A 136,274-nucleotide genomic window follows, 5' to 3' on the forward strand; every position below is an offset into this window, starting at 1 on the left:
GAGAAGCAGACTCTCCACTGAGCAGGGAGACTGACATGGGACTCGATCCCAGGACCCTGAGATCGTGATCTGAGCTGAAGACAGACACTTAATAGCCTGAGACACTTGGGCACCCTAAGCCTCCACCTTTTGACTTCAGGGTTGTGAGATTGAGCCACATACAGGGTTTGAGCCTTTCTAAAAACAAATAATAATTAAAAAAAAGAATTTGGCAAAGGTACCTTATATCAAATCCATAAAAAAGTATTAGCCATCTGAATCTAGCAATATTGAAAGGATAGTAAATACATCAGGGGCAAGAGGGATTTATTTCGAATATGCAAGGGCCATGAAAGATTAGAAAATTAATCAATGTAATTAATCAAATTTACATAAGAAAAAATCAAATATCTTGATCAATATAGAAAATACACTTAATAAAATTCACAATTAATTCATGATAAAAACAAATTTGAAATAGAAAAGAAAATCTTTAATTTAATAATACTACAAAGTACTTCAGTGGACAATGTAACTAGTGGTGAAACATTAAAAACTTTTCACTGAGATAAGGAATGAGAAAGAATGCCCTTGGTCACCACTTCTACTAAATGTTATACTGGAGATCTCAGTGCTATATGGCAAGAAAATGAAATAACAGACATTAGAATTGGAAAAGAAGAAATTCATCTGTCACTATTTACAGATGACATGACAGAGCACTTGAAAAAGCCAAAAGAATATACAGACACAATATTATAATAAATGAATTTAGCAAGGTTATAGCATATGTCAATACATTAAAAATGTATTTCTATATGTCAGCTACAAAGAGAAAACTAGAAAATAAAACCGTTAATGGTAACATTTTTATTTTTATTTTTTTAAAGATTTTACTTATTTATTTGACAGAGAAAGACAGTGAGAGAGGGAACACAAGCAGAGGGAGTGGGAGACGGAGAAGTAAGCTTCCCATGGAGCACAATGTGGGGCTCGATCCCAGGACCAAGACACGAGCCGAAGACAGACACTTAACGACTGAGCCACCCAGGCGTCCCAGTGTAACATTTTAAAAAATCAAATACATAGGGATAAATTGAGCAGAGGATGTGCAACTCATTTTTACTTAACTCTACAAAACACTATTGAGAAAAATTAAAGTAGCAAAAATAAATGAAGGAATATACCATGCTTCTATAGAGGGAAATTCAGTATTACTTCTCCAAAAAGTCCTCGATGGAGTCAATGCAGTCCCAATAAAAATTCCAGGTCTTTGTCCTAAAGAAATTGATGGATCACTTCTAAAATTTATTTAAAAATACAAAGGACCAAAAAGAGACCTTCAACCTTGAAGAATTAATAGCTGGAGTACATATAGTACCAACTATCAAGAATCAAACCTATTATAAAGCATGATGATTAAGACAATGTAGTATTAGATCAAAGACAGATAAGCCAACTGTGGAAAACAAACAGACCCACACATAGATGGTGATCCAATTTATGACAAAATATCTTTTCCTTCAGGGAAGGAAAGTCTGTCTTTTCAATAAATGGTGCTGAATAATTTGATATCCATATGGAAAATTTATCTTGACCCTTACCTCATACCAAATGCAAAAGTCAATTCTAGATAATTCTGTAGATCTAAATGTAACAGGTAACCTATATCATCTGTAGATCTAAATGTACTAGGTAAAACAACAAAACATTCAGAGGGGTAAAAAACGTGATTTTGGAGCAGACCAATATTTCTTTTAAAGGATACATGAAATACTTGCCATAAAAATGATACAATGGACTATATTAAAATTTAAAAAACATTTTTAAAGGAATCACACTTAAGAGATTGAAAAGGCAATGGATAGAGTGCAGACATTTTCAATATATATGCCTGACAAAGAATTGATATTCATAACATCACAAAAGTATTTGCTCTTCGGGGTAGGCTAGTGATGACTGGACGAGAGAACAAGTCAAGCTTCTGTGTGCCAATGACATTCTGTTTCTTGACTGGGTAATGAATGATTACCTGGGAGCTTTCAGTGGGTGAAAATTTATGAAGTTGCAGATTTATGGTATGTGGACTTTTGTCCATGTATGTACTTAAATAAAGTTAAAAAAAAACCCACAAAAAGTAAAGCTTACTCTGGCTGTTCATGGAGAGTTATTTGTGAAAAACAAGAGTCCCATTGGGAAGACAGGTTAGGAGGTCATAGTCTTGGCAAGGGATGATGGTAGCCCAGTTGGAAAAGAAAATTACAGGAAGTTTTCTAAGTGTCATAGCAGGGAGCATGAAATTGAGTTAGCTAAAGAAATATAGTAAGCAATTTTGAGAGCCAACAATTCTACATTTAGGACGGTATCCACACATCTTGTATAATTTTCTCTAGCTGTGTTTAGCTACCCAGGTATGGGGATGAAAAGATCAGTATGAATAAAGGACCAAGTATCAGGGGACTTCAGAGTAATGACAAGAAATGACTCATATTTGTCAATAAAGATTTAATTCTGTGGAAATGATAGGTGTTATCATTCTACCAGCAACTCTATTAGCTGTTCATTTTCTCCAGGCTGGAGGTTTGCCACCAGATGCATGGGTGATCAGTAGTTAATATACATATTGTTATATATATATTTTATATATTAATATATACATTATATTTTCATATTCTAAATGGCCCCAACCTTGGAATTATCTTAGATTCTGCTTTTTCTTTCACATCCCATTTTTAATCCATTATCTTGGGTTGATATCTTGAAATTCCCCTTACTGGCTATTCTCAAAGGAAAAATATGATTGCAAAGTAACTGTGTCTTAAAACCTAGGATTTTTAACACTAGACAATATCACCTCCTCTCTAAAAGCTGAGTTTATGACTTGCATTTTCTGGGCTCAATGTGTGGTGAGGTTATGTTTTAGAACATAAAGAAAACAGTATAGCTCTCAAGCATTGCAGTGAAGGAGGTTCACACTGCATTTCTTCTTTGGGCTTTTAAAACTAATGAAATAGAGATAATTCAAGGTATAATATCTATGGAAACATTTCATTCAAACATCACAGGATAGAGAGAATATCTTTCTCATATGCAAAATAATCTAGATGGCATGAATTTCCATAGTCCTGTCCTTATACAAAAGCTATCCTTCTGAATTTCAGTTATGTTGAAAAGGTCCATTAAATTAAACAACTTAATTAGTACACTTACTAGGCTCGAAGCACTTCGGCAGATATTTGGAAAAACATAATAATCAATTCTCAAGAATCCTGTGTGTATAAATTATTTATAATAGAGAGATGCAATGAAGGCTGGAGGTTTTCAAAAATATGTTCTACCATGATTCCAGGATAAACACTATGAAGTTCGTCGTCAACTGTGCAGTGTCGTGGGAAGAGATGAAGGTCCACTATAGGATAAAATGGTGAATGGATTCCCACCCCCAAACATGATTCTGCAGATATCACAGAACCAAGAGAATATTGGATTGATCCCAGACCCTAACATTTAAACTGCAAGATAACGCTAAGCATCTAGATAGTGATTGGGTCCTGATGTAAATTCAGGAAGTAATGGTCTGGGTAGAAGGAATGGGTGCCAAGTAGAACCCATTGGTAGCTCTTTGGATTGTGCCCTGGTTGGATCATTTATTGTTCCAGCAATATTGGGAGGCAGAAGAGTTTCAGGAGCAGTTTGGTGCTGACTAGAGTCACTGCGGTGTCATCAAGGACATGTTGGCTAATGAGTGGGTTATAAGAGTTTTATATTGTGTTAATGGGCTGAACACCACGGATCCTTCCCCATCTACCACATCTGGATAAATAAACCCAGGGTAGTTCTTTGCAAAAAGCAGTGCCTGAAATGGAGGTATTAAGAAATTTCCTCGAAAGGTAAGATTGGTTAGTGGGAGGGAAGGCGTGATGGAGAAGTAACAGAACTCTATTGAGGGTCAGCAACTCTCTGTCCTCCAGCAAATGCCACCCTAATCTTTCAACAGGCAGAAAGGGTAGATGTTACCAGATGCGGTTTCACTGACCCCGTGTCCTCCTACCCACTTCTAACAACACATTGTGAGCTTCTTCTAAGGGAACCTTAGTTCAAGGGGCTAAATATTTACATATCTGAGAAACATTAAGTACCATAAAACAAAGACCCCCATACCAAACTAATAAATGATTTAAAAGTAAACGAAAAAAGAAATAACATATCCCTACATTCCAACTGCCTGTCCTCTCACTGGGGAGCTCCTGGACACCCTGACACAGGGATGACACACAGGACCCTGTCCTAGCACCCTGGCTGATGTTTGTCCCAATTCCTTGGGGTCCATATAAATATAAGTGGACATTTTTATGAAAAGCAGATACACAAAAATAAGCTGTGGTAGCTATTTTAATAGTCGTAAGGCAGACTGTAGGTGTGGAAAGGTAAAAGAACATAGAAAAAAGTTATACACAGAAGTGATATTCCTTCATGGAAAAAAAAAAAAGATCATAAACCTTTCTGCCAGGAAGATCGACTCTTTTAATATAAAACACCTGAGAGAATTCCAGAGGGAAATAAACAAATCAAAATGTATTTTGAGATTTTTAACTTGTGTTTTTCAGAAATTGATAACTTTTTACTTGTCTTCACTTTCCAGTATTTCTATTCAAATACAGAAAAATATGAAGATATGCACACAAATGCTAATTTCCTTCACAGTCTTACATTAAAGTCATATACCATACAGTTCTTCCCCGTGAATTTTCAGTCAGCAATATAGACTTATCAGTATAGGAGTCGCAGTATGTAGATCTCTTTCAAAATTTTTTCAAATGTTTGCTTTATTAGGGGACAAGGTAAGATGGTAGGATTAAGACATAAAATTCGATTTTGTGTGTGTGTATCTTTTAAGACATTTTTTACTTTATAGATACCCATTCAAAAGTAGGTATTTTTTTAATAGATTTAATTTATTTATTTGAGAGAGAGAGAGTGCACGAGCAGGGGGAGGGGAAGTTGGAGAGGGAGAAACAGATTCCCCACTGAGCGGGGAGCCCAACATGGGGTTTCATTCCAGGACGCTGAGATCACAACCTGAGAAAGTCAGACACTTCACTGACTGAGCCACCTATGCGCCCCAAAACTCAGTATTTTTTTAAATTAAAAAAAAAAAGTCTGAGGCCTTCCAAATCATCCACCTCAGATGCAATGGGAAGTAGAGTCCAGATTTTGATGTTCTCTACTAAGAGGGTTAGCTTAGCTCTGAGACCCAGAGTCTGGAGGACCTACTTGTGAGCATTAATGCAGCAAGTGGAGGCTAGTTCATGACCATAGATGCGATAAGAGGCCTGAGACTTGAATCAGCTTTGAGGGTAAGGATAGAGAGAAGACTTATAGCTAGACCAGGTCCAGGGCAGGACCCAAAAATTACTTGTCAAGGATTTGCTGAGAGTTTAGAGCCCATTTAATGTTAGGCTTCAAAGACAAGAGAGGAGGAAAATGAGACACATGTCTCAGAACTGTGAGATATTGGTGCATCAGGCAATTTCTAACAGACCTGTATGTCCCAAAGCTGGCTTTACCAGGGCTTTACTACTGTTCCATTAAGTACCCAACCAATCCAGCTGGTCTAGTAGGCACAACATAAATGAAAGGACCATGAAGAGAAGAGTGTATATATAAATCAGGTAAGCAGGTCTTGAGTCAAAAGGTACATTTGTTCTCATTCTAATAGTAATAAGTAAGTTTAAAAAGTGCTTTCACATTCGTTAAGTCATGTGAAGCTCAGGATTAACTTGTTCATTAGCCAGAACTCATATTGTTGTTACTGTTTCTTAGATGAGTAAACTGATACTCAATTAAATCACATGGAACACTCACATTCACATAACCAGTTAGAGGCTGTGCAAAGAGTGAATACAGTTCTTACTCTTGCTCACTGCTTCCCAGTCTTAATTGATCCATTTATCACTAATTCAGAATACTGACTATGCCAGGCACTCACCATCAGTAAGTTTTTTCCCTTGAGCAGCTCACCACGTTCTTTCCACTAATGCTGTAGCCAAATGGAATTTCCTTCTCCATGCCTTTAACTGTGCCACTGCCAAGAAGAAATATTCAATAAAAATGTTTTTTTAAGATTTTATTCATTTGTCTACTTGAGAAAGAGCTAGGGTGAGAGAACACAAGCAAGGAGGGCAGCAGAGGGAGAAGGAAAAGTGGACTTCGAGCTGAGCAGGGAGCCTGACACGGGGCTCGATCCCAGGATCATGACCTGAGCTAAAGGCAGATGCTTAACCAACTGAGCCACCAGGGCACCCCAATGCAATAAAAGCTTTAAATTCAATTCCAGAAAGTTCCAAGACCTCAGTGGGAGGTCAGAAAACCCATTTATTCAGGGTCGAATTACCCAGTTCTGTGGTTTGAGAAGATTCCCTCACCTAGAGCACCAACTTTCCAGACCCTTTCACTGTGTATTAGCAGCAGCAACATGGAGATAATAGATAAATAAAAATGAGAGAATTCTAGTCTATCATATTTTTTATTTGTAAGTAGGCCATGAACGGGATTGGTAAAGAGGCAATTGGGATTACTGACAAAATGAGGTGCTTAGATTATTTGAAGATATAAATTATTCAGCCTCCTTTCCCTCCTTTCCCTCATTGGGATGGATACTGAAGTTGGAGCTTTTTCACAGGCTCATGATAATCTGTCTTGGATCTTGTGTTTTTATATTCTCTTCTGTTAAAATGGTAAAGGTTTTCTCAAAGATATGAATTGTTTGCTTGTTTGTTTCTTTTAAAGTTGATGGAAGAGTGAGTGATACAGACAGGTACTTCGGATAGAATTAATTTATAGATGTGCATATATTCAGGTTAAGTATCTTTGCCTTTTTCTTCCTCTCTTTTTCATACCGTATTATTACCACTGTTCTCACTCTAATCTGCCAGGAAATTCTAAAAAAATACCAAGCTTGGAAAAATGTCACTAGTCCTTTCATGATGGTCGTAGATAGAAGTTGTTTGGATGTTTTCAAAAATATTTATTTCAGGATCAGATAAACTGATGTTTTATCTTCACCTCTAGGTGATGACAGCTGCCTGATTTTCATTTTTGATTCCATTAAAAGTAGGTCAGTGTTGACAAAGGCTTAACTAGTCAGTCCCTTTGACGACAGGACAATTTGGAATGAAATTTCATAGATTCCATTTCATACTTATCGGCTAAGTTTCACCTATCAATCTTTCTTATAGATATCTACTACTTCCTGATTATCACACTTCATAAATTAACACATTTTGAATTTTTTATTTTTCATTAGTGACATATTTAGTTTATTCAGATGGTTGGAGACTTTTTTTTTCTTTTTGAAAGTAGGCTTACTTACTTGCTCACTCCAATGAGGAGCCCATACACATCTTGAACCCATGACCCTGAGATCAAGACCCAAGCTGAGATCGAGTCAGATGCCCAACCAACTGAGCCACCCAGGTGTCCCAAGACTTATTTTCTAATTATGCACTTCCCCCATCCCCTCTTTTTTCACTTCCCTCTGTCTCTTTCTTCTTTCACCCCTTCTATCCTCATTTCTCTATCTGCTGTTCTGTCTTCCATGACCCTTTCTTTTGAATTATTTTTTCCTCTAATTATTTGATGACTTCCTCCTCTATGGCAGTCACAATGCTTGGTTCCAGTGATACAAGCACAGTCCCTGTCCTTGAGGAGATGAAACTAAAATTGTGTTGCTGTGATAAGGCAACAAGGGAACAAGTACAAGGTACTGCAGGAAAACCCAGAGAAAGAAAGGGGCAGTTCCTTGGGAGGGGAGGAATAGTAGGGGGCAGGACACGCAAAAGGTAGAATGGAAGGGTTGGGGAAGTTTTCAATTCTTAAGTTTTTAGGAGTCCGTCAGGGGAAGGAAGAAGACATTTTACGCAGAGGGAAAAATAAACAGGTGTACACAGCTATGGAAAGGCTCAGAGTACTAGTAGAATTGTGAGTAGCTAGCGTAACCTCATGCCAGACAGGAAGTGGAATTATTTAGGCAGACGAAGCATTAAGTTTAGAGACAAGAGTTTAAAGGGTCATTCATTCTCCAGTAGGCACAGTGGATCTTGTAGTCAGCACAACGGTCAATGGTGATGAAGACTTAACTAGTTAGTCCATTTGACTATAGGACAATTTGGAATGAAATTTCATAGACTCCATCTTAAGGGTTTTCAGGACAGTAAATGGAGTGACTTATTCCACTTTGAAAAAATCATTACATGTGAAATGATTAAATGGATTAAAGACCTTGAGGAAAATTTTTATAAGCAAAACAAAACCCTCTTGTCTGTGATACGTTAGCAGATAATTTAGGAGCAAATAGCCTGAAATGCTGAGCCCAGGGATATCTCCTTCAGTGGACCTTGACCTGTCAAGCTATTATGTCAGCACTGTTCAGGGGATGTGTGGTCTGCACAGTCACTCACTTTACCAAGGACTTACCCAAAACTCAAGTGCACTCCCTTTAGCATACATCCTGAGTACATCCAATTCGTGGCATCAAAATCTAAAATGGTGGGGGAGGAGGCGATCCACAAGAATGTCAGAATAAAGGTGCTCTATCAGCGCATTCTCCCTTCACCCACAATGCCCAATGGTAGCATATTGCTTCTTGAGAAAAATTCCAGTTATTTTGTTGTGATTGTGATCCATTTTCAAGTGGATGTGGGAGCAGCTCAAAATATTTGCCATTGAGTTTTAATCAATGCCATGAGAAAATTGCAGAACACCTCATACAAAATTGTGGTCATCTTTTTTGACAGCTTTAACAGAAAAAGTGGAAAATTGCAGAAAATTGTAAAAAAAATTGAAGCTAAAATGGTTTACACTTACTGACAACCTTTATCTTAAACCTTGCTATTTTATCATTTATTTAATATAATCTATGATTTTAGCTACTGGCTTAAATTTCACTTTCAGTTTTCTTGCTTGTGTTAAGACTGTCTGCCCCATGCATCTGGTGTCCCAGCAGTGAGCATTTATTCATTCCTTATTATCTGGTGTCTGAACAGTTAGGTATTCTGTTCTGCAGCTCTAAATGGTGATGAATGCTTGTTAAAGACTGTCATTTCATGCATATATTTCATGATTATTCTGTCTCTAATTAAATTGTAAACATTTCAAACTTTTTATTGTAGACATTCCACACTTCCTTTTTAAATACCACAGATGTTTGGTTTCCAATAATCAATAAGAGCTACTGACTTCAAAATTTAGATACCAAAAATATTTTTAAACTTACAGAAAAGTTTGCACTATTGTTTATCAGAGAGTCTTAAAAAATAATGCAAAAGTATCAGAGCTTTGATTTTTATAATAAAACCCTGTTCTCCTCTCTGGACTTAGAACTATGATGGCTTAATCCACTTACTTTCCTCAATTAAATATGAGACCTTGCTTTACCTCTTATTCTCTTGTGTAATTATTTTTGTTGTAGCTTTTCTCATGAGTAAACTACAAACTACCAAAAAGCATGGAAGGTATGCCCTTCTTTTCTAGCTCCCCAAACCCTAAACCTCATGTATTACTCAGCATATGCTATATTAAAAATTTTCTGGGGCACATGGGTGGCTCAGTCAGTAAAGCGTCTGACTTCACCTCAGGTCATGAATCTTGGGGTCCTGGAAACAGCCTACTTTGGGGCTCTTTGCTTAGTTGGGGGTCTGCTTGTCCCTCTGCCCCTCCTCCTGCTCATACTCTCAAATAAATAAATAAATAAATAAATAAATAAATAAAATCTCTAAAAAAAAGTTTCCATCACCATTAATTATTTTGATAAGAAATTTGCTTCTACACTTAATATACAACTCAGGAAAAGATTTGCTTATAGACTTACCAGTTTATCTATTTCCTTTCTTTCTCTTATAGTTTATATTTTCGTTTGCTATAAGACTTTTCACCTCTGTATAATGGGGAGGAGCCAAATTGCTCCCCTGGATAACGGGAAAGTAAATGGGGAGATAAATTATCCAGTACATAAATGGTGATGATCTGCCCCAGTGAAGTGGCTGTAACATATATCTTAATTAATCTCTATCAGGCCATGTAGGAAAATAGGCAGAAACATAGGCAAGTAAAGGAGGACTTGAAGGATGATATTGAAAAACTGAGCAGAAGAACCTAGAAAGAGAGAAGCCACTCATTCTGGCAAGAAATTTAAGAAAGTTCTGGATTGACTTTTAAAGGAAAGGAGTAAAGTTCAGAAACAAATTAGAGGAAATTTAAAAGTGAGCTTTGATTATTTAGAGATAATGAAAGGGTTCTTTCTAAAGGAAATGACCATAGTAAAACAAACAAACACACAAGCAAAAAAACCCCTTTAACCCTAAAACTAAAACAAAGGAAAACAAAACAAAAAACAAAAAACTAGACTGTGTAAATTATACATAACACCTTATAAATCAGTCAAGGATACTAGGGGAATAAGAAAACCAATAAGAAAAGGAGGTATATATATATATGAATGAAAAGGAGCTGATGACTCACAAAAAAATCTAAGAAAACATTAAATAATGGCAAGATTTTTCAATTCTAAGAGTTACGGAAACATGTTTTCCAACTTATAGAGAGAGGAAAGTGATTCCATACCATTCAAACCAGTCAGGTAAACATCAGTGCTTTCAGTAGCCACTTTAAGGAAAAAGATAACATTCTCAAATCTCATAAAATTTGTAGGTTGTGGGCTGTTACTCAGAATCTTACCTCCGAGTAAAATATTAGCATAACTAAAGGGAAAAAAAATTAAGTTTTCAAGACTCAAATAGCATTTAGGGAAACAATAGGCTTCCCAAATTCCCATCCCACTTACTACCGGAGAACTCTCTAGGACCAACAGTCGCTTGGGAGCAGCTGTTGTATCAAAGGCTCAGTCCTGTTTGTGTCTGTGCCTTGGAAGGATCAGTATCAGCCAAGCCTCCCACCCTCACTTCCTCACTTCTTTGTTGTTGTGGCTGTGTTGTGTTAGTCACCACACATTTCATCATTAGTTTCTGATAGAGTGTTCCATGAGTCATTGTTTGTGTATAACACTCAGTGCTCCATGCAATCTGTGCCCCCCCTAATACCATCACCAGGCTCACCCATTCCACCACCCCCTTCCCTTCTAAAACCCTTGTTTTGTTTCCTGGAGTCCATAGTCTCTCATGGTTCATCACTTCTAACAGTCTAGGCTAAACAAGTTTTATCTGAGCCCCTCTAAGTATAATATAAACAATACTTCCCCATTGCTTGGGAACAATGTCAAACTTCACAGGTTCAATGAAATCATTTTAGGGCATCCATCACCTCTCCACACTCTCCTGATACCTAAGTTGATCAGTGACAGTATTGATTGTAACTGGGATGACTGTCATACTCAACAGGTTTTCTTCCATCAAACTCATACGGGGTACCCAGAGATCAAATTCAAATCCTTTTTTTCTTTTTTCATTTTAGTTGTTTATACTGACTTATACCCTCTTTCATCCATTAATTTTCTGCTATACTATCGTGAATCCAAGCTAACATTCCCTTCAATAGTCAATTTGCTTTAGTTCAGAGCAAAAGTTTCCCTATCCAGTGTCAGTGATGGATCTATCTACACTTTTTTTTTTCCCATTAAAAAGCCTTGCTAGGACACCTGGGTGGCTCAGTGGGTTAAGTCTCTGCCTTTGGCTCAGGTCATGATCTCAGGGTTCTGGGATGGAGCCCAGCATCAGGCTCTCTGCTCAGCAGGGAGCCTCCTTCCCCCAACCCCTCTCTGCCTGCCTCTCTGCCTACTTGTAATCTCTCTCTCTCTCTGTCAGATAAATAAAATTAAAAAAAAAAAAGCCATGTCCACATATTTTTCTACTTTTGTCCAAATCTTGTAAAAGGCTAAATTTCTTGACAACCAGAGCTTTTAAGAGTTTTTTTCATCAATGTAGGAGTTGGGAATCAAACAATCAGGGTGATCTGTGGAAGATTATTGGAGTTTTAACGAATAACTCATTAACTCTATTCAGCACCCATCTTAAATGTGTATGGAAAGTAGGTGGAAAGGAAATGATCTTACTTATTCTGATCTCTGGGAAGGTCTTCCAGAATTTATTACACTGTTCCCTCATAATTTAGAAGGATTCTACATTTTTAAGATGTATTCTTCATAACATAACTTGGGGTTCCCCTTGTCAAAGGTGCAGTTTTGGACATTATGAATGCTATTGTAAAAAAAAGAGAGAGATAAAAAATATCAATAAATGCCTAAGTGTCCTGGAAACAGGGGTTGCTAACAGGAAGATATGGAAAGTAAATCCAGCAAGAGCAGATGTGGAACTAAAAAAATTAATTAATGAAAGCTTGGTGTAAAAGATATAATTCTGAAATTATATGTATGCTTAAGAACATTTCAACATGTGGGAAGAGTATTTTAATGGTGCTCCTTTTTATAGTTGGATGCATTTACATTTAGTTCTGCACTGGAATAAAATGAGAAGCCCCATAATTTCATAGCATCTAAAGTTCACAAAACATTCAAGAGTACCATAAATAGAAACCTATTATTTTTGTCTTACAAAAATGTTTATAGAAGAAAGGTACTCTGAAGTGAGGCAAAAAAAAAAAAAAAATACAGTGCCTGTGAAATTATTTTAGCTGAAATATTTATATGCTTTAATACAAAATCATTGAGAATCGATGATATTTTCTATCTAGCAAAATTCGCCCCCTGCAGAGAGAATAATTTCTTAATTAGAAATAGGATCTACAGAGAAAGTCCATGGAAAGTTGGCCACGATTTCAAAGTTTTTTTTTTTTTTTAACTATAAACTGCCTCTTGGAAGAAAACGGAGGACAGTATTATAGAAAATAGTTATTGCCGTCTGCTGAGGCGGGTTGCTCTACCAACTAAGGTTTGCTATGGCAGCTGAAGTCACCACGGTTGGCTACTCCTCTGTTCTCCTGTCCCTTCTGTTAAACGAAGTGGTACAGCTCTCGCTGAAAGCTATGGGTCCCACCTTTGCTCTGGGGAGCAGAGAATCTGAGCCTGTTTGTTAGTGTTCTCATGTCCATCCTACCCAGCAGAGTCCGGGAAATCCTCAAGTCGTCGAACCCACGGAAGCCACCTCACACAGCTTGTTGCCCTGCAGCTTGCTGGCGGCCGGGAAGCAATTATAAGGGGGAACCACACCTAAGATGGTGTCTGCAGAAAAGGGCCCTTCTCCACCACGTTCACATTATCACATCTGTAATGTGACATAACCTATGCTTCGTCTCGTGTCTTTATTTTTTAATCTAATTCTGGAACTCAAAAAATGTCCTTTTTTGGTCCATATTTGTTCTAAATTTTGAATTTTATTTAAATTTTTATTTTTTTTAATTTATTTTCAGTGTTCCAGAATTCATTGTTTATGCACCACACCCAGTGCTCCGTGCAATACGTGCCCTCCTTAATACCCACCACCAGGCTCACCCAACTTTCCCCCCACTGCCCCTCCAAAACCCTCAGGTTATTTTTCAGAGTCCACAGTCTCTTGTTAAGTTTTCTGTCAATAAAAGTTAATTTTGTGCTGTTTTCCTAAGAATGACCCTAAAGCAAAAACAGAGGCCTTCCACAAAGATATTATTCTTCCCTCTTCTCTTTCCACCAATTTTAACCTGCAGAACAGAAAGGGGCTAGAAAGGGAAGAAGAAGAAGAAAAAGGCTTTTTGATTGCTCTTCGGTGACAAAAGATGGATTTCTCCATGGATTACAGCTGGGTTCAAGAATTTTTCTGACTAGTAGCAGATGAAAGATAGGAGATCTTAGGAAATATTGATGTGGAAGTGGTCTGAGAGGCTGATTTATCTCAGGGGACCTGATTAAAATTCCATCCATTCATTTGAAGGAGCGGTGATAAAAGAGATGATTGCTGGGAGCCTGCTCTATCAGCCCCAGCTGTCAGACCATCCTTGCCGCCAAATCTCTGGGAGGAATATTCATCCCCATCTCCTCAGTATCCTGTGCCCCATGCTGTGACAAATGGCTCTACCACAGTATTAAGTGTAACTTTTTCTCCTGCCGCTATATAGCTTACCACAGCCTATCTTAGACTTTTACAGAGACGAACTAGAGCTATCAGTTTATAATATATCATAATATATCATATTAATATATATATTATATATATAATATCATAATATCAATGCAAGAATAGAAACTTAGAGGTTTACAGAATTTCTTAATGGGGGGTAGAGGTATTGTAAGTAAATTCTGGGTAGGAAAGGGGGTATTGCTGGGGTGGGAGTAAAGTTCCAGAGAGCATGAAGGTATTCTCTGTTTTGGACAAATGGATGAGGAAAGAGGTCCTTGGAGGGGAATAAATGGAAAGAAGAACATGCACCCATGCTAAAATAAGAGGATAAAGGCATTTTAACCCCAGGTTAGGATAGTTGGATAGTGACAGAGAAGAATGATCATTCTATTCAGAGAGGAAGGTGGGCTGAGAGTGGGGCTCTCCGTGGCCATCAAAATCATGTTCAGAGAAATATGTACTGGAACTTCTTTGGCTTCTTCTGTGTTTTGATCCCAGATAACTTCAAGTTGGCTTTAACGAATAGTCACATCACTGAGGTGAGTATACCATAAAAAAAAAAAAAAGAATAGATACAAATAAGATAATTTCCCAAATGTCATAATATCTTTGCCTAAGGTAGTAGCAACAGAGTGTCACTGTCATTTAGAAACTCAACTGAAGTTGAGCTCAGGATAAGCTCTGTACAGTATTGCACTTTTACTTTGTAGATGCAAAAAAAAAAAAATTCCACTTTTTGAAGTAACAGGGTTAAATGCTGGTAAACATTGTAAAAAGCAGTGTGGTCTAAGACAGAATAACTTGGAGTCAGTTTTCCTGGATTCCAGTTTTAGTTTTTCTACATTTCGTATAACTTAAACCCTTTGTTTACTTATTTTTCTTGCTAAATTAGAGATAACATGAGATTTTACCAAATTACAAAATTTGAAGTCTCAGTTCATAGGTTTCCAAATATCCAATCCTTGGCACTTGTCATGCAAACTTTAAAAATTGCAATAAATAATTGTGATCTTTCTGAACTATTATAAGAAAAAAAATCTCATTTCTGAAATAAGCAAAAGAACCACCTTTAGATTAGGAAGAGGAATAATCTCTCCCAAGTGTTGTATTGGGTAGCTCTTTCTTCTCCCTTCATTCCACTGTCTTTTTAATTATTATTATCAATTGATATGTTGCACAAATTTAAAACATTGTTGATATCCAAAGAACTGGTCCTCTTTTAAAAGTCTTTTATTTATTCATTTATTTGTTTGGCACACATGTTTCCAACTGACCCATCCATTGTTATCCGGATTTTGATGTTACCTTCCCAGTAATATGCCATGTGTTTTTAGAATTTAGAATAGAAGAAGTATAGGATCATTTTTTTTTTTTTTCCTGGTAGCTTTGCATGTGAGATCATCCTGGATATTCCAGTTTGGGTCCCAATCCAATAACGAATGATTGTATAAGAATGACACACAAAGGGAAAGGAGACACAGAAAGGAGTCAATGGACTCTTGGAGGCAGAGACACGAGTGATGCACCTGCAAGTCCTGGAATGCTGACACACTGGTCTCTACTTGAAGCCCAAAGAATACCACTTTAGCACAAACTCAGTGGCTTACAACAACACGGTTATTACTTCCCAGCACTGTAGTCAAAAGTCTATCATGAGTCTCACTGTGTTCAAATCAAGGTGTTGATAGGAGGCTTTCCTTTTTGCAAAGCTCTGCAGGAAACCCATTTCTTTGACTTTCCCAGCTTCCAGAGGCTGCCAGCATTCCTTAGTGAAGGGCTCCCTTCCCCCATCTTCAAAGGCAGCAATGCAGACTGAGTTCCTACACTGCCTCCCTCTGACCTCCTCATCTGTTTTAGTCACCCCTGTGATCTGTTGGGCTCACATGGATAATCTCCCTTTTTTAAGGTCAGCTGATCAGCAATCTTCATTCCATCTACAACGTTAATTCCCCTTTGCCATGTAATACCACATAGTCACAGCTTTGGGGAATGAAGACATGGACATCTTTGGCCATCTTTACTTCTGTAACATTCTCAAATTGTTCCACATTTTTAAGGTTCTTTTTTAGGTTTTTTAGGTTCCACATTTCGGTTCTCAGTCACCCAGGTAGGCATGAACACATCCTCTCCTACTCCCTAGTTTTGAAACATATTCTTCTTGTGTCCTTCTGTAATAATCACGATGCCCTTAACCCCTGCACATATCAGACTACATTTAAGTCAGTTCTGTGTACTTTCCTACTACCTGGAAAATACCTCCCTTCTAACTCTTAAATATGAAAATCTTCCAGAAAGTCATCCTAGTGTGATTCCACTTGCCTATTTTCATTTCAATAACTCCAATAATTATTTTCTCTTTTCCTTCTAATTTTCCATGACATTTCACTGTTTTATAAGATGTTAGTTTTGTATTCCTAACATCTGAGTTGAGTTCACATATACTTATTGTCATTCACCTTGACTTACCTATTAGCTTTTAATCTTTAGGAAATAAGCAATTCTAAATTCTTACTCTATAGAAGTGTATGAGAGATGCTCCCTACTTATTAGCCACCAAATGCAGAAGTGTGGTCAGCATTGAAAGAGATCACATTTTACAAACAGAGTAAGGCCGTTAATAGGCTAACGACTTCTGAGAAGTCTTGAAAAAAATGGTTTCTGGACATGAATAAGAAAAAAAAAATGGTGCCAGTGCATCATAAACAGACTTCACATGCACTGATTGGACAGTAAGAAAATAGGTTAGTACCTTTTCTGTACCCATCATTCTCAATGTTATCACTAAATTGTTATTCCTCACACTTATTTTTAAATACATTTTTAACCAGATTGTTTATATAAACAGAGATCCAGGAAGGAACACCTTAGGGATGTCCCTGACTAATTAGGTCAGTCTCCTCTTACCTCACACACGTAATTATATTTGACACCCTTTGTTTTACTTTATTTATATAAATTTTGCTGCTCATGATGATTTTAATAAACTATCCCTTTCAAATGTAGTCTTCCATCCTAAATCTAATGGGAGGGAGACACGCTATAGGGGATAGCAATTTATCCTTTCTCATTCTAGTCAGCCAGTGTCTCCTCCTGATCCACCAACAACATACAGGCTTTCTGTCTTCACCCGAGATTATATGTTATATTCATGGTCATAGTGAAAATATAGATGAGTATATCAGCTGGATTGCTGTGGCACAGAAGAGAGTGTGATTTTCACCTCTCCAGATTCTATCTTCCAAATACAGAATGAAAGAGCCAATGACACAACAGAAAAATGGGATCATCTAAAAGTATTCCTCACCTCAAAATCCCATTGTTTTATTTCATATTTTCTATATGTGTCTTCTGAGTGGTTAATTTAAAGCTCATGCTAGGGACACCTGGGTGGCTCAGATGCTAAGCAGCCAACTCTTGGTTTCAGCTCAGTTCGTGCGTGATCTCAGGGTTGTGAGATCGAACCCCACTTCTGGCTCCACGCTCAGTGCAGAACCTGCTTCAGATTCTCTCTCCCAAATAAATTAATAAATCTTTAAAAAAAAATAAAGCTCATGTTAAATGATTTTATATATATATATATATATGGTAAGGAAACACTTACTAGTTGCCATAACAGAAAAACTCCAAAATATTGGTGGCTTAACACAATAAATTTTACTTCTTAGGGTGCCTGGGTGGCTCAGTCAGTTAAGCGTCTGCCTTCAGCTCAGGTCATGACCCCGGAGTCCTGGGATCGAGTCCAACATTGGGCTCCTTGCTCAGCAGGGAGTCTCCCTTTCCTTGCTCATGTTCTCTCTCTCCCTCCAATAAATTAAATCTTTAAAATTTTTTTTTACTTCTTGGGGCGCATGAGTGGCTCAGTGGGTTAAGCTTCTGTCTTTGGCTCAGGTCATGATCCCAAGCTCCTGGGATCGAGTCCCACATTGGGCTCTCTGTTCAGCAGGGAGCCTGCTTTCCTCCCCGTTGCCTGCCTCTCTGCCTACTTGTGATCTCTCTCTCTGTCAAATAAATAAATAAATAAATAAATCTTTAAAATTTTTTTTTTTTTTACTTCTCACCCACATAAGGGTCTCTGATATGGTGTTGGTTGGTAGCTCTTCTATCATCCAGTAGGACTCAAGTTGGTAGAAGTTGTCATTCCTATAGTATGGCTTCTAAGGTTATCGTTAGTGGTATCTTCCAGATTGATAGTGGAAGAGGAAGAGAGGGGCACAGAGGGAGATGGCTGAGGACCAGGCCTATGAATGATGTATATCATTTCTTCTCATTTCTTTATAGTGAGAGCTTGGGGGTGTGGCCATACTCTCTGCAACTTCATTCCCAGGAGGAAGACAGATAGGTTTGATAAAGGCTAATGTTCTCTGCCACTATGGGAAGGGTAAGAGAGATTTTATCTGATACTCACACTTGAGTTCTAAATAATGTATCATATAAAAGCTAACAGAGAGGTAGGGTTTGTAAGAAAGTAGGCCTGAAGATCTAAGTGTGGTAGGATATTTGGAAAAGTGATATCTGCTTAGGAAGTTTCTAACCCCATCCTCCGGTGACACCGGGGACAACATAAAGGTACTGGGCAGCTGTGACAGGAAGAGGAGGGCAAACTGGACAAGGAAGAATGGAAATGGGCACTGGGAGGTTTCTGAGAACATTCAGACCCTACTTTGCTAGGTACTCCCCCTCTACAGAAAGGTGTGAGGAATTCCAAATGATTGCAATGTCCATATAATAGAAACTGTCCTGAAACAGGACAGAAAGAATCAGCTTTGACTTCCCACTGATAAGAACTGCCATGAGCACTTAGAACGAGCCAGATACTTTGCTAAGTGCTTTGCTTGCATTAGTACTTTTAGCTTTCACAAAAACCTTATGAGGTAGTTCTAATTAGATCACTGATGCAAAAATGAAAATTAAAATTCAGAATTCAGGTTTATAAGATCACCTAGCAGGAAGCAGTGGAGTGAAGGCTAGTCCCATGGTAGCTTTAGTGCAAAGCCCTTTGCTTCATCTTCTGATGCTACTGAGAAGATCAAAGCTATCGGATTTCAATATAATCAATAATGTGGAAATACACCTCATTTGGAAAAGAGTAGAATGCTGTTTCTCTTAAGAAAGATTATTTACCTTAAGAAAGAACCTTTAAAATGTATACAATATATTGAAACATCTTCATACAACAAAGAAAATCTTCATGTATACTAAAAATTTACCAAGAGAAATTTATCACTCTGGAATAAATAATTTCTATCCTTATTTACAAATATATCCTTAAACCACAATATTAAGTGATGAGACCTATTTGGATTTGGAGTGATGAGGTCCTTAAAAATGAGTATCTTGACTCTGTTTTACTGGACCTTAGCTTACAAAGAGAGACTGATGGAAATTGGTACATAAATTCATATGAGCTACTTTTGAAAAATTAATCTTTATTAATGTAGTTAACCATGTCTACTTCCCAAAGAAGATTCAAAATAATTATTTTAATTTTAAAAATTGTTTGTTGGGGTGCCTGGGTGGCTCAGTGGGTTAGGCTTCTGCCTTCGGCTTGGGTCGTGATCTCGGGGTCCTGGGATCGAGCCCCACATCAGGCTCTCTGCTCAGCGGGGAGCCTGCTTCCTCCTCTCTCTCTGCCTGCCTCTCTGCCTACTTGTGATCTCTCTCTCTCAAATAAATAAATAAAATCTTTAAAAAAATTTGTTTGTTTTGGCTAAGATAACACTGCTTTCTTATTAAATGAAAACAATGGTGGTATACTATATAGTATTTTTCTTTTTTTAAAGCTTTTTCTTCTTTCTTTCTTTCTTTCTTTCTTTCTTTCTTTCTTTCTTTCTTCCAAGACAGAGAGAGAAATTCTCTGTCCTTAAAGCCTGGGTGGCTCAGTGGGTTAAAGCCTCTGCCTTCGGCTCAGGTCATGATCCCAGAGTCCTGGGATAGAGCCCCAAATCGGGCTCCCTACTCAGGTGGGAGCCTGCTTCCCCCCCCGCCCCCCGCCTGCCTCTCTGCCTACTTGTGATCTCCATCTGTCAAATAAATAAATAAAATCTTAAAAAAAAAAAAAAAAAGACTGAGAGAGAGAAAGAGAGCAAGAGCGAGCATAATCATGAGCACAGGGGAATGGCAGAAGCAGGGGAGCCCAATTCAGGGCTTGATCCCAGGACCCCAGGATCACAACCCCAGCCAAAGGCAGTTATCCAACCCACTGAGTCACCAAGGTGCCTCCTATACAGTGGTTTTCAACTGCATTTACTCAAAGGCCAAAATTTCAACAGCAACAGCATACACTACTTCAAATAGGTCACTTTGGCATGAGGATTATTTTAGATTGAAGGCAATTCAGAAGAAGTAGATATAAGAACTTTGTGCCCTCCCCATATTTGCCTAAAAGCAGGGCATAGATTTGTGAAGGTGCCGGTCTCCCCCCTCCCTCCCCCCGCCCCCACCGGGCCCCTACGGAAGACAGACAGAAGACAGAAGTTAATCACGTAAAGACAACTGGAGACCTGGGTCTGCCCACAGATGGCATCAGAGGAATCTACTGACCAACTTGACTAATCCATACCCTCCATTAATTTCCCCATATGTTTAGTTTTCAACAGTTTGTCACCCTCAAGAACACGGAGTCCTTTTCTTTTGTCTTACCACTGCCTGCAGATGTATTGCTCCTTTAAAATGCTGGGTTTAAGTCCAGGGTCTAACCAGCCCTTTGAGGTAATCACCACGGGGCACTCCTGTGTGTCTGGGCTGTGTGTGCATGAATAAAACTTCTGTTTGTTTTTCTGTTGTTAACTTTTCTTTTGTCTCTCATTTGTACTGTCCCAGGCAGTGAACCTAAGATTGGTAGAGGAAAAACATACTTGTTTTCCTCCCCTTCAATTCAAAGGCATAAAATCCAGGACCAGGTCTTCTGAACAAAATTAATTTTGGAGGACTAGCATGCTAATGAACTTTATTACCAGATACATCAAATAAAGCACGACTAGATAATTCAGAGAAGGTCACGAGTAAAGCCATTAATCTAAAGTAGAAGATCTTGGAGAAATGAAACCTTATTTAGTTTGTTACTTCACAGAGAGAAGTACAATGCAGGAAAACCAGAAAGATATGACAGGGAAATTGGAAATGAAATCAAGGGTGAGAAAGAGAAAGAACATAAATGTTTAATTCAGATTAGAAAGCCAGTGGGAACATCTACAAACTAGGGCTGCCAGATAAAATATAGAAAGCTCAGCTAAACTGGAAGTTTATGGAATCCAGAAATTATGATTTTAATGTATGTCCTAAATATTGCATGACACATACTTACACTTCAAAAATACATTGGTTGTTTATTTGAAATTCAAATTCAACTAGCCACTCTGTATTACTACTTGTTAAACCCAGCAACTCCAGTAAGAGTAAATCAACAAGTGTACTTCACTTTATTACTATTAAATGCTTAGTTGCCACCTTTCTATTTTAATATGATGTTGCAGTTCAACCTTCATTTGCGATAATTTATTTCTGACTTCACTTGGTGTACAGAACTTTCCAGACATTGTTGTCCCAGGATTAACATTTTTGTAAGCGTTTGGTTAAATACTTCAGCTTGGCTGCTTCAAGAAGAGAGTGAATAGTTTTACAATGTGTTATGCACAGATAATGTGTTTTTAATTGTGAATGTATTTATTGAAGGCAAAGGAAGTATTAAATGTGCTCTCATGGGTCAGTAATTGCAAATTGAGGAAGGCTTTTCCTAATCCTCACTTCTCATACTATTTTATTTCTCCTGCTTTTCTCTCCTCTCTTCCTGATTCCTGGATCTATCCCTCTCCGGGCTCCCCTTGGCCTCCTATCCCCTAACAGCTAAGTCAACAACTGGAAACTCTTAAGTAAATTTACTCCACTGTAACCACCCTGTTGACCTTTTTTTGGCTCTTTCTCATTTATGTGAAGTGGCCTGTAGTCAAAGCAATTAAGGTCTCTAAAAATGCAAAACACTTGACTACAGATACTTGTGCTTTGCTGCCTCTCAGTAGAGGGGCCGACTACCTTGTCTGTTGGTTTAAAGTGTGGCAGTGTACACAGAAAAGAGCAGACATGATAAACCACTTCATGGTAGGTTTGCTTTTGAACTGTGCCCAGACCATCTTACAGCAGAATAAAGTTGGAGTGAAACAGATCTTTCCTAAAAGTTGTCTCTATTGTTAAAAAGCAAACCAGAGGGGCACCTGGGTGGCTCAGTCGGTTGAACGTCTGCCTTCTGCTCAGGCCATGATCCTGGAGTCCCAATAGAGTCCCTGCTCAGCAGGGAGTCTGCTTCCCGCTCTGCCCCTCACCCTGCTGGTGCTCTCTCTTGCTCTTTCTCAAATAAATAAATAAAAATCTTAAAAAAAAAAAAAAAAAGAAAAAGAAAAAAGAAAGAAAGAAGGAATTAATGAACGGACAAGGAAAGAAAACCGCCCAAAATGGAGTCACTCAGGTTCTGGTCCCACCGCAGTAAAGCAAGGTTTAATGCCTAATCTGTCTTCAGTTTCCAACCACCCCTCCTACCCCCATAGGAATACAACCTTCAAAGGGCCAAACTGGGAGTTCCTGGTCAATGCCAGGAGATAATCCACCCCCTTCTGTTTCCGTTAGGAGGGCAACCTCGCCCAAAACGATACGTTCTTGGCTAATAAATTCCTTTTTTTTTTTTTCCTTCCAGCTCCCTTTCTGACTTTAAAAACCAATACTTTTCTACAGCGCAGTAGAGCTCCCCCTACTGGCCAGATGGGATGCTGCTTGATTTATGAATCACTCAAAAAGCCAGTTAGATCCTCAAATTTACTCAGTTGAATTTTGTTTTTTAAAGCCATTCCCTGTTTCTACTTCCACAGTTTCCAATCTCTTCTCACCCTCCATCTTTCCCACTCCTCTCTCAGCTTTTTTTTTTTTTAATTATTTATTATATATATTAGAGAGAGACAGAGAACAGACCTGTGGTGGGGGTGGTGGGGGAGGAGTGGAGAGGGAGGAGTGAATCTTAGGCAGGCTCCACACCCAGCACGGAGCCCAATGTGGGGCTTGATCTCACAAACCTGTTCATGACCTGAGCCAAAATCAAGAGTCAGATGCTTAACCAACTGAGCCACCCAGCCACTCCAACCACTGTCACCATATTGACAAGAATTTACTGGATCCTAAAATCCAAAGGATGCTTTTAACTTTTTATATATACATGATATACTATCGTTCTCTCTTCCTGCAATTACCTCCAAATATCATAACCTAACAATACCTTTCCTTTAAAAGTTATGAAAGAATTAAAATTGTAAAAGAGGCTTAAATAATAATGAGATGCAGTCCTAGGAGGCCACCACTTATCTTGGGAGTTAAAACATGCCAAATACAGAAACTTTCTGTATATTTCCTGACTGCAATCCCATCTCTCTCATTCCCCCAATCCTGACTTTGGTGTATAGTATCTGTATTTGGCCAACTTTGATCACATTTGTATGTATCCTTAAATAAATCTTCCTTTGGATTTACATTTATTTAAATTATATATATCTGGAGCTAAACTATTTCTCGATGGCAACTTCTGCTTTATTGTATTATTTTTAAGTCAATACTATGTGACATTTATTCGTATTGGTACATACATCTCTAAAAACTTTCTTTTAATAGCATATTCATTGTTTGAATATCCTACTGTTGACTGCCCCCAAAGACCACCCCACAAATTTGTTGATCGAGTAATATTAAGTTTATTGGACTTATTTCAGTAAAGGAAGGTGCAAGATTGACGTTGTTTTAAAAGCGTTTCCGAAAGGAAAGCAAAGAAAGGTGTTTACAGTTTTAGGAACTGGGCTGGAAGATTTTAAGGTGGGCCTTGGAAGGCAGAGAAGTTTGAGACTGGACAGGGTTTAGCATTATGTCTTTGGCCTTGGGGGCACCGAGTAAAGGTCTTAAAGAGAATCCTGATGAGTCTGATCATGTTGAAATGATAGAATCCTAAGTTTTAAAAGCAGATTACTTTTGATGATTCACAGGCTTATTTCCAGGAGCAGTATTTCTCGGGGCAGGCTAACTTTGTTTGTTCTCAATATCATTTAACAAGGCTATCGTTAATATAGCTCACTTTTATTAACTGTAGGGCAGGAAAGTATTGTTTAACTTGCCATGATGGGATTCTAAATTCTCACCACAACTTTTTAAAAGTTTTAAAAAGTTTAAAACTTTATCAGTTGATTTTTTCCGATGCGAGTATGAACAATTCTGTGATGCCATTTTCTACATGATTAAAACATAGTATAGTAGCCAGTTATAAGGAATGTGCATTTTAAAATTTATTAGATAAAGGAAATTTGCTCCATAAATTAATTGTTAGAACTTAAATTCCCATTGGAAATAGGAGAATTCTCTTTTCTCCACCCTTGCAACTGTGAGACTTTTTAAATTTTCCCCAAAGTTAACGGATATCTTATTGTGGTTTAGTTTGCTTTCTTAGTTACCACTTGGTTTGTTCCCTGTCATATCTTTCATCCACTTTCCTCCTGAGTCATTTGTTCTCTCCCAGATTGATTTTACATGCTCTGTAGTTTTCTGGAAACCAATTACTGTCTTATTATATGCACTCCAATATTTGGCCTGCGTTTTCTTTCTTTTCTTAATATATTTAGATACCTATATTTTTTAATGCAGTAAAATTTATCAATCTTTTCATTAGAATCTGTATTCTTTGGTTCCATTCAAGAAGTATTTACCTACAAGGAAGTTATAAAGATATCCTTCTGCATTATTTTTTCTTCTCTTTTTACAGGCTGGTTTTAATATTTCAATCTTTAATTGACCAGGAATTGATTTTTGTGTTTGGTATAAATCAGGAAGTGATTTCATTTTTGGTTTCCATATATAGATGACTGTTTCTTGAGCATAATAATCAAGAACATCCTTTATAACTTTCTATCATATATCAAACTTCTATATATGTGCTGCTCTACTTCAGGCTCTAAATTCTATCCCACTGTTCTGTTTGTCTATTCCAGAACTGTTACTACCTTTTCTTCATTAGTATAGTCCTATAATATTTTCATATTTGGAGAAGCAAATTTCCCACCCTTTCTTTCTTCTTCAAGGGTGTCTGTTCTTTTGTTTTTCTTTTCCGTATAATCCCGAAGTCAGCCTAAATTCTACAAAAACAAGGACAAAACCCAACAACACATGGATTTTAAAATCCTGTTGCCATTTTCGTTGGAATTATGGGACCCTAGATCGGCTTGAGAAGAATGGAGATTTTTAAAAAATAAAATCCAATCTCTATTCATGAAGATGAAATCTCTTCCTCCTTTATTGTGGCTGTATATGGTAGGGACCATGAACGTGCATGTCTCACTTTCTTACTGTAAAGAATGTAGTGGATTGATGAAGGCCCCAGTTGCTGTCTCTCTGGATCTACACAACCTTTAGGAAGATGATGTTGCACTTGCCCCAGACTCACAGAAGTGTCCTAAGGCAGGCCATTCTGGCTTAATTCAGGTCTCCTCTGACAGGGAACTTTGGTTCAGAGACTCCCCATTGGTCTGGAAGAAACTTCTTAGAATTGCTTTAATGTCCAAGACTATTCCTACCCAACCCTCCCTCTTTTCACTCTCCCTCCATAGTCACCAGTCCTGTGTCACAGTCTACCCCCTCCTACTTTCTTTCCTCTTTATCCCTTAGACATTCTCCTTATCTGTTCCACAGCAAGTGCATTTTGATGTCTGCCTCGTAGAGCACTCAAACAAAACACACACAAAAACAATGCCTTTCAAAAAGGTTTGTAATTTTCTTCAGAAGTTATCAGATTTTTATGAGATTTTTCATAAATACTTAAGGTTAAAAAAATCATACTTCTGATTCTTATTGGGATAGAGAGGTTAAACATAGGGACCAGCATGTATCTTTGAGGATTTGCTTAAGTCATGCTATTTTCTACTTAAAAAGTGTGAAAAGTAGCACAAAGAGTGACTGTCACAACCATGCTAGGCCAGAATCTTTGAGGATCTACCGAAGCAGAAGCATACTTCTGATCTCCCACCATCTGCACTTGGTGCAGATTTAGGTTGTGGGGAAATAAAGGGAAAATAGCAGGATTCCAGAATCCCTCCTGCAGAGAGGGGCAGACGAAGACGTGGGGTAGAATCACACTGAGGAAGAAGTGGGATAGAATCACACGGCAGCTGAGCTCAGGAAAGGTGTACAGACCTGGTTGTGTAGAACTGCAATCAAAAATCTACTTTTAGTCCTGGTCTCTTGGCTTTTCAACATATCAGCCTGTGTTTGGGGATGCTATTACAGTGCGATACATCCCACGGAACCTTCTCTGAGATTCTGGAAATGCGACTTCAGCATACCAAGCTGCCTAGACAAGAAATTCTTGCAGGAAACACAACCTAGGAGAAACTGCCTAGCAACTGAACCTGAAGTAGTGAAGACCATTTTCTAAGGGCATGGTGGAGAAATATTGGAGGAGTTTATTCATAAATCTATAAGGGAAGTCAAGGGGGAGTCATCTCTTTTTGCTGACAAAACACCTTTGGTTTGAATACCAATCTCACCTTGAAATAGGCTCTTCTGGAACAACCTCCAGGCAGAAGAATAGAAAATCTCTTAGAATGTAATTGCTGCCTTGGTTAAGTTAGGCTGGGACACAGCAACCATGCCAGCCCCTTGGCTCCCGTGGGGAGCTGTGCTCACGATCCTTACTGCAGAGCTCAGCGGCTCACCATGTCCCAAGGTGAATGTTAAAACCCCAATTGCTCACCACACTTGGGGTCATCTAGCTCATCCCACTTGGGTTCTATCCCAAGTTTGCAGGCTAAAGGTGGCCCAGAGTGATTTGTTTCATTGCCTTGTTAATATCAGTTTGAGTTTTCAGAGGCCTGTTCCCTTGCTAGGACCCTCCCTGCTCCATCTTTGGTCTAGAAGCCTCAATTCTAGTACTTAGGACCAAACAGGCTGACATCTGGTCTGCTCTTCCAAGCCCTGAACCAGACTACAGCACACCACTCTCAGTGAAGTGTCCAAGGAGGTAGAAGAATACCATGGTTCTTAAATATTAGGACATTAATAGGAGTGATAAGACCAGTGAGTCTAAGGAAGGTTGAATGATTTGGCTCAGACTACCTGAGTTAACTCGTGAAATGCCGAGTCTGGATTTGAAGCCAGGTTTCCTGTACTTTGGATGCGGTGTTCCTTCTGTTGTGCCTTTTCACCTCTCAGGGTATGCACTTCAATTCCGCATTTCTCTGTTCCCCCTGCAGGCTGGGCCATCCATTGCCTCATTCCAGCTATCTAAGTGCGAAGCCTGTGCCTGAACCTTGAACAAAGCTGGCTCAGCAACCAAGCCCACCTTAGGGTCTCATTCTTTCCAGCTGGAATGGGGGTGTCATCCTTCACCTCCTTCTGCAACTCTGCCTTCCTGACAAATGCTCAGAAATTGCAAATGCTGGGAAATCAACAGTTTTCTCTCTTTTACATTCCTATTTATTTCCAGTGTCTTCTAGCCATTTCCATTCTATGAAAGCTATTGATTGAGATGCCACCATTATTATTTGAGAGAACACTCAGCTAGAGCAAAAGTTTTATAACTAAGTTGTTATATTTATTTATAGTCGTCTCCTTTTTAAGTTGTAAATTGTTTTCCATTAGCTTTAATTTGCGCAAATGTACTGTGAGAAGTCACCGAGTGTTCAGAGAGCCCAGTTAATAGGGTCTGGCACCCACACTCAGGAAAGGTTATGGCTCCTCAGCTAAGCAGATGCTGGACTCATTTAAAGAATTATCTTAAAGTTCAAAAATGAAATTATTACCACATAGAGACATTAACACAGTGCTTAGATAAAGGGTATGATAGGAAAGCAATGAGTGATACTTTATACGAACAAATACCTTTTTACGGTCTATTAACAATTCTGCGCTTGAACTAGTAGTTACTCACATTATCTTGTAAATGGAGCATTGTTCAGAAGCACTGGGCTGTAATATTATGCATTACATTGCCAGTAGAATAAAGTGATAAAGGAGTTGAACTACTTTCCAATGGTAGCTGGAGAGATACTGCAGGATCAAGGAGTTTGGTGTATGAGAGTGATGGGGTGGGTGACGAGAGCTCCGTCCCTTCGGAATGCTAAGATAAAGAGAACAGATGTTCCACTGGGGTCCAGATAATAAGTTCCAATACCAGAGATGAGGATAGAGGAGGTTGATTCAACAAGGGAACATTCAGGTTGACTGGCCCAGAAGCTCCTGCTGGACTGAAACAGAGATATTGCTGGCAGGGACTACCTGGGATCACATACTCCCACCAAGGTCCTGGGAAGCCTTCGGACCAGGATTATGGTAATTTGAAATCATACCTACTTGATGGAGATTGGGTTTCTAACATGAGTTCAGCGTTCTTTCAACACCTATCCAGACTGAGTCATTAAGCAACAGAGCTTATCTATTTGCTAAAGCCTCTGCAGATTATGAACAATGAAGTCCTAGATCTAGAACAATGGTGACTCTTCCTGTGCATCTCTTGTTTTAAGAGTTTTATTTTACTCATTTTTGTTTTCCTCACAGAACCCAGATAAATGCTTGCTCATTTTGAGCTCTTAATAAATGTTTGGTGGTGTTGTCTCTTCAAAACTAACCCATATGATTAATAGCTCATAACAGATCTTCTCAGAGAATAACTCTATTGGGTCAATGCTTGTCAGATTTCAAGAAAAGTAAGACTCCTTGGTCAGGGATACAGTGAAAGAAAAATGACATAAAATGACCTGTGATGCACAAATGATTAATAGGCATCAGGCAACATGTCAGAGCCTGAGAGGAGAGAGCAAGACATAGGTATTTGAGAAGCAAAGGGGCAGTAAGGTCAACCAAGGAGACATTCCCAATGGTAGGAAACTTCAGCAGCAGGGAAGTCTATTATTTGGTTTTGAGTTGTTTGCCATCAGGAATCTTCCCTGTTTCTTTAAAATATCAGGCTCTGTGTTTGTGATATTTTGGGTATGATGACATTCAAATGGTGTCCATAATGAGTCAAGGAAGGAAAAGAAATGGACTCTTGGAACACAAAGATGAATCCTAAATTTAATGAATGCAGAGAAAGTAGGACAGGGAACCCTGGGTTGAACAGGTAAAGCCTTAGTTCTCATTTTTCACTCCAGTAAAATTCCTGGAGAGACTGGGAGTGATGGACCTAGGTCTCCCTCTGCTGGTAGAGAGGGAAACCAATCCATTTTATGTGAATTAAAAGCATTTAATTTTAAAAAGATTTCCCAGTTCCAAGAACATTAGAGCAAAAAGAAATTGTCTACAAGCAGTATCTTCCCACTTTGTGATTCACTATGGACCTTGGAATGAAAATAATATATATCCAGATCATAAAGAACTTCTGATAACCATAAAAACACATTTGTAATCCTTCAAAATAAGTTCCTTAAATTAGCACCTTATTACATACTTTCCTGTCCTAAGAGTGTATTTTTTTAAGACTCAAGAGCAGGGAAGTCAGAATTTCAACACCTGTGAATTAAAGTGGATATATAGTATAAAACTCTGTCCATCAGCTTCATCATTAAAGGTTTAATTAAGTCCCCCTCACTATTTGATGTCGAGAAACCCTTCGAAGTGATTTCTTACATAATATCAACCTTTAAAGATTACTCTCAAGTGCTCTCACATTATTTTATGGATTTTAGCCAGAAGTCTGTAAGTACTTTTATTATCCGCATATATACAGGTTAGAGAATTGGTGTTCATGGATTGAAGTTTATGGAGTTGAAATCCCTATCTGGGGGAAACAGCCCCAAACTCACATCTGACCAGCAGACCTAGACAACAGAGGTACTGGTAAGTTGAGAGAGGAATCAGCAATCACGGTCTGTGCCAAAAATTCTTTCCCTAAAACTTTCCACACAGAACCGTGCCTATAATAGGCCAAGGTGGGCCTTACTTAAGCCTTTTAAGAAAAATATGGAAATTAAAGCAGTGTCTCTGTTACTAACGAGGCCAGCACCTGGTAATCTCGTAACATGAATTATACAATAAAGCAAGGTAATTATGCCACAGTGATTAATCAGAACCACTAAGAAACTTATATTATCATATATTAAAATTTTTTCCTATACACATAATTCTGTACTCAGAATTATACCAAGCTAGACTCATGCCTTGAGTATGAAATAGAGACCAGTTTTCTCTGCCTCTCTCTCTTTCTCATTCTGGACAGCAATAATAATAATACTGATAATTTAAATGTTAGGCTGTGGGACACCTGGGTGACTCAGCCTGGTAATCTTCTGCCTTCAGCTCAGGTCATGCCCCAGGGTCATGGGAGCCAGCCCGGCAATGGACTCCCTGCTCAGCGGGGAGTTTGCTTCTCCCTCTGCCTGTTGCTCCCCCTGCTTGTGCTGTCTCTCGTTCTGTCAAATAAATAAAATCTTAAAAAAAAAAAAAAAAAGTTAGGCTGCGCAGCTTCCACAGATTTTCGTATCATCAGATTCTAATTTTATCGTTACAGTGACACTGAAGTTGGAATCAAGGTGTAAAGGTATTGTTTTGAAGAAAAAAAAATGTTAAGCATAGAAAGTGCCATATGCTTAATTTCATGCTAATTAATCAACAGGGGCTTTGGGAGGCTCCAATCCAGATTTAGTGACCTGCTTTAAATCTCTGGAGCAATAGAGAGGATTATCATTTTCAGCTTAAATAAACCCATAGCCGAGCGAACGGATGCCCGTTATGTACCACCAGGCCCTCAAGTCTGCAGATAACCAGCTTTTCTTCTAGCCACGATCATCATTAGATACCCTTTCCCTTTCTATGACTCTGCTGTGGTTCCCAGATGCCTCTTAAATGCAATTAAAATCTTCTGAGTTGGGGTTTTTGTTCTTAGAGCTATTGGTTTGTTTGTTTCAGCTCCTCCGGTTTTCTCCAGGTTGGTCAAATTGTATCCTTCTGTGGCCCTGCTTATAAAATCTCTTCTGTGGCAAACCACATTTTTCTCCATCAGGTCATAACCTCTTCCTTAAGCAGGGCTCAAGTTTCTTCCCTTCTGCTCTTTGGTTTGTTACTTCTCTGTAACTTTCCACAGCCCGCCCCTGGGTTGAGCGTGTGCTTGTCGGATGCTGGCGGACCCACAGTGAGTAAGTGGTTTGGATTAAGACCTTGGCAGGCGATCTGGAGGACTGGCCAGTTTCAGTCTAACAGCTTTAAATTAAACCCCAAGCCTTTTCTGGAGTGAGAGGGGGAAAGTAAAGAAATGGAAGATGGGAAAGAACTACGTAAAGAGAAAAAAGGGATTACTCAGGAAAGGGCTTAAATCTTTGGAAGGCAGAGGAAGCAGATTCATCTGGGAGTATTTTGGCCAATGCTTCTTGATCTGGGATTTCTGCTAGGGCTCAGTTTAGGATCAGTCTCTGAAAATTCCTCTTTTTCTCCCCTTTCTTTTTCTTGGCCTATGGATGTCAAGAGCTGAGGGTCTCCACCAGGCAAGCCAAGTACCCCCAGGAGGCCTCGGAAATGTCCCCTTGTTGTCTTATATGTTTTTCCCTTTATAAGATAATTCCTTCACTAAATTAGACTAAGCCGATTCACACAGCAATTCTTCCTTCCTAAACGTCTGAGTAAATGAAAAGTTCTAGATACATAGTGAACTCTCTATTTATAGAGTATTCCCATAGCTCTAATGCTAACAAAGCCCTCATGTGTACAGGTCTCAGAGTTGCATCAAAATGTAAAGAAAACAGCCTTCAAAACAAAACCAACTTCAAGGTAACTCAATTTCTTTACCTTTTTTTTTTTTTTTTTTAAACAGTACCGAACATGGGGAGGCTGAGGACTGCCTGAAAATGAGTCACTTCTGACCTGTCAGTAATTCACGTTCACACCCGGTCCTTGCAAGCACATCCTGAGTTAGCAAAATCACAAGGAATCGTCCCCCCCTTCCTGTGCTCGCCTGTGAGGACTAGAGGCTCGGTGACTTCCCTAAAGAATGTGCTGGCAGCACAAGGCAGAGCCTGGACAGAAAAAGGGGTCATCCCCCTCCTGCCCACTACATTGACCACATCCTACGGCTTCCTAATAAATATCAGCTTTTTTTCCTGAAAAGACACCGCTCTCCTTACGCATGTAGAGGGCACCTGGCAAACAATAACGAATTATTTAAGTTCATTGCTCTACAAGAAGAGCATCAGGCATAGAGAGTGTTATGCCTTTGTGCTTTATCTTAATGTGACACAGTTTTTCTCAGTATCAAAGAAAATAATATTGTAATTCTATTTTAAAACAAAAACAATAAGAAATGCTTTTCTGGTGTCTCTAGGTGAGCATATACATCAAGTTTATGGGTGGATATCTTCCCCCAAATATAATTTGAGTACACAGTCACTGGTAGGAAATTTTTATGATAAATTTGTTCCCTTAAAGTTCTTGATTCCCTCACGACGGCGATGTGGGATAAAGCTGTTTTGAGTAGGAATTCAATTTAGAATTTGAATGCTAAGATAAAAATAATTGTCTACTACTGAAGTTCCACAACCCTTCCCCCCCTCAATCATTTGTTACCTCAGTTCTTTAGCGTAAGATGTTTAAAAATATCACAAACCGACCTACCTCATTCAAAATTTTCAGCATAGAATGAAGAGATGATTAACAAATTTGTTGCTGCTCAGATCTCTCCTTCCCTCCTTCTCCCTGACCTTCTTTCTTTCCCTCTTTTCTTGTTTTTAACCTTCTCAGGTTATCCTTTTAATCCCCAATCACTCTGGCAGCTGACGTGGATATAGGACATATTAAGTCTCCAAAAGATAGCAGGGCCTTACTCAGCATAGTAGCTGATTTCAATTTATTCTGCCCTAGAACCCTTAGAATGGGACAATGCTACGCGATTTGACAAAAGAAAATAAATGAACAATTTATGCCAGTAATTCTATCAGCCTGTTGAGGGTAGTGTTGCAAGCATGAAGCATCAGAGATGTTTTCTGAAAAAAAACTGCAAAGTTTTACAGGTTTGAGTGAACTTGTTTGGCCCCAGGGAGGTTCTTAATGGGCAATTAGCAAATGTATTTCAGTCTTGTTTTTCTCCCTCACCTAAAATTCCTCCAGGCATGGAAATCTAAAGTTTTTCATTCAAGGAACCCCAAAGAGCTTTGAGGGTCACATTCAGTTTCGGAGTTATTAAAGTAATATAGTAAATCCCCTTTTTAAAATTCTTGGTGCAGTTCACATTTTTGTAGAAAAACCAACAGAAGTTGGTTACTTTATGTAACTATTAAAACCTGCGTTCGTGTGTTTGTCTCAGAGATGGTTGCCTTCAGAAAGCACTGTTCAGCAGCCAAAGTAATTAAAAATAATTTCAGTTTTCACTCGTATGCTTGGCAAAACAGAAGAGACTCTAAATAGCAAGCCCATGACTACGATTATTAAATACCCCTATTCTTCTGTCCATGTTTCTGCCCAAAGCCACTGGCTCAAAATCTAGAGCTACAGTTCCCCATCTCCCCGTAAGGGGTTTGATCTGACACAGCAGTGGAAGAAGGAGCTGCTGGTTGAGTAGTCTGTGTCCCGTGCTGTGTGCTCTGAAGTCAGCAGGGTCAGCCCGTGAGAAGGGCAGTTGGACGCAAACGGAGATCAAGGGCAAACTGAAACCCACGTGGATGAGCTGGAAACCAGCCTTTCTCCCTGCCTTCGACTTGATGGTGCAGGTGGCCTGCCGGAGAAGGTGACGAGTTCCTCAAGAAGCTAACCACGGACCAGGCTCAGGAGTGAGAGGAACCCAGGCAGGCCCCAGAGGGAACTCTAGGAGCTCCAGGTTCTGCTGTCCTGCAAAGCTGGTGAACCAGCAGAGCAGTGATGCGCAGTGTAGACATGTATCAGACCCTGTTGCCCATGAAGTGACTTTCTGAATGTGAACCGTAACTGCGGCTAAACTCCCATGCAAAATGTCTTGTGTGGCCCATAATGAGCCAGAACAATGTAGGAAAGAGAATTCTGGAAAATGTAGTCCCGTATAGATGCTTTTCCTCCTCCTTCTCCTCCTCCTCTCTCTCTCTCTCTGTCTGTGTGTCTGTACACACAGACGCCTATTTATTTATTTATTTCTGGGACTACACAATGCATGGTTCTGTCCAGTGGACAACGACCCTCAGGTACCTTAGGTTCTTTTTACTTTTCCTCATTTTTTAATTTTCTTTCTGCTTCTCAGATTCAAGAGGTTCAATTGTCCTATCTTTAAATTAGTCAGTTCTTTCCTCCGGCTTGTTCATATCCGCTGCTAAACTCTTCTAGTGAATTTTTCACATTGCTAATTGTACATTTTAGATCCAAAATTTGTTTGACTCTTTTTTCTTTTCATTGATATTCTCATTTTTTTTCATTGATATTCTCATTTTAATGCATTGTTCCTGATTGCCTTTAGTTCTTTGTGTTTTTTTAAAAAATCATATTTTAGCAGTTGTTTTACTTTGTTGAGTACGTCCAACCCTGGACTTCCTCAGGGACCATTTTCTGTCAATCTGTTTTGTCCTTTTGGGGGGGTAAATTTCCTATTTCTTTGTATGACTTGGGATTTTTTGGTCGTTATTGAAAACTGGACCTTGGACTATCATGTGGTAACCCCGAAAGGCAGATTCTCCCCCTTCCCTATGGTTTGTTCTGTTTTTCTTCCTTGAAGGCTGTAGTGGTCTACTTGCTTAGTTACTTCCCAAAACTGATTTTTGCAAAGATGGTGTTCCTTATGCGGGAGGTCACTGCAGTCTCTGTTGCTTGGCTTCTGTTTCACTAGTGTCTTTGAACACCAGGAACTAGAAACCAAAAACAAGCCTCCCTTCCCCGCAAGGAACCCATAACCAAACAAAAAACACTAACAACAGCAAAAACAAAAGCCACCTGTCCCAGTCTTTGCAGATGCGCGTGTATCTTGTCCTGGGCACGTGCAGTTTTCTGCAGTCCTCTGTACACGTGGCTTTTAAAAAATGTCCTTAGAAGCTCTGCCGGGCTTTTGCTCGCAGGTCTCGTGTGATCCATCGTATGTCTCAACTGTAACCTTTGGCCCCCGGCATGTAATGGTCGTTATTGAAGTCTGTAGAGTTTTTGAGCAAGGCACGCTGCTTTTCCAGCTAGAGTTCCAAGTTGAGCACAACAGGGTTGAAGGCAAGTTTGCACCCGTCCTTCAGGGAGCCTTCATGGGAGTTCACCCTGACACACACAAGCATTTGCGAAGAAGGCTTGCCCTGCATCCTCTGCAATCGTGGGCCAGGGTTCCAAACGAGGAACCTCTGCGGTGGCTGTCTCATGACCAAATTGGGAGTGGTTAGGACAAGGGTGAGTAAAAATGCCACAGAACTTCCCTGTTGTCTGGAAGTTGCCTTTCTCTTGACTCAGCATTTGCTTAGTTGCTGTAAAATTTTGACTGTTTTCCAGAGGACTGAGGAGGTTGGTTCTGATGACTTGTACTTGTTTCTCAATGTTTCTGTGGGGGATGAGCACGTGGGGCTGCCTCTTCCACTATTTTGCTGATGTCATGCTTCCTAATTTTTCTTTCTGTTTAGGTAAATATTCTAAATAATAACCCATACCTGAAACAAATTTTTTGTTAACAGATAATACAAGTATAAAAATACATGTTACAATAAAATTCAAAAACTAGAGTACTCTATAGTAAACAAGAGTTGATGAATATCAGAAAGGAATAGTGTTCCATTTTGTGATGTGACAAGAATATTGATTCGATTAAAGAAAACCCTGTGAAAATCTGTCACCTAACATTCACTAAGGAAAAAGCAGAGTTAAAAAAAGTCAGGCTACATTGCGGTTATATGCTTGATAAAAAGCTATATCTAGTGCCAAACACATATTCCTAAAATCCCTGCGTTCCATTTGAATGTATTAAAAAAAATATCTCAACAGAAGCATCTCCTAATTGTACTCTCTGTGGAAACACTGTTACTTGTCCACCTGACGGTCATTCACTTGTTCCCATTCTCTGCCAGAATCTTGATTTCATTTAGTGAACATGGTCCCTTGACCTTTCATGAACCTTGAGCTCTTCCAACTCTGGAGAATGAATAATTGTTATTATTCTAATCCGATGATAGTAAGTTTGTATATCTCTTGCCAATGACTGGGTTAAGCATGAGCATCCTAGCAATCCTGATCACATATACATTTCCGAGGCCACAAATATTCCATTTCCCTCTTAATCACAAGCATTACTATATGATTTGTAAGAGGTATATGCCCCAAGTGCACATTTTGAACACAGACTACCATGGTTCATAATTTATGGAAAAATTGAAGTTTTTACTTGAAATTATTTGTTCAGATAACTGAGGGGAAGTATGTTTGGTTCTTAAATATCAACTGATATTCTTATTTTCTACTTCCCTATTCTTTTAAAAAATTATTTATGCACACAGCATTTATTTTGATGCATGGCTAGATAAATGGAATGCAATGATTCTGGTCAGGTGGTCTTTCCTTTTCTGCTTCCCTCTTTCCCTCTTTTATCTCCTTTTCCTCCTTCCCTCCCTCTGTCCCACCCTCCTTCCACTCTCTCTTCCATCAGTCCTTCCCCAAATCACCACTTCCTGAAGGAGTTAATGCAATTCACCATTCCAAAAGAAAGGTCCCAAATATAGTGGCAAAGTTAAGCTCTTTTCTAGACCAGATTGAGTTGAGTAACCCAATTACAAAAAGGGCTCTCTTGGTTTTAAGGACACAAATGTCTATATATAGGTGGAAAATCAGTATCCATATACCCTACATCAACATAGCATGTGGCACCCATAAGCACTGATCCCAGACATCTCGTGTAGGCTGCTATGTAAAGGATTCTTTTTATTTATTTATTTATTTTTAAGATTTTATTTATTTGGCAGAGAGAGAGAGAGATTGAGAGAGAGAGAGAGTACAAACACAAGCAGGGGGATAGCAGGCAAAGGGAGAAGCAGGCTCCCTACTGAGCAAGAAGCCCAATGCAAGACTCCATCCCAGGACCCTGCGATCATGACCTGAGCTAAAAGCACATGCTTAACCGACTGAGCCACCCAGGGGTCCCTGCAAAGGATTCCTTTTAATACTATCTTGTTTGCCGTCTGAAGGAAACACCTAGACAATGCAGTTGAGCCCAAGGACTTAATAACCCGTGGAATGTAGGGCCAGGGTTTAGAGACAGTTTGTCTAGGTTGAGAGCCCATTCTCTTAGCCACAAAATTACATTGGAGAAAATAACTCGTGTTTAACAAGTAGAAGAATGTAACATGATAAAAGGGCATTTTCAGCAGGCCATTTCCTGTACTTCCAGTTCCATGAGAATTTTTGCCTTTGCAAGCAAGAAGCAGGGAATCTACTCTGGCTACTATTTGTAGAAGTGAGACTTCAGGAGTGGAAAGAATGCATCAGCCCACGGTTTTGCTTATCGCCCTTCAAGAGAGAAGAGTGGAGCCATTCCAGACTAGTACTACTTCCTTATCACATGTCCCTTGGTGTGGCACTTAGGAAACTTAAAAATTATATGCTTCTCTGGGCTATATTATACTCGATTAGGCTTCAAGAGCAATCCCTGGTCTTTCTTCCTGTATACCTAGACAGCTGGGGACAGGCACTGGGTTCCAGGTGACCTTCCACATTCTAAGATGTACCCTGGTGATGGGCTGACCATTGGTAAGGTACTGTTTTGGCATGCGTAGGGTCACTGATCTTTGAGAGCTACAGATATCTCTCTCTGTCTCTCTTTCTCTCTCTCTCTTTCTGCTTGCAATTGTTAATGGACTCCATGAAAGGCTTCAAAGAAGGGTAGTTGAAACTACGTCTGTGCTCAAGACATTTGCATGCTGTTATTTAAAGTGGAGCCATTTAGATTGGAAAGTGTATTTACATTTTAAACACAGCATTCTGGAATGATAACAACTATTCAACTTAATTTAAAATGCACATCAAATTGAGCTCCGTGTTGAAATGACATTTTTGATCCACCAATTATCGAGACACATATAGTGATGGGGAGCCTGTGCCTTTTCTCAGAAGCCCTTTTTCTAACACATGGGTCAGTAAATACAAACAAAAACTGTCAATACATGATCACGTAAAATAATCATGTTGGTTTTCTTAATCATCATGTTATTATTGACCATGTGAAATCTGCTAAGTTTTTCATCATGCCCAGAATATATCATGAACAATGCTACCTAACAGCCAAGTTACTGCACATGCATAAATCTTAATGGCCAGATAAAACATTTCCTCAAAAAATGTGTATGGTTAGAGATTTCACAAACTTGGCACAAAAGAACTCTTCCAATCTTCTCATTATTAAGAAACTGATTAAATTAAAGTCAATTAAATAGATTACAAAGAAGACAAAAATGACAAAAATTGTCATCCTGTGAAGAGATCAGTTAAAGTCAATGGCTGGAAGGTGTTTCCATTATCATTGGCATTTGTGATCAAGAAGCCTTAAACTTCAGTATATTCCATTCAATATATGTCATTATATTAGAAATTCCATTTAGAAACCTAAAGAAGTTGAAATGGTTCAAATGCAGATCTATAGCAAGCATGAAGGTGTCCAATATGTTTATCCAGTGATTTTAAAATATTCCTTTTCTTTAGACAAAATTCCTAATCTCTTAAATATTTACTGAACTGATATTAATGGAGCAGAATAATAAAAGTATTTTTGCCACAATGATTTCACGAAGGTGAAAGAAAGTACGATACATTATAAAGTGCAAGTGACTCCAGCATCTTCAGCGTGTGAACAGCCTCTCACCCCCCATTGGCTAATTTTACAGTTTTCGATAGATGATTCTCTCCCAAAACAAAATACTTCATTCAGCCAAATTGGACCAGTACCTGCAAAAGTCAGATACAAATGCGTTAGTAAGTATGGTTTTCGGGTTTCTATCTAAGTGGGAAAAAACATTATTTTATACACTAATTTAACAACAAAGGGTCAAATATCATCTATATACAAGTTCTTAGGATTCAAAAATTAATCTCCTGCCCCTGAAAACTTATATGTTCTGTCAGTGAGTAAACTACTTAAGTACAAAGTAGTAAGAGCTATAACAAAGGTACATACACAGCTCAGTGAAATCATAAATAAAACACTGAATGGTTTGAACAGACTGGTTTTGTTTTTAGAAATAAGAAAGGAAATAAGCTTTACTGATCATAGGCATATGTTGTGACCTGATGGTCTGAGGGCATTTGTATGAGGCATTCTCTGAAATGTTACCATATATTAGAGTTCTTTTCTTGGCTTCCAGAGTTTTGCCATTTACATGTGTGGTTTACCAAATATATTATCTATTTTTATTTAAACTAAGACTAATAAAATGAGCAAAGGACTTACAAACTATCCTGAAAGAAGACCATAGATTATTAATTGCAGGCAAAGGTAGACAAAAACAAAATGGCAGAGCTAATGCTCTCTTTATCTTGAACTCTTCCACAGACTCATTAGAAGGGAAAATGGCTGTCAGCAGCAGGCTACCAGGGAGATACCGAGCTAACTAAATATGCAAACTTAACTGCCACTCTGAAGATGAGGACATTATTTTATCAATGAATACAAAAACAAGGGCATTTTGAAAGGCATCCAAGCATGCCAAAAAAAGTTCACTTTAAAAATAATGTTTGGAAATATTTTTCTGGTATTCTCTAATGATTTTCTGCATGTATCATATATAATAGTTCCCCTTTCTTTTACACTTAAGAGAGTTAGAAATGGAACCTTTGAAAAACCTCTAAATGAAAGATTGCATTAGGTTTTGTTAAATATATATCATGCAAACTTCCTGATGAGTTTTCGAGAATATTTCATGCCATCAAGAAACATGATTTAGCAGCTAAACTTCAAGAAACCCCTTAGCAAGACTGGTGGATGGTAAATAAATATCTTAATCCTTTCAGCATAATCAATAATACATTTCTTCAATCTGGATCAATATGATGTTGAAAGGTTCTCTTTTGGTCACAGAGCTGTAGAAAACCTATTTAGAAATAACTTCAGCTCAGAAACAGACCTTGTGTAGCTATGACACAGTGCTAGATGAAGACTTTTTTTTCAAAGAGGCATGTATAATGGCACACATAATGACATCCCTCTTGCTGATTTTTCAAGTATTCTGGGGATTCAGTAAGCAAGAATTTATGTACGTGGCTGATAGTGTTCATAATTATACAGTAGTAGGTGCAGATGTTAAAAAATTACAAATATTTTTATAACCACTGTGTGGATAACATTTGGCCTAATCTTAAAAAATGGACAGAGCTTTTCCATGTATAAAAATGAAGTTATTCCATATAGTGGGGGTAGCCTGAAAAGGCTTGATGTATTACAAGAGTCAATGGTATCCTGGCATCTAAAACACAAAGTACATTCATGAGGGACAAGGACTCATTGGGAAGGCTGGATAGAAAGCCAGGGCCATCCTTTACAATATTCAGAATTTTATAATAAGTCACCAAAAGAAATGATGTCATCAGAGCTATATTTTAGAAATGTATGTCTGACAGAAATGTGGAAGTTGGATTAAAGAAAAAAAATCTGTAAACCAGAAGGACATTTAACAGGATGCCTGTGGAGAGATTTCCTCTGAAGTCTCAAGTTTTTATTTACTCTTAGAATTAGATAGGAAATTTGTATTTCCACCTCTAAAATAAATTGTGCATTCACTTAATCTTTAGTAATTTGTTCCTTTACTAGAAAGATCCAAACATGGGACTAAATTATATTGAGGTTTATGCTACCAAAGTAATTAGGAACTTTGTATTGTTCATTCCATATAATAGTAATTAAATCAATCATGTCCAAACAATGTTTCTATTAGAAAAGAAAGGTTTTTCCCGGCTTATTAATTATAAAAGTAGTAACCTGGAGAGTGCAAGTATTTTTTGAAATGTTTATAAAGGAGTGAGCCCTTTCTGGCTTGAAATTTTAAGGCAGATAAAAAGGAAAAGATCCGGGAAATATAATCTCAAAATCAGAACCCTTACCAGGAATGCTGCTTTTGTTCCCAAGTTGCTCTTAGTAGGTATAACCCAGTCTCTTTTGTGTTTGTGTGTCTGTATGTGTTGAGTATATTTGTGCGTGTGCTTCTTTTTAAATATATAAAGTCTATGTAAACTTTTTGGGAGTCCCAAACAGTGACTCAAATTATAGCCAAATAATAATAATAATTGCACAAATGGTGACACTCCTCCCACGTGAATGTAGAAGAGAGTACAAACAGTGGGACATCTATAAACTATACTTATTAGATGTACAGACATTTATAAATTGTATAAATAAACATAAGTAAAACTTTTGGTCAAAGCGGGGCTCGGTCATAACGGGGGACAAGAACAGTCAGGCTCTCTGGCAGGACACAGTGATGCTTTCACTCATTTTGTAGATCAAGTCATGGGATTTAGATCTCAGCAGCGCAGAAGTCTTACAACTCAGGAAAAGAGAATTAAGAATGAGAATCCTCCCAGTGGCCATAGCACCAGCCGGGGCATCCCCATAGGGGCAGCAGAAGACAGATATTATTTTGTTGATCAATGTGCTGACGGGTGAACACAAATTTTTAGAAACAGCGGTAAAAGAATTTCTGAATGTTAGAATACCAAAGCTGTTGTCATAATAATGAGCATTTAAGCCCACTCTTTGAAGAATTAATGATGAGACTGAAAACATTCAAAGTAACTTTTGATCTGTTTTCTCATTGAATCCTCAAATGACCTTCAAAACTTAAGTGCTTTCAAAGTGCCATTTTACTGTTGAGGAAAGGGAATATCAGGAGGGATAAGTAATCCGCCCAGGGTCATGCAGCTAATACAGGATGGAGCCACCAGCCCCACCCCACGTCTGCCCTGAGCCAGTGCCTTTCATCAAGGATTCACGCAATCCCCCTCGTTCTTAGATTCAATCATTCACCCAATCTGTTTTGGGTGAACAAAATCAAAATCAAAATCTATTCGTCCTTGAACTGTGAAAGCTTCTGTTGGAGGTAGAGACAGCAACTGAGGTCACAGAGGTACTTAGCAGCAGAATTGCTACTTGGATCTAGGACCCCAGTGCCTTTTCCACCAAAAAACACATGGATAAGATCAATACGCTGTGCGATTCTCCAAGTCTGGTCTTCAGCTGTGTGCAAAAGATTCCCAGGGAACACCCTAGGCCTTTTCACATATGATCTTTAAAATTTATATCTTCTAACGACCCTGTGAAATAATGGCAATTATCTCCACATCACAGGTAAATAGTTAAACTGAGACTTGGAAAAAAAATGTGTGCTTTTCTCCAAATAACAGAAAACAGAACCAAGAAACAGAACATGACCACATTTTAAAACTTGGTGCTATTCACTGACTGCATAGAAGCCCAAACAGAGTTATAAAAATAATTTTCCAAGATTTGTTTTTATTTTTACATTAATACATTCAGGACTATTGAGCCTAAGGGAAAAATTTATTTAATATGCATTTTCCATCTCATTCCAGATTGTTTTCTGCATTAAAAATTAATTCAAAGGTAGCCTAGTATTCATAAAATTTTACCTTCATGTAAACCTCAAAGATTAAAAAACAAGTTTGTTTTTATTTCTTTACATAATAATGATCTCTCAAGGATTTTAGGTATTGCTGCTTTCATTGTTATTTGTCTCTGAACTATCTTTCCAGTTTGTGGGAAACTATGCAAAATTGACATGTACAGTTTAGATTTTTTTTTTTAATTTTCTAATCCTATCTATGTATCATCCATCTGTTTATGTACCTGACCATGTACACATCTACAATTCTCTTTACAATTTGGGGGCTGGAGGGAGGGCACATTGACTGATTTTGTATTTCCAAAAGCACACAGCTATCAATGTGTTGTCCACGACTCCTGGAATTTCATGAGGCTGGTTTGTGATGTCTGAGAATATGCTTGACCTGTGATACCATTTCCTCTTAATCTCTTTAAAAAAAAAAAAAAAACAAAAGATACTGGTATCTATTTCAAGGATTTGAGATTTTTTAATCTGATCTTGAACGACTCACCACTTTTCTGGGAAAAAAAAAAAGTCATCATATTTTATACATTAGCCAGAAAGATGGTACAGTGATGAGATTTGAGATTAGCTGCTGGGTAGATAACATGAAGAGGCAGAACCACTGTTGGTTAGAAGTCTGAATGAATTTTAATTAAATCTAGTCATGGCTTTGTGATTTGAATCTGTGTTACTTTTAAGATTTCTAGTTGGGAAGTGCTTTGTCATCAGCTTCCTCTTTGAGAGAAAAAAAGCTTTTGTTTTTCTGTGAGTTTTTTAAAACCAAAGGTAGAAACAGAGTGGGAATCAGAATCGAGGATGGGTAAACTATAGTTCTATGTTCTAGTGTAGCAGTTCTGAGGAAGACATTGATTTTCCCTGTTTTAGCAATGAGGCAGAATGAGGAGATGGGGTTGAAATAGCTATGAGATTTCATTTACCTTTAAAATTTTATAATTCTAAGATTTTAAAGAAGCAAGCTCTGTAGAAATCAAATTCTTAAGGATAAAGAACTTAGAAGGACATTCTGTTGAATGGAAAGACATAGGTTAAGGTGAGCATCTTGACCCCTCCCCCACAACCACCATGATAGTTATATAAATTTGGGCAGGTCTTGGGACAGCTGTGTCAAGTTTACTTACAGAAATTTCTCTGTGTAAATTGGGGCTATCATGTCTAGTTTCACAGGCACTGTGAGCACGAAATGAGATCATATAGTATGCACTTGATTAACAATACTATTACATACTTAGTATTGTTTTTGTTACCATAAGTAACAAAACAGGTCTATAGAGTTTTTAAACATAAAACTTTTTAACATAAAATTCACAAAAAAGTTAAAAACTCTATGGACTCCAAAACAGGTTCCTTAACACCTGACATCTGAACATCTACATTTTAAATCTTCCAGTGTACAGGGAGCAGTCTGTAAGAATTTGAGTTCTGACCCTTCATATATTTTATATCTGACATCATTTTTACTCCCATTCTCTGGAGGATAAGTTCGGAGGGACAGTTATATTTTTGATCTCCTTCAGTTTATTCTTGTATTTTTAAAACTTTCACTTTAGAAAACTGATTATGAAAGGGGTACCAATAGAAGGTGATGCTTGTGCTTAGAATTTTCTTTTTCTTTTCTTTTTTTTTTTAAGATTTTATTTATTTATTTGACAGAGATCACAAGTAGCCAGAGAGGCAGGCAGAGAGAGAGGAAGGGAAGCAGGCTCCCCGCCGAGCAGAGAGCTTGATGCCAGGCTTGATCCCAGGACCCTGGGATCATGACCTTAGCCGAAGGCAGAGGCTTTAACCCACTGAGCCACCCAGGTGCCCTAGAATTTTCTTTTGTTTCTGCTTTCAAGTTTGGAGCTGCAGTACAACATCCTGTAAACTCAGAAGATGAGCTCATTGCTCTGGGTCCAGCTCCAACTTCCTGCCTCAGTGTGCAGGCTCAGACACAGCTGGAGGACCACTGCTGTCTGATAGAGTTCACACAAGTTTGCTACCCAGAGGTCACGGGGTCCAGAGTCTAGAAAGCCTGCATGGGGAAAGAAGCGACTCACTCTCCCTACCCTGTCCCACCCCATGCCCTGACAAGCACCAGCAACCTGTCTGTGCTTCCTTAATTTTAACCTTTTTTGTCTACTCAGGAAAAAGAAAGATTACATTCCACTGTATGTAAAAGGTGCATCCAAAGGAAAGAACCTATTTATAGGAGTGGGCTCTAAGCTTTATTCCTATAAATCATTTTGCTTGCAGCTGCAAAGTAATTGTTCTTAAAGGTAACAAGGATTATCTTTGGTAAGTCAGGTTTGCTATTTTAAAACCAGAAAGAAAAAGAGTAAGCGGGGGGCGGGAGGGAGAAAACTATGTTCAGAAAATTGTGTTTTTTTCTTAAGGGGGGAATAACACAAAGGGTATAAATTTAAACTTTTTTCCTCTTGTTTCAGTTCCAGTAATAATGTATAATACAGTGTCAAACCGATTCTTCTTACTTTCCCAAGAGAACGACAAATAATTAAAACCTGAATGAAACTCTTTCATCCTTTCCCCTACCCCTCCATTCATATTTCTAAGTTTCCTTTCTGGTCGCCATCCTGCGTTCAGAATTATCTTTTCTTTTCCTCTTGAGTGAAACTATAAATTAAGGTGGAGGAGTGAAAAAACAAGGAGGAGTTGAAATAGGTTCACATAAAAAGGTTGTTTGCCATGTCTAATCCCAAATCAGCTTGCAATAGAGGCCTGTTTCTGAAAATACAACATACAATGAAGCAGATCATGAAATTTATTTCTCAGGTTCTTTTACTTGTGAACAAATAGCCTCAGTTCTATTATGTCTCCCAGATCATCTTGCTTTATTTATTATTTTAAAATTCTCATCATCATTCTTTAATTGTTTTGGGGTGGAACTCTACACAGAGTTGACATCAGAGCAGGTCTGTCTTGAGTAGAGTGAGGACACTGTTGGGAGTCCCCATATGGGGCCCTTCTTCCGTTACACTTCTATAGAGGAGAAAATCACATTCACCTCTGTGACCCTTGGAACATCACTGATGTCATAGACAACCTAACACTAGTCTGACTGACCTTTCAAAGAGGATGGCAAATAACGTTGGAATTATACAGCAGGAGCTGTTGCCAGCAGTGATCTGTGCCCCGTATCGAGCAATGCTATGAGTCAGGCTTTGTGTGGGGCGCTTTCTATATGCCAACTCATTTAAGATTCAGAGTAAATCTTACGTGGGTGTTATTATTCTTGTTTTTTTGGAACCAAAATGGAATCTCTGAGACATAAATAGCAAAGCTAAGGTTTCATCTCATATCTCCTTAGTTACAAAATTCTTAGGCTTTCCAATTCATTCCAGTAGGCACTTAAAAATGTGAAAGGAAAAACCAAAGTCAGACATACCTGGTTGTTTCACTATAATAAAACTCTAGTATAATGTATAGAATCACCAACTACCACAGATACCCAGCCTCACTAAAAATGGCCCCTCATCTTAGAGAAGCAGTCAGTTATCTAAAGAAAACTTGAGAGAACTGTCTTCACACAGCCAAATAAATAATTTCACATAAGATTAAACTCTACTGTTTCATTAATTATTTAAATGGAAAACATTTTCTTCCAATAGTTCAGAATACTTATTTCCATCTCTTCTTATCAGTACTTGAGAACTGAAATCCCTAGAGATAAAAACAGAAATGAATGAAGGCTGTGGGGAAAAGGATATTTTACTTATGAGATGAGGCCTTAATGCTAATGCAAGCGTAAGCCAATCATCTCCAATTCTGTGTACCACCTACGTTTGGAACTCAAGGGAAAACAGCTTTGTGCACTCCCAATGTTTACAGCATCATCATCAACAATAGCCAAATTATGGAAAGAGCTCAAATGTCCAACGACTGATGAATGGATAAAGATGTGGTATATATATATATATACACAGTGGAATATTACTCAACCATCAGAAGGAATGAAATGTTGCCATTTGCAATGACATGGATGGACTAGAGAGTATTATGCTGAGTGAAATAAGTCAGCCAGAGAAAGACAAATACCATATGATTTCATTCATATGTAGAATGTAAGAAACCAAACGATTGAACATAGGAAAGGGGGGAAAGAAGAGAGGGAGGCAAGCCATAAGAGACTCTTAACTATAGAGAAAAAACTGAGGGTTGTTTGGAGGGAGGCGTGTGGGGGATGGGCTAGATGGGTATGGGCATTAAGGAGGGCACTTTTTGGGATGAGCACTGGAGTGTTACATGTAAGTGATGAGTCACTAAATCCTACTCCTGAAACCATATCACACTATACGTTAACTAACTAGAACTTAAATAAGAATTTGGAATCAACAGTAATAACAATGAAAAGGAAACAGCTTTGAAATCTAAGGCACTAAGCTTCATATTCAGTGAAGAAATGAAACTGGGGAACATCTTGTTTGCCATTCTTCCATAGATCATATTTTGCCAAACCTTATTAGCTTTCCCTTAATTAAGGTACATATGCTACCCTATTGCTCTGATTTTGGTTTTTCCTTAGTAATAGATGAACGGTTTACTTCAAAATATAAGAGATTAATGAACAGCAATATGGGGCTTGTTTTGTAAAGATATAAAATTAAATGTCAACTCTTTGGATAAAGTAAGCTATAAAACTAGTCATCTTGATGAAAGTTTTTTTAGGATAGTTTTCTCTTTTTGGATTGAGCTATTTATCTCATGCTGATTATCTGAACAAATGGCAAACTATATTTCACTTTGTCAACATAGGCACATCCTAATAACTCATTCACATGTTGTTATTCCTAAAACTGAAGAATTTTAGCATCTACCAGGAGAGTAAGTCACCATCGATGAAAATTGTATGTCATCTATTTGCAACATGGCTCTTCACTTCATACATGCTAATAGTCATTTGAAATGTTTTAGATGATTAAATATTTGAAATAAATGGCCGTTTATGCTGTAGGTCTTAGTTCCCATAGAAATAAATTCTGTCCCCATACAACACTGGAAACTCAGATTGGCAGCTTGGTTTTGCTAAATGATTGACTGATTGATTTGATCTCTAGTGACCAAGAGTTGGGGATTTTTAAATTTTGTTTTCTTCTTCTCTGGAGGAAAAAAAAAAAAAAGTCAGGCTTATTGACTTTAAAACCTTTTGCTTTTTACAGGTGCAAGAATGATTTTAGTCCCGTACTTTCCAACCTGGGGAGAAAATTCTGAAAATGTAGTAGAGATGGAACATATGGAAATTCCAAACATCTATTTAGTTGTAGCAAATTACAGATCTTTTCTATTTCTTTTGTTTCTTCTATTCAAACCTATAAGGGACAAATAAAAAACTGGGCCGGGGCTGAAATTCTCACCATCGCCACTCTCTTTTGTCTTATCTCACTTCTTCATAGGAGGCTAAATGATATTTCTGACTTCCAAAGACTTTGGAACCTGGATCTTTGCTTTAATTTAGCTTTTAAATCTGATACAGTGAGTTCATTTAGGTAAAGGAACAAAGATATAACTGTGAACTCTCATTAGTACTATTCACCTGTTTAGCACAATGCTGACCCATAGTCATAGCATAACATTACTTAATATCTTTTACGGATTTAAGAAATCTGTCTTATACTGTTGCAGTTTTTTTATATTTGATACATTGCCCTATTTTATCACTATAGACAAAATAGCAGCAACACCAGATAATCTAATCTCTATAATTTTGCACACAATTTCTTCTTGCCCATATCTGTCTAAAACAACACTTATAAAATCAACAGGGCCTTTTTTTTTTTTTTTGGTCAACATCAACTTCAGAGAAACCAATTATTTATTTATCAGATTTGGACGGTGGAACAAATAAGTAAAAAATACTGACTTTAAAAGTCTAATTTATATGGTTACTTTTTTCTAATCTCTTTGTCATTTAGGATTGAAGCACTTGTATGTTTAATTATGCATAAAGCCTATATTTTAAGGTACCCGTTTAGAAAAAAAAAAAAATGAGACATTAAAAATGTCACGAGTATACATTCAAATCTTTTGTCCTCTGCAAATTTTCTTCCCAGCTCTCTAATACATTTATAGGTTATTGAGCCATCCAGGTAAAAATACACAAATGCACGCAACAAAAGAATTATTCAATGTTTTACCAACCTCAGATAGAGGGGAAAGTAACTTTCCTCTTCCCTTATTTCTCACCATGTCTTAAAGGATTTGGAGAAATCATAAGTAGTAGGTATGCAGAACCCATGTAATTGCTTCTTTCTCTTTCATGGTTCCTCACGGTCCTTTCAGAACACAGGTGTTCCACCAGGCACCAAGGATAGCTCTCATTTCTGTGAGATACAACCTGGAGGTAACAGCACAAGCTGATGCCCTCCTCTCCAGTCACACAGAAGAGAGAAGATGAGTGAGCACATGGGATTGCTCAGATGCCCACAAAACCCAGACGCATCAAGTGAGCTTCCCAGGATTGTCTGTAGTTCACTTGTCACTATTTCTCCTGTTCTACTTTGCCAGTCTTTCTGTTTTCCTCATGTTAGTGTTCTCCACCTAACCAGATGAGTCTAAATAAATTTTAAACATTAAAGATTGTCTGATAGCATATGTCATTTAAAAAATATCTTTCTTTTCATTTCTGCCTTCTAGGAAAAGCCATTCAAAAAACTCCTGTATAGGATTTTTCTTCCTATTTTGTATGTTCCTGCTGCTACTTTATTCTATGTACTAGAGAATGCCTACATTTCATTTAAATATGTGTGTGTGTTTATCTTTTTAATTACCTTGTCCAAAGCGAGCTCCTTTATGCACAGTTTGAACGCCTTGGTATCCCAAACTCCTACAGATGACCTGTCCACCTCGCAGTTCCCAGTGGTCGTCACACACTGTGCCCCACTGACCATTGTGGAAAATCTCCACTCTCCCCTCATGAGGACCTCTACCGCCAACCAGTCGTACTGTCTTAAATGGAGCTGTAACAAAAACAAATGGTGGTTAATTATATATAAATATTGTTTTATAATACTTAAAAAATTAACATTTTTCCCAGTAAGTTGCTATGGAAATAAATATTAAACTTTCTAGCACCACCTGTTGGTAAAGAGTTTAATTACAAGTATTGCATTAGTCAAAACTGAAGAATAAAATCTATTCTCTGTTTCAACATTTATGAGTTACATATAAAATTTATATAAGTTATACATAGGAGAAAACGTCAAAGATCACATTCCAATGACTTTAAAGTTCAATAGCTACAAGTTTGTTAATGTCCTGTAGACTTTTCATACTATTTTGAAAAATTTATATAACGAATTGATTTATTTTCTTGCCACAATAACACACAAACTGGAACACAAAATCCAGTAACTTTTTGATATAGGAGGTTGAGGAGAAGATAGTTTATAATATTATAAACACAAAAATAGATGACCAAACATCCTATCTTTTACCAAGAGAATCAAGATAACCATAGTGATGATATTTATTACTTTGGATATTTTGAGAAATCACTAAATCAATAAATGCTATGAAGAAATATACCAAGTTTGTAATTATAAAAATAATTTTGTTCTTCAATTTTTAGTCAATCTGCTATATACAATAAACTTTTATACAATTTTGATCATGTGCAATTTTAAATATGAAATGACGCCTACTTTTCAAAATACACATTATGAACCTAGAGACAGAAGAATAAAAGTGTGTAATTAATATTAAAAAAACAGGTCACTTGGAGAATCAAGCTTTCTTTTTCTTTTTTTTTTAAGATTTTATTTATTTATTTGATAGAGATCACAAGTAGGCAAGAGAGGCAGGCAGAGAGAGAGGGAGGAAGCAGGCTCCCTCCTGAGCAGAGGGCCTGATGCGGGGCTCGATCCCAGGACCCTGAGATCATGACCTGAGCCAAAGGCAGAGGCTTAACCCACCGAGTCACCCAGGCACCCCGAGAATCAAGCTTTCTTTGAAGAATTTATATTTTAGTAAGTATTTTTTAAAAAAATCATTTGGCTGAAGAACAGAATGAAAGGCAGAGACAAAGTATTTTTTAAAAATTAAGATAGTGCCAAATAAAAATAATAGTATTCTCTAATAATCATAAAAAGCCAATGAATAAGTGCAGTTCTATTTAAATCTTTCCAAATACAAGTTTGAGAAACACTGTAGTATAAAAAAACAAGCTATAACTATCAACAAAAATATCCCTCCAATGTGAAAATGGAGTATTAGGAAATGAGTTTACAAAGCTCAATAATTCAAGACATATCCAGTAACTTTTTTTTTTTCTAACTGGAATAAATTTTGTTAAAACCATAATCTAGTAACAAGTAAAGAAAATCAGCCATTTCCTATGACAAAACTGACTGAACCATACAGAACATAAAAAGCTAACATGCTAATATGTAGTATTACAATTATAATTATTTTCTTGATTCTTCCAAAATAGAATTCAGTGCAAAATACTGAACTAATGTAATCATGCCCAAGTGCATAAGCCATTCCTCACTTAATAAAATGAGTATAAAACATTCTTAAAAGGAAAATAATTTGTTATTACAGTATTCAAACTTTCAATTACCAGATAAAATACCCATGTGACCCAATCATTCACTATAATTGCCTAAGAAAATAGGAAACAATTATCCAGGAGTGGATTGTTTGAAGTTTTAAAATATTATAGTCATGTAGTATTAACTAGTGCTACCCCGAAATGTTTGTTTTTACAAAAGTCAAATATAGCCGAGCATATGTTTATCATGATGCTGTGACAAAACACACATCATATTCAAACATTTGATTATATGAGGTTGATGGTCTTATCACCCAAATAACTCAGTGAAAGCGTTCTCAGTGTGCATTCCTTATCTCCCAAAATGTTATTAAGAAGACTGGCATGTCCTGGGACAGTCTCAAACTTTGGTATCTGTCTCAGTCTGTTCACGCTTTAACAGAATACCACATGCTGGCTGGCTTGAACAACAGACATTTATTTCTCACAGTTCTAGAGCCTGGAAGTCCAAACCAAGATGGTGGCATATTTGGCGGCCAGCTTCTTGTATTGTAGACAGTTAACACATTTCTAGAGTAAGAGTAGGGAGTCATTTCCTTGTTGAAGGTGAATTTTGAGCAAAGACAGTAAGTCTAGACCATAAAAGATATTTTAGTAATCTTAGTGTATTTATGCAATACTAATTATAAATGTGTTTAGATCTGTGTTCTTTTCTAGATCTGTGACTTCAGAGAATAACAAAAGCAAAAAACCAAGAGTTGGATAATCTGGATTTTAGTTCAGATTTCTGTGACCTTATTAAACCATGTAACCACTCTAACACCAAATTTTACAACTGTTAAAAAGAGAAAATGATTATTTGCTGTTAGTTATGTGTTCTCAGTTAATGCACAAAACTTCGTGCCAGGTATTTTCCTGGGTTCCAGGAATTATATGAATAAAACAGGTATTCTGCCTTTAGGATTTTTGAGGTCATTGTGGAAGTTAGAAGAAATAGTGCATTTTTTATTTTTTATTTATTAATTTAAAAAGTTTATTTAAGGAATTTCCAAAACTGAACATGGAACTTGAACTCACCACTCTGAGATCAAGAATACCTGCTTTCCTGACTTAGCCAGCCAGGCACCCTGAAATAGTTCATTCTTTAATTTAGCTTACGAATATAAGTTCTTAATTTTACAAGTTAAAAACATTTTGAGGTTTATGTTTTGTGATGAAAGCATTGGCATGAATATTATCTGTGATATTAATTACTTAATTCATGAAAAAAATTTTGTTTTACTAATTCCCTTTCTAATGCTTATGCTTCTCAAAAAGTTCTCAACCAATTGGGATAATTTTCTGCAGATAGACAAAACATACTCTCTAATTTCAGATGTGCATATGAGCTTTATTTCCAAACATGAGTTTGTTTACTATTTTGAAGGGACCCTTCTATACCAGTAATGAGTCAACTAGGGTCCAGGGACCAATTACAGCCTGCTGTCTGTTTTGTAAATAAAGCTTCTGCACAGCAAAGGAAACAGTCAACAAAACAAAGAGGCAACCCACAGAATGGGAGAAGATATTTGCAAATGACAGTACAGACAAAAGGTTGATATCCAGGATCCAAACTTATCCAAACTTAAGAAGTTTAAGAACTTCTTAAACTCAACACACACAAAACAGATAATCATGTCAAAAAATGGACAGAAGACATGAACAGACACTTCTCCAATGAAGACATACAAATGGCTATCAGACACATGAAAAAATGTTCATCATCACTAGCCATCAGGGAAATTCAAATTAAAACCACATTGAGATACCACTTTACACCAGTTAGAATGGCCAAAATTAGCAATACAGGAAACAACGTGTGTTGGAGAGGATGTGGAGAAAGGGGAACCCTCTTACACTGTTGGTGGGAATGCAAGTTTGGTGCAGCCACTTTGGAGAACAGTGTGGAGATTCCTCAAGAAATTAAAAATAGAGCTTCCCTATGACCCTACAATTGCACTACTGGGTATCTACCCCAAAGATACAGATGGAGTGAAAAGAAGGGCCATCTGTACCCCAATGTTTATAGCAGCAATGGCCACGGTCGCCAAACTGTGGAAAGAACCAAGATGCCCTTCAACGGATGAATGGATAAGGAAGATGTGGTCCATATACACTATGGAGTATTATGCCTCCATCAGAAAGGATGAATACCCAACTTTTGTATCAACATGGACGGGACTGGAAGAGATTATGCTGAGTGAAATAAGTCAAGTAGAGAGAGTCAATTATCATTATCATATGGTTTCACTTATTTGTGGAGCATAAAAAATAACATGGAGGACATGGGGAGATGGAGAAGGAAAGGGAGTTGAGGGAAACTGGATGGGGAGATGAACCATGAGAGACTATGGACTCTGAAAAACAATCTGAGGGTTTTGAAGGGTCAGGGGGTGGGAGGTTGGGGGAACCTGGTGGTGGGTATTATGGAGGGCACGCATTGCATGGAGCACTGGGTGTGGTGCATAAACAATGAATTCTGTTACACTGAAAAGAAATAAATAATTTAAAAAAAAGGTTTTATTGGAATTCAACCATGCCCATTAGTTTACATAGTGCCTAATGCTGCTTTTAGGCTACAACAGGAGCGGTAAATAGTTGTGACTGAGACCTTCTGGCATGAACAACAAAAATATCTACTATCTTGCATGCAGAAAAAGCTGGCCAACCCCTGGTATAGGGGAACACACAATATGCAGGCTAGAATGAGAGGATTTTTTTTTTTTTTAAGATTATTTATTTATTTATTTGACAGACAGAGACCACAAGTAGGCAGAGAGGCAGGCAGAGAGACACGGAGGAAGCAGGCTCCCTGCCGAGCAGAGAGCCCGATGTGATGCGGGGCTGGATCCCAGGACCCTGGGATCATGACCTGAGCCAAAGACAGGGGCTTTAACCCACTGAGCCGCCCAGGCATTCCTGACAGAGGATTTCTGTAGGAATACTCCTGCCAGGGATCCTGGAGCAAAGAATATCATGACTCATCGCTGCTTTCCCCTCCAGTCTGACTGTGAACCCCTCCATCCCTACACTTCTTGCTCCTTTTATTTCAGTTATATAAGTTCTTATATTTCCCAGATAACCCTTATTCTCCCATATTTCTGGGGCTTTGATCCCTGTCTGGAATGCTCACTCACACCCATCCTTCCCACACACACCTTCCAGTTCTCTACTTTCAATCCCAGGGTTGGGATAGGGTTCCCTCTTCCAACTTCCATAGCACTCCTGACCCACCAGAGCGCTGCACACTTGTTAATTTCCTCCACAAAATTAAGATCTTTACAGTTAACATTTCAACACCTGACAGAACGCAGGTTTTCACTTAGGAATCCATGAAGAGTTATGGTATGTATGTATGTATGTATGAAAGAAAGAAAGAAAGAGAAAGAAAAGAAAGAAAGGAAGAAAGAAAAGAAAAAGAAAGAAAGAAAGAAAGAGGGAAAGAAAGAAGGAAAGAAAGAAAAAAATCACTGTGAGCTCTTCCTGATATGCAAACTGCATTGCCTGAGTGGATTAAGTTGGTAAACATTTAAAATATCAAACAACAGAAGACAGAGAATCCAGTATTTCACAAGTCTCTACAGGGAATACTGTTTCTATGTATAGAAGCAATAAGGTAAAATCATAAAGGAAAAACTGGTTTAACAGAGCTAAACACATCGGGAAAAAACCTATGTGACTACTGAGAGCCCCCCAAGGCGGAGGATGATCGGAACCCTTATGCATTCTAAAATGGTTTTGCAGGTTCAGAGGATTTATTTCTTATTGGCAGACTAATGTTAAATAGAATCTTGGGACTAAATGTCAATTCAATTTACAATGAGAAATGTAATTGCCTCAAAATCTGAAATATTTGTATCTGTTTGACAAGGCCATTTTCTCCCCACAGGCAATCTGCCTAGGAAGTCAAATTCCAATCAGTGAACTATTGGCTTAATTAATTTATTAATTTACAGTGAGACACAGCAGTGAGGTTCTGCCCCTGGGACCGACCAACACTGTTTGGTTAACACATTTTTCTTTATATATGTTAAAACATTCAATCGGGTGAGGTGATTTGACATATCTCTACTCTGATTCACTGTAGTTTCATTTTCTACAAGCAATCTCACTCTTCTTATATCCCAGCTCTGAAGGGAAGATAGGTACTGATCATTTCTATGTAGTCTTAAAAGTCTGTATATAAAATGAAAACTATATAAAATATTTATTATAGTAATAGTTTATTCATATTTCTATGAATGTAAGATACCAAAAGAAAAATACGTAATAGAGCAGATAATTTACAAAAGGTTTTGTAATTTAATCTGAAGAAATAGTTCCACATATAAAAGTTAACAATTTTGGAGGTTATTTTTGCTTTGTTTACTGTAAGCTTATTTTAAAAAATATTTATTTATTTATTTGACAGAGAGAGAGAGAGAGAGAGCGCGCACAAGCTGGGGGAGCAGCAGGCAGAGGAAGAGGGAGAAGAGACTCCCTGCTGGGCAGGGCTCGGGACTTGATCCCAGGATCCTAGAATCACAACCTGAGACAAAGGCAGACGCTTAACTCTCTGAGCCACCCAGGTGTCCCTAAAAATAACCCTTGAGGAGTTTAGTTATTTCAACTATTATCATATCATTTACCTCATGGTCATGGTTTATTGGAATTAGGATTTAGGGTTAAATTTATTTCAGTGGTATTTATTATATTTGCGTTCCAACTGTTAATAAATTAAAAAAAATCTGATTGTGGTTTAACCTGGAAGTCCTCACAATGTGGCTAAATTCCTCTAGAAAGGGAGGTATTTAGGTATGAAAGAAAGGTACAACCTGGGCATCAGATGTTTGGAGAAGCGGAGTTAAATTTCTCCGGAAAAGTATCGTAACAGATTTTGAATCTTACTCTGGAAGTCAAAGGAGACAAATGTTTTGGGAATCCCTTGAGAGAGCAGAGAACAAGGTAGGTGGAGAGAGTCTCAGGGGAGAGTCAGTAGGCAGCGTAGCCTGATGGCAGTGGGGAGAATGAGAATGTCCAGTGAGGACATTTGAGGTCTAAGCTGGCTGGGAATTTCAAGACAGTAAAGTCTGAGGTTGAACTTTATACTGTAGACTGTTCTGCTTACATTTTTCTATTACAACTAAACCTTCAGTAAAATCCTCTTAGATCCCCAGGTGGAGCGGCTAGGGTACTTCCTCAACTGAAGGGAGAGATGTGGAGCTCATTGTGTAGTGAGTGGTGTGGAAAGAAAGCAACCGCCAAAGATCCTAGGTTCTTAGGTTTCTAAGGCAACTGTAACAAACGATCACATTGTGTGGCTGAAAACAGCAAATTTAGGGGTGCCTGGGTGGCTCAGGTCATGATCTCAGGGTCCTGGGATAGAACCCTGCATCAGGCTCCCTGCTCACTGGGGATCTGCTTCTCCCTTTCCCTCTTCTTCCCCACCCCTCATGTGTATTTTCTTTCTCTTTCAAATAAATAAATAAAATGCTAAAAAATAATAATAACAATTCCCTCACAGTTCTGGAGGCCAGAAGTCTGAAATCAAGACATCCACTGGACCATGTTCCTTTTGAGGGCTCCAGGGAGAAATCCTTTCTTGCATTTTCCTAGCTCCTCGTGGCTCCTGGCATTTAGTGACATTTCTTGGCTTATAACTACATCAGTCCAATCTCTGCCTCAGTCTTCTTCCTGTATCTGTGTGTCCTTCTCTTCTTAGAAGGACACTAGTCATTTGATTTAGGGCCCACCTGAATCCAATATGACCTCTTCTTAGCTTAATCACACCTGCAAAGATGCTACTTCCAACTAAGGTCACATTCTGAGATTTCACATGGATATGAAATTTCCTGTATTTTCCTCAGACTATTTTACACAGGAGGCACTTGAATTTGCCTTAGAACACGAGTTTGGCGCTCAGTTTTATTTCATTATTAAAGAATAAACCGAACCTCAAGATCTGGGGACTACAGAATAGCTGGGTAGTAGATATTTTGGCTAGACCGGAAATGAGCAAAGTCCCCCATGATTACACTGAACGTCCATAGTTGAACTGCTGAATAACTAAAATAAAGATTGAGAATCTGTTGCTTCAAAACACAAGGTGCTAAACTCAGATGGTACTGAGTAAATCTAACTTAATTATGAATATGAGTAAATTACTTCCATGTATGAAAATTAAAAAGTAGCAGAAGGCTATTATTTCTTATGTTTTCTTTGTCAGTTTTTGAGGTGAGTTTGAATCAAATAAAACTTTAAGAGAATCTTGCTCAAAAAAAGTGGTAAATACTTAAGATGAACGAAGAACTTTGTGTTTAAAAGGAATACCTCCCTAGTTGTGCAGATCTCCACAAAGCGGTGGTGGTGAAGGTAAGTTTATGTGGGGGAAAAACAAACAAAACGGAAAGGCTGAGTAAACTGGCATGGCTGGGAGTGTAAGCTGTCCTCAGAGTATCTGGAGCTATAATGTTGCCTCTACTACTGGATTTCCAAACTGCCAATTAAACAGACATGTCTGCCTTTCAAAGACCAGATTGTGTTCTTCAAAGGACCATGTGCATATCTTAGGGTATTTATTATCATTTTAGAATAATTTTGTTATTAATACTTCATTTCTACATGAGTCTCAGTTTTCAGAGTTACTTAGGAGAACTGTAAAAACATTGACAAAGGGGAATTTTACCTACCTATTTTTAGACTGTTTACAGTTTTGCTCTTCACTTAAAACCATACAGCACAGAAATAAGCAATCCAGGAAGATACTGAACAGAGCTGATTTAGAACATGCACATCACAAATGGGCATAAATTACATGATCGTTCTTTCTGAGTTCTGAAAATGTAGGCCTCAGCCAGACCCTGGAAAGTTCCTGTGTCCATCTTTATAATCTGTTACATCTGTTATAATCGGACATTGATAGTGATTTACCCCACATGATCCTTCACTTGCCTATTCATAAAATACTATAATAACACCTACCTCCGACGACCGACATTTTGAAAAATGTATTTTAGGCTAGAAAGTACTATAGAAAAATAGTGCCAGAATTATTAATTATATTTCATTCTGAATGTTATTCTCGGAAACCAAAATCATAGACTGTAGGGATTTTGAGGTGTGGATTTTGTAGTGAAAAATGTCTTAAATTCAGCCCAAGAAAAGTTAATCTGTCCAGTTGTTGGCAAGACTGACAACTCAGAACAGGTTCTTTGACTTTTCATGAGGAGAAAATTATCTTCTAAAATAACTGTTTGCCCCTTGAATTGGATCTGGAGGTAAATTAAAAGAAAATATACGTTCTCCTTGGCCTTGGGTGCTGTATTTTGTTTACACTTGTAACTGTTCAGAGCTCTGAGATGTTATCAGGACAGCGTCACTGGGATTCGTGGGAGACATTAGTGTTAAAAGTCTCCACTCCACCGTCATTTGACAGGAAAAGCCTTGATTTCTGTCCAACAGCTGTGTCCACAGATATTTAAACACAGATCACTTGATGCCTCAAAAACCCCCAAAATGCGTGGCTTCTCTCTCCTTCAAGAAACGTTACTTCCGTTTGCTTAGCTTAAATTTTGGCTGTTTTAGTGTCATCAAAGTAGAAGAAGAAAAAATTATGGGATAGCAAATTTTATTTGGATAATAACAGAAAGAAAAGCAGGAAAAAACAACACTGTAAAGTGTGGGTTCTCAGGTTGAGGTACGAAATGTTTTATTTCAAAAGAGAGGGTCCCAGTGTTTATTCACCAGAGAAGGGGCTTGGTCTGTACAGGAAACAGGATGCTTCTCTACGTGAGAAGCCAGGAGACCGGGGCCCTAGTCTCAGTTGTGCTATGAACTTCCTTTATGACCTTAGATGATTTGTATTTCTTCATATGTTATGACACCTTTTGTAATCACCTCAGAACTTTTGTGTGAACTGTTTTGGTCCATGAATGTACTTTGAAGAGGTGTGAGAAAGAAAGTTAAGTTACAGGGCGCCTGGGTGGCTCAGCTGTTTGGGCGACTAGCTTTGGCTCAGGTCATGATCTTGGGAGTCCCAGGTTCTAGTCCCACATCAGGCTGCCTGCTCATCGGGGAGTCTGCTTCTCCACCTGATCTTCCCCCATTTTGTGCTCCCTCTCTCTCTCTCTCTCTCACTCTTGTCCTCTCTCTCAAATAAAAATCTTTTTAAAAAAAGATGCAATATAATGTGATAAAGTTTTAAAATGAGATAAACCAAGATTCAGATTCCTCCCAATAAATACTAGCTGTGTGATTTTGCACAGATTACTTCATGTTCTAAATCCTCAGGGGGAAAAACAGCAGAGCGATTGGTTTCTTGTGAGGATGAAGTGAAGGAGACCACACAAAGTGCCCTGCAGAGCACCTGGCCCAGAAGGGTCACTCTTTGCACTGCAGACATTAGTGTTATTAGTGTTACTATTTCTTAAAAATTCAGATTTCTGGCCTAGTGACTGGGAAAAGGTGATGGTAGCCCTAAAGTATCTCTCTAGTATTAAAGAAGAAATTTTCAACAACTTGTGCTTCGGAATTCCAAGGAGAGATTTTGGAAATCACAACATACTGGTCCAAACCCAAGGGCCTGAAATAAGCATCTGTGTATGTTGGGTCCAGCCATCGTATATGATAGAAGCCTTAGAGGTTGTTCTGATGCTCACCAGAGCCTGAGAACTACTGGGGAAATGATACAAGAACACGGTGTGGTTACTCAAGACAGTTCTAAACCTCTCACATTATGGAGGAATTGACCTAATATGTTGCTGTCTGATAGGCACTCAGCACTTAACAAGAGTGCTATTGAACAGTATGTAATAGCAAAGTTAGGTTAGTCCACGTTTTCAGGGCCTTTTTCCCTATACTCTGAGATTCTGAAGGGGGATCCTGTCCAAGCCCATCACTTGCTATTGGCCCTACTTGGTTGGGTATCGAGTGTGCCCCACTCTCTGAACACTTCAGTGGTTTCAAGGGAAAATTCAGTATCCAAACAGAGGCAACGAGAGTTCTTCTGAAGGAAAGAAGGTGGCATTCTTTCTCAGACGTGGCTAGATGTGAAGATTACACACTAGAGCAAAAGCCTAATCAACTATGAATTTATACACATATATACACAGAGGGAGAGAGAGAGAGAGAGAAAGGGAGAGAGATACTGAGTCTAAATGACTTAGTTTGAACTCCTGGATCCCACCATGCCTGAAGCAAAACCATATTTTGGAGTTCTTAGTTATGTGAATCAATAGATTCCATGTCTTGACTAAGCAGATTTTCATTTCTTTCTACTTAAAAAATTCTTACAAATACACAGATGGCAATTATTTGACAATAAATATTGGACGTGGGGCACCTGGTGACTCAGTCAGTTGAGTGTCTGCCTTCCGGTCAGGTCATGATCCCAGGGTTCTGGGATGGAGCCCAGTGATGGGCTCCCTGCTCAGGGGGGAGCCTGCTTTTCCCTCTCCTACTACCCCAGCTTGTGCTCTGTCAAATAAATAAATGAAATCCTTAAATACAAATAAATAGGGGCACCTGGGTGGCTAGTGGGTTAAGCCTCTGCCTTCGGCTCAGGTCATGATCTCAGGGTCCTGAGATTGAGCCCCACATCGGACTCTCTGCTCAGCAAGGAGCCTGCTTCCCCCGCCCCCTGCCTGCTGCTCTGCCTACTTGTGATCTCTCTCTCTGTCAAATAAGCAAATAAATAAAATCTTAAAAATATAAATAAATAAATAAATAAATAAATAAATAAACATTAGAAGTAACTTCCCAGGTCATTCGATTTCTCATTAATCTAATCACCATTGGTTAGTGTCTACTTAAACAGCATTAGCCTCACAATTTTTATAATTTTATGGATTCCATAATGTAAAAGAACATCCCTGAAATGTGAAAACAAAATACTGACAAGAAACAAACAAAAGTCAAATTGCTTTCATAACTACAAAAACAGCACAATGTCTCAAATTTATTTATGATACAATTTAGGCCTGGAGAAGTGGTTGGCAGAAAGAGAGGCAGAGACTCCTGAAGCAGATCTTCCTCATTCTCAAAGTTCCAGGCCTGCGGAGCAAAGATTCCAACAGGAGGCTGCCCACAGACAGGGAGGCATAGCGGTTCTGGATCCTTCCTGTTACAGGCTGAATTATATCCCCCAAAATGCATCATTATATCCCCCAAAATGTCCTAACACCCAGGGCAACTGTATCTAGAGATAGGGCCTCTAAGGAAGTATGTTAAGGTTCCCTGAGGCCATCTGGGTGGGGCCCTAATCCAACAGGGCTAGTGTCCTGAGGGCACCTGGATCTTGGATTTCAACGTTCAGAACTCTGAGGGAATAGACTTGTGTTGTTTATGTCACCCAGTCTTTGTTCTGGCAACCCCTAGCAGGCGAACACTCTTGTCTTTTTTTTTTTTTCCCTCTGTTTTGTATTTTTGACTAGTTGCAAACAAAATGAGAAATAGAGTACCTTGATGGGTATAAATTTGAAAATACAGCTTTTTCTTTAATTCATAAATGAGAACCAAGCATCCATCCTTGTTATGTCATGATCTGAACATGGTAAAAAAAAAAAAAACAAAAACAAAAAAAAAACCTTTCTTTAACAAAAATACTCACTTTGTCACTGAAATGCCTACTTTAATGGCTTAGAAGTTCTAATTCTTATATTTAAGATTTTATTTGAGAGAAAGAGAGGGAGAACGCACATTAGCAGTGGGAGAAACAGACTCTCTGCTGAGCAGAGAGCCCGATGTGGGGCCCTATCACAGGACCCTGGGATCATGACCTGAGCAGAAGGCAGATGCTTAACCAACTGAATCACCCAGGCACCATACAAGTTCTAATTCTTATTTAAAAAACTACAAAGGTGTTTATTGAGGACCTACTGGATTCTCAATATAGTAATAATTATTCATTTGGCTACTTTTTGTGATTAATGTAATACTTTTTTTTTTGGTATAGAAAGTGTTTCTAGGTATAGGTGATAGACTAGGTAAGAGATTATAACAGGAGAATGTAACAGGACAGTTTGGTGTGGAAGATGTTTTAGAATAGAATAGACAATCATTTTATAGGGAACAAATGAATTATGCCCATAAACCATGCAGAGTTTGGTAAAAATATTGTGTACAGAAACTGAACACTGGTGTTCAGGTAAAAGAATTTATCTTTGACTATTTCTGGGAAATGAGAAATCAGAATCACACAAAAACTTCATTAGGTTGAGGGGTGTTTTCCATTTTGGTAAAGAATTAGCGTTAGGATTCCTTTAACCAGTTCCCTTAAGAGCATCTGAAAGGCTGCTGGGATTCAGATGTTCCACTTGGCAGTGAGTGGATCAAAGAGACGTGAGTAATTCAGGGGAAGTTGGGAAAGGAAGTAACTGGAGAGCCCCAGGAAAGGGGCAAGTCTGTAGGTAGGTTACGCCACAAAAGGAGATGGTTCTTGGACACTTCATGCGCGAGTAACTGGTCCTAGCGACTTTGGTGTTGAGATGCCCACTGCAGGACAACGCATTTCCAAAGAAGCAAGGGTAAGGGTGGGGCGGGGCGGGTATTGGTTGTGAACCCCTACTGGGACAGTGCTTGTGTTGGTGTAACAAACACTACGTTGGCTGCAGAGTGGGAAGCCAGGACCCAGTTCTCTGAAGAGCAGCAGGAAAGCCATTTTATCCTCTGAGATTGTGGATGGTGGGAAGTGCCATGTTGGGTCTATTCCACCTGCATTCCAGCCTATAACGGGATGAATTTCAAATTCTGCTGGTGCAAAAGACCGAGCTGGAGCTGTACTGATTTTTTTTTTTTTCTTTCCTTCCTTCTGATTGGTTCCGGTGGGAGTCGGGCTGTGTGAGTCAGCTGGGATAGGGACTCATCAGGGCGAAATGCTGACTGCGGGATCCATTCCTCATTTAAAGCGCTATTTCAGTTTATAAGACATATGAGTTATTCCCATCTATTGCGCGGATGGGACGTTGTGTGTTTCAGCAGCAATACGCGCACTCACATAAAGCTTTGAACAGCGCGCACTGTCCAAAACCTGCAGCACTCAGCTAAGTCACAGGCAGCCAAGGGCTCTGGGATACTCTAGGATACTCTAGGATAGTCTAGGATACTCCGCTCGGTCCTACCGTGGGCGGCCGAGAAGCACAGGGTGAGGAGTTAAAACAAGACGCAGTAACAGAAGAGGAACATCAAAGCAGCCAAACCTCATTCCCAATTGTTAAAACTGAGCCAGGCTCTGAAAACCAGAACGGATGTTAAGGGGTAGCTCCTGCCCCTGCTGTCACGTGTAAATGACTCCTACGACTGATACCCCTGTTCGGCGGGCATTCCAGGGAGACTATGTTTCTGAATAATAGATCGGGGGCAGAGACCGGACACAAGAGCGGATGTAGCACGTGAAGGTGGAAACATCAACAAATACGGACTGAGAACACTTTTTGGGAATTTGGAATCCCAGAAGTCACACTGTAAGAATTTTCGTCTCCTTAGTGTCTTGAAATTATAGGCCCATTCTAGAAAACCAAATTGCTTATTATAAATCTCTTTCTCGGGGCACCTGGGTGGCTCAGTTGGTTAAGCGTCTGCCTTTGGCGGAGGTCATGATCCCGGGCTCCTGGGATCCAGTCCTGCATGGGACTCCCTGCTCAGCCGGGAACCTGCTTCTCCCTCTGCCTGCCGCTCTCCCTGCTTGTGCTCTCTCTCAAACAAAATCTTTATAAAAATGTCTTTCTCTTCCTTCTTTTTGCACTCCCTTCATGCTATGTATTTGTGGCATTTACATATAAAAAAGACATAAAACTAGTGTGGGGGGTGTTGAACGGAGCCCGAGTTATAAACGGGGCCTTTGGAAATGCACACATCTAGCTTTGAATTCCTGCTCTTCCATTTATCAACAAGGCTTCAGCTTCCAACCTATAAAACGCGAATAATCATAGTACCTACCTCGAAGTCTCTTCTGAGGTTTAAATGAGAGAATGAGTCAAAAGCCCCGGGTGCACGGCCAGTGTTCTCTAAGCGTTCACTCTTGTAATTATTTAGTGTTTGGAGGAGAAGGTATGACTTTGGCCAATTGAATGCTTTGAGGAAGACCAGAAATCACTTAAGATTGTGCTGAGTCCTCAGCAGAAATCAATTGGAAGGCAAGCTGATACTTCATATCACTGTATGAGTTTTGAAATAAGACATTTAAATTCACATCCTAATTATCGGCATGAACACAGCACAGGAAGACATACTAACCAATGACACGTTGCGAATTGGTATGTGTAGGACAGAGCCTCACACACAGTGTTTAATTGCACAGCAGGAATTGTTTCTGCTTGACTAAAACATCTTCCCTTCCAAGTTGGGTGACAACAGATGAACCCTTGTGACAAGCATGTGAGCTTGAGGCACACTTCTCTCCACTGCACATTACTCACGTTGGTCTAACTTGTGCATTTGAACTGGGCGTTCAGCATCTATTTTTGTCTAGAGAGAGAAGAGAAGCCCTTCCTTTTCCCGTCTTCTGTGGTCTGGGGTATCATACACCTTGTGAACCGAATCCCCTGGAATTGCCTCTCACGATCTCTGCGATCAGGGTCATGCTGCGGCCGATGTCAACGAAGGCCTGCTGGCAAGAGAAAAGGCTCCCTGGGTTTTAGCTGTTCCCCCAATGCAGAGCAGGGTGAGAAGTCACACCTGATAAAACCATGGACAAAGAGATCCAACTCATTTCCACATGTTTGCATTCACAGGTCAGTCCACATTGCCGGTTTTCTAATAATGACCATCTGAAGACTGGCTGATTCTTCTACTTCCTTTTTTTTTAATTAATTTATTTTTTTTCTTGGGGATTTCTTTTTCTTTCTCTGTCATCTTGGAGATACAGACCCAGAGTACCCCTGAAACGAATTCATTTCAACCTTTGTTGGAGTTTTCTCAGCACAGTCTTGGGCTCCTGCTTCATTCTTCAGAGCCTGGACTCCTGTTTTATGAGGCTGACATTTCGTTCTGACCTCTAGTGACAGCTTCTGGCCTCTGGCACGCACTCTGTTGAGTCACTTCTTTATTTATAACTTACGTTCTCCCGCGCGGCTCAGACAAACTCACTGATTTGCGATCTGGTCACACTGGTGTTGCTCTATCTAAGGTAAAATCTTATCTTATTCTCTAGCATCTCTCTTTTTGTCCGCGACATTTATTTGGCTTCTCGCATTTTCATTTTGCTTTCCCTCCTGCTCTGATTACAGATTTTACATGTCTGCACGAAGAGCAGTTCCAGTTCAGAGAGACCATTGTGAAGCATACCTTATGTGTTTAAAGCACTTTATAAATGGTTTTACAGAGCATCTCTGCCCACACAATACCTTCTATGATCCTCACAACAACCCTGTGAGGTAGGTGTTACGATGTCCATTTTATAGGAGAGGGAATGGAAGGGCTGAGAGACACACAGACACACGACTTAGAATTTACTAGTAACTTAAGACTGCGAAGCTCGGGATTATTTGTAAACCTTGAGAGAAATGAGAGGTGTGAAAATGTGATCTGTGAATTAATTAATACAGAGACCTACACACATACCACACTACACTATATCTTCCCTGCTCCTTTTTTTTGGGGGGGGCTGTCTTTTCTTACCTTTTCCCCTTTCTCATTTTTATCCCTTTCTTCATCCACACAAAATATCTCCAGGTCTACTAAAATATTTCTTCATCTTAAGGATCTATAATTAATATTTAAAGTGTAGTTGTACAAGAGGCTTTTTAGAACAAAACATTTCAGCATCATTTTTTCATGACCAAAATATTCTTGCTTGAGATAGCCAGGTCATTTAAGGAAACAAGTTCTGGGTTTTTTTTTTTTTTTTGGTCTAAATGTGTTCAAGAAACTGTCTAAGCTCCACTTTACTTCACTATAAACTCGAAAAAAAAAAAAGGTGTAATTTGTAGAATAAGAAGACAAGAAAGTAAACTAAGCTAATCATAATCAATCTACTTTTTAATATTTTAAGGAATTTAATAATCTTGATCTCCTCCGAACACCTGTAGAGCCCTATTCCTCCCCTCTAATAGTTCTGCTGTATTGTAGAATTGCCCGTTTACATGTCTAGGGCTTCCAGGGTCAATTAGCGCTGTAAGATGAGAAGCTATGGTCATCTTATTAGCTCCTATGTCCAGCTCCAGGAAGTATGCAATGAACATGAATGAATGAATGAGTGAATTAACAAATGCATTTTCTTTTATGTATCCTTATCACTTACTGAGAGTACTGTTTTTGAATGTCAAGAACCCACATAGAATCAGTAGCCATGTCTCCTAGAACCCAATGGGTTAAACCGGGTTCAGAAAGACATGAAGTGAGTAAATGGCAGAGGGTTTCTGGCCTGGCTCTGAGAACTAGCGTGAGCAGCCTGCCAGTCAGTACATGCGAGGCATCGCAGCTAAGGGCGCTACGAGATGGTGGTGATGGTGCCGTGCTGTAGTGGGGAGAGGTAGGAACATGGGAACAGAGACCTGAAGAGCACAAAGGACCAGAGAAAGCCATGTGGAAGTTGCACACCACACAGGAACCAGAGTCATTTGGAGGAGCCACAAAGGGATCTTGGATTCGGTTGTGCTGATGACTTGTCCGGAGGTGAAGGGTCTTTTAATGAGATGGTAGCAGAGGGTGTCTTGCCCAACCCACCTGATCTTAAAAGGGCCCTGCCCACATGCGATCAGGGAGTTGTACCGGTCCTGACACAGATGTAAAAGAGGAAATCAGTGATTATTCTTTTTATATTTAAATCATGCCTGAAAAATAAATGTATATTAAAATAACTCCATATAAATCACTTATCAGAACTAACTGAAGATGGGGAGAATCAGGCACTTTCATGCACAATACATTGGTACAGCTTTTCTGGAGCCATTCACAAGAAACCATCAACTTGTGAAATGCACATCGCCTTTGAACTATTGATTTGTTCTACTCCTAGCAAATTTTCTATTATAAAATGGTTCCACAAGGTCATGTATGAGACTGCTGAATGTAGTACTGCTGATTAAAGCCAAACCACAGCCAACAAAAATCAAGTGTTCATGACTAGGGAACAGAATGATGTATTATGGGATAGCGATATGACGGAGTACTGCACAGTCACTGAGGGGAAAGCTAGAGCCACATGTCCCGACATGGGCAAGTGACTGACACATTAACCTCAGTGAGGTAAAAGCAGAACATACTGTACAGATGTTTGTACCTATGATTCTTTCTTTTTGGAACATAATGGAGTTATATCTACTCTATGGGGGCGGTGCATGGAGGGAAATCTGGAGGCCATAAACACACTTATACACAGAAATATATTGTTGCTTTCACAAAGTGTGAGCATAAAGTTCAAAAGAGCTATGAAAATAGTTATAACTGAAACCATTTCTGAACAGATCAAAAAAAAAAAAAAAAAGTGTTCAAAGCATTTGATAACTGTAGGTACCAAGACTGGGTGGGTGTTTGGTTTAAAGACTGCAAAACAGAGAAGTTCTTTACTTGCCAAGCTTACCCAGAGTCAAGGTTAAGTAGCTCAGGAAAGTCTCAGCAAAAAGAGGAAAAGATAAAAACCGCTCCAAAGATAAAGATAAAGGCAGAGATAAAGACAGATAAACGGAAAGCTAGAGAAAAGAGTTACACAAGGAGCTCAAGTGAAAATGACTCGACTGACAAGGAGAAAGGAGTCTATGTAGGGCAGAAAGTATTACACTAGTGATCACATTAAAGAAGAAATGGACACAAAGGATGAAAGGTCTACTAATGTTTCCATTATCTTACTATAATAGTAACAACACTAATAACCACGGAATGATGCTAAAGCACTGTGAGGAGACACACAATATTCCATGTTGTCAATTCAGGGGGAAGTGACATCAACAATACAATTGTGAAAAGCATCGGGTAGTTACATTATATACCTGAATGGCTGGGATTCACGGTGGTGATCCTAAATTGTCTAAGGGCCCTATCCATACACAGCACAGGTAAAAATAATTCTTTCTGTTCTAAGGGAGAGAAATTGGTACTCTATTTTTAGAATAGTAACTACAACTAAAAAATGCTAGAGTTTTGGTACATTAAAGGATTAGTGATAATCTATCTAAAGCAGACCCTGTTTGGGTAGAGATTATCATCACGGGGTGTGTGTGTGTGTGTAGCAGCTGCTATCCCCACAGACACCCACACACATACATCATACACAGCTCCTACCGGGAACACGGAAGGGAGGATTTCTCCGTTCCTTTTCATAATCCTTTCCCTTGATCTGTGTGGATTCAGCCTCAAAACACAACAACTGACTTAGAGTGTGACATGGTGAAGACATCTCATCTAATATTTTGTTTTTAAGGGTCAGTTTATGAGGTCAGCATCTGATCAACAGAGTTCCCTGTGTCAAATCTATTCTGTTGCAATTTTGAAGGTCTAGGATATAGAACACAACTTTTCAAGTTTTTAGTATAACAAAGCAAAACATAAAAACCCCAGGCATCAGAGAATTGGTTGGCCGGGATTCTTCAGATCGTCCAAATTCCTAGCTGGAGGCTTTCAGTTCCTCAGTCAGTAGGTAAGGAGGATGTAATTGTTTCTATTCATAAACTTGATTTTCCTTCAGCAGACTGAAAGTAGCTTGAAAATTGAACAATTTTCTATGTGGAATTTTTAGAAAACTGTGCTCATGATGAAAACAAAATACAAATGTGTCATGAGACTCAGAGTTGTATAATTTAATCTATTTGTTTTACTCCAATTAGCATGCTTTTTTGGAGAAAACTGTGGCTGACTTCCACAGAAACTCTCTGGGTCAATGCTGAAGTTCCCCACGTTCGCCTTGAGCCCAGACCACTATGATGGCAAGCTTGTTGATGATAAGGCACACATAAAAACAAGGACCCATAAACTTACTTAGTATGCTTCCACTCCCTTTGTCCCCCTTCTGGCCTTTTGGTCCAGGATATCCTTGAAAGCAAACAAACAAAAAAGCAATGAGTTTGTTTTTTTTTTTTTTTTTTTTTAGTAATTAGGACAATTTAATTATTTAAAAATTAATTGCTGTAAATGGAGAAAAAAATGAATTGCTTTAAATGTAGACAGAGCATCAATCACAAGGTAACCTAGAATCAACTTACCACAACCTGTAAAGATTCAAGTGTAATAATATTGATGTTGATAATAATAATAATGGCTATTATTTTCACTATTGAAAAAACTTTTTTAACTTATTTAAATTCACTTCATTAACAGATAGTATATCATTCGTTTCAGATGTAACGGCTATCAATTTAAAGTCCTATGAGAAAACTGTCGCTGTTCTGGGTTAATTCCCTTACATCCATTAGCTCAAATTACTTACAAGGGCATTAGATATCCCATTTTCCTAAAGCAGACAAAACTGAGGTAGGCACTTTTGGGGCTTATTCATCTTGTTTTTCTTCTTCCTTTGACTTTGTTCTTCTCCCTCCTCCAGGAAGCTTCGTTTCCTGCATCTCATCTGAAACCTTGATTCTGTATTTCCCATTATACTTTATCTGGTTTTCCATTTCTTTAGAGGGGAGAATCCCAAAGATGGGCTGTGAATGAATTTCTGGAATGCTAAGATCTTGATGACCTCATCCTGGGGGAAGCTTGGAAGGTCTCAAGGGCATCTAAACCTATAGGCTACAGTCTTTGGCTTTGAAAACCCCATCTGTTTACAGAAGGCTGTGGTACAAATTCTCTCCTTTATTTATTTATTTATTTTTTTAAGACTTTATTTATTTGACAGAGAAATGGAGAGCACAAGCAGGGAGAGCAGCAGGCAGAGGGAGAGGGAAAAGCAGGCTCCCCTCTGAGCAGGGGGAGCCATGCGGGGGGGCTGAGTCCCAGACCCTGAGCGGAAAGCATACTCTTAACCAACTGAGCCACACAGGTGCCCCCAAATGCTGTCCTTTTATACGAGGGTCAGGACTTCAGATAAGTACTGGAAACACTGTGAAGACCTTGATCTATGTTATTGGTGACGATTTATCCACAGCTCCACTTTCAAAGGTACACCCAGAAGATCATGTTTTAGTACCAACAAGAGATTTTAATGGTAAAGATGTCATCTCCTGAGAGTGGGGCTGTTCTTGTGTATTGATTCTTCTAACATTCCTCAAATATTTACCTTGCAAGTAATCACCTTCTCGGCATACACGTGGGGCTGATCCGAGTACCTCTTAAGCCAGCATCTTTGTTAATGTTCTTGATTTCTCCCAACCAAATTAAGACCCTCTGCCTTTTCATCCAAGAGCTAACAGGACATAGTTTAAAACCCATGGCTTTGTAAAGGCATGATGACAGCAATTTTAGAAATCTCTATTGGAATTATTTTGCTCTGCTACTTACCAAGTATGTGGCTCAAAACAAGTTTTCAAACCTTTCTGAACTAAAAGCTTATTTTTCCATCAAATGAGAAAACAACACCCTCGATTGGAGAGTTCTCTTAAATTAGTAACAATATTTATAAAGCACCTTGCCCATGAAGAGATGGTAGCTCTTACAGTTTTACATCTCCCAAAGCTTCGTTAGAATGGTCTCTCTGTGGTTTTAGTCTTGGTGAATGAGAGAGGACGTTGGCACCTCTGTTCACTTTTTATGGCACAATTACTTTTAATTTTACTATAAAGTTTTCATCTTTATTTGGATTTTGTTTTTGTTTCTTTCTCTAATTTAGTTTACTCTGTCTTCATCTGTCTTTGGGAACATTTGTTCTTAATTACTATTTAAAGATTTTTTGATCCCCAATTATCAAATTAAAAATATAAAATTATGCTGATAAGTAACATGAGAATTGAGATTGAGCACTTAAAAATCGTAAGTTTTTTCCAATTAAATTTTATTGTGAAGATTTCATGAAATGCCAACCATTCCTTATAGAGTATGATGGATAAAATGCCTCTGATCGTTTTGCATATATGATTACACTGTACATTATTGTATTCACTTTTTAATTGTGATTCAGTCATGTGAAATTGGCAAAAAAGTCATAAATTGACAAAAGTACTCAAAAAGTACCTTTCCTATTTTTTTGATGGTATACTTTTATGAGATATAGTACCTAAGTTTCAGATTCCCAAGAGGAAAATGTCTAAGATATTAAACAAAAATTGGAAGGGGGGATTTAAAAGGGTGTAATGAGCAGTTCTAATTCTTCCCAGAAAAGATAAAGTAATAAGTGAGCTTATTTGAACATTTTAGATCATTTAGTAAAAAGGAAGAAGTTGTACATTATTCTTGGGAGTCTTTTTGTACCACAACTGGTTTGGGATAGTTTCAGAATAGAAATGCTTGCTCAAGCCAGGGCACTGAGTGAATGACTCACTTAAATCCTGATAGCTCTAGGATCCTATGACAAATAAAAAAATCAGTTGTTGCTTTTTTTTTTTAAATTTTGCTCTTTTATCTTATACCACTTTTTAAAAAATAATAAAATGAGACTTTTCTTCTTATCAATAAATACAAATGTTTTATGTCACTTTAGCCAGATTCAGAGATCTCCTCACAGAGGACACTTGGAAATCTTTTTTTGCAGGTGAACACATCAAAAACATCCTTGCTAAAGAACAGCCTCCTTTAGAATGGTATCTTTGGCTAAAAATGGAGCCCAAGGGCTTTGCCAAAACCTGGAGTTAATCTCCCTTCATAAATGACACTCTTCAATCAAAAATAAGGAACTTATATTTCTGAAAGCCATTGAAAAATAAGAAGTAAATAGTATGTAATAAATTGACATTCTAACTTTAAATATAAGGGGAGGTGTTTTCAATAACATCATTATAATTTCAAGCCTTTTTAATGCCCCTTCTATGAGCTAGATGTGAGGTTAGTTATTTTTACAGACATGTCATAATTAGCCCAGCCGTTCGGCTATTTCAATTTTAGGTGTGACCGTCCTCCTTCCTAAGCCTACAACTGTTTCCTATTTCCTGAAATTTCCACCTTCAACCTTCTCACCAACCTTACCCTCTTTCCTCTGTCTCTTCAACCATTCCTTTATCTTATCATCAGTATTTAAGTAGTATTCAAATCTCTTTCAAAGAAAAAAAAAATCAAATGAGCGAACACACCAAACAAAAACCAGACTTCTTTCTTCTCTGAGAATGTGATTACTTAAGACTTGGCTCCATGTCCTTGCCTGACCCTCATCAGCAGTTCAGCTCTCAGCATCCCCCATCTGGTTTCCACTCACCCCCCTGAAACCTATCTCAATAAGGCACAGTCCTTATAGCAACAATGCAAAGAGCTTTCTGTAGAGTTCACCTTACTTGACCACCTTTTATTTTATTTTATTTTATTTTTAAGATTTTGTTTATTTAACAGAAAGAGACAGCACAAGCAGAGGGAACAGCATGCAGAGGGAGAAGCAGGCAGAGGGAGCAGCAGGCAGAGGGAGAAGCAGGCTCCCTCTGATGTGGGATCCAGATGTGGGACTTGATCCCAGGATCCTGGCATCATGACCTGAGCTGAAGGGAGATGCTGAACAAACGGACTGAGCCACCCAGGTGACACACTTGACCATCTTTTAAAACTGCCTCCTCGCCTTTGACTTTTTCATCACTCTTTCCCCAGATGTCTTTCCTCATTCTGGCTGCTTCTGTTCGATCTACCGCTTTGTTTTTACTGCTCAGCCTGTACCTTCACTACTTAAGGCTTCACCCTCGGTTGCTTCTCTTCTGTCTACTCACGAAATAGTATTAAAACCGATGATGCCAGTAAACACTCATATAATCATAGCTACAACTTTGTCTTTCTATCTCTGGGCTCTCTTCTGAACTCCAAACCCATATATTCACTGATTGATGAATATTTCCATGAAGGACACAGAGAAAAAATTCTGTGATTATTTGTTAGATAAATAAAGGAATCATTTTTGGTCTATAGTTTTAGATACTCCTAAACTTTTTTGAAGTAGGTAGGTCAGATTGTAACTGCTCTACCCTACAGATCAAGACACCAGAAAGTGTCCCCTTCGGTTAAGGACAGTTAACCACTGTGTCTTATTTCCCTCTCATTTCCTGGTGCTAGCATTGTACCTTGTGTACACAGTAAGTGTGCATTATACGTAGAAGGGCGGGTGCAGAGTGGGGAGAAGGAGAGCAGAAAAGAAAATAGGGTGCTCTTTCTCAAACTTTTTCCTTTGAAATCTGCCAACGCTTTCAATATTATTCAGATGGTCCAGGCTGTGTCATTAGTTAGACTATGACAATTATTGGATTTTATTTCTAATTTTACTACCTTCTTTGGACTCTTTTGGAGGAGAGATTCTATTATTCATTGTTTTAATGTACAGTATAACTAAAGTGGTACCAGACACTGATGCGCACATTTCTACCAAATTTGAGTTATTTTTAAAATTTTATTTATTTAATTTTAAAGATTTTATTCATTCATTTGACAGAGAGAGACCTAGAGAGCACAAGCAGGGGCAGCAGCAGAGGGAGGAGCAGGGCAGGAGGCCTGATGTGGGGCTTGATTCCAGGACTCTGGGATCATGACGTAAGCCAAAGGCAGATGCTTAATGGACTGAGCCACCCAGGTGCCCCCATATTTGAGTTTTTACATAAGGCAGTGATGTCTTAAGAATATCGTCTGTCAAACGAATTCCTTCCTTTGCCCTCGCATGCATTCATTCATTCATTCATTCATTTATTTTTGCAGTGTTCTCTTTATCCACTCCTTTTCTTTACTTGAAGATATGGTTCTCAAAGTGTGGTCCCTGGAACAGCATCATCACTATCACCTGGAACTTGTGAGGACTGAACATTTTCAAGGGAGCCCTAGTCCCCAAAATACTGAATCAGAAACTCTGGGGGTAGAGCATAGTGCACTGTTTTAACAGGTCCTACAGGTGATTCTTTTTTTTTTTTTTTCTTTTTTTAAAGATCTTATTCACTTACTTGAGAGAGAGAGTACAGAGCTAAAGAGAGAGAGAGAGAGTGTGTGCACATGCAGCAGGGAGGGGCAGAGGAAGGAGAAGCAGGCTCCTCACTGAGCAGGGACCCTCTCCACCCCCACAATGTGGGGCTGGATCCCAGGATACTGGGATCATGACCTGAGCTGAAGGCAGACACTTAACTTGCTAAGCTACCCAGATGGGCCTCCTACAGGTGATTCTAATGCCTGGTCACGTTTGAAGACTAAAGAAATTGTACCTTTTTTTTTTTTTAATTGTACTTTTTTTTTTTTTTTTTTAATTGAAGTCTAGTGACTTACAGCAGTTTCAGGTGCACTACCTTTTGTGTGTCTTCTAGGACAGCACTAACAGGACTTCCTCTGTAACACATGACCTTGCTGTGCCTCTACTTTCTGCTCCCAGTGTTTTGTCCTAATTCATGAATGTTTATTACTTACCATGCTGCACTACAGCTAACAGCTTCTGCATTTTTCTGTCCCTGCTCCTTAAGGGCTGTGCTATATTCATGCAGGGCACCCAGTGAACCCTCATAAAATTGTGTTGGCTTGGTGAATGAATCAATAATTGCTCTCTCCAACACTTTGATTGGAGGGCAAGTGTTGAACTGTAGGAGTCTGATAGTAGAAAAAAGTCCTGCTTGTGTAGGCAGTAGCTACCAACATGTATACAGAACTTGCTTTGTGACAGAACTATCTGAAGCATTTAAGACATCTATTTATTTGAATTTTGCAGAAATTCTAAAATATGGGTCCTCTTAATAGCCTTAGTTTTTTAGATAAGAAAACTGAGGCACAGGGGGCACTTGGGTGGCTCAGTGGGTTAAAGCCTCTGCCTTCGGCTCAGGTCATGATTCCAGGGTCCTGGGATCAAGCCCCACAACGGGCTCGCTGCTCAGCAGGGAGCCTGCTTCCCTACCCCCTCTCTCTGTCTGCCTCTCTGCCTACTTGTGATCTCTGTGAAATAAATAAATAAATTAAATCTTTAAAAAAAAACCCAAAAAACTGAGGCACAGAGAGGGTAAATGGGTGGGGAGGTAGGATAGACTACGCTATTTCTGTCAAGTACCAAACATACTCTGCTATTCCTGTATGTCCTAGGAGGATAAATAACAGACATGGAAGAACGATGTGCCGACGTGAAATTCCAAAGTCAAACCACTGTGACAAACCTTGACTCTTCCCCAGTGAACCACCTAAGGTCAGAGAGTGCACAGAAATGTTACCGAATGATCTTGTTGATTAAACTTTAGAAGAGGGGTCACTGTGAGAAATTTCTGGGAGAAAACTCTGGGATGGGGATCTGGCTCATCTTGTATCCTCTGATTGAGGCACAATGTATGAGAAAACATAGATATTCAAACAAAGGGAAGTTACTTCTCATCAAATCTGCTAAATAGTGCTATAGTTACACGTCTCTTCTGTGGGTCATTCTTTTTTTTTTTTTAAGTTTTTTAATTTTTATTTTTAATTTTTTATTTATTTGACAGAGAGAGATCACAAGTAGTCAGAGAGACAGGCAAAGAGAGAGAGAGGAGGAAGCAGGCGCTCTGCCGAGCAGAGAGCCCAATGCGGGACTTGATCCCAGGACCCTGAGACCATGACCTTAGCTGAAGGCAGAGGCTTAACCCACTGAGCCACCCAGGTGCCCTTCTGTGGGTTATTCTTAACGTTGTCAGTGACCACATAGGAAGGTTGTATTTAATAGACAGATGGTTGTGAGAAGGAGTGAGGCCTTCTTAACATTCTTAAAATTTTTGCCATGCTTCCACTTCTTAGGTAGACTTTCCAGAAAGACAGACTAGTAACTCTGACTTACTCAGAGTGCCTTGTGATATTCATTTATGAAGATACACCTTATGATTTAATGTAAATAGAAAGTTACAAATAGACTGTACCAGAAAGAGTCCCGAACAAAATCTTACCATGATTTTGCAAGAGATAATAAATGACTACCTATATGAGAGAGATAGTAGATATACCATTTTAGCTTTAAACTTAGAATACAGATAAAATATGTTTTCTTACTTCATGGAATTATTTTGAATTATCTTGGAAACTATAAGTAGCTTTGCAATTTTGTCAAATTCAGGGTTTTTAAATATATTTATCTATTGCACACAAATTGCCCATTTAGGAAATTCAGCAATTCATGAAGGATGTAGATAATTTCAAACAAATTAACAAATGAATGCTTCTTTCCATTTTGCCAAAAAAGGCCTGATTAAGGCTAGTCAGTTTTAGAGATGGTTGGTATATAAATTTACCATTCAGTTCAGGTAATTGGGTCTGATTGTAGCTTGCTTATTTGTGGCTAGCTGATTTTTCTCCAAGCCCAACTGCCATTGACAGAGTCCATAAACACTGATACTATCAAAAATACCTCAACACACCTATTGAAATTGCTAAAATCCAAAACACTGATGGATGTGTGACAATATGAACTTTCATTCACTGCTGAGGGGAAATGCAAAATGGCACATGCACTTTGGAAGACACTCTGGTGGCTTCTTACAAAATTAAACACAAATTTACCATGAGACCCAGCAATGAAACTTATAGGTCAACTCATGTCGCCAGCTTTATTCATGTTTGCCCAAACCTGGAAGTACCAAGATGTCCTTCAAATAGGTGAGTGGATAAACAAACTGTGGTATATCCATACATTACAAAATACGGACCATTATAAATAAATGAGCTATCAGGCCCCCAAAAGATATGGAGAAGCTTAAATGCATACTGCTCAATGGAATAAGCCATTCTGAAATGATTACATTCAGTAGGATTTCAACTGCATGACATTCTGGAAAAGGCAAAACTACAGAGAGTGTCAAAACATTAGTGGTTGTGCCAAGTTGAGAAGTGTGGTGGTGATGAGTATGTAGACTACAGGGGATCTTTAGGGAAGTGAAATTCTCTGTATAGTACTCCAGTGGTGGATACATGTTGTTACACAGCTGTTAAAACCCACAGAATGTATAAAACCAAATGTGAATTGTACACTGTGGACTTAAATTACTTATAACGTATCAATATTGGTTCATCAATTATTACAAATATACCATGTTAATGACGTTAACAGGGAAACTGGATGTGGGTTTATGAGAACTCTGTATTTTCTGTGCAATTTTTCTCTAAACCTAAAACTAGTCTAAAAAACAAAAACTATTTTAAAAAAACACCTCGATGATAAGGATCCTGTTGTCTCAGTCATTATTTACTTTGAAATGAGGAAACAGTAAGCTTGTCTCTTTCTAAAATTTCTAAGCAAATTTTACAGTTCAAGCGTAGGCTACTTCCTTTTCCTAAGGAGTAGAAAAAATGTCATCACATATAAATTTTAAAGAGCTTGAACAATGTAGTTTATTAAGAACTAATACATAACAGCAGTTAGTTTATCTTGCACAGAATAGTATTTCTGATCTATCTGTAGATTGCTAACTATAACTTTCCAGGGTTTGGCCAGTTTGGGTTAAAAGGGTATTTATACTTTGCTTGTTTTTCTTTGTTAGGCTTTCCATTCTCTTCGTTCTAAAATAGACACCATTCTTCATGTGATTTATGGCTGGGTAGAGTTTATAAATCCTCAGTAGTCTTTTTTTTTTTTTTCTTAAAGACTATTTTCCTTTAGGGCATAGAAACTTTCCTCAGGTAGAGAAAAATTAGTTTCAAAATGTTTCATACCACAAAATAAACTTCATGTGAGTCTACTATTCCTACTAGGATGGCCATTGCTTTTGGTATACAAAGAAAATGTATGTTATCACAATACCTGTCCTTCCGGTCTTCCCTGGTGGCCCTGGGGATCCTCGAGGTCCAGAAAAGCCAATTGCTCCCCGATCACCTTTAAGACCTGGAGGACCTACATGGTTAATGAAGAAAAACACAGCAGTGATAACTCATTTTTCATATAGATTTGTGAGTATAATGAAACTATTTAGTTTTGAATATGCAATAGGCAAGTCTCCAAATGAAGGGATAGTATTCCCTCCCAAAATTTCATGTGTGACATTGATAAATAATACAAGCAATTGTTAGAAACATTAGTGCACTTAGTACAAGGTAGATATTCAATAAACAGTATACTGCTCTTACAATAAGAACGTATGAGAAAAGAAAAATCTTGGGAGGTTTTTTTTTTTTTTTTTTTAATCTTGGGAGTTTTGACTGGAAGGCTTATGCAGTCCAATTGGGAATCCTCAAATGGCAGGATTTTGCTGTAGCTGAAATGGTAACTTCGAAATGTACAAGGCAGAAACTGAACTCTTAAAATTTATTCCCAAGAAAGCAAAACTCAAGCAATGAGAAATACAAAAAATATATATGTATATGTATATATATATATATATATATACACACAAAAAAATAAAATTTGGGTCCAAATTCTGGAATATATTAGTCTTTCATCTATGCATGTGATTTTACATATTCTCCTATAATCACAAACAATAATGTATATATATACATGTGTGTATGTACATATAGTATATAAAGATTCATTTATGAGTATATATTATATAAATATACAAACCCAGGTTTTATGTGCTAAAACGAAAGCAGCCTTTTCCCCCCTCCCCCAATTACTGTGGTGACCATGAAAACTGCATATAAAAGTGTTATTTTCCCTAGAATAAAGTATTTCATCCTGAAGCCCAGCAGTTTCAAATAAACTATTGTAAAAAAAAAAATCTCATTTTAGATGTTATTGTCAGTTCACAGAGATCCCATTAATTCAATTTTCAGTTAATTCCTTGGGAGGCACTTTATGAAAAATTTAAAAATTATACATCTTTTTCTAATATCAATCTTTTAATATATTGTCATTAGTTTATAAGTTCCAGGAGGCAAGGTGTATACATATTAATTGAATAAAAAAAAGAAAAAATCTTTTCTTGAGGTATATTCATATAGACAGCTAAAATTGTGCTAACTGTTCTCTAAGAAATGTTAGGCATATTTTAAATTGTTAAATATTATTCAACCCAGTCTAAACTTTGATTCCAACAGATATTAAGCAGAGATCCAAAGCAATAAAATGATAAATTATGTTTAGAAATACTAGTAATATTAGGCTATCTCAATTGAATTTAATTTTTCAATGCGTATTACTTTATATGTATATGTATATATATTCATGAACCATATATATGTATTAAAATACAAATGTATATATCTACATATGTATAACAATGTATCTGTATATCATCCATAGATAGATTCATATACTGAACACACACACACAGAGACATACACACTCCCCCTTGTTATATCTATTAGCTGGACTTCATAGCATACAACCTAAGAAAGAACTAACATCACTTCTCGAGACAGGCTGACTGATTGTAATACTTCTATCTTTCTTCATTATCCAAGCAAGACAGTCAGACCTCTATACTCAAAGTTATCAAGATCTGTCACTCAAATTTACATATAAAAACATCATCTTTACATTCTCGTATTTTTTTAAAGATTTTATTTATTTATTTGACAGACAGAGATCACAAGTAGGCAAAGAGGCAGACAGAGAGAGAGGAGGAAGCAGGCTCTGCTGAGCAGAGAGCCCTATGCAGGGCTCGATCCCAGGACCCTGGGATCATGACCTGAGCCGAAGGCAAAGGCTTCAACCCACTGAGCCACCCAGGTGCCCCTCTCTTATTTTTTTTAAATATTAGAACAGTCCCCACTCTTTATAGAGTGTCACTCATGGTGACATCCATTTTTACCATTTGTTCCATTAATTCAACAAAAATGCACTGAGCACACCTATGCCAGTCCCTGTTCGTTCCTGGAATGATAAATGTCCTTATCTGAACAGCTCTTCCAGTGTGGAGACACACAGCAAGAAAGTGAACAAATAAAGAAGGACAGTAATTTTGGAGATGATAATTTTAGAAAAAAAGAGAGAAATGCAATAGAGGATGCCTTGCTTAAGAGAGGGGGATCAGGAAGAACCCCCCCCAAAGATGGCTTCCTGAGTACATCACAGGGATACTCGGGATACAGCTGCTCAACTAGGAATTATGTCACATTGTCAGTGGGCAAACAAATGAGTCTGTAAATGAGGTACATGTGATACTTTCACAGAACTCACTTGCTCTCTAGACATCTGTTATGGGAGATGTTTAGGCAGGCTCTGTATGGCCTATGGAGGTGTATGACCAGTTTAGTCATGTTTGAAAATATGATCCCTAAATGTTAAGTACTATGACTGAACTTTATTCCCAGAGACCAGATTCTCTGAACCTTTCCAGTGACAATTAGCTAATGTTCTACAATAACCTGTGGCAAGGGGAAAGGGTCTGACACCTGCTGCTAACCCAGAGGCAACCTGAGTACACAGAATCCCAGTCATGGAAGGTTAGTGTTTCCAGGAACCTGACACATCATCTGTCATTTTGTAGAGGCAGAAATAGAAGACCGGAGAGAGTCAACCATTTATGGAAAGCTGGTCTGATAATTAGTCCCGCGTCCTGGGTTTGTAGGTTTCTCAATTCAGGCTTCTTTCTGTGGTCCAGCAGACTGGGGAAGGGCAGGCACTCTGAAGTCATGCCTTCTGGGTTCAAAGACTTGCTCTGCCACTTACAGCTGCTGATTATCTTGGGCAAGTCATTTAACTTCCCTGTGCTTCTCTAAAAAAGAGAAGCATTGTTTATCCCTAATCGTAAGTCTGATGTGATGGTGAAGAGAGTTAATAAGTGTGAAACATTTGAAAAGTGCCTGCCATATGGTAAGTGATTTCCTCCCCCTCTAATTATTCCCCTTCTCCTTCTTCTTCGTCATACAATCATTACTTTCACCAGCTTTTTGTCAAGGCTGCTAAATTTAATTTTATTTAATGATATGTACATAGTTTGTGGGCATTGTTGGATTCTTGGGCACAAAGGCAGAGGCTTTAACCCACTGAGCCACCTAGGCATCCCTCAATTATGTTATTTTTTATTTTCTTTTATTTTTTTAAAAGATTTTATTTATTTGACATACAGAGATCACAAGTAGGCAGAGAGGAAGGCAGAGAGAGAGGAGGAAGCAGGCTCTCTGCTGAGCAGAGATCCTGATGCGGGGCTCCATCCCAGGACCCTGGGATCATGACCCGAGCCAAAGGCAGAGGCTTTAACCCACTGAGCCACGCAGGTGCCCTGATGATGTTATTTTTGAGATAAAGCAAATTTTAACAGAATGTCTAGCTCAGTACCTGAGTAACTGCTATAGTTATTATATATAGTTATTATATAGTTATTATAGTTTAGTGCATTAATCATTTAGGGCCACTTGAATAATCCTTTAAAAGTTTCCTAGGTTTACATAACATGGTTGTGAATCTAGGGGACTCTGAGTTGGTCAAACTGAGTTTAATGAGCTCAGCTAGAAGTACACGTGGGATTTGAATGAATTCTCTGTAATCAGGAAGTAGAAATATGGCTGCCCATCGTATACTCTTTACTTCCTGATTCCGGTACTTCTATTGGGCAATTAGGCAATCTGGCAGAGAACAAAACAGAATGCGGCAATTAAGCAGGGAAGACTCCGCGAGGAGAGATGCCTGGTAACCTGGCTACTTCTGCTGCAGTGCCCGACTCCAAATGGCAACTTCATCATCTAAGAGTCCATTTATTCCCCCCAAACAAAATCTAACTCTTATATGAGAAACCGCATAACGCCGATTTGTGCCAACGAGCAGCACCAACGGCCACAGACTATCCCCTCACTAAAAGGGATCAAAGCAGCTTTGCAATGGGATCTCTTTAGGGTATTAACTGGAACTTTTTAAATCCCTCTTTCTATTTTACATATCCATAGTTCAGGAGCAGTTGCAGAAGCTGCTCCCAAGATGAAACTTTGTGCAGCAAATTGGCGCCTAGACTGAACTTCCGTGGTTGAGTTAGAAAGCTCTGACAACTGCAGTTGGTAATGGAGGGGTTGACAGATCTCTGACAGTATTAGCTCTGACAGCTGATGGAATGCTGGTTACTTCCCCTGCTATGACACGAGTGCACCATTGCTAGGATCTCCTGAGTGCTAGGCAAGTAGAAAGACTTTTCTGAATAAAGATTCTTACCTGGCAATATTTTCAAAGGCATACCAATAACCCACCTGATATACATATATATGCACACACACACACACACACACACACACACGATTATATATGTCATCTATAATCATATAAATAGATATGTAGATATTATGTCAAATAAATTAAAAATCTTTTTAAATGCGAACTATGTACTGGGTTTTTAAGCATAATATTGTCAAGGTCAGAGAGGTGTCAAATTTGAGTCTTTCATTTTTAAATACTATTTTTCTATATAAGCTGGGCTGGTCGATGTATTGACCAGAAAGAAGAACATTTTATATAACCAAAAGACAGACTAATAGGATGAAGTACATGGTATTTAGACATAGTTGTGGCAGCACGAACCATTCTAGTTACACTTAAGGCACGCAGTATACTCCCCACTTTGAAAGTGCATGTGGGTATTTGATTTCTAGCCAAGAATAACATGACAATCATGTTGTTGCTATTGTCTCCTCTATTTTGGGGAGAGCAAGGAAAGTTCATGCTCTTTCTCCTTTTCTGTCTTCTATTATCTTCTCTCAAAATATTGCTTTCAAGATTACAACATCAACTGAGGAAAATAATTTCAGACAATTTTGCTCTAAGTAAGATACAAAGAGTAGCTGACGGCAAAGGTCAAAGTCATCTGTATTCAGTCAATATTTACATTTAGACTTTGTGGGTTTAAGCAGATATAGTCCAGTTGAGGTCTATGTAAGGAATATAATCCAGTTTCCTTTGACACACGCACACACACACATATGTGTGCACCTGTGTGTGTGTGTGTGTGTCATGCACATATATTCAGTGTGAAAATGATCTTCATATTCTCCTTCTCATGTGACCTAAAGCTAGGGCTGCCATATACTGTGCACAATCAGTAACACGGACAGCACTCCCCCGACATATGAAAAAACCCCATGTGGTGGCTTTGGCTAAAGCATTTAACTTTCTTCAAAAAGCAAAAGTCAGTTACATTCGGTACATGATAATGCTTACGCCACTGGAAAACATTTACTATCCCCTTCGCACATGCACATACACACACACACATGCACTCCACAGGAGACAAATCAGATAGGGATTCCCCTACACGCGTATGTACATGTATATTACCCGGCCCCGGAGGATATGATGAAGTAGTTATTATTTCCATACCTACTGCACCTGGAATGCCTCGTGGACCACTTTCTCCAGCGGGACCTCTGTCTCCTTTTTCACCGGGAGGTCCAGGAGGACCTTTAAAAAATAAATGACAATTTCCTATCACAGTTTTAAAACAATGGTAAAATGCATATGTCATGTTTCAAGACCATTCTTTAAGTAAACCCAGTCTTCTGTTTGTTGTGCTGTAGCATAGAATGAGTAAGACTGACCCTCTTGAATGGAGGGTCACCAGAAATACACAACCTAGCTAGCTAGTACATACTTATGTGTGCCCAGCACTTATTTAGGTTCTTGGAACCCAGGAGCAGAGAAAAGACCTGGAGTCAATGATGCCATAAACTCACCTTAGTATTGGGTACATACTAGGCAAATTCCACTGTATGAACTTAGACGCTGTGTGGAACATGTGTGAGGATGTATAAACCATGTGTGATGCACACATAGTTGACAACCAAAAACCATGTTGTTGGAAATGACTAACTCACATCTCTGAGAGACACGCAGATCCATGGGAACAGCAATGGTTGAGATGCCTTTGAGAGACTAGGAACCATAATTTGAATGAGGAAGAAAATGAGATGAAAGAGAATTCTGAGGGGCGTCTGGGTGGCTCAGTAGGTTAAAGCCTCTGTCTTCAGCTCAGGTCATGATCCTAGGGGCCTGGGATAGAGCCCCACATCAGGCTCTCTGCTCAGCAGGGAGCCTGCTTCTCTCTCTCTCTCCGCCTGTCTCTCTGCCTACTTGTGGTCTCTGTCAAATAAATAAAATCTTAAAAAAAAAAAGAAAGAAAAGAAAGAAAGAGAATTCTGAGTAAGAGGCAGAGACTTGGGGAAAGATAGGAAGATGAAAATGAGTAAAAGAACACTTTTCAAATAAAAATGAACAACACGGGTTTGGATGGTGGGTCCTCTCATATACAGATTTTTTTTCCAATAAATATAATACAGTACTGCAAATATATTTTCTCTTGCTTATGATTTTATTAATAATATTTCTTTTTTCTAGCTTTATTTAAGAATATTTTGTATGTTAAATGTCCTACATACTGTATTCTTAACCATGTTAACCAATTATTACAGTTAAGGCTTCCAGGCAACAGTAAGCTATTAGTGAAGTGTGGGAGACTATACACTCATTTTTTAAAAAAAAAATATTTTATTTATTTATTTGTCAGAGAGATAGAGAGAGTACAGGCAGGCAGAGTGGCAGGTAGAGCAAGAGGGAGAAGCAGGCTCCCTGCGGAGCAAGGAGCCCGATGTGGGATTCGATCCTAGGACCCTGAGATCATGACCTGAGCTGAAGGCAGCCGCTTAACCCAATGAGCCACCCAGGCATCCCTATACACTCATTTTCAAGGGCACAAGGGATCAGCACCCCAATGCCTGCATCATTTACAACTAGAGTTGTATTAAGTAGAATCCCTAAATAGATACAGATATGATAAAATCAGTTGGAGAGGTTGCAGGGACAATTTTGACTACCTGGCCCCACAATTTCCCAAGTGTCCCCTGAGTACTAAATTTAATCAATACTGATTTAGTCGTTTGAATTTTTTGTGCCCAGCAAAATGGATATCTAGTGACCACCTCTTGAGAATGATGGCACTTTGGAATTTTTTTAAGATTTTTATTTATTTATTTGAGAGAACAAGCAAGAGAGAAAGCACGAGTGGGCTGAGGGGGAGAGGAAGAAGCAGACTTCCCGCTGAGCAGTGAGCCCAACACAGGCCTCTATTCCAGGACCCTGAGAGCATGACCTGAGCCATCCAGGCACCCCTGGCAGTTTGGAACTTAAAAGTTACCCTGCTAATATTCCCTCTTCCACAAGGAACTGCACAGGACAAGTATTAATCCCTTCCCTTCAAGCAGAACGATTTGCAATTTTCTTTTCAACTCCAAAAGGAAGAAATGAACTTGGCTATACCACAGAATAATAAACAGCAACGTTTTAAAAGAGGCATTTTCAGTCGCTGTGGTTTGGCCAAATGCATAGCCCAAATATGACGCACAACTCTCTTTAGCATCACTGGCTGGAGAGCACTTGCTTACACATTTTAATTAGGTGGGGGAATAAAATATCTGAAGAATTTGAAGAGAGGGCCATGTGAACAGATAAAGATTATCTCATGAAAAAGTGTATTCTGTTCATGTTCTAAGTCCTGTCCCTGCTTCTCTCCATTTTTCTGATCTGTTCCATTTTTCAATGTCCAACTTGGATTGTAGAACCTTCCTTCCCTGGTTACTCAATTTTTAACATATCATTATTATTCTCAATGGCACATTGCCCCTTTCTCTTCATATGCATCATGGGGCATTAATATTTTATTATACTTTCATTATAAAAGCAACTCTACTTATTACAGGAAATACAAAAGCCTAGAAAAAATATAATTCATAATTTGATCTTAAGAGACTAACCATTAACATTTATTTCTTTTGTGTGTATTTTTTATTTTGTTTGACTGCCTTTTTTTTTTTTTTTTTTTGGTAACATAATCACGTGCAAACAAATTCCCTGAAGCTATAGCTTCATGTTGGAGACATATATTTAGATGTTGCCCAAGAAAGGCCAGGGTTCTACATCAGGGAGGAGTTGCACCTCCACAACCATGAACATGGCTGCAGTTCATTCATCTCTACACAGGGACAAAGTTAAGGGCAAGCAGGACAGACAGACTCAATTTGCAGCTGGCATTTTGCTGAGCAAATTGAAAGGAAGCAAATCCACTCTTCCTTTGGGGGAAAGGGAAAAAAAGTGTACTAGGAGAGATTTTGATTTAGTAATTAGAGCTCTAAAGCAAGACACAGACATTCCAGGAAAAAGTAGAATGTGTAAGACAAGAAACAAGTCACTAACAGACTAGATTTCGGCTTTTAGCCTCTGTGGTTAAGAGTTTTCACCATTTATTCAGCCAGTAAGAGATGGAACTCTTTTAGAAACACTTCCATTTCAATTATTTTGCAGATAACTCTGTAGAGTAACTGCATACAGCTCTAACATTGGAGAATTAGTACAATCATAACAGATACATGGGTTATTTTATATAACTCCGAGTCAAAGCTCCCTCTCTGTATTTTTTTAAAGACTTTATTTATTTAAAAAAAAAAAGACTTTATTTATTCATTTGACAGACAGAGATCACAAGCAGGCAGAGAGGCAGACAGAGAGAGTAGGAAGCAGGCTCCCCTCTGAGCAGAGAGCCCGATGTGGGGCTCCACCTCAGGAACCCAGGATCATGACCTGACCTGAAAGCAGAGGCTTTAACCCACTGAGCCAGCCAGGCTCCACATGTATTTTATATAAAATACTGATACCAGGTTTCTGACTCCCAGAGTAAGAAAATCAGTTAGGCCTTAAAGAATTCTAACTAGGTGTGTTGGCTGTTACATTTGTATTGTTGTTTTATTCTTCATGTAACATTAATCTCACTTATTATGTTTTATTTTTATACATTGTTATATCTCTTCTCCTGAGTAGAAAATGTGGGAAGTATCTCAATAAATACTTTCAGTGTCTTTTACATATTTGGGTGAATAGAAGTGTCCAGAAAATACACCAGTTTTCTCTTAGCTTTGTGTATAGAACTTTTTTTTTTTTAAGATTTTATTCATTTACTTGACAGATAGCAATCACAAGTAGGCAGAAAGGCAGGCAGAGAGAGAGGGGGAAGCAGGCTCCCTGCCAAGCAGAGCCTGATGTGGGGCTTGATCCCAGGACTCTGGGATCACGACCTGAGCCGAAGGCAGAGGCTTTAACCTACTGAGCCACCCAGGCGCCCCTGTGTGTAGAACTTTTAAGAACATAGTCAACACAACACTATCACGCAACCTTCCAAAAGTGGTCTCTCCATCCCTGCTGTAGCTCACATCCTAATCATCCTGCACTTGGACTAGTCTAGAGATTTTTATCTGGTCTGAATGTATTGTGTCTATTTCACCCTCATATTTCCTTCAGTTCCAGCTTTTAAAAAAAAGTACCTCTATCAACTATATATAGAAATATAGCTATCTATTCTGCCATGTTATAGAAGGAAGAAGGAAGAACTTAAAAGTCAGGAGACTTGGTGTCTTTGCAGTCACCTTTGTTCTGAATTACTATCAATTCCTAAGAATTCACACCATTTTTCTTCAAATTTAATACCATTTAACTTCGAAGTTCCAGGGATAATTCGTAAATGCTGCAGCTGTAATTTGCCATGGACAACTTCCTCTATAAAACACACATACAAAATCCACTGCTTAGCTCCCTATGATTTTTTTTAAAGGAAAACTAAAATTTTTACATCGCCACAAAAAGAACAGATTTAGAATACTCAGTAACCATAAATATCAGAGATCAAAATTACACAGTTCACGAGAAAAGCAAACCCAGGCATATCCTAGCATTTAAAGTCCTCAGATGATACTAAAGAACTAATAATGTCTGCCTAAATTTCCAGAGCCATGCGTCTCTGTGTCCTATTCATTATGATTACACATTTTCTACTTTATTCTTAATCTTTCCTTGTCATCCTAGAAATCTACCACATCTTCTAAGCTATTGCTACTCATAGCTAGGCTATTATTACTTAAATGTGCCTCTTTCTTTCCTTTTAGTTTTCATGCATATTGACTTAGATATCTTTAATTTGGAAGAGGCCTTGAAGATTTCTTAGTCAAACACACATATAGGGGGGTCAGAGAGAGTAAGATCTTAAAGTCCAAAAGTCCAAGGTCTTAAAGCTAGTTGGATAAAACGGGAAATAGACCACTTCTTTACTGACCTTCTAGGCTATCCTATTCCCAGCTTAATGGACTTCATTCCTGGCATCTGTTTTTCCATTATTCCTGGGAAGAACTTTTCTATTACATAGTGGTTAAAGCCACAACCATTTTTTATTTTTAAAATCATGGAAATTGGTTGCATAAATCTCCAAATTTAAATTCTATCGATTGTTTCTTCTTCTTCTTCCTTGACATGAATATGTTTATGTCTGAATATAAATATGCTTTTAGATCCTGGCAAGAAAATTAGTTTAAAATTTCTTTTCAAAAAACATCACATTATCTTTTCTCACACTGAACCAAACTGTATTTTATTTCTCTTAACTCCTCTCCTCCAAATGTTCACCAACTTTGTTTCTTTAAATCATGCTATGTCTCACCCCCTACCAAACTACTTCACTATTGCAGTGATGAAATTCCATTTAATCCTTTAGACTCTATGACTACAATTACTTGAAAATGTGTTCAGATATTTTTGTCTCTTTTATCTTCATGATTACTTAGCAACTGTTAATATCAAAAGGGGGGACACAAAGATAGCATCTTTGTTGACAACCAACAAATGATAGGGCACTCATTAATTTGTACAATTTGGTTTTTTGGGGTTATAGTTTCATAAGTATTTATTAAAAATTTCTTTTATGCCTAGATGTGGTAGAGAATATAAAAAATAGCCCCTAATTTTAAGGAATGTATTAATTCCAAGAAGAGCCAACACTGCTTTAGAAGACAATGTAAGGTACTTTTTGAGATGACTATCATGTGACGATTTCTCTGATGAAAAAATAACTATGTTTAGTATAAAGGAAGATACAGATGTCAGGAAGAGTGTTACTCTGATGGAACTAGAGAAAGCTTCACATATCAGATGGACATTGAAATGAGAGATACGGTATTTTCAGACGGAAATAGAAGGTAAGATATTTAAGGGAAGGCAAAGGCATAAAGCAGGATATAAAATGTACTGGGTATGTTAGAATCACAGTTAAATCATTGGAAGTACTTGGTATCAAAAAGGGAAGAGGGAGGGAATCTGGTATTCAAAAGTGGTTGAAAGACACTTTATAGAAGACCCTGAGTGCCACAGAGAGAAATGTATAAGGAGGAAGTGGTAGGCTTATAATCTAGGGTTTCTCTTCAGAAAGACTGCGTTTTAACAATAGTGTAGACAGGATTACAGTCTGAAAAGAAAGAAATGAGGAAGGAAATGCTTGGGAGACTATTTCAATAGTCTGGTAGAGTGGTGGTAAAAAAAAGTCTACACAAGAAAATAAAGAAGCAACCAGAGGATAGAGGATATAGAACCTAAGAACTGATGGCAGTTTCAGAAGAAAGAATAAAAACAAAATTGCTATGCTGGAAATCTGGAAAAATGACACTGTCATTACAAAGTATGACTCAGTAAGAAGGAAGTGCTAGTTTCACTTATTTATTCAATACATATGTATTTGCTCATCCACTGTACAGCAGGGCCCTCTAATGGGTGCTGGGTGGGGAGAGATTGACAAGAGACACGAAATTCAACTTCACAGAACTCACATGCTATTAGGGGAAATGAATGCTAAACAAACAAGCCAATGTGTATATTCAACAACTTCATGAGTGGCAAGTACTGTGAGGAAGTTAAAGCAAATGATGACACAGAGGGATGGGGAGGGGAAAAAATGACCTCCAAAAAGGTGTTTTTGAGTGGATCCAAGAAGGAGTGGAGTTCTAAGAGAAGAACATTTTGAGAGAGTGGGAGTCTAGAGCACATAAGGACAGCAAGAAGTGAAACTAATACTTCCTCCTTCGTTACTTACACTTTTAAGTAGCACTTTCATTTTTCCAGATTTCCAAGCCAGACAGAAGGAGTGCCAGAGGGGAAATGGGAAAATGAGGGCTGATAAGTAGATGAGTTCCAGACCAAGTAAGAATTTAGATTTATTCCAAGTCGATGGGAAGAATATCGAAGGGGCTCAAGCATGAGAGTTAAACATCTACTAACTTTTTAAAATACTACTCTCTTGCTCTACATAATACAGAATGAATTAGAAGTCGAATCAGGAAGAACTGAGAAGTTGATGTAGTGCATCAGACAAGCATAGTTGCTTGAATTAGTGTAGGAGCAGACAAGATAGCGAGAAGTGGTTTTATTTAAATAATGTTTGCAAGAAGAGTTAACAGGACTCCTAGATGGAGGGAAGTGGCAGAAAGACATCAGTAACAGCTTCCGAGATCTTGGAGTGTGTAAGTAGCTGGATAATGATATGGCTGATAAGGCCTGGGAAGCAACAGATCTGGAGAACTGGATGGGGTAGGATGCTCAAGAAACAAGGGTTTGGTTTTAGATTTCTAAAATTTTGGATATTAATTTGAAATCCGAAGTGGAGCTGGTCTAACTGTTAAAGGGAATGCTGGTTAATTCACTTTTTTCTTTGTCATCTGCTGGTTAATTCACTTTTTTCTTTGTCATCTGTGTTAATATAATAATTAAAGAATGCATGCAATGCATTCCATGTAAGTAAGCTATAAAGCACAATAAAACAGAGAATACCCTGTGATGTCACAAATCAAGAAATAGATCTCTATTTAGGTGCTCCCCAACCGCATTCATCTTCTTCCTTTTCAGAGTTAAACATAAACCTGAATCTTGTGTTTCTTCACTGGCTTTCCTGCACTTTACAAGCCAGCATTCTTATTACATATGTATGCATCTATAAATCCACATTATTTTCTTTTGCTAAATTGTAAGCATTTGAAATAAAACAGTACTATATATAGTTTTCTGGGACTTGCTTTACATTTTTAACAAACAATTGGTGTTACTTTACACTTCCATAAACACTTGGGTATTAGACTTAAAGGATTTTTTTCCCCTAAATTAGTGTTATATGACAAAAATCTCATGGATTTCTGTTTATTACTCATACAATAAATGTATTAAAATTATAAATCAGAGTTAACAGACATGGAAGCTGGAATAAGAGGATCTAACATGAATTTAATTAGAATGACAGAAGAAAGGACAGAGAGGGCTATGACAAGAAGCAATAGTCAGAGACTGAAGCTGGTAACTCTCCCAAATTTAATGCTGGATTTAAATCCATAAATATAAGAACTAAAAATAAATGTAAAATGAATAAATTATCGATATAAAAACACAACTAGTGAAATTGCTGGTAATAAAGACAAGGAGGATGACAAGCAGATTGGCAGTCATTTTTAAAACAGCAAGGAAAGCCAAGAGCCAGGGATATATCCTCAAAATATGGATCGAAATAACCAGAATAGGTGTCAACCTAAGAAATATGGATGCAAAAAAAAAAAAAAGAAAGAAAGAAAGAAATATGGATGCAGTTGAACAATTTTAAAGATCAAGGACAAAATAGAGAAAATGGAATCAAAAGGTCTCACCTTTTAGACTTTCACTAAATGAACCTCTAAAAGATATACTTTAGGAAAAATGAAAATAATCCCAGACGTGATGTCTGAGGCACATTTAGAAGAAGGGAAAATTGCAAACTCATGTGCAAATTTTAATGTTGTCTATATAATGTAAGAAAAATAATACTGACTGAATTCCTGCTTTAAAAAAAAAAACTACATAAAATAGGAATAAAGTATACTCAAAAATAGCAGAAAAGAGGAAGGGGCCATCAGACAAAGTTTTTAAAGTTCCCTGTGTATTTAGGATCAAGGTGAAGATATCGATCAACGTTAGACTTTGTTAAGATCAAGTTCAAGGACAACCACCAACCAAACAGAAATAGATTAGAAAGTCTCCAAAAATTTTGGTGCCTTTGGTGGTAAGAAAAATTCAATGAGAAAAATCTCAATCCATCTGAAAGTAGACAAGAAAGGAAAGCAAACAGAGCATATAACTGGACAAAAACTGTACAAAATAAGATGGTAGAAATAAGTACAGTGAAAAGAAATGATTAGGTTGCACATTTTTAAAAAAGTGTTCTTGGGATGCCTGGCTGGCTCAGTTGGTAGAGCCTATGACTCATGATCTCAGGGTTATGAGTTTGAGCCCCTATTGGGTATAGAGACGACTTACGAATAAAATCTTTTAAAAAAGGTTCTTTATGTAAAAGAAACCCAAAGCAAAGTAAAATATGAGAAAATATTTAAGATGTAAATAAAAGCTAGAGTAAAAATATATATGGTGTGTATATTAATTTAAAAGTCGGTAAGATTCAATTTACTATGGTTTACCAAAAGCAACCAAAGTAGAAATTGACAAACTTATTGTTATTTTGTTATTTTACAGAGTTCAAAGAGCTTTCTAATTTATAATACAGTCAGGTAAGAAGTAAAAAAGACTCTGGAGGTTTTGAAAAACAGAATTAACAAGATTGATTTGTGGACAGGTAGAGAATTTGGTGCCTTATAGAAAACTCATATTCATCTTCATTAATATGGGATAGTTTGAACAATGATTCATTAGACCTGAAAGACATTTTTTTTTATCACTTTCAATTAAAGAATATTAAGATACTGTTATCTCACTGTGTCTTGATATTTACTTTCTCTGGACATCTGTAGTAAACATACGCTTAAAAACTATTTTGCACCATAGGATTTCAAACACCAAATCTCTGCATATAACAGTGTATTTTAATATATTCTTTTCTGGAGAAATGAGAAAATATTTTACCTTGAATTAAAGTGATATTTTTCAATGTCTGAGAGTGTTCCCAATCTTTCAGTCTGAGATCATTAGTGATGTTATTCAGTACTTTAACTTCTCCTTTTATTTCCTCTTCCAAATTCACTTGTTTTTCTTTCATAGACATAATTTCTGCTGATGCATTATACACACGCTCTTCTAATCTACTCATGTCCTGTGAAATATAAGCAAGTGTCCACAAATCTGTAAGGTTAAGAAGCCCTGAAAGCCAGGTACTTTTTTCTTTTAAATTATCACAGAACATTATGGAATAAGAATATGGAAATTAGAGAACTATCTTAAAGTACTGATTTTTGGTTTTGGAGCATGTTCTCTTTGAACTGAATGGCTGAATTATTGCACCTTCTGTCCCCATAAAATCAGTTGAATATACCCAAGGTACTCTTTGGTTCCCAAACATATAGATGTCAAAATGCTAAAAATGACACAAAAATCTTGTATAATTTTTAATTTAGCAGAAGTGAAATTTCTTTGCACTGTACTTAGAATAGCTACATATTCCAATTCTGTGAATTTGGTAGAATTTGTATATTAAAATGTTTTATAGCAATAATAAACTTTAACATCATAATTCTCATAGTTTTTCACATTTAGTAAAATCTCAACTAGAATTTTAACAATCTCTTACTTCCAATTTTTTTTTTAGATTTTATATATTTATTTGAGAGAGAGAGAGAGCACAAGCAGGGGAAGAGGCTGAGGCACAGGGAGAAGCAGACTCCCCACTGAGCAGGGAGCCTGATGGGGGGGCCAATCCCAGGACCCTGGGATTATGACCTGAGCTGAAGGCAGATGCTTAACTCACTGAACCGCCCAGGTGTCCCTCTTACTTTTAATTTTTATTATATCTGTGAGGTTTCATTCCTATTTTATATTTTCAAATACATATATATTTTGTGTATATTTATATACATACATACATACATAGATTGTGAATAGGAGAGATCATATCGCGTTCTAGAACATGCTTTCATTTGTCACTTAATAATATACTAAGGATACTTACCTCTGAAAGTATTTAGAGACTGTCTTATTTTCAATAATTTAGTAGAATTATATTAATGTATTTTTGCATAATTTAAGATTGCTAGAGATCAAGTTTTGAGCTGCGTATTTTTTATTTTTACATCTTTAAGCAACGCTGCAATGAACAACATTTTATATATGTATATACTTACATACTTGTACAAGTGCTTCCATAGGACAGCTTCTGGGAAGTAGAGCCGATCAGAGGAACTAAATGTTAAACTCTCTGTTCAGTACTGCCGTGGTGGCCCCAAATATATGTCACTATTTTTTCAATCTTACTAATCACGTAACATTGCCTACTTTTGCACCCAAATGCCGGGTACCTTCAACATCCTTCAGTTTGCAGAGTTAAGAGTAAATACATAATGAATCATTCTACTTACTCTGCTTTTCAAATTAGGATGAGGTTATGTACAGAGTCCTAATAAAGCTTTCAACAATGTTTGTCTTTATTTTCCTTTCAAGATTTTGCCTTGGTTTTCCTTTGGGTGTTGGGCTGTTTCTGATGTAGCAAACCTTCTCATCCATTCTGGTGACATTTTCTGTCTCTTTATTCTACTTTTATCGCATCCTCTGTCTTCGTGGTATGCTCTATACTTTTTCTAAGGACATCTCTGCTTACCTGCTGATGTGTTCTCATTGCCCCCTGGCACAGAGAAATAAGCAAGGGGTATATTGCTCCCTAAACCAGGTACAAAGAGAAAATTACACTTGCCTTGACTGGACTAGACAAGCTGAAGTGTGGGGTGGGAGGGTCAAGGCAGTCAAGGGTGCAAAGCCTTTGAAAGGAAATGAAAGATAACCTAGATTGGTCTCTTTGGTGGCCCTACACTGAAGTATAGAAGCTTATCGGTTTTCACTGCTCTAACTATGCCCCCCCCCTCCCCCAACAAACCCTATTCTTTGTCTCTACTCTCTTTCTCTTCCTTTCCTGACTATTTGGCATTTCCCATATCATATGGTGTAAGTCATGATCATGGAAAGTGGGCATGCAGTCAATAATTCTGTGATAATGTATGGGCATGGGTGGGGACTACACATTTTGTGGTATTGAGTAATGTATAGAACTGTCAAGTCACTACTGTATACCTGAAACTCATGTAACATTTAAAATAAATACAATTTTGAGATGCCCAAGGGGCTCAGTGGGTTAAGCATCTGCCTTCAGCTCAGGTCCAGTCCCGCATCGGGGCTCCTGGCTCAGCAGGGAGCCTGTTTCTCCCTCTGCCTGCCATTCCCCTCTCTTGTGCCCTACCACACAAGAGAGGGGATTTATTTATAAATAATTTAAATTATAATTATTTATAAATTTATTTATTTATAAATAAATAAAACCTTTAATAAAAATAATTACAATTTGGAAAAACACTTTTAAAGCTTGGATGTGAGCATGGATGCTTGGAAAGCAGAGCAACATGAAAAATACGCTCACTTCACTTGGGGGGCTCCAGATAGTCACAGAGCAGAGGGCAGGGGGCTGGCAGTTGATTTTGCTACCAAAAAACCAGGACTTGCCCATGTTTTTCATACATAAAGCTGAAGCTGCCTTTTTGTTCCCTTTTTTGAAAGCTGCCTATGGTGTTCGTATTAGCCAGATTTCACTTGAAATCATTTTTACTGGGAAGAGGGAAAGTGCATTTTATTATTTTTTTAAAAGCCTATTCAGCACGCATATACACCTTCCATACTGTACCATCAGTGGCCCCGCTGGAAACTGGCATTTAATTTTGCATTCTTACAGTTCTTTCTATCAACAATGGACATGATGAATTCCCACCTCTCTCTTTTCTTTTGCGCTAGCGTACTTTTTTCCCTCAAGCTGACGTTTGTTCTTGATGAGCATCATGCTGGTATCACTCATAAGTCTTTCCTTCAAGCAGCACTTACTGATTCAGGCATTCATTTAATTTACTTATTCCTGCATTGGGCTAAAGATTCGAAGATGAATACAATTGTTTAAGCAGTGGGGATGAGAGTCTGAAATTGTTTTCAATGAACACATGTGTGCACACATACACACATCCATATATATACACTAGCCCTGACCCAGTTTCTAAATCTCTACAAGTGATTACTGCTTGAGGCGGGGGCGGGGGATAGCTTTGGAAGTCCCTCCATTCCCTCTACCTTCATTTCTTTTCTTTCTTTCTTTTTTCAGTTGCACAAATTGATTTGTCATAAGATTCTACCTTCATTTCTAATGCCAAGACCCCCTCAAAAAATAAGTGTGATCTATCTGAACTCAAAGAGTTCACTGATCACTACATTTTGATTGTTACCAGTAATTATCACTTCAAATACATTCAAGATTTCTACTCTCTTCCAGTCTCCAATTTGGTTTCAACTCTTGATGTGAGTTCATAGAAATCCTATAGTCTCTACTGAAATCTGGGACATTAGCAATACCAAATACTATCTTGTCTGTCCATGTGGTCCATCTTCTTTCTCTTCGCCCTGTTTCACTGCTCTTCTGCTTTTACATAAGGTAATATTTCTTCTCCTGTCCTCTTTCCCTCCAGCTTAATCAGTTATGACTCTCATAACTGAAATTTTATTTGTCTCCCATATTCTTCTGTCCTGTAGACAGTTAACTACCTTGTGACTCTCTCTACCCTTCCATAGCCTAAGTCCTTGATACTTTTTTAAGATTTTATTTACTTACTTACTTAATTAATTTATTTGAAAGAGAGAGAGAGTGTGAGCACAAGCAGGGGAAGGGGCAGGCAGAAGGAGGGGGAGGAGGCTTCCCACTGAGCAGGGAGCCCAAAGTGGGGCTCAATCCAAGGACCCCAGGATCATGATCTGAGCCAAAGGCAGACGCCCAACTGACTGAGCCACCCAGCTGCCCCAGAGTCCTTGATATTTCAACAGTAACTGATATACTTAGATGCTTATTAACAGTGTGAGAAACACAGTCAGATTTTGGAAGAGGTGACATGGACTATCAAGGCTGGGGTTAGCCATGCCATTGTCTTCTGACGTCTTAAAACCAGGATCACATGAAATTCAAAAGTCCTGAGTGATGGTACTTTGTAAAGAAAGATGTAAACTATTCCTTTTGTAACCGGTTTTGTCTGTTCCCTAGTCCATAATTTAGTTGGTTTTTCATCTGATGTTATGACTTTAGAGGTTTGCTGTTCCTCGGTAAGTGACAGCCATTTTTAAGAAACCACTACTTTTAATACTGTCTCTATACAGAAAACAACTTCATTAATCAAAAATGGGTCTATTCAAATAAAATCTTCTACCAAGATGCCAACGTTGTTTAGCTAATGGTGGAAACTTTATAGGCTTCACATTAATTACAATCTTAGCTCTTAGATATTTGATAATACAAAGATTACTTTTTCAGAACAGTAGTTCAATTTTAGTCATATGCTTATTTTTCATGGAATGGAACAATTATAATTATTTAGCAACCAAAAAACCCCACAATTTTGAAATAAGGGGCTTGCTTTTTAGTTTCTTTCTCATCAATACAAAGCAATTTGGTAGGCTGGCCACAGGACAGTCTATAACAGAGGTGAGAAAATTATGATCTGTGGGCTGAAGTTTGTTTTTGTAAACAAAGATTTACTGGATCCCAGCTCCCCTCCTGTGTCTACATACTGTCTCTGGCTGCTTGTGTACTACAATAGCACAGCTGAATAGTCACAGGGGAGACCTTACAGTCCCCAAAGACTAAACTTCCACATCTGGCCCTTTACAGTGAAAGTTTTGCTGACAAGCTGGTCTAAACATGGCTTACTCTCTTATCTTGTATATTTGGCCCTATGATAAAAATTAAATGTTGCCAAGTATTATTCAAAATTTAACTCTTTATTTATAGTTATCTTTACACACACACAAAAAAATAACACTTATGTCTACTTCTTGGGAATGACAAACTATTTACAAATGTAGAGTATGTGCTATTCATGTAAATGAGGTTTCCATTTCTTTAATGATGAAGAAATTTAGGTCTAAGATAATCTAAAAATTATAATTGGCTTAGACAGTCTCAAGTACAAGATTTACAGAATTAAAATAGCTTAAGAGAGTCTATATCCAATGTAAAAATAGCCCTCATTTTGTTGGGAACCTGGAGAAGACAGTAGGTAAATTCACGTACAACCTTCTGGTAAGATTGCCAGAGAAATCAGGGTAAGTCAGATGATGTTGAAATGGGGTTTGCAAATTTTGTTTGCTTGAAATATCTAAGGAGATAGGATCTAGATGGATTCAATCCCAGCATGTGACGTTCTAATAAAAAAGCTCTTACCTCTTGCTGTTTAAGTGTACTGTCTTGGACTTTGCCATTCAGTGTTTCAATATTGAGCTGCAAATCAAGCAATGTGGTATTCAGACTTATTAATGACTTGGAGATTTCATCTATCACGTTTCCGTGTCTCTGAACTGAGGAAACCAAGGTACTCAGCTGGAGAAGAACTTCATTAAATCTCTGATCAGTCACCAGACTAAAATTTTGGAAACGTTCTGAATCTATGAGATTGGCTTCTGTATCTGAAATATATTGGATTCTGTTCTCCATGTTGTTAATTTGTTCCATAACAGCTTCTCGAAATCTCATCTCATCTTCACTGTTATTTCCTTTTCCTGTGAGACTTTGAGATATTTCGTTTGCATTCATTGGGCCAACTGTGCAATTCTGCATTTCCCTCTTCAGGAGCTGTGCTGTATATTTAAGTGAAAATAAACAGAGTCATGGCCTGTATCCTCTAATGCATACACCACTCCATTCTGTATTATTCCATTCCATTCTAACATTTTGAATGCTATCCTAAACTGGGTATTTACTTTAAATATACAATGTGTGAACCACACTACACATATTGTTGAAAGGAAGACAGCCAGCCTCCTTGTCCTACTTTACATCAGAATTTATTCCAGGATCAAGTCATTCTTTCTGAATTGCTGCTTATATGCATCTTCTGGGCCGCTGCATTTGGCTCTGACAGTGAGATTATGAAGTGCATTGTATCCTACTCCTCAGGTCTGTTTGGATAAAATGAGATAATGCTTAACACAGTATCTGAAGCAAGCATGTTGAATACATTAGCTGTTATGAAGATAAATGATGTGACAGAAACAATACGTAGTAAAAATCGAAGTATTAGTGTTATCCACTGTATGAATAAACTGTTGGCTCATCTTCCTCATCCAGTCACTTAAGTTGGCAGAGAATTGTCATTTTCAGTTTATGTGGGACTATTTATTATTGGTGGGACAAGAAATTGAGCAAATAATTTTCTCACTTTAAAAAATACTATTTTTATAAGATTCCTCCTTACCTATTATAAAATACATATTCATAACAGAAAACTTTTAAAAGATAGGTAATAAAGAAAAATAACTTACTCATAATCTCACCATCCTGAGTTAAATGCTAATATTTCGATGTATGTATATAAAATCTGTCTCTTTTTTCACTAGCATATTATTATTACAAAAATAATTTTAATACCTACATTGTATTATCTGTATGGATCTACCAAATTTAACAAAACTCCTACACTTAATTTGCTCTATTTTTACTAATATAGCCAATGCTTTGAGAAAAAAATCTTTTAAGTAATTATTTCCTAAACAAACAAACAAAAATCTATTAAATTGTATTTGGGGGATATACAGAGTTGCCAATATATATGTCCAAATGAGCACACGTTCTCTAAACAAGGTAAATAGAGAACGTTTAGCCTTCTAGAAAAGATCTAGAGTGGTATGTCTGGAGTTACGAATCATGAAAAGCATAAGCTCTGCAGATAAAAATAATACATAATTACATGCAACAAAAAAATGTTAAGTACCATTTTATCACTAAACAGTGATAGTTAAGATTGTTTTTCCTATTTCCCTCTATTTCTATCTATATTATTATTTTATCTACATATAGTTTTTTATTCATTTATTTTGAATGCATAAGATTTTTCACATTGACCATTATCGAGCAATAAAAAGAGTAACTATATATGCTTTAAAAATATATCTACATAAACAGCTATACCTGATACATCAGTTTTCTTAATAAAAAGGATATGGCAATAGTATCAGCCTTATGGATTTTTGAGAATTAAGTGAAATAACACATAAAAGATAATTAGTTCCACCCCAAGCTCAAGATTACCTATTATATAAATGAGAGGCTGGTATTTACTCAGGAATAAACTGCCTGATGCTATTTTTTTTTATTACTGTATAATGTATTTTTTGTTTCAGGGGTACAGGTCTGTGATTCATCATCTTACACAACACCCAGCCCTCACCACAACACACACCCTCCCCAGTGTCCATCACCCCGCCACCCCATCCCACCCATCCTCTCCTCCAGCAACCCTCAGTTTGTTTCCTAAGATTAAAAGCATCTTATGGTTTATCTCCGTCTCTGGTTTCGTCTTGTTTCATTTTTCCCTCCCTTCCCTTGTGATCCTCTGTCTTATTTCTCAAATTCCTCATATCAGTGAGATCGTATGATAATTGTCTTTCTCTGATTGACTTATTTTGCTTAGCATAATGCCCTCTAGTTGCATCCACATCATTGCAAATGGCAAGATTTGGGGTTTTTTGATGGCTGCATAGTATTCCATATATATATATACATATATATATATATATACACATATATATATATATGTATATATATATATATATATAAAACATCTTTTTTATCCATTCATCTGTTGATGGGAATTTAGGCTCTTTCCATAGTTTGGCTATTGTGGACATTACTGCTATAAACACTGGGGTGCACGTGCCCCTTTGGATCATTACGTTTGTATCTTTAGGGTAAATACCCAGTAGCGCGATTGCTGGGTCATAGGGTGGCTCTATTTTCAACTTTTTGAAGAACCTCCATACTGTTTTCCAGAGTGACTGCACCAGACAAGTTGCCTAACTCCATTCCTCAATTACTAGCTAGGGTACTCTGGGAAAGTTCGCTTCTTAAGTTCCTCAAAGATGGAAAAGTAGTAACTGTTTCCAACAGTGGTTTTGAGGATGCATGAGGTAAGGCATATAAATCTCATAGCACACACCTGGCCCTTAGGACAATTATGTTCAAACTAAAGTGCTTTCTCCATGAAAGATATCTTAGATCAGTTACGGTCTTCACCATCTTTACTTAAAGAAGCTGGTTGATGATGGTTGCTATTATAGTTATTATTATATTAGGAAGAAGTACGAAATGATATATGCAATTAAATCCCAATTTTATTTATTTATTTATTTATTTTTAAAGATTTATTTATTTAGTATTTGACAGACAGAGATCACAAGTAGACAGAGAGGCAGGCAGAGAGAGAGGAAGGGAAGCAAGCTCCCGGTTGAGCAGAGAGCCCGTTGTGGGGCTCGATCCCAGGACCCTGGGATTATGACCTGAGCTGAAGGCAGAGGCTTTAATCCACTGAGCCACCTAGGTGCCCCTAAATCCCAATTTTAAAAAGCCAAATTATATCATGTTTTCCTAGTGAGATTCTTTAAAATTAGCTTATTGGAGTAAAATGTTTGACAACATTTTTATATGATCCAGAGTGTGTAGTGTCTTACACTTCTTAATTTATTAAGGAAGTAGACAAAAACACATTTTAGTTAGATCTCATCACATTTATTATCTTCAGTGTGGGGAGCAAGTTCTGGACTTAGAACCTCATTCAGGCACTTAATTCTATGATTTATTTATTAAGCACCTACCACGTATAGAGCACTGCTTGAGGAATTCTGGGGATGTAAAACTGGGAATGGATTTTGACTCTAATAGGAACCCAAACTAACAATTTTTACAAAACTATTTCAAAGATGTCCCTTAAAAATGTTCCTTTCATGATGATTATTGCCTTTTCTAAGTAGCAGTTAAAAAATCCAGGTTCTAGGGGCACCTGGGTGGCTCAGTGGGTTAAGCCTCTGCCTTCAGCTCAGGTCATAATCTCAGGGTTCTGGGATTGAGCCCCACATTGGGCTCTCTGCTCAGCAGGGAGCCTGCTTCCTCCTCGCTCTCTGCCTGCCTCTCTACCTACTTGTGATCTCTATCTGTCAAATAAATAAATAAAATCTTTAAAAAAAAAATCCAGGTTCTAAAGTGGAACGGCCTGGTTTAGCAACTCTTGTTCTTTCCTTTTTAATCTGTGATCTCAGGCAAATTATTCTGTCAGTGCTTCTACTTACTATATGATAGATACTAACAGTCAGTGTTCAAATAATTAAATGAGCGAATATATGTAAAGTGTTTATACTGTTTACTGGCATATGATAAGCATTTGATAGCTTTTAGCTTTTTTGTTACTAATATTTTAGATTCAAATTCTGTGACTTATGTTTCTGTATGCACAATATTTGAAAATATTGATGGGAAACTAATACTGTTTAATAAAAAAAAACTGGGGGGAGGTTGGGCGTTGCGATGACCACTGTAGTTTCTGCACATTATTTTACTAAGCATAGTGATCTAATTGCTCAAACCATGTAATTTTTCTTTCTCTGGAAATGATTTCTATTTCACATGGATAAAGCAAATCTTTTTCACAGTATGGAAAGGGAAGACTTGAAATGACAAAATATCACGTTGACCAAAGGTTTCTATCTGACATGGACCTCAACATAAAGTTGACAAATAGACTATGTTTTTGCTTACAGATTTACAAACACAACAGTGCTTGTTTTCCCAAATCCTATATAAAAACTAATCCTAACTTTTCAAAAAACTGTTTAACTCTGTATCATAAATCTAGGTAAAGAATGAGAGACTTCAGACCTTCAAATGTTCATTTCTTTCATTAAGATGGCATTTTGTGACTTTTCTATTTCACATTTGAAGGAGACAAACTTTTATGGCTTGCGCAAACCCCCAGGGAGAAGAGTGGTATTTGATTTCACAGATCTACATTTACTCCTTCATGTTGCTAATATCTTCTCCTGCCAAAAATTTGTATTATTTTGATCTAAAGAATCTTCAGTATTTCAGCAACAATTACATATGCATTAATCTTAGATTGTATTTTATTGCCAGAGACGTTATGTTGTAGTACGATAGGGATCTAGGAGTTTCATTAAGAAATGATAGCGTATGGAGCAGCCTTCATCATTAAGAAGTATCTTTCATCATATAAGACACTTTAAATTTAAATAGAGTCTTTGTGCACAAAATTTTATTTCATCTATCAATTCATATTTGCCAAAACAGAGTAATTTCTATCTTTTAGAGATACAGTTTGTCTTTATTTATAATTTTTTATATCAAATAGAGATATGTATTGCATTTATTTTTTTTTGGTTTTGGAAAATATTCTGATTCGTAACTTAATTAAAGTTGAAAACGGATTGTCAATTGTTTATTCAAGTGTGACAGAAACAGTGAGATCTATTCCAAGTTGTGGTGAATTTGAGTGCTAATGTGAACGTATAAGATTTGAACATTTTTAACTTCTTGTCAGTCTTAGTAGGTGGCTGCTATAGTTTTAGGGAACCAAATACTTTCTTTCTCTTTCTTTCATTCTCTCATTCTTTTTTCTAACAAAACTACTTTGGAGCAGTCATTTCAACCCAAAATGAATGTGGAAACTTGGTAGTATTTTCTAATAGCCCCCAAATTTTGAACTTGCTTAAAACCCTAAATTCTTTCCAGATTTCACTGGCCCATTCTGCCCATGACTGTTAGATAGACGTTCCAACTCCCTGGCGTTCACTCTGTAGGCCCTGGTTTCTATAAAAGCAATGGAACTTACCTAGATTCTTAGTAGCTTATACCTAATGATCCCAAGCAATGAAGTGTCTTTCAACTGAGCATTTAAAATCAACATAAGCATATACATAAGCAGCATATAGATAATCTCAATTCATCAGGAAGTCAGCTGTGTAACAACAGTCCTTTTCCACAGATGGCTATGGTTGGTTTGCTTGGTTGGTCAGTTTCATTTGTTGTGGTTGGTTTTTGTTTTTATTTATTTTTTAATTTATTTTTAATTTAATCTATTTATTTTTTAATTTTTATTTTTAATGGCCAAAACGGGAATTAATTTTTACCTGTGGAAACATTTTTTTGGCTAATATTATGGAAACTGTTTTGGGGTGTGTGTGTGTGTGTGTGTGTGTGTGTGTGTTTAATTGGCCAATCCCATTTTTTTCTAAAAATTCAATTACATCGGGAGAGAGCAGACCACAGACATTAAGGAATCAAGACTCATGGTGGGGGGCACCTGGGTGGCTCAGTGGTTAAGCCTCTGCCTTCGGCTCGGGTCATGATCTCAGGGTCCTGGGATCGAGTCCCGCATCGGGGTCTCTGCTCTGCGGGGAGCCTGCTTCCTCCTCTCTCTCTCTCTCTGCCTGCCTCTCTGCCCTCTTGTGATCTCTCTCTGTCAAATAAAATCTTTAGAAAAAAAGAAAAAAAAAGACTCATGGTGGCAACTGCAGCTCTACCACTGAGCAGTCTTAGTTTCTTTTTGTGGATAATGAGAATACATGTATGTCTGCTTGAGGGTAATTGTAAAGGAATCTTAAGATAATCTGTGGAATATTTATAAGGCCAGTGTCTGGACACAGCAAATGCCCAAAAGTGACAGCTACTGTCAGAGCTGTTGTAGTTTTATTATCATTTCTTAGCAAATTCTGGCTCTGTCTTCAAATATTGCTTTAGGTCTCCTTATAACAGAGGAGGTTTGGCCTCGTGTTTAGGGTTAGGCTGACTCGTATGTTCATAAAAATGTATCCTACTCCCTGCTTGGGAGAGCCTACATCCAGACATTTTGCCCGTCAGAAACAGGAGAGCCACAAGGCACATAAATTCAAATGCCAATCAAATCCATCAAAAAGGCAAAATATATTTACAGATCTGACTGCGTTATATGCAAGCCGCCCACCGCTGTGGAAACCCTCAAATTCATCCCTACCTCAGGTTAGCCTTGCCAAAGAAGTAGTGCCTTTAAAGTGTTCTGGTTTTTTTAGGTTGAGGGGATGCCATCAGGCTATTTTTAGAAACGTTAACTATTAGCCTAAGATATTCTTGAAATACAGGCCATTATTGCACAAGATCTCCTCTCCGTGAGGACTTGCAGGAATATTTCTTTCTCCTCTCAGTGCCAGGAGCAGAAGAGCTTTTTTTTTTCCCCCAAACAACTGGCTTGTTTTCTTGTTGCTGTCTTGCTTTGTTTTAGGCATTGCATGTAAGTGGTCCTGCTCATATCTTCACATTGGCAGCTGGAATACTTATCATAAAATTCATCACCCATCACGAGAAGTACATAGGACTCCAGGAGATAACATATTTTTTGGAACTGTCTAATCCATTCCATCGCACCTCTACACAGCTGTATTTGTATCTCAATCTTCTATTCTCTATTCTATATTTTTTTTTACCTATTAACTCTAAAGAACCTATTTTTTTTTAACTTATGAATTTGAGAAACACCTTACGATAAGGATGTTTTCCTAGTGAATCTCCCCTGTACAAAAGACCGAATGCTTCTTTTTGATTCTACAACAACGAATTCACAGGATGAGTTGCTGAGTTTCAAAACTCTAGAATACTGTACCTGCCATTATTCCGATGATGGGTACGAGCACTACAAACACAAGAAGATAAAGGGCAATCAGTGCAGCTTTGAGGGACTTCAGTTTCTCTTGAAGGGTAGGGCCATTTTTAGGATCTGAAAAAACGAAAGCCCAACCTGCTGTTAGAAAACTTACTCTTCTTACTTAATTAACATTTTGGTAATCTCCAATTCTATCATTACTACCAAGCCTATTAGAATAAAAGGGGAACAAAAAAATGTGCCCCCGTTTATTCAGTAGGAAGCAAAAGGAACAATCACAAGAAAAGCCAATACAGGGATGACTACGAACATCTGATTTACTTTCCATTAACTAAACATCCATGACAAAGTTATTGTCCTCTACAACTTGTACTTGTCTCATTTGAGGGCATTCGTTAGTTGACAAATTTTAGTATTTTCTGATATTTTTATATTGATACCAATATATTCAAATATAAATTTTATTCTGTTTCATGTGGGAATATATTCTGAGTAAAAACCACGTTCCTCAAGTAACTCTATAATTATGATTTTTTTTCAGAGTTTAAATCAGATAAAAGAGACATCTGTTTTCAATAATTATGCAAATTTTCTTTTCTAATTTCATCTCAATAATTCTGTATTTGGATACCTCTTATGATTTGAATGCATTAAAAAATGAGAGAAAACTATTCACATTTTGACTAAGCTTCAGAATGGATCAATGAAACCCATCCTCTGAGTATTTCAGAAAATATTAATATTTTTATTTTATCCACTTACTTGGAACAGTGATTCACATAATGGGATACTAATTGTGGAAAAGTTAACTCAATGTGGAGGGGAATCTTAGTAGAGGACGAAGACATTTTCTCTGACTAGGTGAATAAAACATCCATTAAAAATTACTTTCCTATGGCCATTGCTTTCATTGCAGAATAAAAAAGGATTTTGTTTTCAGGTTTTAAGTTCCCACATTAAAAATAAAAGTTTGGATATTATTGAATAATGTTCTATGAGGCATTGAAAGGGAAAGGAGAGAAAATTCAGTAAAAATAAGACCAAAAAAAAAGAGAAAGAACCAAAAATATAAAAAGAACCACCCACAAAGCAAGCAAGATGGGCTACCCTTTGCCAGGCTGAATGAGCCTGAAACTCATTGGTGATCTCCCTTATCTTTAATTTATAATCAAATCCTCTGCATTCTGCCTTTTAAGTAGCTCTTCAAAGTTCCTGCGGCTTTTTCTCTGTCCCCAATGCTTCTGGACTCCCTCCTCAATCTCTCAACATCTCTACCTTACACAGCTTTTACTAGGGTCTTAATCCCTTTTGTCTCATCATGCCACCTTCTCCCACCCATCGATTGTGTAGTGCGTAATACCTGTCATTCCTTGGGGTTATGGACAGTATCTCAGCTTTGTCTGTGTAGGAACACATCCTTCTTATCCCTTGCATATGCTGCTTCCTCCGACTGAAATTGCTATGAGTCCTCTTTCACCCACCCTCCTCTTTCGGTGGAATCTATTCAGCCTTTAAAGCTTGGCAGAACTGAATGCAACTCTGTCTTGTCGCCTTAATAGAACCTGTCTACATATAACCGACTACTGATTCTTTTGAGCTCTTGTGACCGTGCAAACCTCTGTTTCAGCACTGCTGAAAAGACAGCATTGATGTCTTAACTCCAACTGCCTGTGAATGTGACCTTATTTGGAAACGGGGTCTCTGCAGGTATTATCAAGTGAAAATGAGGTCATACTGGATTCACGTGGGCCCTTGTCCCACGATGGAGTTCTTACAAGAATAGAGTAGAGTGCACATAAGCACAGGAAGAAGACCCTGTGAAGACGGAAGCAGAGACAGGAGTGATGCAGTTACAAGCCAAGGAAAAATACGAATTGGCAGGAGCAACTAGGAGCTGGGGAGAGGCCAGCAAGAGCCTTGAAAGGGAGCACGGGCTTGCTGACACTTTGACTTCAGATTTCTGGCCTTCAGAGCTGTGAGAGAACAAATGTTGTTGGAAGCCACCCAATTTCTGGTGATGTGTGACAGCAGCTCTAGGAGACTAATTCAAGTACATACCACCCATGATTTTCAAATATTAATTAACGGTGTTAGGGGTATAGTTATTTCCGGAACCTCATCCCGTGGTTGAGAGGTCAGAGGACTCCCTCAACACTGTGGACCAATTTAACCTATAACAAAGCTTCCTCTGTCCAACCTAAGCTGATTTTCTATTCTATCTCAAAAGAGGAAAAGACCTACTCATCCACTAAGTCTTAACATTCATACACAGGTAAGGTAAGTCCCACGACTGTAATTTTACATTGTGTCACTGACTGTAAGGACACTCTTCACAGGCACCCCACTCATACTTACACAGAGGGAGCAAGGCTGTCATGGAGTGGGCATCAAACTTCACAGATTCTGAGCGGTTATCAGTGTCATCCTGTTGATCCACAGAGCTATTCCACTGTTCCATACTTCTGTCAGACACGTGGAAAAACACTTTAGTTACACATGAAGGGTCTAGGACCCTTGGCATAATGTCCCAAGTGGAAATTTAAAATTAAAATTCAATTTTAGGGATGCTCGGGTGGCTCAGTGAGTTAAGCATCTGCCTTTGGCTCAGATCATGATCCCAGAGTCCTGGGATAGAGTCCCGCATGGGGCTCCCTGCTCAGCGGGAACTCTGCTTCTCCCTATGCCCCCCCCCCCCCCCTCACTGTCTCTCGCTGTCTCTCTCTCTCTCAAAGAAATAAATAACATCTTAAAAAAAAAACAAATAAAATTCAATTTTAGCAAGGGGATAAATACAATTAATTAAATTTACCTATCTGCCATAGCTAGCAATATATTGTATCTACCCATAAGTTTTAATTTTCACACTGAAAGACCTGCATGAAATCTACTCATGTATCTTTCTATGGACAAATGCACATCTGTGTTTACAGATGTGTAGATGTGTGTTTTTTGAGAGTGAGAGGTAACATTTCTTCCTTACCTAAAAACAAAAACAAAGAAAAAAACCACAACCTTTTCCCAAGTGACAGAAAACAACTGCTGAGCTGAAATGAAAAAGCATTTCCCTTAGAACAAATAGTTGGGCAAAATTTGGAGCAAATATTTCCTGTGATCTTTCATCAAAGGTCTTGGATAAAAAAAATAGTTATGCAAAATTTGAAGCAAATATTTCCTGTGATCTTTTATCAGAGCTTCGTGAGTCAGTTTTTCTTTTGCCAAGGCATCTGTTTATCGTTTGAGAAAGATAAAGTGTAGCCACTGGATTAAAACCACAGCAAAAGTTCATTTCCCTGTTCTCTTCTTCTTCGTGTTGTTTTCTTTCAGGGCTTCCCTCATACAATGGTAGCACCACAGATAAGTCTTTGTAGCTTTTTAAGCACAGTTTTATTCTATGACACCATCTATGCCTGTATCTCTTTAAGATGCACTTGAATCCTTTGAGAGGCGTGACGGATGGGGCTCACCCAGAGTTTCTGATATTTAAGGTTGGGGGGTATCAAGAATGCAATTCTAACAAGTTCTCTCTCTCTCCCTCTTCTTCTTCTTCTTCTTTTTTTTTTTTTTAAGATTATTTATTTATTTATATGAAAGAGAGAGGAGAATGAGCCAGAGCACAAGAATGGGGAGGGGCAGAGGAAGGAGAGAAGCAGACTCCCCACTGGGCACAGAGCCGGGCTTGGGGCTCCATCCCAGGTCCCTGGGATCATGACCTGCACCAAAGGCAGAGGCTTAACTGACTGAGCCACCCAGGTGCACCTCTCACGATTAAGTTTTCTTAATGATGCAGACCGCCACCAGTCAAAAGACCACATTTTATTTTTCAATGGAAAAAATTGTATGGTTTTTTTCTTGGAAACAGTTCAGTTCACTTGATTGATAAATTTAGCATAAAGTCAACATCTTCTGATCATTTCTTATTTTCTCTAATGCTGAGTTAGGGATTTAGTACAGCTGAGGTTTTAACTGAGTGCACAGGCAGCTCTGGGACACCAGACTCACATCTTGTCCAGGAAATGGAGGCCAGTAGTTCAAATGCAAACATTCATCCTGCTTTGGGGAGAGGTATTGACGAGTAAGGATGTGACTGAACTGTCTATATATATTTATGTTTTTAAAATATTACAAAGGCGATTCTTTATTTTGCAGTTTGCAATGACAATCTTTGTATATACATCATTCTGTGGACTGGCTGAAATTCCTATAAACCCACTGAGCCACCCAGGCGCCCCAGACCAAAGACTATCTTTAAATGATTTGGCTACTGTGGAGAAAGGGGACATAAGGGAAGGGACTTAGATCCTCTTTTCTTATGCAGAGACAAAGTGAAAGAAATAAACATCTGGGAAAATTGACCATTATAGGAAACCAAATTGGATAATTCAGATGCAGACTCTCCTGCTATTTCCCCCTTTTTAATTTATTCTATTATTTGATTTGGATGATAGCTTTACTTGCCAAGCAAAACAAACAATTTTAAAAACTGAAATGACAAGAAAGCTTAGCTGAATTCATTTTAAAACTATAGTTCAAAGCAATTGGGACTATGTAGCAAAGCTGTTTATCTTTTAACTTGGTTTATAAAGAATGGTCTCACACCAATGTGGTGGGGGGGGACAAATGGGAGAACCTTAGGAGACTCTTAATGATAGAGAACAGACTAAGGGTTGATGGAGGGAGTTGGGTTGGGGAAGGGCTAAATGCGTGATAGGGATTAAGGAGGGCCCTGGTGATGAGCACTGGGTGTTGTATGTAAGTGATGAACCCCTGAATTCTACTCCAGAATCTGATATTGCACTGTATGTTAACTAACTAGAATTTAAATAAAAATTTTTAAAAATGGGCTCATAAAGTATACGTTTATATATACCTGCTATTAACCAGAAGTCTTTTCCTTTCAGGCTGCTTACTGGCCCTTTCTCCTTGGGCATGACCATGGCTTTTGTGTGATAGTGTAACTCCAGTTTCACTTAAATGCAAAGGAAAGATCTCTTATGTTACTCAGTCTTCTAGATGGGAATATTTTTGTAAAAAGATGAAACCTTTTGAATCTGATAAATCTCTCTAGACCTTGAGTCACATAAGAGGATGGCCCATGTCTGTTTTCATTTGACATTCAATTAGCAGAGCCTAAAGTAACCTATAATATTCTTTATTATAGGTTATAAAGTAGAATATACTTAATATAATATAGAATATACTTAATACATATTTACTGAATGAAGGGACTAGATATTTTTTGGTAAAATATTAGTCATATATAAGTTTTGGTTTTGTTTTTTAAACAAGATGGATGTTTGGACATACTGTGACCAAAAAGATGTGTTTCTTCTGATAAAGAACTTCCCGGCAAATGAGTGATGTCTGTGATTCAGATCCATCCATCCTTCCTTTCTCCTTCCTTCCTTCTCCCCTCCCTTTCTCTCCTTCCTCCCCTCCCCCTTCCTCCTCCTCCTTCTTTCTATTCTATATTCTTATTTTTCTGGTAGATTCCTTGAGCTGAACCAAATCTTAGGTCTGGGTGACTATGTCATGCTGTTGAGACACAGCCACTCACTCTAGCTTTTTCCTTATTAGCCTCCATTTTTACTTTGCCAGGTCCATTCAGCAGCTAGTGATGGCCACATCCCATTGTAGTTCTCAGAGGAGCATTAGTAACATTGTGGCTAGGACAACTCTTTTTTGTGAAGGACTATCTTTATTGTGGTTGCCACCCTCTAAGTGTCAATAATGTTTCCTAGTCCTTATGTTACTTATATTACAGTTCCCAGACAAATAAATAAATAAGTAAAAAAATAAAACCCAAAAACTTTATCCCCACACATTTCCAAATACCTATTTCTCCTTGAGAACCACTCTTCAACATAAATCCCCAATATGGATGGAAGGTTGGGAGCTTTATCTCTCTCTCTCTCTGTCATACTTGCCTTGAGCAATCTGATTGTTAACATGCTTTTAATATCTGTTTTCATGAAAAAAAAAATATCTTCATGAACTTCAGCAACAATACAGATTCCTCAAGTTGTCTTTGGAGATCTCTCTGGAATCATTGCCTATGTGTTTATGTATACATATTTGACAACTGTTAGAGTCTATATGGATGCTCCTTAGAGAAAACTTACCATTTCATTATTTTAAAGAGGAAAGAAAGTGGCAAATTCAGAATGATAATCTACTCATCTAATCTTGGCCTCAAGAAAGCAGGATGAATGTTATTTTTATCCATATTCTTGTTTAGAAGCTTCACATGTTCTTTCAACTAAATTTGTAATTTTTTTCTTTAAATTCAATTAATGTACTGGTTTCAGAGGTAGAAGTCAGAGAGCCATCAGTCCTTACATGCTCGTTCCATCACATTCTATCACGTGCCCTCCCTAATGTCCATCAGCCAGTTACCCCATCCCCGCATCCCTCTCCTCTCCAGCAACCCTCAGTTTGTTTCCTATAAGCCACAGAGTTAGAGTTTTCTTGGGAGAAAGAAAGAATTCTATTTTTTTTTAAGTTGGCTCTAGAATGCTAGATGCTTCACCATGAAAACAAATAAAAAACAGATGGTATTAGGATATTTCCAATCAATGACTTTAAGATAGAAATATCTATCCCTTCATGCAGACCCATCCAACAAATTCTTATTATGTGTCATTATATCAAGTACAGAGCAGGTCACCAGGAGGCCAAGATCAATGGGCATAGAATATTCACAACCCCCAAAGATCTTATGCATTAATAGGGAAGAATAAGATCCTTATAATCATCTGACAGTGGGACACCTGGGTGGCTCAGTCAGTGAAACATCTGCCTTCAGCCCAGGTCATGATCCCAGGGTCCTGGGATCAAGTCCTACATCAGGCTCCTTGCTCAGTGGGGACTCTGCCTCTCCCTCTGCCTGCTGCTCCCCCTGCTTGTGCTCTCTCTCTCTCTCTGACAAATACATAAGTAAAACCTTAAAAAAAAAAAAAATCACCTGACAGTGATCTCACTACTATTGTATGTATGTACGTATGTGTGTGTACACACACACACACACACACACACACACACAGCACAGACATAGTCCAAAAGTGAGCGATTAATTCTTTGAGCAAGCAGGTGGTCAAGGCTGGAACACAGAACAGATAATACCTTTATCAAAGTTTTGAAGAGTGAGCAGGAATTAGGATGAGAAGACTACCCAAGGGATGGAAAAATCTATTAAAGGGCAAGAGGCATGGACAGCATGGGGACTAGAGTGGATCAGTATCACAGAAGCAGCAACTTGGGGCAGAAGGCCCAGCAGACGAGGTCAGACAAGCATGCAGTGGGGGGCATTCTATTCATCAATTTCTTCTTTTCTTTTTCTGATTGCATGAACTTACCTGGCTTTCACAACCTACCCAAATTACATTGAGGAAATAACCTATACAAATTAAGTAAAAAAATTATCCTTTGCTTTGGCAGTAGTGACCTGGTCTATATTACTAGTGATAAAATATACACTGTCCATTAAATATTTTATTTATTTATTTATTTATTTATTTATTTATTTATTTATTTTCCCCTGCTAATTCCTTTATCTCCTGCCCAGACCTCTCCTGACTGTATATGCAACTCCTAATAACTTCACTACTTGGATGTCTAGTATGGCCCCAACCTAGGGGTCTTCCTTGTCCCCGAAACCTTCTCTCATTCTTCTGTCATCATCTCTTGTTGGTTTGTTTGCAAATCCTCTGGCGAAACTGACTGCTTCTCATCACCTCTGCTATAACCATCCTTTCTTGAGCCCCATGATCTTGCTCACCTGGATTGTTTTAATAGCTCTCTTACTGGTCATGTCACTACTCTGGTCAAAACTCACGAACACCTTCCCATCTCACTTAGGTCCCGCCTAAAACCTCACCGTTTCAGACCTTTCTTGAATAGCAGAGTTAAAATTATAACCTATCTCTTTCACTTCTTCTTCTCCTTCCTTGTTGGATTTATTCCCTCCAGATTTATCACCAACTAACATGAAATACTCTTTCTTTATTTATCTTGTCTGTTATCTGTCCCCTTTCATCCCAGTTAGATCGAGGATTTAAGAGTTTTTCTCTCTTTGGTTCAATAAGCAGAAAGTTCCTGGTATTTAGCAGGTGTTCATCATATACACAAATGCATCATAAGAAATTGCATAAATAGGGACGCCTGGGTGGCTCAGTAGGTTAAGCCTCTGCCTTCAGCTCAGGTCATGATCTCAGGGTCCTGGGATTGAGCCCCTCATCAGGCTCTCTGCTCAGCAGAAAGCCTGCTTCTTCCTCCCCCTCTGCCTGCCTCTCTGCCTATTTGTGATCTCTCTTTCTCTGTCAAATAAAATCTTTAAAAAAAAGAAATTATATAAATAAATGAAAAACAATTATGACTATTTTTCATATTTGAGTTTATGCCTCAAGAAAAGTACACATTTCACTCATGTGAAATTTTCAAAGTCCTTTTGTTATACATCATGAAATGTTTTTCTCAAAAAAAATGTTTTTCTCTGAATTGTGCATAACTAAATTGAAGCAAAAAACTTCACCACCAGTATTCTCACTTTACCTCAAAGTCATTTATTAGACTTATCAGATTACTTCAGTTCTTTACAATGATTATTATCACTGTAATTTTTAGTCATGTTAGAGAACACACACATGCAAACTTTTATCAGCACCCAGTGAACAATTCAAACAATTCAAATGTGTCTGTAAATGTCATTTCCAAAGGGAAAAAGTAACCTCACATTTAGTTACAATTCCTATGAAGTGTCAATGCACGGGAGAAGGGTTGTGAAATCTTTTGAGAATGTATAATCTATTAAAAGCATGTTCTCATGAGAAGTGAAAAACACAGTTCTGCAATATCAGCCTTTTATGAAGTGGGTGAAAAGTTTACAGAAGCTATAACAGGAAAACCATAATGAAAGTGTTGCAGTGTTAACCTGTTTGGAAACATACCCTTCAGTGTTTCCTGTTTTTATTATAAAAATATTGTAACAATATGAAAGATAAGTTGGGTGAGATGGGAGAAGATATTTGCAAATCATATTATGTAATAAGGGATTAATATTCAAAGTATATAAAGAACTCATACAACTCAACAACAAAAAAATCCCCCAAAACACACAACAAAACAAAACAACAACAACAACAACAAAAACCCCACCCGCACAAACAAAAAACAGCTGGATTTAAAAAAGTGGGGGACAGGGGAGCTGAATAAACATTTTCCCAAAGAAGACATTCAGATCAGCAACAGACACGTGAAAACAATCTCAACATCACTAATTATTAGGAAAATGCAAATCAAAACCAGTGAGATACCACTTCGTACTTTAGGATGACTAGTATTAAAAAGATAATAAAAGAAATAACAAGTGTTGGCAAGGATGTAGAGTAAAAGGAACACTTGGTGGGCATGTAAACTGTTTCAAGCCCTGTGGAAAGCAGTATGGAAGTTCCTCAAAAAATTAAGAAAAGAAATATGATATAAGCCAGCATTTCCACTTCTGGGTATTTATCTGAAGAAAATAAAAACACTAATTTGGAAAAATATACACACCACTTTGCTCACTGTAATGTTATTTACAATAGCAGAGATACGGAAGCAACCTAAGTGTCTATCAATAGGTAAATGGATAAAGATGTACTTCATAAGATCTCTATATATTACTCAGCCATAAAAAATGAAATATTACCATCGGTGACAATACATGATGCACTTAAAGGATATTATGTTAATTGAAATATGTCAGACAGAGAAAGACAAATATCGTAAGTTCACAAAACAAATAAACAAGCAGAACAAAAGACAAAACAGACTCATAACTACAGAAAACAAGCCAGTGGTTGCCAGAGGCAAAGGGAATTGGGGAGTGGGCAAGCTAGGCAAAGGGGATTCAGAGGTATAAACTTCCAGTGTCAAATAAGTAAGTCACTAGAGATGTGACGTTCAGCATAGGGAACACAGTCAATACTAAAATAATTTGTATGGTGACAGATGGTAACTAGACTTACAATGCTGATCATTTCATAATGTAGATAAATGTGGAATCATCATAATTTACACCTGAAACCAATGTAATGTTGTATGTCAGCTGTACCTACACTTCAATAAAAAAAATTCTGTCGTCCCATTACCTTTATATAAGAAAAAATACCCTCATTTTTCAGATGAAATTTTAATCTTATACATACGTATCCACATTACACAGTTGATACCATGGGGATACCATTCCAGCTGGTCTTATGTATTTCCCTTAAAAGCTTATCAATATTTGTATACTTCAAATTATTTTTTTTCAACTTCAAACTGTTGGGCCAAATAGTAATGCATCAAATGTATCTATCCTATTTACGTAGTCATGGCCATTTTAAGCCGAATTTACCATTACTCAGTAATATTTATTTTAGAATCATTTAGATTTTGATAGGAGCTAAATGATATCTCAAAGTGGCTTTTGTCTTATTTAGTATTAGTGTGGAAGAGATAGTTCATGTAATTATTATTTTTTATTATATATTTGTCTTCTTAAATTTTTGTTTATTCATATCAGTTGCTTGTAAAGCCCCAGTGGAACTTCCTTAATACAGATATGAATAAAGTCTTTACATGTAATATATATTTAAGGTACATTCTTTCTTCTAAGACTGTTCCAAATCAGATTTACCAACAAACCCTTAATTTCACCTTTAAGATTTGGGGTAAATAAGAACTCTGTTACCTTTCTTATTATTTAAAAACAAAAACTCTGATTTTGTACAAACAGTCAAAAATATATATGAATGGGAATAGAATTAGTGTATTTGTAAAACCAACAGCTTTATACCTAAGGAATATATCCATAAAAGGGATTAAGGTGAGAATGTAAATATCCTGATACCACTGATGCTCTTCCTTGGTAGTGAATTCATCCTTGAACTGGAAGTCTAGGCCTGAATCCTCATTGTGCCACTTCCTAGCTCAGTGACCTTTAGCAAATACTTTAATTGATTTGATTGCAACTTCCTTTATATATGTAAAATAAGATTATAATATCGGTTTAAGAATTATCATGAAAACTTAAAATAATTTTCATAAATTGGCTGGTACACAGGTACCATCAGTAAATAATTATTTTTAAGTACATTCTTTTTTTTTTTTTTTTAATATAATGGACTTTTCTTCTTTTTACCCTCACAGACTCTCCATGAGGTATATAGCAGTATTTTCTCCATTTTAAAAGCTTAGGAAACTAAGACCCAGAATGTTTAAGTAACTAGTTAATGTTATACAACTAGGAAGTAGGGAGGCCGGATTTAAATATAGGTACTATACTTGCAGAATAATAGCTCCTAAATACTGCATAAAACACAATCTCAGTTCTGTGACTTTTCTATCACTATTCTCACATGGCCAATGAGAATGCTAATCCCCATTTTATGCTGTGTAAATCTCATCCATTCTTTAAAATGAACCTAGATTTATTTATTTATTTATTTATTTATTTATTTTTAAAGATTTTATTTATTTATTTGACAGAGATTACAAGTAGTCAGAGAGGCAGTCAGGCAGAAAGAGGGGAGGAAGCAGGCTCCCCGCTGAGCAGAGAGCCTGATGCGGGGCTCGATCCCAGGACCCTGAGACCATGACCTGAGCCGAAGGCAAACGCTTTAACCCACTGAGGCACCCAGGTGCCCCAAAATGAACCTAGATTTAAATGTCTCCATGAAGACCTTCTCAAATTCTTTCCCCCAAGTAATGTTGGCCTCTCCTACATTCTCACAGTGGTTATCTATAGCACCCTTACAAATACTTAAGGTGTTCAGATTATATTATGCTTATTTGCCTTAGAGCATGAACTTCCTGAAGACAGACTATGTTCTACTTTTCTGATCCCTTCCCTACATCTAGTTCAGCAAAGTGCCTACAGTAAATATCTAACCGGTATTTGTTATATAAGCAAATACAGGTAATAATAGGTATTATATGATAAGTAAGAAAATGAGACTAATTAAAAGAGCCTCAATCATATCTTGAATAAGGTCCTTAATTTTTTAAAATATGGATGATTATATGTCAAAAATTTCTTGCTAGTTTAACCTATAAAGTACTTAGCATGTTTCATATATATTTATGCACACACATACATTTTTCACTCACAGAAAACCTAGCAGAAATATCTATTTTTTTAATCATTGAAACAACCAGACCAAATAATTAGTGATAGATAAAAAATGCTACCAAAAGTTATTGATTATATATATAAACATATATGTATACATACATCTCACCTGTCACACAAACACACAAACACACAGAGACAGAGTAGACCCATATAACCAATGGAAGCAATTTTGGAAAAACATTAAAATAAATTTCTTTTACCGTTTGTCCTAAAGACAGCAGCACGGATTTATCCACTTCCCTCTCTTTACAGTTGAGTGCTAAAATCTTTATCACATAGTATTTCAGCATCTGGTTCATGAAGAAAGGAAATGACACATTTGTGCCCTGAAAATTTTTCTTAACAATGCATTTTAATAGTACTCTCATCGGTGCACAAGTTTGCAAAATCTAAATTTGTAAGATAACTCATTCCTCTTCCCATTTAGGATATTACAAAAGAGGAGAAGTAAAATGAAAAAGAAACAAAGGGTTATTTTAACAGGGTCAATGATGTGCGGCAGATTAATTTTTCCCTTTTTATAAAATCTGTACGCCTTCTATAATGTTCTCATTTTTTATTATTGTTTAATCTTTTTATCTTCTATTAATTCTAATTACCTTCTCTTTCATATTCTTCACTGAGAGAAGACTCAATGTATATCCCTCATATCTAGCTTCAAACACAAAACACATGAAGGAAGGAGATGGATCCCTACTAAAATAATCCAATAATGTTCACTTCCCAGCTCTATTTATACTGATGTTAACATTACTTAGAGATCTCTTTTGAGCACCAAACAATTCATTGATTTCCCCAGGAGTGTAGTGAAGGAAAGAGGTACCAGGCATGGGGTTTCAAGGAAAGAAAGTTCTTTCACTTTCTATCAGCTTGTCAGAATTTACACTTTGCATCTCATTTGATCACATTCAAATTCCAGTAGGACACACACACAAAACATACAACATTATATTAATGAGCTAATTTTTAGATCTAATTGTTGTGAGGGAGAGTGTTGATTATTTCCTTTTTGAAAGGAAATAATCCTTTTGAAAGAAACTTTTTGGTGCTTCTAACAGGGAAGGATCATATTTCCTACAAAGAGACCACCAAAACAGTCTTGCCATGATGCCCATGGACACCACAGAACATGATCTCAGAAGACAATAGGTCTGGTAGAAAGACTGCAGATGCGGGAACAATGCGCCCAGTGTTTGGGAGACAGAAATTAACAGTATCATACAGCCACTCTTAAAGGGTAACAGTAATAGTACCGGAGGCATTTAAGCAAGCAGAAGAGCCATTTAGGCAGGCAGCTCTGGACAAGAAGTTAGGATCATAGTCATGGGTGCAGACTGAATCAGCATGAGGGTGATTAGGCTACTCCTTAATCACATTAGTTTAAATTTATCACCAAATTCTTAGTGAAAAGGAACTGGAGATGCACATCAGAACTCACTCTATTTCCTTTGTAATCATTTGTAAATACATCATATTATAGAATATGGTCCTTTTGACATCTTAAAATATCATCAGTTTAAGAACCCCTTCATATATTGTTAAATTTATGTGCCCCTGTCAACACTATGTGATTAGAAAAGTCAGACTCTGGGAAAAAGAAGCGAAGACATCAACTTTCCAAAATTCTCTCCTAATGAGATTTATTTCTGTCCAAGTGGACTGTATTTCTAGGATGATTCTGTAATATTGTACGTATGTATTTTTACTTCCATAATGTGAACCACTTCTTTCTCTATTTGATTACTTCCACAATCCTCAGCCATATGGTCTCTGTGTATTTGTATACACACACACACACACACATACACACACACACATACACATTACAGATGACCCTTGAACAAAATGGGTTTGAACAATACGGGTCTCCTCACACATGGATTTTTCTCAGCAAATATAGTATAGTACCATAAGTGTATTTTTCTTCCTTATGACTTTAATAATATTTTCTTAGTTCTAGTGTACTTTATTACAAGAATATAGTGTATAATACACGAAACATAAAAAATATGTGTTAATCCACTGTTTACATTATTGTTAAGGCTTCCAGTCAATAGTAAGCTATTAGTAGTTAAATGTTAGGGGAGTCGAAACCTTATGTATTCTTAAGGTGTTGGGGGGGGTCGGAAAATCAGTACCCCTACCCTAATGTGTTGTTCAAGAGTCAACTACATATATGTATATGTTACTATTATACTATATAACAATGATATTAGCTGTTATGTCTTACTATATGGAAGATGCCTTACCAGAAATCTGGGTGGAAAACGTTCAGGTCCAGCTGATGATTAACTGAAAGAACACGAGGAATGTCAAGAAGTTGCGGCTTTACAGTCATCATTCCACTGGATTTCACAGCAACTTTGTTAGGTCATTTTCCCAATTAAGAAACTGAGCCTTAGAGGCATTAAGTATACTGGTAAAGATCATAGAACTATGAGTCATCAGAGCTGGTTCTCAAATCCAATAAAGTCTGATTTCTAAACAAGGTGAAAGACATTTTTTTTTCCTCAGTCTGAAATCAGGGTATGTATTCTCAGGGGTCTTGGAAAGCAAACCACAAACATGGGTACTTATCAGACCATCTACATAGTGGCTTTATTATCAGTTACTGCCCTGGGATTCCAGTAGCTTCCTTTAGGTTCCTTGTGAACATATGTGTCTAGCATGAAGGCTATGTAACATTATACCAATGTGCAAATAAAGTTTTACAGTAAAAAATTGACTTCAGGGGCATCTGGGTGGCTAAGTGGGTTAAAGTCACTATCTTTGGCTCATATCATGATCTCAGGGTCCTAGGATCAAGCCCCGCATCGGGCTCTCTGCTCAGCAGGGAGCCTGCTTCCCCTTTCCCCTCTGCCTGCCTCTCTGCCTACTTGTGATCTCTCTCTCTCTCTGGCAAATAAATAAATACATAAATCCAAAAAAAAATTGACTTCAGTTTCATGAGGCTCATTGTGGTAGAGATAGGTGCATGCTGAACTAAAAAAAAATATATATATATATATATATATATATATATATATATATATATTTAAACTCATTAAGAGATACTTTTATGTATCTAAAATTGCAACAGGTCATTAGTGATAAGGTAAGCTATACCTTATATTTATGCGATAAATTTGCAAAGATAACATTTTTTATACTCTGAACCCAAAGCAGTGATTTAAATACAGGTTTTCATAATGTTGCAATGGACACATCTCTCCATGTGAATATAATGCACTTAAAGAACCACCAAAATCTGCTTCATCAAAACTGGTATTAAAAAAAATTCCATTCTAGGGCACTTGGGTGGCTCAGTCAGTTAAGCGGCTGCCTTTGGTTCAGATCATAATCCTAGGGTCCTGGGATTGAGCCCCGGCATCGGGCTACTTGCTTAGCGGGGAGCCTGCTTCTCCCTCTCCCTCTGCCTGCTCATGTTCTCTCTCGATATTTCGCTTGCTCTCTCAAATAAATAAGTAAAATCTTAAAAAAAGAAAAGAAAAACTGCATTCTAGCAGACCTTTGTTTGATGATTATACATAGGAAAAAAGCAAAGTCGTGATGCTATGAGTAACATTTTATATAACTTTACATAAACAAAAGTTTCCTACTGAAGTATTCATTGAAGTTAAGAGTCTGAAGTGTGGTATCAGAACTGAGCACAACCTTCTTTTTATGAAATCTAATAGAAATGCTTTGGCTTGGGACGCCTGTGTGGCTCAGTCAGTTAAGCGTCTGCCTTCTGCTCAGAGTATGATCTCAGGGTCCTGGGACTGAGCAGCCCCAGGTCAGGCTTCCTGCTCAGTGGGGAGTCTGCTTCTCCCTCTGCCCCCACCCCCTTGTGTGTGCTCTCGGTCTCATTCTCTCAAATAAATACAAATAAAATCCTTAAAAAAATGTTTTGCTTCAACCACACAATCTTAAAGTGATATTGTTGATTCAAGTTTCAGTATTTTTGTAGGATTTTTAGTTTAATTTACAAATGCATCATATTTCAAAGGTGCTTAGAACTAAATTCTATGGAATTTAGATCTAAATTTATGTTTCTGTTTTAACATAAAATAAGGAAGGCACTTATTGCATGGAGCACTGGCTGTGGTGCAAAAACAATGAATACTGTTACGCTGAAAAGATTAAAAAAAAAAAAAGTGCATGGGGCGCCTGGGTGGCTCAGTGGGTTAAAGCCTCTGTCTTAGGTTCAGGTCGTGATCCCAGAGTCCTGGGATGGAGCCCCGCATCTGCTTGGCGGGGAGCCTGCTTCTTCCTGTCTCTCTGCCTGCCTCTCTGCCTACTTGTGATCTTTGTCTGTCAAATAAATAAATAAAATTTTTTAAAAAAATAAATAAAAATAAAAGAAAGTGCAGTAAAGACTTCTAGGTCCCCCCTCAACATGTGAAGAGCTTGAAAGTATGTCATCATGCCTGTCCCAATGCCAAGAAAAAAGCTGAAAACAAAACAAATCCTAAAATTTGGAAAACAAGACAAGAAAAAAAGCTGAACATGCTGAAAACGAATGTCTTTTTTTTGTGGAGCCATCAGAGAAACTGAGGTCTTGGGGCCAAGGGCCACCCACATTTTAGACCCACATTTTAAGTACAGAGGCACATAGCTGAGATCAGCTTACCTGGAACAGAAGCTGCTGAAGCCACAAACTAGTGAAAACACTGAACTGGCAATTTTAACAAACTGTTGGAGGACTAGCGGGGACTACAGTCAGAGACTTCTGGGGCCGCAGCGCTACGGAACCCTCACACTTTTCTGGGCTTTACCACCAGGGACCCCACCAGGTTTTTATAGGGAAGAGCCCAGGGAAATCACCGAGTGCCTCGGGCGGAGGGAGGGGGAAAGTAACCATTTTTAAACACACCCAGAGCATTGTCCACAATGAAGACTTCGCCAGAGCCTTATCTCACCTGGGCAGGGGGAAGGGTAATCACCCAACTCCAGCTTCCTGAGCGGGAGGAGCTAAGGAACAGGTGTGAGGGGCACAGTCCTGGGTGAGGCGCAGGGATTAAGTCCCGGGGCTCCAGGGTAAGAACAGTGAATTAGGGCTCAAAGAACTTCAAACTTCTTCTTCTTTTTTGTTTTTTAAAGATTTTATTTATTTATTTGACAGAGAGAAAGCTCACAAGTAGGCAGAGAGGCAGGCAGAGAGAGAGGGGGGAAGCAGGCTCCCTGCTGAGCAGAGAGCCCAATGAGGGGCTCCATCCCAGGACCTTGAGATCATGACCTGAGCCGAAAGCAGAGGCTTTAACCCACTGAGCCACCCAGGCGCCCCTTCAAGCTTCTTTTTTAAGGGAAGTGTGTAGGGAAACCGAAGTTAGCAGAGGAGACAAAAACAAGGAGAGCAGAGGGATTTTGAGCCCCAGACCAGCTACAGATACAGCAAATACTAAGCACAACCGAATTCCTAGCCAGGTCATCATAAAAGCTCACACTAATAGGCCTGTTAACCTCAGTTCCTATTACCTGATCTGTCGTCTCTAACTTCCAACACAAAATTAAAACACAGGCTAAAAATGCAAGAAAGTGCATGCCAGGCCCTAAAAGTCACGCAATCCTTGGGCCCTTAGGGAAGTGGAGGGGGTACAGTGAGCACAATATACTAGTGACTAATTTCCTTGTAAGCTCAGCTGTCTCCCCAAAGCAACATTAAGGATTCGCCCTTTCCTCGTGATTCATGTCTTAATGACACGAAAATAACAAGTTTGAAAAAAAAAAAAAGTAAATGTGAGCTCATTTTTAAGTGATATTTTAAAAACCCGAATGCACACAGCCCTGAATTTAGGGAAGTGTGGCTTCAGAGTTAAAAGTGGCAGACCCATGTGGTTTCAATAACCTTAAAATCGGTAAAAAGTGTCGATTAACTGATGGCTGAGCAAAATTCATTAAGCGGATTCTTACCCAGAAGTCTCCCGGATTTAGGAGACGGCAGCCTAGGTGCTCAAAAAGAAAACGGGATTTGTACCATAGCCAAGGGAACGGGAGCAAGGTGGAGATTTATACACAGCAATTTCACCTTCTCAATCTAAAATGACAGAAATATTATCAGAGAATGAAGAGCTCTTCACTTGTCTTTTGCCTTTCCTATCTCTTGAGAGCACCACAGACTCTAACCAGGAGCCTTTTGGGGAAGGTGGTTTTGAGCAATGCAGTTTCTGGCATCTCCTTTGGGGCACAGAAAAGACTGAAAATGGGAGGTTGGTGATGTGTCGTGAGGCAAAGAGCAATACCGCGTTATCTAGTAATTCGGGAACGCAGAGAAGAACACATCATTCGAGGAAGGAGTGGAAGCTGAAAGGCTGAAGAGAAAGAAAGAACATCCCAGGTGGAAAAGGTGCGTTCAAATGCCTGAGGGAGACAAGAACATGAAGAACATCAAAGACCCAAAGACCGAAACAAGACCCATGTGGCTAGGGTTTAAAAAAAAAATGCCAAAAGATGGTAAGATAAGGCTGAGAAGTAAGATGCCAGTGGGTTGAGTTCTTCTTTAACTTAAGAGCAGTGGAAAGACATAGGTTTTGTAGTGGGGTGAATGAGACACATTGGGATTGGGAAAGTTGCCTTTGCAATGTGGAGAATAAATTGGAGGTGGGAAGTTCAACTGAGTGCAAGTAAAGTTAGAAAGTTATTGCAAAAGTGCAGGGGAAGTTGGAAGCAGTGTGGATGCAACCGGCATTGGGCCTGTGGGGGAGGAGATAAGAAATATCTGAAAAGGCAAATGTAATGGGACTTGATAATGGGCTTGATGGGAGTGACAGCGGGCTTGAATTTTTCTTGTTTACTACTGCAAACCCATGTCTTACCTTGCCCCACCCTTCTATTTTCCCCAAGAGGCTGAACTTCCTGAACTAAAACCAATGGCTTCCTTGACCTTGGGCTTCTGATGAGGTTTAGCACATGGGCAGCCCAGCTGGAGATTTGTGAAAGAGAGGAGAGTTCTCCCCTCATCTGAATTGTCTAGAAATAAAGTAAGTATTGATTGTCTAGGAAAGCTGGGTGGCCTTTTAAGGATCTACAATGACCTATTTAAGCAGAAACATCCTAGTCTGGAGGGCAGAAACCTAGCTCTTAATACTGTGGGGATTTTTTTTTTTTTTTTTTTTTTTTGAAGATTTTGTTTATTTGTCAGAAAGAGAGAAAGCACACATGCAGGGGGAGCGGCAGGCAGAGGCAAAAGGAGAAGCAGGCTTCCGGCTGAGCAAGGAGCCTGATGTAGGATCCTGAGGTCATGGAGCCAAAGACAGATGCTTAACCTACTGAGCCACCCAGGGGTCCCTACTGTGGGGTTTTAATGTCTTAGCTAGTTCCTGAACTTTGAGAGTTAGCAAAAGTCTACTACTTTTTAATGATGGACCCTTTGAGGGATAACCCAGAAACTTGGTCATAGGACTTGGGGTAGGCAGAATAATGACCTCTCCTCAGAAAGCTATCCACATCCTAATTCCCAGGACAATGTTATGTTATAGGGTAAAGAGGAATAAAGTTTGCTGAAAAGCTGACATTCAAATAGGGAGATGATTCTGGATTATCCAAGTGGGTCTAGTGTGATAACCAGGATCCCTAAAAGTAGAGAAGGGAAGGAGAAGAAGAAAATCAAAGCAAGTGATGGGTCCACAGAAGAAAGGCCAGGGATGCAGAGGGTTGCAGGTTTTGATAATGGAGGTAGAAGTTCTCAAGCTAAAGACAGGGGTGCTCTCTAGCAGCTAAAGAAGACAAGGACATAGATTTTCCCCTAGAGTCTTCAGAAAATAAGCAGCCCTGCTGATAATGTGGTTTTTAACCCAGTAAGATCCATGTTGAACGTCCAACCTATAGAACTGTAAGAAAATCAAATCAATTTGTGTTCTTTTAATCCACTAAGTTTGTGTCTGTTTTTCCAACAGGAGAAAATGAATACAGGACTGTATTAGTTTGCTAGGGCTGCCATAACAAAGCACCACACTGGAGGGCTTAAACAGTAGAAATTTACATCTCACAGTTCTGGAGGCTGAAGTCTGAGATCAAGGTGTTGATTATCCCACTGGGGTAAGGTGATCGAGGTTGGATTTCTCCTGAATCTCTCTCCTTTTGGCTCCTTTTCACATGGTCACCCCTCTGTGATCACACTCCCCTGACATCTCTTTGTGTGTTCTAATATCCGCTTCTTATAAGGATACTAGTCATATTGGATTAAGGCCTCATTTTACCTTAATCACCTCTTTCAAGACTCTATCTCCAAGTAGAGTCTTGAAATAGAGTCTAACTCTAAATCCAAATAGAGTCTAACAGTCCCATTCTCGGGTACTAGGGGTGAGGCCTTCAGTATTTGAATTTTTGGAGAACACAATTCATAACAACTGTATCATGAGTTTCCCTTGACACCATCTCCAGAGCATTCTGAGGCAATATACCAAGGTGACTTAGAGAAATTTATTAAATAGAGGCTCAACTCATGCCATTTTTTATGTGCATGTGGACTGTTCCTGCCCAAGTCCATCTCACTGTTGACCCTATGGGACCACAGACCCATCCTGTGGTTATTTCCCCACACACAAAATGTGTATTGAAAATATATTTAACAGTTGGCAGAATTCACATTTATTTCTTGATCTGTGGAGTAAAAACTCTCTTGGTGGAAGGGGTCCAATAGAAGCCACAGAAACTTCTCCCTTCCCACCAGGATAGTAATCTAAAAGCCATATTGCACCCCTGGGAGAACTAATGAGATCAGGACACAATCAAATATTAATGTTGCAAAGTGGTTATTTCAGAGGGAAGGACGTGGAAATTAAATGTTCAGAATGGGCAAGGTAACGAAAACATTCATTTCCCATGTAAATGTCCACTAGAGGGCATCCACCATGGCCATCCAATCATCTGGTTGGCAAGATGACTTTCTCTGGTAAAAGTCAGGTTTATACTCCAGCCACTGCAGACACAAAGTAATGTCGCAACAGGGATGGAAGTGATTCATAGGCTGAACTACATGGGCTTTCTCTCATACGGCTGATTCAGATACTTCTGCCTCTGAGTTTTTCATTTGTCGACAGCAGATGCAAACACTGAAACATACTGATATGGCCCAACCAGTCGCCTGATGGCACCTTGATCACACTGGATCTTTTCCAAGGAGGAATGTACGATCTCATTGGGATAAACACTTGTTTAGGATGGGCAGTTGCCTCTCCTGCTTTCAGTACTTCTCCCAATTCTATAGTCAGCAGATACACTGACACCGTCATTCAACACTGATGTAGGGGGCACTTAGATGGCTCAGTCGGTTAAGCATCTATCTTAAGTTCAGGTCATGATCTCAGGATCCTGGGATCCCGCCCCACACTGTTGGGCTCCCTGCTCCTGCTCCATGGGGAGTCTGCTTCTCCCTCTGCAACCCCCACCTCCCCCTCCCCACTCCTGCTCTTGATTTCAAATACATAAATGAAAAATCTTAAAACAAAAACAAAAACAAAAAACCCTGATGTATACCATGCAATATTGCTTCTGATCAAGGAGCATATTTTATAAATGGTTCTAGGTTTAAAGGCTTCAGGAATGAGCTCTGATTGGTTAGGCTTGGTGAGGGGTTTATTATTAGACCAATCACTTTTGTCTACAGGTGAGTTTTGTAAGACTGTCTCTCACTGATGTGGCAGAGGTGGGTTCTTGTCTCACGGACTTGAAGAATAAATCTCCTAGACAAACGAGAGTGAGTAAAGTGAAAGAAGTTTATTAAGCAAGGATACAGAAAAAGCTCTCAGGCCTGAGAGTGGTCCTGATAGGTTTGCCACTGAAGGCTTTTAGGAATGGTGTTTTATAGAAAGCTACCCAGGGAACTTAAATCTTTTTGACATTTCTATTGGTAGCATCATTCAGTAAGGGGTAGTGATAATACCTTCAATGGCTTGCTTCTTTTTTAGGGTCCAGTAATTCTTGGCTGGTCTCAAGCAGCTGTTATAACAAGACCCCAGCCTCTGACACCTAGGACAGGGTGGTGTGGTTTGTTCCCTTATGTCTGGTTTCATCACCCCCATTTTCGAATTTTTGTGAGCCTGATTCCACGGCCCCCTACTTATCTTTCCCTACCTAGCCCCACTCGTCCCTTACTCACCACAAAAACTGGATGGTTGGATTGGGAGAAGGAATATGTCTCAGAAGAGGAGTGTTAGTAGGGGGGATACTTCTGCATTAATTTTCTGTCCTAATTTTCATATATATCCCTCATTTAACTTTTCATCTGTTTGTCCTATTTTTTAAACAGAATGATAAATAAGGCCATGCATATTCTCAATGTATTTTTAAATTAGAGTGTTGGTAATAATGTTGATAATAATATCTCACATTTATACATTGTTTAGGGTATCAATTTTTACTACTCCTTTTTTTTTTTTTTTTTTACATTTTTGTCTCACACATAATAGGCCTTTAATACATCTTTTTGTTGTTGTCGTTGGGGGGAGAGAGGGGAGAGTAGCAGAGGAAAAGGGAGAGAGAGAATCTCAAGCACGTTCCATGACCAGCATGAGCTCAGTGCTAGGCTGGATCTCACAATCCTGGGATCATGATCTGAGTAGAAATGAAGAGTTGGATGCTTAACTGACTGGGCCACCCAGGCATCCCTCAATACTTTTTTGAATGGAAGAAAAAATGATGAAAGAATGTTTACACAGTTCATCTCATTTCCTTCTTTACAATGACTTTATGTTCTGGACAGAATATTATCCCAGTTTAGAACTCAGGAAACAAAGGCTAAGAGAAGGTAATTGTCTTAGCAGAAGGTAAAAGATTCAGTTTGAATCAAAACAACTCATCCTTCTTGCACATATTGTATTATCTGTAAATCTGATAATGACGATCCATGTGGGCCTCTGTCTCCTGATAAAATGGCATTAGAGACCCTTTCCATATTTGGTAAATTCCCCATTGTGACTGTCTTTTTGGGGAGGCTGGGTTCCCCAACCATGTAAACTCCAGGGTCCCTCTCCCTGTTCCTTGATAACTGGGGTGCATGCTGTGAGTTAGACTAGGCCAAGACTAAGTCCTGCCTGGGTTTTGAGTTGTTATGACAAAGTTGTTAGGATAGGTTTAAAAAAAAAAAAAAATCCATGGCAATGGCAGGAATGAGGGTGCAGAGGAAGATTTTTTATCAAGAATCCTGTGATGGTGGTACTTCCATCATCCTTAAGTCAAAGAGGGTTTGGATCTGTGTGCTTGGTCTTTGACTCATGCCTTTTTCTCAGGCTGAGTTCTCCAGCTTTCCTGCTGATTGTGGGAGGGACCAGATAATCTTTCAGTAAAGTTGTTTGCTGCTTACATTAAACAAACGTCTTACTGTTATAGTGTTGATGATACTTGATAAAAACAAATAGAAGCTGATGTAGAGAAACCAGATAGTCTCAAGAATCCCGATTACTCTTCTCTGGCTAATCACCATTGTCCAGAAGTTTCCCCCCCCACCCCTTTCTCAATTCAATTGTTAAGAGTTAAAATGCTAATAGTTTACACTATTCCAATTGTAGCTTTCTAAATGGCATGCTCTCTCTCCTGAATCATAGGCAGTTTGAATAAATAGATTCTTACATGGAAATTGATCATATTCTATTTCTTCTCATTAGATAACATAACACGGATATGAGATATGCTTTGTGATCTTTAATAACAATCCATTTAAAAATATTCACTCAATCCCTAACAATTTAGAGGTAAACACCTTAATTTACCAAATCTAGGATAAAAAGAATAGTTAGAATTTTGTTAATTAGTTCAGGTGCCTACACAGATCTGATGGAGTCCTGCAGCTCTCTACAGGGCACAGATGTCATCCAAAAAGCACCCAACTAAGGCGAACCATGAATATGATAATAAGGATGAAAGGAAATAGCAATATTTTATCTTCAGCCAAAGTGAAGGATACCCCACAAAGGACAAAAAGCACCACCATCTTTTGAATAATAGTTCAAAGAGGATGATTCAGAAAAATGAAGAAATAAAACTAATGTAAATTGCTCAAGATTGCATTTTTCTTTGTAACATAAATGGCAATTGCATGCTTAATCTTGAGCCTTCTATTATTTAGATGTGAATACAAATTACCTTAGGAAAATTCCTTTGTGAGGCAAAAGTTTTTGAAATTTAAATGAGCTCTTTCCCATCTGTCATAATGCTTACAACAAATTTACACAGACTTCACATGGCATTGATCTTCACCAAAGGGAACAATCTTCCCTGGCTGCTTTTGCATCATATGGAAGAGATTTTGTCTATTTATTTATTTATTTATTTATTTATTTATTTATTTTACTATGGTAAACACTGGCATTTTAAATATTCCAGCTTGTCTTTAAAACCTATACTAAAAACATTGCATTACTTACATTTTAAAATATCAACTAGCTGAGACAGATTAAAGAGAATTGTTAGGAAATTTGTTACTGACATTATTATATTTACATTTGAAATAAATTCCTTGCATTCAAATCACTTGCTATATTCATACAACGTAGGAGAAAAGGAGGAAGGTGGGACCACTAACGACAAAATTCTATATATCAGCTAGTAAAAACTATTCAATAAAGAAACATGGTGTTATTTATTCAAGAGACACATTATGAAATCTTCACTGTTTTCCAGGGACTAAATATTTTTATTTTCTTATGATAATTTACTCATTGTCATGCACAAGAATCTTATTTAAATAGCATGCCAGATTAAGTATGGATGCTAACCTTGGAAGCCTGGAATCCTGCCTCTGGAATTAACTAACTGTGACATCAGGCAAGTTATTTTACTTCTGTTTTTTACCAGTAAAATGAGGATTAAAAAAACAATAACAACTTAGAATTGAATAAATTCATATCTGTAAAGAACATATGACAGCACCTGGCATCTAGAACCTTCTCAGTAATGTCCATTGTTCAATTGTTAAGAGCAAATTAAAAAGTTAAAATTTGAAAATAAAAAACCGTAATTGAATCCTCTTTATTAATACTAAATTTTTTCCTAAAAGAGCAATTTCTTAGGAAATATTAGCTAACCATATTCTTTTATCTTTAGTAGCTGATTTTTAATATTGGCAAGCCATTTTACCCAGTAACCTTAACTGAGGAGTTGGTTTTGATTGTAAATGAAATGGGTGTTGCATTTTCTATTCTCTTATTTACTTTTATCCCCTGACAGAATTCTTTTTGTCCTTGATAATTCAGCAATTTAAATTAATGATTTAAATCTTACAGTGGTTGAAAGGGTTCTTGTTATGTAAATCATCACAGTTTCTTTGCTTATAAAGTCAAACATTAAAACATCAGGGGAAAAACTAAAGCCAAACTATATGGCAGCAAATTCCAGAAAAACCATTTATTAGTTATAGGACTTTACTCAATGTATTTAATCTTACCGTGCCTCAGTTTCCCTCATCTCTAAAACAAGGATAAAAGAGAAAGCTATCAGGATTGTTGTGAAAATTAAATGAGCTTTATAGCTATGCTTTTGAAGTAGGGAAACTGAAGGGGCTCCATTTTTATTTTTTTTAATTTATTTTTTTCTTTTTTTTTAATTTTATTTTTTCAGTTTTCCAAAATTCATTGTTTATGCACCACAGCCAGTGCTCCATGCAATACGTGCCCTCCTTAATACTCACCACCAGGCTCACCTAAACCCCCAACCCCCTCCCCTCCAAAACCCTCAGTTTGTTTCTCAGAGTCCACAGTCTCTTATGGTTCCTGTCCCCCTCCAATTTCCCCCAACTCCCTTCTCCTCTCCATCTCCCCATGTCCTCTGTGTTATTCCTTATGCTCCACAAGTAAGTGAAACCATATGATAATTGACTTTCTCTGCTTGACTTATTTCACTGAGGGGCTCCATTTTTTTTTTAAAGATTTTATTTATTTATTTGACAGAGATCACAAGTAGGCAGAGAGGCAGGCAGAGAGAGAGGAGGAAGCAGGCTCCTTGCTGAGCAGAGAGCCCAATGTGGGGCTCGATCCCAGGACTTTGGGATCATGACCTGAGCCGAAGGCAGAGGCTTTAACCCACTGAGCCACCCAGGCGCCCCCATTTATTTTATTTTATTTTATTTTATTTTATTTTATTTTATTTATTTATTTGTCAGAGAGAGAGAACGAGAGAGAGAGCACAAGCAGGCAGGCAGAATGACAGACAGAGGCAGAGGGAGAAGCAGGCTCCCCGCTGAGCAAGGACAGGGGCTCCAATTTTAGAAAGGCTCCTTCTCTGCCATTTTTCCCATGTTCCATATTTTGCCTCTGAATAAGCCAAAGAAACTATGTTCCCACTTCAGGGGAGAAGCAAAAAAAGTTATTCATTCTCTGAGTTTTGTCCTTGGCCCCAAACACCTGATAACACCTAAGAAGAACAGATCCCAAACATTCTCCAGAACACTAGCTTCAAACTCAAGTTAGGCTCATGCTGCCTTTGGTAGGGAACAATCCATCCTTCACCTGACACTCACCTTCGACTGGACCCTACCTGGATCCCTGGAGGGACAGGTACCCTAGATCTTTTCCTAATATAAACCCCTTCCCTTTCCTTTCCAAGTCTCCCAGATGTTCTGTCTGCTATTCTCTATCTGTCACTTACACTATTTAATAAACTCTGTTTTCACTTTTTTGGCTCACATTTGATTTCTATCCTTCATGAAGCCAAGGACCATCTTAGTGGGTCCCGTGGGACCCTTCCCTGGGTTCTCTGACTCAGTTTGTCTGCATCACTCCTACAGAGGGAATAATCGTTCAGTGTTAATTAGCATTATTGGTATTATTATAATAATTCTTGTGATGTCATTATAATTTAATTTTTGGTGTCGACTTTGGGGCCTTTGAAATGTATATTTGCTGTACTTTTTGGTACATATCAACTTCTCTGACATCACCTGCATTTCAAAAATATGTTTACTAAGGCTCTATTATGAGTTAGATACTTTGAAAGACTTGTGGGTAAAATAAATGTAACAATAAAACACTCCTTTCTTTACATTTAAAATCTGTAAGGGAGGACACCTGGGTGGCTCAGTTGGTTAAGGGATTGCCTTCCGCTCGGGTCATGATCCCAGAGTCCTGGGATCGAGTCCCGCATCGGGCTCCCTGCTCCTTGGAGAGTCTGCTTCTCCCTCTGACTTTCTTCCCTCTCATGCTCTCTCTCACTGTCTCTCTCTCAAATAAATACACAAAATCTAAAAAAAAAAAAAAAAAAAAATCTGGAAGGGAAACGTGTATGTGGAAGACCTTGTTAGTACTCACCATTTGGAGGTTCTCCTTGCTTTCCTGAGTATTTGGGAGATCACAGTTTCATCTGAGTCATTTTGGGGCTAAGGCAATGAAAAGTGGAAGTTTGGGTAGGAAGGCATACTAGAATCTTGTAATTGCAAAGCTTATTCAATAATGGATTACACATTGCAAAGAAAATGGCATGACATCGTGCCATAAATGCAAAAAATACATTTATGTTAGTATTAAAAATACTATTTCTTAGAGTAGCAACTTTACCTCTCTTACATAAAATAGAACACTGTAAATCTTCAGTTTCACAAAATGTCACTAGGAATATTTTCTAAAATTTCAAATAAAATGAATTTTATAGAACTCTCAGAAATATTTTATAATATCTTTAGAATGAAATCAATTTCATTACATTTACAGAATCTGTGAAAAAGAATGTCATCTTGTTCATGAAACACAGGAACTCAAAACCACATTTTCTGTTATTTACTGAAACAAAAGGAAAATTATAGAAATATGTGTATCTATTTTCAGTCATAGAATTTAATAATATAATTTCATTTAAAAAACACGTTTATGTTTCTCAAGATATTTGACTCAAATGTTTATTATAACCTTCATGATCTTATCCTTATATATGGGTCAACGATTTATGGCCAACCGCTTATTTTTATAAATAAAGTTTTATTGGAATACAGTCATGACAATTTATTTACATATTATTTATGGCTGCTTTTACTACAACTTCAGAGGTGAATATCTGTTAGACAGTGTATGTTCCAAAAAGCTAAAAGTATTTACTATGTGACCCTTAATGAGAAAAATTTGCTAAACCCTGCTTATAGTTATTTTTATTAATTTATCAACTTTTAAGTATTTTTAATTTAACTCAGAGTTAAATGCACTGAAACAGAAACCTATACCTTTCAGTGTATTAGGGAATTTTAAACAGAAAAGTTTTTTTTTTTAAGATTTATTTATCCATTTGACAGAGAGCAAAAGCGAGAGGCAGAGAGAGCAGCAGGCAGAAGGGAGAAAGACAAGCAGACTCCCTGCTAAGAAGGGAGTTCAAAGGGGCTCAATCCCAGGACCCTGGGACCATGACCTGAGCCAAAGGCAGATGCTTAACTGACTGAGCCACCCAGGTGCCCTGGAAAAGTACTTTTCAAAAATAAACTCTACTCCCAGCATGGGGCTTGAACTCATGACCCTGAGATTACAAGTCACATGCTTACCTACTGAGCTGTCCAGGCACCCCTAAGAAGTATTTAATTCAAATGATAAAGTATCCACAAAATTGTTGAAAGAGCTGAAAGGGGCCAAATCTAGGTTGGGGCTCTTGGAATGTCTCCCACAACAATTCAGAAATGAACTTCCTGGGGACCTACCACCTCTAAGGTCTTCCCTGGAGGGATCTGGGCCCAAAGAAACAGGCCCAGGCCTCTGCCTCTTCAACTGATTCTCTCATCCAGGGACCTGAAGAATGAACACCATTCTCCAGACCTTTGAGGCAGGAAAGGTGTAAAGCTCCATGTAGCTGCTTGCCTGAAGCTCTGGGCAAGGACACCAGGAGGACAGCCTCTATCACATGTCCACCTTCTGATTGGTGAAAGAATTTTTCCAGCTGGAGACTTTGTACCCAGCCTCAATCTCCGAGGAGGTTTGGAAAATGTTAAATGTAGTTTTTTTATTTGTTTATTGTTTGCTTTCACTCTCCTTCTAGAAGAAGGGTGGGATGAACAGACATCGAATGAGATAACATAGAGAACTAATCTGATAACATAATAAAAATAATGGTAATGCTGATTAAAATTATGTAATTAGAGGATAACTATTACAAGTTATTTAGAAAGCATATCTACACACACAGATTTATACATACACACATCTACATCTATATATGGTGAAATGCTAATTAGTATTCCACCGGCAGGGATCGCAATCATATTTTCTGGTTAACATACTGCTTTTTTTTCAGTTAACTTATTGCTTTTAGCAGACAACAGATTAAAATCTCAAAGCAAAGGGAGAATTTATGTGAACTTAAAGTTATCCCAGGCAATTTGACACTTTTAATGTTTCTCCTTTCTTTTTTTTCTTACCCCATATTCTTTCAATGCCGCCTCCACTGAAAATTATACATATATAATAGCATAAAAGTAAATACCCCAAAATATTTATAACGGTTTCTCCTATGTGGTGAGATTATTGCTGGTTTTCATGTATCTTTCAACATTATGACACAAAAACATATGTTTAATCGTGTTGTTTATATAGATAAGAGTAGTTTTCATTGGGTTAAAATTAAAACTTAATTTGGTCAATACCAAAGTTGTGTTCCAGAATTGTACCATTTTGCCTTTCTATTAGCAGTTCATGGAAGCAAGGACCTGTTTCCTTAAACCTTTATCACTTTTAAGTTTGTTCTGCTATTTTTAACTTTGCCATTAAATAATTACAATTTTTTTCTTGTGAATATGTTTTATGCATTTCGTTGATTGTAGGTTAGGTTAACGTAAACTTCTCAGTTTGTTGGTAATTTACATTAATTTATGAATCTCTTACCCATTGCATAGTCTTTTGAAATTTTTTTTTCTTATTGATTTTATGAGAACTTATATACGGAGAACCATGATTTCTTATGTTTTGATTATTATTATAATTATTTCCTTTTTTTGCATTTGATTATGCTTGTTGTGGTATTTTTATTACATGATTTTTAAAAACTTTTATACAGTCAGAACTTTTTTTTTTTTAGAACCATCAATCCTTTATGATTGTTTTTTCTGCTTCTTTTTTGGTTCAAAGAATCTTTCTCAACTATCATATAAACAATATTTTAGTAAGGAAAATGATAAGAAAAGCCACAGAGTATGAGAAAAATACTTGGATCTACCTAACATGAAAAAAATGTGATATCCAGACCACATGAAATATTCCTACAAAATAAGAGGTATAAAAGAATAGAAGATATTCTAGTTCAATAATTTCATTTTTAAGTATATACTTGTATTAGTCAAAGTTCTACGAAGAGACAGAACCTGTAGGAGATATCCCTCTTTATATAAATGTAGATATAGATAGATAAAGGAGATTCACTAAGAGAAATTGGCTCATGTGATTAGGAAAGCTGAAGAGTCCCATGATCCGGCATCTACAAACTAGAGTTCCAGCAAAGCCAGGGGCATAATTTAGCCTAAGTCTGAAGGCCTGAGAATGGGAGCAGCCACTTGTGCAAATACTATTCAGGCCTCCAGGGGATTAGCCCCTGTCCTGCTGATACTCTGAGGTGGGCAATTTACTTTACTGAGTCCACAACTCAAATGCTAATCTCAAACAGCAGAGATACTCACACAGACACACCTGGAAATATTGTTTAATCTGGGCACCCGAGGCCCAGGCTGGCCAAGTTGACACATAAAATTAACCATCCCAACACCTCAAAGAAATCCTTGCACATATGCAGGAAGAGATGTAACTAAACCTAATCTTCAAATAAATGTTTTTGTAACAGGCCCAGTTGGAAACAACTCAAACATCTATTAGGAATAAAATGAATAGATACTGTGGTACACTGATTCCCAAACCCTCCCTTTCTTTCTTTTCTTCCTTTCTTTCTTTTTTTTCTTTTCTTTTCTTTTTTTTTTCTTTTTCCTTTCCTTTTCTTTCTTTCTTTCTTTCTTTCTTTCTTTCTTTCTTTCTTTCTTT

General features: G+C 38.0%; 1 protein-coding gene across 5 annotated transcripts; it reads right to left on the reverse strand.

Annotated features, from left to right (window-relative positions):
- Positions 1 to 37,551: 37,551 nt before the first annotated feature.
- MSR1 (macrophage scavenger receptor 1) lies at positions 37,552 to 121,533 on the reverse strand. 5 transcript variants are annotated; one of them, XM_032843396.1, is made up of 10 exons: positions 121,519 to 121,533; positions 107,574 to 107,680; positions 105,219 to 105,332; positions 97,964 to 98,376; positions 92,641 to 92,827; positions 83,227 to 83,307; positions 77,785 to 77,874; positions 68,988 to 69,041; positions 49,339 to 49,527; positions 37,552 to 38,885 (listed from the first exon to the last, which is right to left on the reverse strand). In XM_032843396.1, exons 2-10 carry the CDS (start codon positions 107,674 to 107,676, stop codon positions 38,752 to 38,754), a joined length of 1,365 nt encoding a protein of 454 aa, XP_032699287.1. In that variant the 5' UTR covers positions 107,677 to 107,680; positions 121,519 to 121,533; the 3' UTR covers positions 37,552 to 38,751. The 5 variants fall into 5 exon arrangements, with proteins under 5 accessions (XP_032699287.1, XP_032699285.1, XP_032699286.1 ...); XM_032843394.1 differs by lacking the exon at positions 121,519 to 121,533 and adding an exon at positions 117,570 to 117,716; XM_032843395.1 differs by lacking the exon at positions 121,519 to 121,533 and adding an exon at positions 113,376 to 113,416.
- Between the last annotated feature and the right edge of the window lie 14,741 nt (positions 121,534 to 136,274).

Source organism: Lontra canadensis, unplaced genomic scaffold, assembly GCF_010015895.1.
Source record: "Lontra canadensis isolate GAN:19392208 unplaced genomic scaffold, GSC_riverotter_1.0 scaffold139, whole genome shotgun sequence".
NCBI lineage: Eukaryota > Metazoa > Chordata > Mammalia > Carnivora > Mustelidae > Lontra > Lontra canadensis.

Coding starts and splice junctions, on each gene's coding strand:
- MSR1 (XM_032843396.1), bottom strand. CDS start 107,676: ATGGAACAGTGGAATAGCTCTGTGGATCAACAGGATGACACTGATAAC. Junction 98,377..105,218: donor CATCATCGGAATAATGGCAG/GTACAGTATTCT, acceptor TTAAATATACAG/CACAGCTCCTGAAGAGGGAA. Junction 77,875..83,226: donor AGGCATTCCAGGTGCAGTAG/GTATGGAAATAA, acceptor TTAACCATGTAG/GTCCTCCAGGTCTTAAAGGT.